The sequence below is a fragment of the Saccoglossus kowalevskii genome, chromosome 17, assembly GCF_978046115.1.
Source record: "Saccoglossus kowalevskii chromosome 17, keSacKowa6.1, whole genome shotgun sequence".
Lineage (NCBI taxonomy): Eukaryota > Metazoa > Hemichordata > Enteropneusta > Harrimaniidae > Saccoglossus > Saccoglossus kowalevskii.
The window spans coordinates 23307618-23451796 of record NC_140657.1 but is presented as its reverse complement, the minus strand read 5'-3'; the positions used below and the strand labels follow the sequence as shown (position 1 = coordinate 23451796).

The 144179-nt window shown below is 36.3% G+C and overlaps 2 protein-coding genes and 1 long non-coding RNA gene across 3 annotated transcripts; all 3 read left to right on the top strand.

Annotated features, from left to right (window-relative positions):
- Positions 1 to 5643: 5643 nt before the first annotated feature.
- LOC146732758 (uncharacterized) lies at positions 5644 to 8209 on the top strand. The gene is made up of 2 exons (XR_014926821.1): positions 5644 to 6198; positions 8072 to 8209. It is a non-coding gene; the product is annotated as an uncharacterized LOC146732758 (long non-coding RNA).
- An 18396-nt stretch (positions 8210 to 26605) lies between these two features.
- Positions 26606 to 91214, top strand: LOC100374431 (atrial natriuretic peptide receptor 1-like). The gene is made up of 24 exons (XM_078011558.2): positions 26606 to 26822; positions 49043 to 49152; positions 50716 to 50867; positions 56993 to 57191; positions 58263 to 58462; positions 58723 to 58830; positions 63369 to 63504; positions 64464 to 64591; positions 66548 to 66662; positions 67405 to 67486; positions 67693 to 67762; positions 68730 to 68903; positions 69576 to 69680; positions 69933 to 70004; positions 73034 to 73238; positions 79080 to 79232; positions 80045 to 80219; positions 81097 to 81237; positions 83497 to 83620; positions 83784 to 83852; positions 87042 to 87315; positions 88088 to 88179; positions 90558 to 90625; positions 91048 to 91214. The coding sequence occupies exons 1-24, from the start codon at positions 26674 to 26676 to the stop codon at positions 91130 to 91132; spliced, it is 3186 nt and encodes a 1061-aa protein (XP_077867684.1). The 5' UTR covers positions 26606 to 26673; the 3' UTR covers positions 91133 to 91214.
- A 16275-nt stretch (positions 91215 to 107489) lies between these two features.
- On the top strand, positions 107490 to 135627 carry LOC102808309 (atrial natriuretic peptide receptor 1-like). Its single transcript, XM_085491940.1, has 23 exons — positions 107490 to 107896; positions 114431 to 114540; positions 116457 to 116608; positions 122908 to 123100; positions 123325 to 123524; positions 123661 to 123768; positions 124637 to 124772; positions 125300 to 125424; positions 125597 to 125705; positions 126055 to 126136; positions 127903 to 127981; positions 128308 to 128478; positions 128694 to 128798; positions 128910 to 128981; positions 129776 to 129971; positions 130758 to 130913; positions 131289 to 131463; positions 131816 to 131956; positions 132139 to 132262; positions 133098 to 133166; positions 133872 to 134145; positions 134715 to 134806; positions 135550 to 135627. The coding sequence occupies exons 1-23, from the start codon at positions 107490 to 107492 to the stop codon at positions 135625 to 135627; spliced, it is 3354 nt and encodes a 1117-aa protein (XP_085348066.1).
- Positions 135628 to 144179: the final 8552 nt, after the last annotated feature.

The following is a 144179-nucleotide window of genomic DNA, read 5'->3' as shown; positions in this document are numbered from 1 at the left end:
CACAGCCAGCTGTCTAGGTGCTGTGCACATGTAAACAGCCAGCAGTCTAGGTGCTGTGCACATGTAAACAGCCAGCAGTCTAGGTACTGTTTACATGTGCACAGCCAGCCAGCTGTCTAGGTACTGTTCACATGTGCACAGCCAGCAGTCTAGGTACTGTTTACATGTATACAGCCAGTTGTCTAGGTACTGTTTACATGTGCACAGCCAACAGTCTAGGTACTGTTTACATGTGCACAGCCAGCTGTCTAGGTACTGTTTACATGTGCACAGCCAACATTCTAGGTACTGTTTACATGTGCACAGCCAGCTGTCTAGGTACTGTTTACATGTGCACAGCCAGCTGTCTAGGTGCTGTTTACATGTGCACAGCCAGCAGTCTAGGTACTGTTTACATGTGCACAGCCAGCTGTCTAGGTACTGTTTACATGTGCACAGCCAACAGTCTAGGTACTGTTTACATGTGCACAGCCAGCAGTCTAGGTACTGTTTACATGTGCACAGCCAACAGTCTAGGTACTGTTTACATGTTCACAGCCAGCTGTCTAGGTACTGTTTACATGTGCACAGCCAGCAGTCTTGGTACTGTTTACATGTGCACAGCCAGCTGTCTAGGTACTGTTTACATGTGCACAGCCAGCAGTCTAGGTACTGTTTACATGTACATAGCCAGCAGTTTAGGTACTGTTTACATGTGCACAGCCAGCTGTCTTGGTACTGTTTACATGTGCACAGCCAGCTGTCTAGGTGCTGTGCACATGTAAACAGCCAGCAGTCTAGGTACTTTTTACATGTGCACAGCCAGCCAGCTGTCTAGGTACTGTTCACATGTGCACAGCCAGCAGTCTAAGTACTGTTTACATGTATACAGCCAGCTGTCTAGGTACTGTTTACATGTGCACAGCCAACAGTCTAGGTATTGTTTACATGTGCACAGCCAGCTGTCTAGGTACTGTTTACATGTGCACAGCCAACAGTCTAGGTACTGTTTACATGTGCACAGCCAACAGTCTAGGTACTGTTTACATGTGCACAGCCAACAGTCTAGGTACCGTTTACATGTGCACAGCCAGCTGTCTAGGTACTGTTTACATGTGCACAGCCAGCAGTCTAGGTACTGTTTACATGTGCACAGCCAGCTGTCTAGGTACTGTTTACATGTGCACAGCCAGCTGTCTTGGTACTGTTTACATGTGCACAGCCAGCTGTCTAGGTGCTGTGCACATGTAAATAGCCAGCAGTCTAGGTACTGTTTACATGTGCACAGCCAGCCAGCTGTCTAGGTATTGTTCACATGTGCACAGCCAGCAGTCTAGGTACTGTTTATATGTGTACAACCAGCTGTCTAGGTACTGTTTACATGTGCACAGCCAGCAGTCTAGGTACTGTTTACATGTGCACAGCCAGCAGTCTAGGTACTGTTTACATGTACATAGCCAGCAGTTTAGGTACTGTTTACATGTGCACAGCCAGCTGTCTTGGTACTGTTTACATGTGCACAGCCAGCTGTCTAGGTGCTGTGCACATGTAAACAGCCAGCAGTCTAGGTACTTTTTACATGTGCACAGCCAGCCAGCTGTCTAGGTACTGTTCACATGTGCACAGCCAGCAGTCTAAGTACTGTTTACATGTATACAGCCAGCTGTCTAGGTACTGTTTACATGTGCACAGCCAACAGTCTAGGTATTGTTTACATGTGCACAGCCAGCTGTCTAGGTACTGTTTACATGTGCACAGCCAACAGTCTAGGTACTGTTTACATGTGCACAGCCAACAGTCTAGGTACTGTTTACATGTGCACAGCCAACAGTCTAGGTACCGTTTACATGTGCACAGCCAGCTGTCTTGGTACTGTTTACATGTGCACAGCCAGCTGTCTAGGTACTGTTTACATGTGCACAGCCAACAGTCTAGGTACTGTGTACATGTGCACAGCCAGCAGTCTAGGTACTGTGTACATGTGCACAGCCAGCAGTCTAGGTACTGTTTACATGTGCACAGCCAACAGTCTAGGTACTGTTTACATGTGCACAGCCAGCAGTCTAGGTACTGTTTACATGTACATAGCCAGCAGTTTAGGTACTGTTTACATGTGCACAGCCAGCTGTCTTGGTACTGTTTACATGTGCACAGCCAGCTGTCTAGGTGCTGTGCACATGTAAACAGCCAGCAGTCTAGGTACTGTTTACATGTGCACAGCCAGCCAGCTGTCTAGGTATTGTTCACATGTGCACAGCCAGCAGTCTAGGTACTGTTTATATGTGTACAGCCAGCTGTCTAGGTACTGTTTACATGTGCACAGCCAGCAGTCTAAGTACTGTTTACATGTGCACAGCCAGCTGTCTAGGTACTGTTTACATGTGCATAGCCAGCTGTCTAGGTACTGTTTACATGTGTACAGTCAGCTGTCTAGGTACTGTTTACATGTGCACAGCCAGCAGTCTAGGTACTGTTTACATGTGCACAGCCAGCTGTCTAGGTACTGTTTACATGTGCACAGCCAGCTGTCTAGGTGCTGTTTACATGTGCACAGCCAGCAGTCTAGGTACTGTTTACATGTGCACAGCCAACAGTCTATGTACTGTTTACATGTGCACAGCCAGCAGTCTTGGTACTGTTTACATGTGCACAGCCAGCTGTCTAGGTGCTGTGCACATGTAAACAGCCAGCAGTCTAGGTGCTGTGCACATGTAAACAGCCAGCAGTCTAGGTACTGTTTACATGTGCACAGCCAGCCAGCTGTCTAGGTACTGTTCACATGTGCACAGCCAGCAGTCTAGGTACTGTTTACATGTATACAGCCAGTTGTCTAGGTACTGTTTACATGTGCACAGCCAACATTCTAGGTACTGTTTACATGTGCACAGCCAGCTGTCTAGGTACTGTTTACATGTGCACAGCCAGCTGTCTAGGTGCTGTTTACATGTGCACAGCCAGCAGTCTAGGTACTGTTTACATGTGCACAGCCAGCTGTCTAGGTACTGTTTACATGTGCACAGCCAACAGTCTAGGTACTGTTTACATGTGCACAGCCAGCAGTCTAGGTACTGTTTACATGTGCACAGCCAACAGTCTAGGTACTGTTTACATGTTCACAGCCAGCTGTCTAGGTACTGTTTACATGTGCACAGCCAGCAGTCTTGGTACTGTTTACATGTGCACAGCCAGCTGTCTAGGTACTGTTTACATGTGCACAGCCAGCAGTCTAGGTACTGTTTACATGTACATAGCCAGCAGTTTAGGTACTGTTTACATGTGCACAGCCAGCTGTCTTGGTACTGTTTACATGTGCACAGCCAGCTGTCTAGGTGCTGTGCACATGTAAACAGCCAGCAGTCTAGGTACTTTTTACATGTGCACAGCCAGCCAGCTGTCTAGGTACTGTTCACATGTGCACAGCCAGCAGTCTAGGTGCTGTTTACATGTACATACCCAGCTGTCTAGGTACTATTTACATGTACACACCCAGCTGTCTAGGTACTATTTATATGTACACACCCAGCTGTCTAGGTACTGTTTACATGTGCACAGCCAGCTGTCTAGGTACTGTTCACATGTACACACCCAGCTGTTTAGGTACTATTTACATGTACACACCCAGCTGTCTAGGTACTATTTACATGTACACACCCTGCTGTCTAGGTACTGTTTACATGTGCACCGCCAGCTGTCTAGGTACTGTTTACATGTGTACAGACAGCTGTCTAGGTACTGTTCACATGTACACACCCAGCTGTCTAGGTACTATTTACATGTACACACCCAGCTGTCTAGGTACTATCTACATGTACACACCCACCTGTCTAGGTACTATTTACATGTACACACCCAGTTGTCTAGGTACTGTTTACATGGCCATAGCCAGCTGTCTAGGTGCTGTTTACACAGGAATAATCAGTGGTGTAGGTGCTGTTAACATGCATAAGCAGATGTCTAAGTTCTGTTTACATGTACACTGTAAGCCGTCTAAGTGTTGTTTATATGTACATAGCCAACTGTCTAGGTGCTGTTTATAAGCACAGCTTGTACATCTTTAAATGTTTTCCATGTGAATGCATATGGTATCTCAAATATCATTTTGGCTCAGCACCACCCCCCTGAAATATTGGTAGCACCGCATATGTTTGTGTTTCAAAACTTAAAGTTGACCACAAAGACTAAATTATAAACTAAAAAAAAATATCATAAGCAGAATTAACCAGATTTAGGTTCTGCTTCCTTTGAATACCTACGATTATTTAAATTATTTACATTCTGGTAGTATTCGATTCGAACGACATGCAGATTAACATTATGTTGTGTTTGATCCATGTCTTCTATGTATATTATGTTCAAAATCTGAAATCTGTTTTACTGAAAAAGGTAAGTTTCCAGTGGGGGTGATTAAAAGCTCATTTGGGAAGATTTTAAATGCCGACTTGGCTGAATTAACTAGTTAGTGTGCCACATGTAACTGGTTTTATTAATAATAATGATTTTATTCAGGAGATTATTCCCATTTATTCATATGCTGGATTATGAAGGCTTGACGTCTTAATCTTTTATGATTTTGTTAAAAATGAAATGCTGCCAATTAATAAGTATATCATTTGTTGGATCGTATCTATTGTTCAAAACGAAAAATACATTTGGTATTCTTAGCTAATTTGTATGTGAACAAACGAGCCACTATTGTTGTGACAAGATGTTTGATTTGTCAAATCCTGTATTCAGTAACTTGGCAATAACCTTGGAGGAATTACTACTACTACTACTACAAAAAAAAAGATATTTCAAGTGTTACAGCTAATGTCTGTTGTGAAGACTAATACAGGGTGGTTGTGGCTAACTCAATAAAACATAGAAATGTAAAAGGCAGCAGACTCGTGGCATTTTGCTTAACAAACACAGACTTTCAAATAGCCTTTTGCAAGATGCTAGAATTTCTAGAAGTCCTTGTTTCAAAAGCGAGTTAACCACACCCACCCTGAATCTAAGTTATTTTTATAAATTTGTTGGAATTATATTTTAATGAACCAAATGTGTAAATGTAAGTCATGTAACCATGGTTACTATGTTCTCATGTATGACAATAGAATTCTGATACAATGTGGTTTGCATATAAGTATTATTTCTGTGATTTTTGTAAAAAATATTAAAAAATATTTCCCTTTAAAATGTAAAGGAAATATTTTTTCCCCCTCATGTGTCCCTCCAACAGGACTGTTTTTGTAGCCATCCTAAAGCTGTTTTTTCAAAATGAAATCCCTACAATCAAGCTGAGTCACTCAAAGTAATTGCCCCCCCCCCCAAAAATAATAAAATTTTATGTTTCTGTCCCTAATTTTATTTTCAAATTACCAAATTACACATTCCAGAACTATTAAAGTAAGACGTTTTTCAGGATCATGATATTAGTGTTTGATTTCCTGCTTTAATAGTGTGCCAGTGAATTAGCATAACTAGTCATGTGACAGCAAATCTTTGTGCGTCAGCGGCGCATCATATTGGCTTAAAGGGGACATTGGTGTTTCCCCCTAATAACGGTTTGCCGTTTCAGCGCATGTATCCTTTCTAAATTGACCTTGAAAATAAGGTTGGATTTCAAACTGTGATGCCTGGATTAGAAATAATAATCCATACAATTGGAATAACCTCCTGCGGTGTCGTGGTATCTAGTAATTGATTGTTGCTCCATCAAACCAATTACACTCTGTTGGGATTGCTATCCTGTTGCTTATTATTCCCTTTAATTCTATTGATTCAAGTAATGTTTTTATCATGCTGTGTATCCAACGGAGGTTACGTTTTCTCTACCATTCTCGCAAGAATCTCTGAATTCAGAAGTCATTGTGGTCATGAGATCAATTCAATCTGATTAAAATCTGATGTAGTGTACGGGCTTTAATTATTTTGGCTATAAACTTATTTTAATTTTATGTTTTATTACTTTTGTTATTAATGCCTTTTTATTTTATTATTTTACTTTGATTTTGATTTTGTGATTTTTTTAAAATTCCGCCCTACATACATCTGAGCCGATGCCTATGTAACGAGATTTCAACAAGACCCACTGTCGATGATTTTAGTCAACGAATCACAGACCTTCTTCTATAGCGCACATGATGACGTCACTGGGCAGAGTCAGGTGGCAAACACACTCAAACATAAAATGGCAGATTATACTGACGTTAGGACCGAGAAGAACACAGCTTTTCGGTAAGTTTATCATTGTCAAATGCAACGAAAGTCATTTTTTACCTTGCCTGTACCATCAAAGATGGAAGGGAAAGGTATATTAAGGGAAAGATTTTGTCCGGCGTTGTCGTCGTCGTCGTCGTCCTCGTCGTTGTCGTCGTTAATAATTGTTATTGTGTGCATAATAACTTTACTAATTCTATTCCAAACTTCATCAAACTTGGTCACCTTGTTCATCAGTATAAAGTCTTCCCTGAGTTTGAACAACAGATGTCCTGTATGAAAATATCATGCAAAAATTCAGAAAAACTGATAAAATATTTCGACTGTTTATACTTGACTGATCACTGGTGATACACATCAAAGGTCACTGATCTCAGTGGAAATATGCATTGTTGTATGTGTTCAATGAAGCAAATGATTTATCTTGTAATAATATCCTTGGTAATGTATCTCAGAATCCCTTACTGGGTTTCAAAACCAACTCATGGAGAGATTGCACAGTCTGATACACATTTGCAAACCTACCAATAAATCTTTACAGAAAACAAGATGTCAGAAAATCAATATAAGCACTGCTATGAACTGGGTGCCAAACTTTGATCAAGATCTGAAGCTAATAGAAAATCTGTTTAGTTCAAAGTTATCAAATCAAAAACAATACATAAAAAATACATAAAAAGCAAAACATTTCATCCACATTTTAAAAAGAAAATTGTTCTAAAATATATGTATTCTGTATTTGACAGTTCATTCGACAAATGAAAACTCACAGGAATATGTTTCAGCTATTAGAACAGAATGATAGAGTTTTTATAATACTAGTTTAAAAACTCACTTCAAACAAAGATTGCAGTGTTTGAAGATGTAGGTTCTCAGGAGGCAACAGTACTGTTGACTTTTCCCTCCACTGGACACCAACTAACTATTTAAAGCAGAGCTTGCAACATGATAGCTATTCATAATGGGTTTTTTTTTTTTTACTTTTCATATAATACAGTAGTCACACAATGAGGCAGTTCATATTTGTCTCAGTGAATCATTAATTTTTGACAGACACCTGTACAAAATACTTGGACAAAAGCCAGCTATGATTTTCTGTTATCTTGCATGTTTTATGAATCTATTCACGTCTAAATGCAGCACTTTTTTTTTTGCAATGAGGCATTTGTTTTTATACTAAAATATCTGAATTACTTTGAATAAAGCTGGAAATTATGTCCCTTAAAATAATTAAACAAATAAGGCACCAATGTTTTTGTAAGATATTTACATCTTTAAAGGACATTCGGTAGACTGATTCCCCACTGTTAGTTCAACCCCAAAACTTTTTTGTATTCAAAATTAATTATGACAATGTATATTTATATTGAAACAAACTATGTTAAAGGGAATTATATTATATAACAAAGGGCAAGGTCACCAGAGTTCAACTATGTTTTATGTTTATATTGTGGCTCGAATGGTTCGAGTTTAGATCGTTACTTTGCGTAGTTATTCTGGGAGTGACGATTTTGTTTCCACCGGTTCGACCGAACACCGGTGTCTTTTTCCAGTCGCTTGCCCTGGAGACGGGTGATGTTTTGTTGACGATCGGGCCAAAATCGTCTACGATATTGAAGCCGTAGCTGTAAATATTAATCAAAATGTATCAACATTTTGTACATTATACAATAATTCTTTATTAAAGTAATTGAGCTGATTTGGACTGGAATAAAATATTTTTTATTTGGAACACATCGCAATTGATCAGGAAATATTTTATTGCTCCAATTTTCTGCGTCGATGCCGTGGGCCGGTGACCGTCATACAATTTAAAATTTGCATTGTTTACTATAGCTGTTTACAGTGTTCTAATCATTACGATTTACTTATTTTTTTGCTTCCATTCTAGATAATTATGCTCAGTGTTTGATGTAAAATTGAAGCGATGACTGAATAAACGAACCTTGGCTGGCGAAGATGTATCAGGAAGTGTACACATTTGTTGGAAGTGAACAAAATATTCAATGTAATGACAAAAATTGGAAAATGCTGTGGAATTTCTTTTGTAAATAAAAATATACTATTAGCAATTTTCTATTAATGGTTTATTCAAGTGGGCAAAATATAATGTACAGAAAGATTGCCCGTAGAGTATCGCTACACTGAAAAGTAAGCAACCGACAGCCTCTATAAAAGGGGGCCTGTGATTGGCTGTTACTTACGCGAGATTTGAACGGGACTTACGTAGGCGTCGGATCAGATGTATGTAGGGCGGAATTAAAAAAAATCAAAATCAAAGTAAAATAATAAAATAATAAGGCATTAATAACAAAAGTAATAAAAAATAAAATTAAAATAAGTTTATAGCCAAAATAATTAAAGCCCGTACACTACATCAGATTTTAATCAGATTGGAGATCAATTGTGCATACATTGTATGTTGATGGGAATGGACACTTAAATATTGAATTGTACAAATGTTACATTCTAGGTTCAACGTAAAACAGCCCAATTTGTTTGCACAATTCTCACATTCTACAGTTTTCGTTTGTACGATTCACATTGCAATACAGATAATGGGCATGTAATCTCTCTCATTTGTCGTCTTCTTGACAAATGATCGGAAATACATGTTATCATTAAACAAAAATATTGATAGCCTAAGACTATTCTGTGAGGATAACCTCTCTCTGAAAATTCAAGTAATTGCACTCTGTGAAACCTGGCACATTAATGACCCTTCTCCATTTTGTATCACAAATTATTCCCTTGTTAAAAACTGTTGTATGAATGAGCCACTTGGAGAAGAAGTCACTGCTTACATACATAGTTTACGACATCACCTACCAGAAAATCCATGGAAATAATAAATTTCATTTATTACTCGTTAGGCTTAATTACAGCTCCAAATGGAAACTATTAGAGAATATACCCGGGTTCGCAAGTAACACCCTAGCATAGCAATCTCTAAGAAAAAAGCCTCACCTAAGGGGTCACCCCCAGGGCGATCACGCTACTGAGACCTGACCGTTCTCAATCTTTTTTCGTTTCCGAAGCTTGTGATTGGATTTTTTTCCACTGCGGCCTTACCAGTTGAAAAGAGCAGATTACAGTTTGTGACTGAGCTTTTTTTAGGAATCTAGTTGTGGTGATCGACTCTATCTATCAATGTCATTATGGTAAGGCTTTCCATTATTAGCTATAGGAACCCTAGTTTTTGCCTGTTTTTGTTGAATCGCCAGCTCAGTTTGCATTTGCTTTGATTCCTGTTTTTGGTGGGGTGAATTTTCTCGTTTTTATCACAATCTCATTTCCTGTCATTTCTTCAATTGCATCATGCTTTAATCATTAAAAAGACTTAGATTGTGTCGACTAAATTCGGAACATTAGATACGTTCATCTTGCCACTGCCACTGCCAGTTTGGGATCCGAAACATGCGTGTTGTCATTTTTGTTATAGCCTCAAAGGAATTTGCAATCTGTGGCATTCTCGGTCATGGTAGACCTTTTCCCTTGATAGCGAGACGAGGCTTGCCTCCTATCGCGGACTGGGGGAGATCAAGAGTTGCCATGGTCTGACTCCCTCCTCAATGTAGCAGGATCGACGACTGAGGCAAGACCTTCACAGCCGGTCATTTTTGAGGTGACGGAGGCATTGGTCGCTACCTTGGAAGCACCTACGGCAGGACTTTCTCCCAATGTGGACTCAGTTTCTCCGTGCGATAATTACTGAGGCGGGCATGCATCGTTCCACTGCTTTGACGGGGGAATGCAGTTGTCACTCATCACAGATACCAACGTCGGTAGACAGCATATTCCCACCTGGGCACTGACATCAAGGCTGAGTACTGAGGTGGGATCGGTACAGCTCTTAGGGGCTGAACCGGTCCAATCTACCGAGACTTCATCAGTACCAACGCAGTCTGAGCTGTTTGCGCAAGTACAGGGACAGACCTTGTTGTCTTTCTTTACCGATGTTAAGTCAGGGTGAAAGGGGCTCCTCCCATGGTGATTAGATGGCTTGAAAGGCTTGGATAATGAATCTGAACTCCCTCCTTCAGTCGCGGGTTATGATGCAGGAGGGCCGAGTCAGTATCAGAGTCAGGTGGGAAGGGGACGATCCATACTGCTGCCTGTCCCCCATCCGCCAGGACTCTGATCAGATGTGCCCCCTTTGATCATGGGGGGGGGGGGGCAGGCAACTAACATCAAGTGGAAAAGGGAGCGTCTACCTCTCCTATGGAGGGGGACCTCTCTCTGGACGGGGGCCCTCCGCCAACCCCCCACCTTCCTCAGGTACGGTCAGAGCAGGCACAGTTACCTTGGCTTTATCGGGTCGCGCAAGTGCCCCTACTTGTTACTTTGTGAGGGAGGGCTCCTTTTGCAGGGTGGTACGCAGCCCCCCTGGGAGTGCAGCTACATGTACAACTTCCTCAGCAGGTGGGGAGGGTGCACCTCGTCTCTCGCTCCTTCCTTTTTGGGACAAGCAGAAGCTACCCAGCCAATCAGAGATCAGCTGACCCATGCCATTATATGGTTAAGGACGCAGCTTGTGAACTGGGCAGTGCTTGGCGGGAGACTTTCCCCAGATGAGGGAGTTGCCTTTGGCATTTTTTGTTTTCATCGGCACTCCCCTCTCCCACTGCCTGTTGACCAACTCCCCTGGGCACCTCGTGTGACTGATCCTGATCCTGGATTGAGTCGGTCCTGTCCCATGCCTCCCACTTGGGGATGATACCCCATCGGGGCTACACAAACAATCATGGGTCCCTGATTTGGGTTTCTCATACGGTGCCACAGCCTTCTTCCCGGGTTGCCCACCCTAATCCCGGTACTTACGCTTTTGTTTAGTCAGGTTACCTGGATCGAGAAGGCCATGTTGCAAGGTAATTTTACCAGCACTAGAAGATGCAAGTGCATTGGGCGCTGTGGGCAGAACTTAAACCTATCAACTTTGTGAGCCGCTATGTGCAACATCCTGCAAGTCCATACTGCTCTCTTGGCAGGAGCGGTTTCAGTTGAGTGGGAGGCAATACTGAGTCAGTGCACCTACCCTACTCCAGCGGGAGATGAGTTTGATTCCTGCAGAAAGGGCCTGGGGCGTGTGGTCGGCTCTTTGGTGGCCGGCTAGCTGAGTTAAACTCATAGTTGCTGTTGACATAGGAAGTAAAGTAAGTAAGTAACACCGAATAAACGGCAAGGTGAATACCACGTCAAATTATAGAAAACATGTACTGCGTGCGTGACTCAAACCAAACCGGCGCTCGCGTACTGCACTTAATCGCCTAGCTTCACACCACTACACGTCTTCCCCTCGGCCACTGGGCATCCCCTAAAAAAGGATGCTCAATAACCGAGCTTATTACGTGCAGAGAACATAAAACCTGTCCACGCGATCCACGCCAGACCGCATGGCCAGAATGCGGCAAAAGCCTTCAGATCTGGCTGTAGTAGGATGGTGAAAGTAATGGTACAGAATTATAACAGTGAATAAGTACTGAGAAATAATATTAAACTCATAGTTGCGGTTGACATCGGAAGTAAAGTAAGCAAATAACACCAAATAAACGGCAAGGTAAATACTCCGTCAAATTATAGTAAACATGTACTGCATGCGTGACTCGAACTGGCGGTCGCATACGTCACCTAATCGCCTAGCTTCACGCCACTACACGTCTTCTCCTCGTCCACCGGGTATCCACCAAAAAGGATGCTTAATAACCAAGCTTATTACGTGCAGAGAACATGAAACCCGTCCACGCGATCCGCGATCCGCATTACACAGCATGGCCAGAATGTGGCAAAGGTTATTAAGCTCAGTTTGACGTAGTATTTACCTTGCCATTAATTCGGTGTTATTTGCTAGCTGATGAAGTAGTCGTTTTGGTGGTTGCTTTGGATCAACGTATCCAATTGAAGCAATCTTTCTTCAATCTGTCTGCCCCTTTTTGGCCAACAGTTCAAATCAAAACCACAGGAAGGCTCAGGCAATAAGTCCCCTGCAGCTACTTAGGACCAGTACCAGCGAGGATCTAAGTGCTCGCGGTCTCCTAAGGGGCGGAAGAAGACCGGTAGTGGTCAGAAGAGTGTCAGAAGAGGTCCAAGAACATGACCCTGGTGGTAGGACGTTCAAGCACTTCTGGGGGCCAGGGAGCCACAGCGTCTCTTTAAAGGCTTCACTGGCTGCCTGGGCATGGATGGTGGTATGACTCCAGGTCCCCCCTTCCCGAGTCCTCAGGCTCAGCCTCTCCATCTTCGTCCTCCATTCATCACTCTTGCAGTTGGTATCTTGGATTCCTTTTAGTGGGCAAGTTTACGAGTATATCGCCCTTTCTTTTGGTTTGTGCACGGTGCCGTACGTCTTCACTAGGGTGTGTTTAGACAGGTGACCCAGCAGCTCCACCCATACCTCGGCGACTGGTTAGGGCACAACAGAGACAGGGAGGTGTTAGTGGAGTATGTGTGATTAACGCAAAAAACCTCCATGGGTTGGGCTTTTCTAATAATATTCTCAAGTCCAACCCCATACTGTCTCGCAACCTAGTTTTTTTCTGGGTATGCAGTTTGAAACAGAACAAGGGCTTGTCCGCCCCTCTCAGGTGCAATGTGACTCCTTTGTGTAGCTCGACAGCCAACTCCGGTTGACTGGATCAGCTTCTATGTGCGAACTAGTGTGCCTTATTGGCAGTATGACTTCAGTTCGTCGTCTAGTTCCGTCAACAGCTCTCCAGCCTCGTCCGATTCAGAGGTACATATTGGACAGTTAGGCCCACATGCGAAACCATCCATTTAGGGTTCACCTGTCAGACCAAGTCCTGGTGGCAGAATTGTGACTATTTATGTGCTAAAAAATCATCAAATATCAAGCATTTCTGGGATTTATCAGATTTCGTACAAACTTATAACATACATTAGAAATTATGGGTTCCTGATGCACATCATTTTATTTTTCAAATCGAATTGAGAATGGCTGACTGGCGGCCATTTTGTTTTAATGAATGTGGTTCTAGTGCCATATCTCTGACATGCTTTGACTGATTATGTTCAAATTTCACATAATCATTAGACATCATGTTATCTTAGCGCTTAATCATTATAGACATACAAAAAATCATAACAGTCTTGAATATTACCTTCTATCTAAACAATCCTATCAAAAACTCATTAAAGAGAAAAAAGCAGAATTTCAAAAGCTCAGAAGGGATGAACTAATTAACCTGTCTAAACAGAAAAACTCTCATAAATTTTGGCAGAAACTTACATAAAATTAATGTTTCAGAAAATATTACTATGGAGGAATGGTCACATTATTTCACTAATTTGTTTACCCCGGGTCTTGTGGAAAATGAAAATTACAATGATTTTTACTCTTCAATCGAAGATTATATGACTGATTTAGATATATAGAATATTGGTATACCTGATGTAGATTTGGAATTAGCAGAATTTAACCAACCAATTACTATGACAGAGGTGAAGAAAAATTTGGATAAACTGAAGGCTAATAAATCACCTGTCCCAGATGGAATTCCTTCTGAGTTTTGGAAATTTGCACCTTTAGACATCTGTGATCTGTTGTACAGTCTATATAACAAAGTTTTTGATCAAGGGGCGTTTCCTATAGAATGGAGCAGGGGATTAATTTCCCCAGTGTACAAAAAGGGTTGCAGGGATGACCCAGCAAACTATCGAAGTATAATGCTTTTGAATACTATAAGTAAAGTATACACAAGTATTCTCAGTGATAGGTTAAGTAATTGGTTGAATCGATATAATAAAATAATTGAGGAACAAAATGGATTTCAAAAAGGTAAATCAACTTTGAATAATATTTTTGTTCTCTATACCCTTGTAGAAAAATATGTTTATACTCTTGGAGCTAGATTCTATTGTGCCTTTATTGATTATGAAAAGGCATTTGATAGAGTACACCATTGTTCACTGAATATTAATCTGAAAAAATCAAAAATAATTGTTTTCCGAAAAGGGGATCGTCTGAAAAAATATGAAAAATGGTTTCTGAGGGGTAAAGAAATTGAAATTGTAGCAAAATATAATTATTTAGGCATAGTTTTTTCGAGTTCGGGAAAATGGTTTCAAACACAGAAAGATATCTCGGCGCAAGCTAGAAAAGCACTATTTTGTTTGGAAAAAAACATTATGGGGTTGGGGGGACTGCAGCCTGATATTGCATGCAAAGTATTTGACTGTAAAATATTGCCAATTTTGTTATACGGTAGTTGTGTGTGGGGAATGCGGGGTGTAATAGCTGACATAGAAAAAGTACAAAATAAGTTTTGTAAATTTCTATTGAGAGTTAGTTTCAACGCTTCCAATGCTGCAGTAAGGGGTGAATTAGGAAGACACTCAGTTAGAGTTTATGTTAATATTGAAATGGTCAGATTTTGGCTGAAACTGATTCAAGAGGACGGCTCAACCATTTTAAAGGAATGTTATAATTATCTATACATAGAGCAGAAGGGGGGTCTAGGTGTTGGGCTTTAGAGGTAAAAAATATTTTATGTACATCTGGTTATGGACATGTATGGTATGAACAAAGAATTGATAATAGCGAGATGTTCTTCAGTGAATTTAAAAGAAGATGTTTTGATATATCTAGACAGAATTGGTGTTCAGAAATTAATAAAAATGTAAAGCTTCAAACATATTGCATGTTTAAACAAGATTTAATATATGAAAGATATCTTGCTGCTATTTCGTTGGCTACTCCTATCTATTCATGTGCTATAACTAGACTTAGAATTTCCTGTCATCCCCTAGAAATTGAAAATGGTAGAACATTGGGTATTCCACGTGACCAAAGATTATGTCCATTTGGTTGCAGGGTCACAGAGGACGAATATCATTTTACTATGGTTTGTCCAAAATATGAAGCACTTAGACAAAAATTCTTACCAAAATATTATTTTTCACCACCAACCAAGATAAAATTCATTGCATTGCTACAGAGTACTAACTCGTTTATTTTACTAAGTTTGGGTAAATATTTGTTTAAGAGTTTTCATTACAGAGAAACTGAAATGGAAGTATGATTTGAAGTATATGTATCTTGAAATTTTAAAGCGACCGTGTGTAATTTAAGTTTTGAAATGTAACAGTACTTTAGGCCGGTGGCCATATAGTGCGGAATAAAGAAATAATAAAATAATAATACATCATGTTATAGATATATACATGTATTCAAAATGGCTGATTTTGTATTAATGCTGTTCCAGAGCAATGTCTCAATATGGACAAGTACTCTTTTGACGATCAGATACAAATGTCAATCATTTTAATGTGAAACAATCATCACAATCATATTCCTGACATGGTTATATTCCAGCTGTATTACTATCAACAAAACTATATATCTTAAATTGATAACTAACGGGGACTGTGCCATGCATGCTTGCATGGCCATGCATGCATGGCTTGAAAACACTTACCCACAAGCTTCCAAGTGGCCCGTCGAGGCGCTTGGGAAACGTTTGTGAGATTAGGAACGGCCAGGCCTCGGTTGCTTGACGCCCTGGGGGTGACTCCTTAGGCGAAGCCTTTTTCTTAGAGAATGCTACCCTACCGTCCTCATAAACTACGGTGTCTCCCAAGGCTCCATATTTGGCTCTTTATTATTTTGAATTAATATAAATGATATCCCAGATTCGTCCACGTTATTTAACTTCAAACCTTTTGCTGACGACTTTTTCATGCTTTAAATAAATCGTCATTAAATAGTGCATATATTGATTCTAATTTGATGCACGTCAATACATTGTACTAGGCAAATAATCTCACAATCAATGCAAATATAACTAACTACTGTATTTCTCATCGGACCATATACAATTAAATAATACACCTGGGCTACATTAAATGACTAAATACTACAACATATCTTGGTTTACCTATGGATTGCAATCTTACTTTGAAATCCTGCTCTTCTCGTACTATATAATGCCATAATCCTTCCACATATTCCATATGTACCTAGTATCTATCGTACATCTCCTGCCCCGATTCATAACCTACAAAACAAAATTGTACTTATTATAATTTTCAATGATAAATTTACTTATAGACAACCACTCTATATTTCACTTACTCTCCAGGCATGCGTACAACATTAGAATATCTACTAAATCAAATCTATCGTATCACCTAAAGAGAACTAATTTCGGTAAATTTTCTTTGGATTTCCAGGGAACCAAAATGTGAATTAAGCTTCCAATGCATATAAAAACTATAAAATGTCGTTTAATGTTTAACAGGAAACTGATGCAACATATAATGACATCAAATTAATATTGTCTCTGCTCTTTATTGACTAGCAACACTTGTGCTAATTTTCACTTTCCCGCCGTTTTACATCGACAGTATCGACGATAATTTTCTAATCATGTCATACCTCGATCAAAGTGTATTTTCAATTTACCTACTTTGTACCTATGCTTGACTAAGCGCCAACTCCTATCTTGTCAAGTTTGACATGTTGGTAACAGTGAATGGTATTACATGTAAATACTTATTCCACACTCACCATAAACAGTGTTTTTTGGAGCCGAGTATTGGTATGCTCCATGGATTCTGGCAATGTTTGCACAATAAAGCTCAGTGTATATATCTATACTGTCCAGGATTGAAAAGCTGAGTCTGAAAGTTTCTACATCACTTGCATTACGCTTCATGTCAAACTTAATGGTGCACAGTTAGGCTCACGCAAGTGCTTCTAGTCTACAATTTCAACTTCCATCTCCACTTGTCTAGACTTTGTCACATTCAATAAGAGCAATAATCAGCAATTCCGTACACGGCTCTAGAATAATCTTGTGTCCCTAGGACACCTGTATTAGGCGTTCACACCAAAGCAGACATACAATGCTGACCTTGGCTGCCAACCGAACATCAAGAGTTTCTTAGAGCAGTAAGTGTGTTCATCTTTATAACATTTGGTTCAAATTACGACCTTGATCACTAAGAAAGCGATCAGAAACCCCATGAAATCATAAAGAAATCATAAAGCTATCCAGCAGATACTTGGGTAGTCCTCACAGTTTGGACCGTTATATTGAGATAGTCTCGCCCGCCAGAGTATTTTTTCCGCCCCACTTAACCATCAGTTGCCAAAAGAGGGCATGGTTTGCGACGATGTATTGAGAAGACCTTTCACTCCACCATTAAACGTCTTTTTAGGGTTGGACCATTTGATTTTTGAGGGGAGGGGAGGTCAGAAACAAAAAAAAAAAATTGCAGAGTGAAGGGTTGTTCCAAAAAAATAAATTGCTGCTTCACCAGTGTAAAAAAAAATATTTGTCACTATATGACTTAGGGAAAATATGGCAATTCTTTCTGCCAAGATAAGGGGACACAGAGTACAAGAAGAAACTAGGTCATATATAAATGGATGTCAATAATTCTGGTTTGTGGATTAATTAATAGCAGAGGGAAAATTAATATCTGCATTTCAATATTAATTTGAAAAACAATTTCACTCTAGTTGCATTTAGATTGTATACCATATATGCTCTATTAGAAGAGCATCTCCAAAAACGGGGATTATTAATTTGGGTTTCGTCCGTCCTTCTGGACCCATTTATCGGACAGCCTTTGACCGATCTCGTTCAAACTTGGTATACAGACAATCTATGATGACCTACATATGCCATTTTTCGTTACGATTCAATTAAATATGGCTGACTGGCAGCCATTTTGTCCCCCAAATTTGCTAAATTCTGATATTTAAACGTGAACATGGCGATTTCAATCAAACTTTGTATGGTGATCATGCATATTGGGTTATTGGTGCACGTCAATTTTTTTCAAGATTCGGTCCAAAATGACCGACTCACGGCCATTTCATTTTTTTTTCATTTTTGTGCTGATTCCTCTGAAAGATATTGCCTGATTCACTTGAAAGTTTTTACATAGGTACTATACTTCAAGACAATACAACACCATGTTTTGTTTAGAGATTTGATCAAATTTGTCGAAATGACGGCCATTTTGTTTAATATCTTAAATTCACAGTCTGTAACGTGTCTGGAACTGTTTCCCGAAGCTGAATAGGGCGATTTCAATCAAACTTTATATGATGATCATGTATATTGGGTTACACGTGCACGTCATATTTTTTTTTCAAAATTTGGACCAAAATAGCCAACTGTTTTGTCTTGAGATTTGATCAAATTTGTCGACATGGAGGCCACTTTGTCAAAAAACGTAAAATAGCAGTAAAATATCAAGTCTTTTCTACCTCCTTTGAAGATAATGAAAAAAAATGTTGGATATGATGAACTTCTAAAAAAAAATTTGCAAGCAAACCTACTGATAATTTTTTTTTCCAAACACATAAAAAAAAAAAAAAAATTGCCTTTCACTGAGCTGACCTACCCCCCTCAAAAATCAAATGGTCCAACCCTTAAGCGCCAGCGCTTTAGACTCTTGGCATTTCAAAGGCACCCCAGTATTCAGTCCAGCAGGGTTCTCACCGCATGTACATCTCCACCTATCGAATTATTCACATTTCGGCTCATGTGTGGCAACTAAAACCATGCTCTAAGCAAGTACAATGTACGATCTTGCTCAATGTGTCCGGTCTCAGCATACGCTTCAACAAGAACAGCAATGAAGAATCAAATGAAAATATTTCTGACCGCCACGAGTACATCAGCTGCGATATAAGATTCTCGGAGGGCGAGGTTCAGCTGCAATAGCAAAGTCTGCTAATGATTGAGTTCTAGTTTTGAGTTCTCTTCCAATACTCCAGTTTCAGTGAATGCAACATGGATTCTTCCGACAGACTTGTAGGATTCTCAATTTCATTCGGTATGACAGTAGGAGGTGATGGGATAGCTCCAATCTATGGCATATCAGAACTAGAATGAACCTGATCTATGGCGTTAGTTTCTGTCGCATACGACTTATTTACTACTTCCGTGTCACTGAGAATGTTCTAGAACCATACTGTGTCTGGGTGGAATATTCTATATTTTTTAGGAAATGGTTGAATAGGTAATATAACACTGTAGGAGGCAATAGAAGGTAATGGAACATTCTAGAAATTTGTAGTAAGTTCCAGACTCATTATGTATGCTGATGTAATGGTCTATTTATAGACAGTGGGGGTATATATAGGGGAGTTGTTCAGCACTGAGTTCAGATCGGAGATCTCGTTGAATTGTATTGGAGTTTAAGTATCTAGTTATTGGAGTAGTGGAGTTTTACCGCATTATTGTACTTGATGTTTGCAGAGTATAATAATACCTCATCTGTTGGTTCCGTGTTCGTATGTTATCATCGCCGCCGCCAGGGAAGTCTTTCTGTTACCGTGTTGCCATTTTGGTATTTGAACCATCACACCTGTACTATATTACGGTAATATTACGTTGCGTGTGACAGTTCCCTCATACTTGATTTTCACACAATTGTCCACAAGTGTCTCTGAGACAATCCATCATATATGTCAGCGGGTTATTATCTGTCACGACTGATATATAGCAATATAAACTTGGGTATAGGCTGACTAAGTGATGTAATTTCTATTTTGAGTAAGATTTGGATTCTACGTTCAAATGCTTAAATGGTATCAGATGATGTTCTTCAACTATTTATACACAAATACCAAGCAATTAGGAGCATTTTTTCGCCTAAATGTGCAAATTATGTATTTTCTGATGTAATTTAAATACACCAAATAATGAAATGTTCAGGGGGTCGCGTATTACTAGCTCAAGGTCTATTACATTTGTGGTGAGATTTGCTGAGATATCCTGTTATTCCACATATACAGGCTCTATCGAATACACCAATGAATCTAAGGATATCAATAGAATTAGAATGATATTCGTGGTAGGTCACGTGCTATTACGTAAGCATTTGAGTGTACATTCACAGCCGCCATATCACATTTTTTGCCAGTAGTTTATGTAATTCAATTTTGAATATACGCTGTATCAATTATGATAACAATATTATTTGTACTAGTTTAGATACCGCTGTTCATATACTGTGACGTTGACTTGTTTTTGTTTGAAGACCGACGAATAAAAATATTGTATAAAGTACAAAGTAATTGTCATGCCAAATGTCACGTACAAATTCCACTAAGTTGTGTCCTACTGTTAATAATGTGTTGCGTTCGAATGTTTTTGTTTTCGAAAACGTTTATTTACGTGGTTTTGTGATTCAACTTGTCGAGGCATATTCGAACGTATTCCTTCTCGTCGAACGTTCGAAATCACATTGGAATCTCATGAGACGTTACATCAAAGAAAATACGGCACTTGCCTGTCCCTATATTCGCTAGTGTCCTTGGTGCTACATAGTAATACATAATATATAGTATCATTCACAAACCCACAAGCTGTGCAGGTGAACTACACAACATATTCATGAAAGTGACATTCTTTCAATGATTCATGTCTATTTCTTGGAGGCAAAGTATTCACGGAGAACAAGAAACCGAACGCCTGTTGCAAAATAAGAAATGTCATCCATTAATCGAAAGTCAATAGTCTTATAGGGATTTCAGCAACATATGCAATATAACAATAAAAAATAAGACCAATTGTTTGCAAATAAGTGAGCATATCCATACATCAATCTGAGAGGTCAATTTATGAAGGAAACTTCTACACAATACCAATTATGTTGAAACAATCTGAGATCGCATGTTATTTGCCATAGAAACGCTGGAATGTTGAGATAATATGTAAGCACATTGACAATGTTATTTTCTATGTGTAACTGAACATTTGTAATTAACACATTTTATAACAATTACATCTAAAATGTGGATATGGTTGCCGTTCAAATTGCATGGGCTTTCAGGATATATCTCTGATATCTGAAAACTTTGATCGGTGAAATATGGTGAAATATAGTCATATATAGTGTGTTACCGCCTACTTCATGCCTAGAAGAATTACAAAGTCGACATTATTTCCAGTGAAGATTAATAGCAAAATGTGTTTTTATTTTTGTTCTTTGAAACCGCAGTTGTATTGTCATTTTATGCATAATATTTGACAGTTTTCACACACAAAAACAGATTGACATTGAATTCCGCAAAGTCCACACTGATGACGAGTACTTAATCGAATAATTATAGACAAGTTTTGAATATTTACCCTACTATATGCGCTACGATATACGAACATGCATGAGTGGCATTCTGACTTAAAAGGTATTGAAGGTTTGTAAACATTTTGAATCGAACAAAGTTAAGTGTCAAACCGGTCACTGGTAGCATAGTGGTTGTCGCATTAGACTCATGATCGATAGACCCACGTTCAAATTCTACCGTAGGCTGAGATTCATTCACTAACGAATGCGACATTTAGAGAACCTTGGTTAAGGTCCGCAGGTGCTTCTGTTTCCTGGTTGACGCCAGGATAGCGCATTAAAATTGTCCTTTGATAGAGTGATGGTCACACAACCCTGTAATGTAGTCCCGAACATAAATATGACTTCTGTGGCAAAAATGCAAAATGCATGTGTCAGCACTAGCACTTGCAATTTTCACATACAAACAAAAAGTCAGGAGAGACAACAGTGACACTCAATGTCCAGAATTGTCGCCTGGCACAGAAATTAAAACAAAAGTGTCTTCGTAGAAAGCACGAGTGGTGTAATATTAAATGTAATCGGCAAAAGAAACGAGAGTAAAGATTGCAAATTAATTTATAAACCTCTTTTTATAAAACATATGCACTCCATTCATGAAAGCGTGAGCGTGAAACTATAAAACTTGATATAACCCCAGAAGAAAAGACGAAATTATTCATTTTCAGTTACCACATATATAAACATATTTATTTTCAGGTGTTCAGGATCTCTGAGGCATTGTGATTGGGGATATGGTGATATTACTTAAGATTTATGAAAAGTTTGTTTATTCTGCGATGGAAATATACATATAATTGTTTCTGTTTTTATAGAAAATGAAGCGTAATGAAATGGTAAGTTAGTATCTATGTATTCATGTTATTCCTGAAGACGTTGACGTTACTGTTTGGAACTGTTTTGTAATCTGCCGACGTTTCTTGGGCAACGTGGGTATATTTATTATTTTGTAGATTTGAAAAAAAACTAAGTGAGCTCTTTTATAATAATATATCCCAATTGGGAGAAACATTGTTGGGTGTCTCATTGATCACGTGATTCCGTCATGTAAACTGATCTTGAGTATTTATTCTACCGCGCGTAGTCCTCGGACAATGAGGGTCATATAATATATTCCATACAAAATGCGGATATTGTTTATATTGTGGAACACTCGCACACAGCGCAGTGTGTGATAAAAGCATCGAGTTACTACACCAGAAAATTTAAAATAAATCACGATATAGAATGGCAATACACCACATACTGTTTTTTTTTACCCTCAGTTCACAGTTGGCGTTTAATTTACCGTCATCAATGGGTTGTTACAAATTATATTCTCACACACAGACCCTGACAATTCACACAAAGGTAGATTGAGTTGAATGTACTCGTTCTCCTCTTAGCTATGAACACTGATTGACAGTTTCTATATCTACAAGTTCAGCTCGGACAATTTGGATTATATCCGATCAAATGAGTGACGAGAATATATGCGAATCAATAAAGGATCTATAAACTGAGGGTATACAATAGATTCGGTAAAAATACCATTTAACTTCACGTGAATTGTGGGATGATTACACAATTTTAAGACAAACACAATTCTGAACGCAAATGAATAAGTATGTGCAAGAACTGTGTTATCACTCCATATCAATTTCCAGTGCTCTTCAGTATTCTGTGAGCATTTATTACGTAACCTTGTTCATTTCTTTTTCCTCGCATATTGTCACGTGATTGTTTCTATAAATTAAACGACACAGGTAACGGAATTTAGTGACGGATAATTTGCAACTTTTGTTTTCCAAACTATTTCAAAAACGTTGCACTAAGATTTTATTGCACCAACCACTGAGGCATTTATGTGACAACTTGCATTCTTTATCATGCCATTGTGTTGACTTTTTTAGTCCGTTCGGACGCATTCCGAAAACGGGGACTTATGTTTTGACCTTTGTGCGTCCGTGCGTACTTCACACATACATCATACGTAATATTATACATATGTACATCAATTTGTTTTACGATCTGATTCAAGATGGCCGAATGGTGGCCATTTTTGTGCTAACAAATCATCAAAATCAAGCATTTATGGATGGATTTTGTTCAAACTTGATACATACGTTGGACATTATGGGATCTTGTTGCACGTCATTTTATTTTTCAGATCCGATTTATAATGGTCGACTGGCGGCCATTTTGTTTTAATGAATACAGTTCTAGTGCCATATCTCTGCCATGCTTTGAATGATTATGTTCAAATTTTATTTATTCATTATACATCATGACATAGATATATTGGGCTGAGTATCTGATTCAAAATGGCCAAATGGCAGCCATTTTTCTTTCCTAAAAAATCATCAAAAACCAAGCAGTTCTGGAATTCCAGAACTGGATCTTGGCGTTTATGGGTGGATTTTGTTCAAACTTGGTACATACATTAGAGATTTTGGGATGCACGTCATTTTTCAGATCGGATTCAAAATCGTCATTTTGTTTAAATGAATGCGCTTCTAGAGCCATATCTGTGTTATGCTTTGACTGATTATGTTCAAATTTTATATATTCGTTTTACATCATGGTATAGATATGTAGATTTATTCAAAATGGCCGACTGGTGGCCATTTTGTTTTAATTAATGCTGTTCCAGAGCATTATCTCTCAATATGAAGTTCAATTGTCTTAGTGTCTTTGATGTACTCATTTATAAGTAATAATTTAATTTATTCACACTCACATTCACGATTGAAGCTAGAAAACGTCTATGTTTAAATAAAATGTACACTCTTATGTTTCTCACAGTGGACGCAAACAAAGTTGGTGTGAGGAATTAGCACACTCCCTAGGAATGTGCTCATGAATATTGCAATATTACGAGGGACTTTCTTATCAAATGATCTAATGTTATGAAAACACTTTTGTGACAATTCTTTGGCTCTAATTACTTTTGAACTAAGTAAAGTTACGTAATATGACTAAGCTGTTGTCTGTTTTCACATTACAACATTGTTGTGACTGTACAAAGAGGTCATACATTATCCGTTCGAATTTTATTTGCGTCGCTGCAACGTCTGAGAAAAGTTGCAAGTTACCCGTATGAGTCTCATTTGCGTCCCTTGTAAAACACACCAATACTTATGCAATAAGTAATGAAATAAGTTGAGATAAAAGATAATTATGTTTCCTTGCATAGCAATGTAACGAACCCGAGTTTCAGTCATAAACTCAATCTGATTAAAATCTGATGTAGTGTACGGGCTTTAATTATTTGGGCTATTACCGGCGCAGAGTTTTAAATTAACCCAGAAATTAAGAGTTAAGGACTGGATAGACGACATAGTCAATGATTTACCAGCATTTATTTCATAATCCGGAGATTTGAAACATTCGTTGAATGGAAAAAAAGCGGAAAGACCGGGAATAACCTTTCGCATTTTTTGTGAATACGCTGCTTGTCGAAACAACGTATGCAACATGTACATTTGCGGTATGATACATGTGTATTTGGAGTAGTGAGTCGGTGTTGAGAGATACGGCTTGTCTCATTCGATCCGTTATACAGAGAGTAAACCAAATCGTGACTGGCAAATTAGCGACCAAGAGTTAAAAATAAGCTGTATACTAGTAATGAGCGCCCAGTCTGCGCGATAATAATAGGCGAATGACATTTAGGGGAATTGTGACTAAAATAACACTACACTATATTACGTGATAAAAGTTGTACTATAGTCACGCATTAATGCGCGACAGCAAGTATTCTGTCTGAGCAAGCTGTGAAAAGTCACGATACACGAGTCGTACAAAACTTAAGTAATTCACAACACACTAACTCGTTTGGCGGTGCGAATATTGATGGTATCACCAGCATAGACTTCTTTGCTGGATGTTTTGCAGTGTAAATAACGTTATTATATAAACACGTACGTAACGGAATACGTGACGAAGTAGCAGAAACCTCACTGTGTTGATTTATACCCGGCACAGTACCCAGGAACACTCACATAATACTGTAAGGCGACTGTACAACCGTACAACCAGGCCTGGTTACTCCGGGCATAGCAATTTAACTCAAGCGCAAACATCTACAAGGACATTGAAAAGTGCATACACAAAGTTACTATGTACATTTTGTTGTATTTTTGCAGTAGTGAAAGTGTAGATAGTTGTGATATTAGTATGTTGTTACCGCAGTCACCATTGACGATGAAAATACCCATGAAAATAATTTTATTAAACATTTTTATATAAGAAAAATGATCTGAAACAAAATGCATTTATTGGCTTCAAAAGAACTGTCAAAAGTACGCAATGGTATTGTTTGGCTATTGGAACAGATGAGACGTTACAGGCGTACCAACAAAACCCGCGTAAGATAAAATAACAGTACTCGGTAACAACTTCTATACTTCCACATATAAATATAAGTTCAACTCATCAAAGTTTCCAGTCAGGAAATATTATTAAACAAAGGACGAGGACTAAATGTACGTTTTTAATTTCTGGAAACAATCATAAGAATAACTCAAAATCGAAATAACAACAACTAATATCACCTCGCGATATCAAACGAGACAGGCCGTTATTATAATTCCAAACTTCACAAGAAATCCGAGATAGGAAATGAAAATTCAGGTCGCCCCCAGTCACTAATCTCGGTGTTAACATTAGTTAGCTATTCACGGGTACATTTCATTTTTGCACCAACACATTTCGATTTTTGCGCGCGAAACTAATGTATCGTGCGCCTATTAGGAACAATGCTTCGGGCACGCTCATGAGCCGACAAATAGTCGTGTTCTCACGCGCACGACTATTAAAAGCGATGTTTGCTTTTTTCCTTTGACACACACCAGTGAATAATGAAAGCGAATTTGGCAAAGTAGCTATTATGTTGTGGTAAAAAATCTATGACGCTATTATCTCGTGTACGTGCTCCATCAGAAGTAAGAGTATACTTGTTTTTATCAAGATCAGAAATGTGTTTCATTTCATGTCCCCCGTCACAAACATCTATGATAGAGTGAGAGAGAAAGAGATAAATGAAGCCTTGGAGACGCCAGTATGAGGCGGTAGCCCGCCCTCATTCGCGAAGAGACTTGCATTTAAATAATAATAACCTTCTGCGCAATTTTTATGTCGCGTATGAAATTGACTTTTTTTTTTTGATTACCGACGAATATCTGATAACACGGATGCACGACCTTTGGGGTAGTTATATGCAAACAAGTTACACTCAGATCACATCCAGCAATCATAGCGCTATTTAACAGCGAGGGTTGCGAAGCAGTGACTAAAATACAGACACGCCGTGATCATAAACTGAACTAAGCGAGGATGGTGACAGCAACAACGTGTTATCTCTGGTGTGTTCGTACATTGCTGGTGTCATTCGTCGTGGAAGAATCGATGGCTGTCCACTTGACCATGGGCTTAATCGTACCAACAGGGGAGGAATTCTTCCAATCGTTTGCTTGGGAAACTGGAGCGAGTGGCGTTACGATCGCATTTGAGAAATTGGAAGCGGACGACTCGTTGTTGCCAGGTTATACGTTTAGGTAAGATTTGTCTATGTATTTGTTTGTATGTACAAAAAAATATGAAAATCTGTATCCAGCATGTATTTTGTTGTTGTCCATGGGCGTATAATTGTTAAATTCCCCGTAGAGTGTAAAATATTGTCGCACTGGATGTGTTTATATTTAATTTATCGAATGTCACACTGATGTTCTGCGAATGGACAATGATACCTCAGAACAAGAATTTTTATTCTGCATTCATAACAAGGCTATTATTTAATAATGGTAATTAATTAATAAAATGACCCAAAACGCAAATTAAAGCTAAGACCGGAACACACTTGACTTATCTCTATATGGCTCATTTGCTACCTCGACGATCAAGTTCCGTCAATGCTTCGGTGGTCGTTTTTTACTACGAATACAATGAGATCAGCGTCACGCGTTCCATACAAATAGTCTGTGATAAATTAGACAGATTTTCGTACCAGACTTTAATTGATCACTATACAATCTGGGACGAGAGACGGTAAAACAACTGTGCTAATCATTGTTATCCTATAATTATTTGTTTTCTACATATTTTTTACATACTGATGATACAATGTTGCTATCGTTTTTTTCTATCAAATGAATGTGTAAATTCTTTCTACAAATATATTTGTTGTTGTTTTACATGTAATTAATTTTATAACTCATTACACTATAGTTTGACTTTTTGTTCATATTTGTATCTGTTGATTTTTTTTAATGCATCTCCCAGCCCGCACCACGAGATTTTTAATATTCACCCCCTTTTTAAAATAAAGAGAAAACGGCGGCGATACGCGAGCATCCGGGAAGCGACAAAGGATTTGATGAGCACAAAACACTATTTGCGCCACAGTGTTTTTTGCATGCGATGTATGTATCACACCGGAACCACATCGAACAAAACACGCTGCAAAAAACCCTTCAGAAACTGTCTGTGGTCTCCATAAATAAATGCCTGGCAACACAGCTGTTTTAATTCAGATCGTTTCTGAATATGAAGATCGTTTCTGAACAAACGTACCCATAGAGTTGGCGACGTTTTGGCATTGTAAACATTAAGACAACACAATTCTATCAGTACAAAATGCCTGTTAGGCCCAGCAACAGTATCGTCATTTTTAATGAGAGGCAAAGAGTTCTAAATTGCAATATTAACGGGCCTACATTTGTATAAGTGAAGGTCATATATAAAATGACATGACGTCTTTGGCAAAACCATGCATCAACGTCATGTCACTGCTGCCACAACGCAGTGACTAAATTCAAATAAAAAAACATGAAATAAATAAATTTCCCGTATGACAGCTGTCTTTGCTAGCGCCGATGACGAACGAATTGCAAACCAGATTATACAAGTAACAATTCATTGGTGATTTTGGTTTTGGTGACGTACAGTTGCATCTATTAGTATTGTACCATGTAGCACTGTTCAACCGCACTTCCTGGCTCAATAGTATCAATATGTGACTACTAATTGCCCTATATCTGGTGTTCAACCGGAATTCTCTTTAAATCAGATCGGTAGACATTATATAATCAATACATGGACTATAAATCCCAAAAACATGCCATATGATTAGCGGAAACTGTCATGTTTTAAATGCGCTTATAAAATAAATTACTGCTTTAGTTATATTTTGAGTGTTATATTGCGACACAGTAAGTTGCTTCCAGGCAGTGAAAGCATCACACATTATCACGTTGTAAAAGAAAATTTGACTGGTCAGGTTGCCAGGCGCGACCAGTCCTTGAAACTGAAATGATCATACTGACAAACAATAATTAATAATTTAGATTTTTCTGGCGTAATACTTTTGCAGGTAATGTCATGAATTTGTTTTTGCGTATCTGTTAACCGACTTAATTAGCTGATTATTAGCTGAATTGCTGTGTTATGTCTGTCATCGTTTAGGCCTATTTGAAGTTTTGGACGGAACTTGGCTCAGTGATTTGGAACTAATTACCAGATAACCGCCGCTATTCAGACTACTCATTCTGACAGTTTATATTCATAGTTATTAATGTAGTGAACGATTAATCAAAAGATATGACGTATTCAGTACTTAGTGTGATTGGCTTTATGATTGAAGGTTACGCCCTAGAGTCTTTTTACTGTTTTGTAATTGGTTAGAGTTTTGAAAATGAATAAAGAGAGTTTGAGTTGGTCTTGGGGAGCACAGCACGATAGACGAGTCTGAGAGTCCGGTCCTGGAGAGACTTGGGGCGACCCTTGACGCAGTCTTGGGCTAGTCTTGGGTCAGCCTTGCGATAGTCTTGGGGATTTTTCCCCAGGGCGCTGTGTCTTATAGAGTGCTCGATTGACCGACTAAGACGGGAGCTGAAACGTATTTCGTTGTGTGTGTCTTATTTGACTGTAAAGCTTAAGTGACTTTCCCGATCCCGCACCTCAAGGGGACGAGATAATGAGACGAGACGAGTTTCCCCCTGACAAGTGTGGAGAACCCCGAAGAGAAGAGAATTCCCCCTGATAGTAACAACACGGGTATATGGATCCTTATGTATTTCTATGAAACAGTCGAAAGTTAGAATTGTCCAGTGTTGACCTTTGCGTGACTTGTCTGGTTGAAACACGATCCTGCTTCTCATAAAAACAAATCACCAACGCCCAGGGTAGCGAGAAAACCACGAGAATGATGAGAATGCGTTTATATAGTTCACTAAATCGTAGCTCCCGTTGCCTAGAGTTACATTTGAAACAAATGTGTAGAAACCGCGATCTAGGGCGTCTCTGTTTCAACGAATCACAGAAGGTCTTACTAAAAACAAAAGTATTGTGTTTACATATTGGCTAAGGGCATTGGTTCAAAAGTACGGTTCACGTCATCTACGATTTAAACGATATAAATGCTGCAATTATACTTAACATCAGGTGGGCCATTGGCAACTGAAATTATAAATTGTTATTTTAGGAAATGAGGTGAAATACTTATCCCATCTTCATGATTTTCAACATCCGCAAAATAAACCAAACCGCGGCGGACATGAACAATTTTTGTTGGAATATTCGTGTCGCGGAGCAGCCGCGGAATTGACTCACGGGTTTATTAATATTCAACAATAGGGTTAGCATAGTAGCAGTTCAAAAAACACTAATTCGAGACGAAAATCACCGTAGGGTATATATTTGATTAACCAATCAAACCGTCACATGCGTCATATACAGACAAAATACAATGTTAGTTTACTCGAAATTGTTACGAGAAATGCGTGACTAATTGGGCTCTTTAATGGACGACTATATTACCCCATAGACGAAGGCGAAATAGTATGTTCCTACACAATAACCAGCATAACCTAAATAAAAAATTAGTATACCAATGCTTACAGTTTGTCAGGAGTATTATATATTGGCATTGTTTGCAACTAATTAAACATGTGAAAAAACATATTAGAAATCAACATTTGCATTATATATTTTACTTACCAAACTGTTGTATTTGACACAATATTGTATTCAGCAAAGTTTCTCGGCCTAATAATAGCTGAAAGAGTTTAGCCGAGATATTTCATATTTGCCCGTTAACGAGGATAATAAGTTCTATTATGTACATTTTCTTTTTAACAATCTATTTCAATAGCGTTGTGAACAGCATAGTCAACACTTTCCTGTTTGCAAATTATATCAGTTTCACAATGGCGGTTTACAATATCACTAATCATTATAATCTGCATAAAGACAAAGATATTATTATGATTTTACCGAAAAAAACCGCACACGATCAAGATTTATTATAAATCCATTTGGCGAGATTCACCAGTGTTTCCTAAAGAACACAGTCATTACTAAAATGAACCACATTTTAACCCAGTAGACGATGCACACCACACATAAGAAACACACCAACTCATATCACCGTCATATTTTGTTACATGATAGTTAAACACGAATTCATTCATTATCGCTAAGATAAACGAAGGTTTGGGCTGATACATTCCCTCATACATCGTGAGAAATGCATACATATAACGTTAACCGATTCATTAAATATATTACGTCATCCATTATCCCATTGTACAAATTACATTACAATAAAAACAACACAGGATACCGCCTTCTTTTTGAATAAAAGAATAAATTGATAAAAAGTTATTCAAAATAAGTTCAAACAGATTGGTAATGTATCTGAAAGCTATATAAGAATGACACAAAATCAATAAAGTATTTTTTTTATTCTACAACGATTTAACTTCTAAAAAAGATATAGAGATACTCCAACAGCTGCTTGGAATTCCTGCGAAACCTTTGCCAGTGATGATTTCAAAAGGGTTTTCGGTCTATGCACTCTATCTGGCTAGAAACCGAATATTGAAATTCGACAGCTTCACAAGGAACAATGCTTTTAATATTTGAAATCTAGCCATTTCTCAATACAATCTGCAGTTACAACTCATACGTCGATGAAGTTTGCAGCCTAAAAATCTAAAACCTCAGCTAATGTTAACCTTCAACGATCCCTTGAGACACACTCCTTGGCTCATCAAGAAACCCTCCCCAGCTCATCGAGACATTCAAGATATATCTACTAGCTAAATTAATCTAGACTCCTCAACTCATTTCATTTCATCTTGACGTAATTAATGTAATCAACAGCAAGTCGCAGTGAATGTTTTCGTTTTGTTTTTGTATATCATCTTCTTTAGAATCGTTACTTCAATCTGGCAATGTTCTTGTTATTGAATCGGAACCCGGGTAGTCCCACATGACTTTGTTCATTGTAGATCAGCTGGGCGTCAACTCTGAAACACTTCCTCTTCCTATGCAATCATTCTAGAACCCATTACGCAGTGTTGTTGCACATTGTCTAGGGATACTATCAGGGGGTAAATTCTTCTCTCTGGGTTCTCCACACGTGTCAGGGGGGAATACGTTTCAACTCTCGTCTTAGACGGTCAATCGAGCACTCTATAAGACACAGCGCCCTGGGGAAAAATCCCCAAGTCTATCGCAAGGCTGACCCAAGACTCTTTTAGACTGCGTCAAGGCTCGCCCCAAGTCTCTCCAGGACTGCGTCTGTTCTGCTGTACTCCCCAAGACCAACTCAAACTCTCTTTATTCATTTTCAAAACTCTAACCAATTACAAAACATTAAAAAGACTCTAGGGCGCAACCTTCAATCATAAAGCCAATCACACTAAGTACTGAATACGTCATATCTTTTGATTAATCGTTCACTACATTAATAACTACGAATACCAAATGTCAGAATGAGTAGTCGGAATAGCGACGGTTATCTCGTAATTAGTTCCAAATCACTGAGCCAAGTTCCGTCCAAACCTTCAAATAGGCCTGAACGATGACAGACATAACACAGCAATTCGCTAATAATCAGCTAATTAAGTCGGTCAACAGATACACAAAAACAAATTCATGACACATCCCTTCACCCAAACTGAGATATGCCTCCTGGAACTACACGTTCACAAATCAAAGATACCGTCAGCCACTCATCGTCATAGGGTTAAATACAATACTAAGAAAAGGTATAAATCAAAAGTGTAAAACACACTAATTAAGTACAATGATTATAAAGTCTAAATACAATGGTTATAAAGTCACAAATATCAACGGTTATAAATCAAAAAAACAAGGGAAAGGCTACCAATCGACTCACTTTTCTCAAACAGTTCGCTTAGGTAACCTTTCGCTGCCCTGTCTCCGTTACTAAGGTTACAAACTCTACATCAAAAGGTCAAAACAATTAAGGCATGGAGGTGTAACCAAGCGATCAGCCAATCGCTGCAGTCGACAGCATGATCACGTGATTACCAGGGATGCGTCTCTCGGTTAAAGCATTGCAAGGCGGTAACTAATAAACATTGAATAAAAAGCTATTAATCAAACTCCTGTCATATACGCTTATAAACTTCAACTGAACTCAAAATTCGTTAATCTAAACACAAGTCATACGGCGTGGAAACAGAATGCAAAGACAAAGCTATCATAACACATTACTCCTCTGGCAAAAAGACGGGGAAAAGCAAAACGATAGAAACTATTAAGTCACATATAATCCTGTCAATCATGAACAAAAGCTTGCGTTATCAAACAATACGTATATAGGCGCACCAAACTCTCATCCCAAAAAGACATTAAAAAACGTTACAAAGGTGCTATCCACTCAAAAAGCGTCAGAAGTATTCCGGAAAACAACACATAAACAAAAACAACTCTTAAAACGTCGATATCTCTGTATTCGACAAATCTCAAAACTCTGAAAAACTCTTTGGGGCATTACTTCTCCCATCATATCCCTTACTCATAAACTCATTAAAACACCATAAAACTTCACAAAACTCAAAACACTGTGTTGCAAATACTTGTCCACTGAGGCGCGCTTAAATCGTTATAAAGGACCTCGCACGTCACTAAATATCATTTCAAAACTAAGATCTGGGCGCTTACATAACATACAATTCGACATCACAAAAAAAAAACGGTAAAAACAATAGAAAAAACCAGCAATACATTACATTACTGAGCAATAGTGTTGGGATTGTGAAAAAGAGTTCAACGTCCTTGAGTTACAGCGTCCGTTACAGTGTCCAATGAGTGGTTCTCTAAGCAATACACAGATAGCTAAAGTTCTAATTCAAAGTCTATATAGCGTCTTCTTCTTTCGTCGCGTTAGTCCGGGGTCGTTCTTTCATCTTCTTGTCTTTAATGTCGCTCAATTCTTAATTATACAGTCCTATCTGGTACTCATCCTTCGTAAGGGGTTCAGAAGTCTTCATCTCTTCAGCGTCGTACATCGGTGCCATACTGTTAACGGTGTTAGTCGTCAAGCGCGGTTTCCGAGTCGTCTCTGCCATGGAGCTGTTAGTTCGGTTCACAATAAAGACACACCTTCGCCATTCACTTTTCTTCACAGGATGTCAATGTGTGTTAAACACCTGCCCGGGATTTCCACTCACGTATCAGGGGGTAAATTCTTTTCTCTGGGTTCTCCACATGTGTCAGGGGGGAACCTCGTCTCGTCTCTCTATCGCGTCCCCTTGAGGTGCGGGATCGGGAAAGTCACTTATACTTTACAGTCAAATAAGACACACACAACGAAATACGTTTCAACTGTCGTCTTAGACGGTCAATCGAGCACTCTATAAGACACAGCGCCCTGGGGAAAAATCCTCAAGACTATCGCAAGGCTGACCCAAGACTAGCCCAAGACTGCGTCAAGGCTCGCCCCAAGTTTCTCCAGAACTGCGTCTGTTCTGCTGTACTCCCCATGACCAACTCAAACTCTCTTTATTCATTTTCAAAACTCTAACCAATTACAAAACAGTAAAAAGACTCTAGGGCGTAATCTTCAATCATAAAGCCAATCACACTAAGTACTGAATACGTCATATCTTTTGATTAATCGTTCACTACATTAATAACTACGAATACCAACTGTCAGAATGAGTAGTCGGAATAGCGACGGTTATCTCGTAATTAGTTCCAAATCACTGAGCCAAGTTCCGTCCAAAACTTCAAATAGGCCTGAACGATGATAGACATAACACAGCAATTCGCTAATAATCAGCTAATTAAGTCGGTCAACAGATACGCAAAAACAAATTCATGACAATACAGTGGACTTCCTACTGTGTTCCATCTCAGCTCACTAGCACTGTGTCACATGGCAGTTCTTTAGTCTTCCTGTCGTATCTAGTCATACTTAAATATTGTTTGAGTATATATGTTGTTGCCATGCTTTTATTTTAACGAGTGGATCTCAATTAAACCCAGTATATCACGAGCATGCATTATTCACTGTGAACTCCAGACAATAATAACACGTACCAGATAAATCCCGTTGTCATTCTCAGTGGCTTGTCGAGACAGTCTCACGATGGACTTCAATTATACAACAGTTATATTTACTACAAGGAACACACACGTACCAACCATACTTATACCAAACCTTTTAAAACACACGTGCTGTTAAAATACAGGAAGTCATTGTGACGTACTCGTAAATGTTTTGCATATACTGTGTCATTCCCGCTGTATTTCATACATAACCCTGGACTTAGTCCTGAAATGTTCTACTTTTTGGGCTAAAGTTATCGTACACTACACGTTGATGTTTTCAATCTCTAGTAGTCAATAAACATTTAAAGGTTATTTAAAAATCCAAGCAACAATACTCAACTATAATCCAAACAATCAATGTCAAAAGGCAATATTAACAAATCCGAGAACACACAGGGGACACACAAACAAAACAAACAACACACTGTCAAATCGGTGAGAGAGATACATGGACCTCAATGCACAAACCAAGAGGTGATGTCAGGTGTTTCGAAAAGAGTGAGCACATCCTGCTCCACATGTGGCACCCGCCATATATCTCTCACAATCGTGAATTTTTAGGTCATCCACGTGCAAGACAATTGACATCCAGCGCTTCTATTACCATCTGTTTCATCGAAACATGATACTTGTCCACCAGCTGATGATACTTGCCATAGAACTTTTTAAATGACAAGATCAGTCTTTCTCTTATAAACCCTTGACTTAATACTTTAAAACAGAGAAGACGATGTCGTTGTAAAAAAACAGAATACATACTACATGCTCTGCCATAACGGATAAGCTAAGATATGTAAACGCCATAAGCGGGGGGAAACGGGTATATTTCTGTTAAGGTTTGGAAAATTGATGATAGTGAAATTGAAATCATCTCTTTTGTCATAAAGTCTGGTAGAAAGATGACCATTGTTGTCAAATTCGAGGTAAATGTCAAGGTATGAGACAGAGGAAGCTGATTCTGTAGTTTCTTTAATGTCTAGTTATGTGGGATATATCAATGGGAGCGAATCACAAAGTTAGGATTGTTGACGGAAAGAACATCATCAATATATCTAAATGTAAAATTAAAAGATTTAGCTTCTTTAATTTTTTATTCCTAACAAGTTTCTAAAGAAACTCGGTCTCATACGAGAATAAAAACAAGTCGGCCAGCAAGGGAGCACAGTTGGTTTCCATTGGAATACCGATAATTTGTTGAAATATATGTCCTCCAAACTTAACAAATATATTATCTATCACAAATTCAAGCATGAGGACAATGTCTTCTTCACTGTAAAAAGTGGTGGCATTAGTTTCATTCTTGACGAAATAAGTGGAGTTGTAGTTTAGAATAATATATTTATATCGCCGAGAACCATTCTTATGAAAAAATGCTTGATGAACAATATCTATCAATCGTGATTTAAATTTACCATGTGGTATTGTAGTATATAACGTGGAAAAGTCGAATGTTTTAATAGACTTTATTTCAGAGAAAGATCTAGATCTGAGTTGTTTTTTTAAAGAAGGCACTGATCGGTGTGATTCCAAATTACCAATATAGACACACTACACGCGTGGATTTAGGGGGAGGCGCACCAGGCGCCCCCTTTCAGCCCGCGAAAAAATGGACAAATCAATTGACAAACCCAGCCCACGTCATTAGGAGCGCCCCTTACCGAAATTCTGGATCCGCCAGTGTACTACTCAGAATTTACACCACATAGACACGTTACGAATACGTTACAGAATTTAAACACACTACGCAGACTTTACAACACGTAGGCACACTACGCAGATTTCACAGCATGTAGACATACTACATGGACTCCACACCACATATGAACACTACCTAGACTTCGCACTACGCAGCCTTGCGATCATAAGAACATTCTGTAATGAAAACATTACGCGAAAGCATCGTCGCCGCTTCGCCGAATTAAACATTTCAAGGCAATTGGTAAACACAAACTAGGAAGCCATATATCATAATTATTTGATTTGATTCTGATTTAATTGGAGTATAATTTCTTCGCCAGAATTATCAAACTAAATATTTTGACTTGTGCCACAGTGACCGCATCAGTATGCCACATGAATGGAAAAGGAAAGGAAAAACATTGGGAATCTTTTATTCGTACGAATCATAATTTTTCACAAATTGGTAAATAACAAAGGCTACAATGAAGGCAAATTTCACATTAAGATATATCGAAATTTTAAATCAGCAATTTTAGGGATTATATGGTAATTATATGTTCAATTTAACATGACATTAGAGAACCAAATACTTCGATAATTCCGCCAATTACCACGTATCTCGATATAACTAAAACAGGATCAAATGAGGTTATTTCTAATGGCTGACTGTAAGCATCTATTCTGGCCATGCACGCGCACCAACTGCACCGAAAGTGTTGTCGACCGTTTTCCGTAGGTGCTGGCCATATGTGTATGCGATGCGCGCCAAGGGTGTCACTTCGTCGTTTCGTGTTCGTGCTGGCGCTTATGCACGCGCGTCAAGGTTGCTACATGGCCGTAACTTAACCCGATAGAGGAGACGTTTATCATGGGTGCTAATAGACTATTACTTGTTGTGTCTGCATCAACTGCGACTAACGTTTTGCGCAGTAATTAAAAAGCACTGCGACCGAAATTAAGCGTGGCGATAAATGGAGAAACACGCGTCTCTTGGGCATACATGCAAAGAACACGATATTTTGTCCTGGGTTATATCATATCATATCATATCATAATTATTGTTTAAAGCAATAGTTCATTCTTCCGAGATTTGGCCGACTGCTGGTCGTGAAATCATATTACTTGCACGCATTCCCAACAGTTTCCACGAAGGTGACTTTGCCGTTTTGGGGGTGCTGCCTATACATATTGCCACAGTATTTGTTCTGTGCTTTGATAAACCAGTTCCACATTTATTTACTAGTATTTATTTACTCGAGGGCATGGTAATGAGTTTTACTGTTTATCGTCTGAAACATTTACGCTATATTTCGCTAGGAGCACGTCATTACAATGTGTGCGTCAGTTTTTGTCTCACAGACTATTGTTGTTATCGAGTATAAAGCTGGATTTCAAAGCACAATGCTGGTTTTCGATAAAAGAAAAGGTACAGTAAGCCAAGATCTCCCGGGCGTAAGACGTGCTTTCTCTCCGAGATATGACAGAAATGTGCAGACTTAACGGTTGGTGGTCGTCACGACGCGATGGATCCGATAGGGGTATCATGCAACGCATACATCGCTTCAAAGACACTTACGAATAGGGACAGGCAATAGCACAAACATCAAAAGGTACACACTCATGTTATGTGCGATGTCCCGTAGTGTGACGTGTCCTTAATGTTATTGAGAACTGTGCTTGAGCGTCTAGGTAATACAGAAAGTCCCACAAAGTCTGTTGTATTACACTTTTATGTAACTCGCTTTTAAAAAAAAATGTACTACTGTATATCATATACGTTTATAATATACAAGCTCAGGTACCATATACTATGACGTAGACTTATATTTGCAGATATCGTATCAGGCCCGTAGCCGGCACTTTTTATTACGCGTTTGAAAACAATAATATATTTGATTGGAAACGTCCACATTTTTTAATTTTAAAAGCCAATTATTTGGCATCTTAGAGCTCGATTACAAACAATTTTATGTTCTCAGTTTTATATTCAATTTGCTTATTTGTGTGACGTTTTTAAGTTATTACACGTAACATCTTTTAAATATTTTACCATTTTAGAGAAGGGGTTCCTGAACCATTCCAAATCCACAGAAAAACACGCATACCCTAGATACATTACTGCAAATTGTCCCACACCAAAACTGACAAGATTTGACATAACATTGTCTAAACATTTTAAGGTAGAATGCCACTCACGAATTATGTTAGCGCACATAGAAATGACACTATTTCGTGTCTAAATCTGTCTACATTTATTCGTTTTAGTAGTAGTAGTCAACATTATGTGATTTTCAATTTACTGTAAATCTGTTTTTGTTGGAGGAGAACTTTATCTTAGCAGCGGTCTCCAACACATTTTTCAAGAACTCACTAAAAATATTGTCAATTTGTTTATATCTTCAGACCTATAAGGTAACGTGTAAGACACTATATATTTTTTATATTGTTTTCACCATATGTCACAGATAATATTTTTTAGATATATCCTTGCCATAAAAAACAATGGCAATATGCCCTAAACACACAAAAAATGCTAGCTTCACTATATTAAATTGATCGATTTTCTGAGTATGGTGACCCCAAATGTTTATTTCATATTCGTCATCCTTGTGATATATATGTAAAAATAAAGAAATTACAATATTTTATGTTTGTGTAGCATTCTACTTATAACGCGGACTTTTGCATACCACAAAATATATTATACAAGTTATGCCATACATCACAATACACTGATCCATCCTCTTTGGATGTAACTTTGAAAAAAATATTCGCAAAACGATCAATATCGATTTCTCGATGAATGTGGAGAAAAGCCAGACATATCAATATCTCTTGTCCCATGCATTTGATATTATGTATTCAACCTTCTCATTGCAGAGAAACTGCGCTCACGCTCACAGCTTGTCATAGGAATGGTCGCAGCTATTTGTAGTAAAATAAATATGTTGGAAAAGTATGATTCAATGCATACTTTCAGTGCTGAAGCAACACACTGGAGTAAATTGTTGGCACTGAATTTGGGCTGCAAGTGCCTATATAACCTATGCAAATTGTGATTTAACAATTCTGCAAATCTTCGGCATATTAAGTTTCAATGATCTGTCCAAACCGTAAATGTACACTTTTATCAAATAACACAGCCCGTACTAATACAATAAGTTGACGACATTTGGCTGATAAACCTGGAAAGAAATAGTGTATTTACCCTCATTAACTTGAAGAATTCAAAACTAATGAATCAAACTAGGAAAGTACCATCAAATTGAAACAGATGCAGTGATTGGACATTTTCTACTCTGCATATCCTTAAATCAAATAATATACGTTAGACTTATTACTTTGTGTGCCTGTGAACTGTTCGTTCAGGTAACTGCATAGGTGGTCAAGAAAAATAATAGCTATAAAATTCAGTCTGTTATATTTTCAAGTAATCTTGCTGGTGTATTTGAGTGTATTTGCCACACGTGTGTTTGTAGGTGTGACACTAATTTTGTCAGCAATATGGACAGCCTCATATCGTACGTCTGTTCGACCTATGTCAGTATAGAAACAAACGTATAAATAAAAGTCGACGGGTGATTGACGAGTGCAATACTTGTGTTTCACAGTGTTAGGCTGTGATGAAAAAATTACGGTATCGATCAACTCTGTTCAATCCCCACACTGTACTAACTGAACAAACACTCGTACAAAACAAACAGACGCTTTCAAGGCTACCACACAACACTATCGTTACATTATTGTTTGTAAATGTTGTAATAAATATTTGACATCAGCTACTTTAACGTAACCTTCATTACATCATTGCCGAATCGCCGAATAAAATCTTGACTATTTATATCAACTTTTTTGACTGGTGGCTGCTCAGCCTCTCCGCTTAGTACCAGCTAATCAATTTAAACGATGGTAATTATTCAAATTATTATTATTTGTGTTTATATGTACTAATCTACGATCATAATTGTAATTGTATTTGGGGGGGGGGGACTACGTTCTTGCCTATTATCGTTTACTTACATCGAGTCACAAAGAGTTGTTCCAGCAACTGTTAATTCATTTAACTCTTGACGCAGGAAATTAAACAAGAAGGAAGATGGAATAATTACATGTAAGGCTGCAAAAGTGATACTTTTCCAGTGATTCCGTAGGATCGTTATTACAGATAGAATTGGTTGTTATCACAAATAAGCTTGCTTGTTATTACAAATACGGTTGATCGTTAGTACAAGTGGGATTGATCGTTATTACAAATAAGGTTGGTATTACAAATAGGGTGATCGTTTGTTACTGTTTGTTTTTATAAGACTTGCCGTTATGATGTTCAGCTGTGTTTTATATTTGTATACATTGATTGAGACTGAACTAATGTGTGTGAATATTACAACCTATAATGATCATTAGTTTATTTTGTTCAATAAAACTTAAATACCGAGTCTGTGTCTTCAAGTTCTTTATTGTGATATTTTGAAATTGTACATAATTCGCATATTTAGGAATTTTCTAAACTTCGTGTTTGTAAACCGCTCCCTCCTTATACAGCGGAAATCGATTCAGCACGGCAGTTCAATGTGGGCAGCGTGCAACATTTTTGTTTGTTTGGTGATCTGTCGTCGAACGGATTGCATTGGCGATTGTTTATCAACATCGGTGACGATTATTGTAGTTTCTTACGTTTAAAGTAATCAACGTCAGCCATGTTTATAATAATTCATCGGCTAGATTGTGTCAGTATGTATTATGTCTAGACAGTACTTTTTGTTTTTTTGTTTTTTTTGTTTTGTTTTTTTTATATACTTTTTATTAGGCGCTTCATTGATACATTACATTGTTATGAAATTACATTGTTGTTCTTTCCTGTATTCTATTATACATATATAGTAGTACCTCTTTTTATCTTACATATTGGTAAATTCTTTTACAGTAAGATAGGAAGCCAACGAAATGTGGCTTCATTTCCTTCATTTTACAAAAGTATACATGTTTTCTTACCAACAGAGATAAAAAGTTTACAATCAAAGTATCATCTGGGTTAGATATAATCATACACAATCTACTTGGTGGTGACTTTAATTTAAGTGGTTCCCCCCACCAAAAGAGGATTTCACTCCAGAGAGATATAACATATTGACATTCATAAAACAAATGTTCATAGCTTTCGACTTCCCCGTCACAGAATGTACACTGTGGGCTGACATACTTCTGAGGGTTTATTTTGTGTAATTTTTGGTTTGTATATAAAATATTATGAAGGAGCTTGAACTGGAATTCTCTCATTTTGCTTTCAGTTGTCATTTTCATCATAAGTTTATATCTTTTTCCCCATTCCATGCACCCCTCCCTCAATTCCATTTGTAGTTTGTTTTGGCTTGTAGGAATAACAAATGACCTTTCACATAACTCATTTTTGATAGCTTTCTTAGTTAAGGTTTCCAGATCCATAGGAATTCCTGTAATTTTGAAATAAGTAGATTCCAGATCTGCTTCTCCATACTTTAGATCCCCAGGAATAGCTGATGCTAAACCTAGCCATCTTAATTTATGTATTAGGGTAAATTCCTCCTGTGCTATTGACTGCCACGGTATCAAACCATTTGCGTCAAAAAGATCAGATACTTTCATTATTCCATTTCGGACGAAGTCCTCCATATATACCGATTTTCCCCCAATCAGTATTTTTTCATTATTCCATATGATTTGATCTTTACCCTGTTTATAAACTTTAATTTCTTGTGCCCATATATCTAAGGTCTCTGTGACAAATTCACTCAGTTTCACCGGCAAAACCTTAGTATTATAATTGCACCTGAAGATCATTTCCCCTCCCACTGGTTCAAGCTGCTTGTCTAGAAAGAGTTTCCAGGGATGGTTAAAGTCCGGATCTAAGTAATGTTTGATCCAAAGGATCCTTTGTTGTTTTTTCATGATATACAGGTTCGGCATAGCCAGACCTCCCTGGCCCACGCCTCCCATCATTGTACTTCTAGCTATTTTGTCTTTGCCTTCCCACAGGAATTCATACATAATTTTATGCACTTCCTGAATAGTCTGTTTTTTCAGGGTAATTGAATTTAGAATATACGAGAATTGTGATATTCCAAATGTTTTTATAATCAGAACTTTTCCAAATAAGGACAGTTTTCTTCGTTTCCAAGAATTGAAGATCATTTTCATGTTACTCACTGCCTTATTGACATCTCTTGCATAATTATCCCTTTTATCATACGAAAAATGAATTCCCACTATTTTGATGGGAGACGTGGGCCACTTCACCCCGAACATGCTTTCCTTTTTATTTCTCCATTTTCCTAACCAAGCTCCCTCTGATTTTTCTTTATTTATTTTCAGCCCTGAACAAGATCTAAATATATTAAGCAAGGCAAACAGTGCGCCAGCGGATTCCACATTTGATACAAAACACGTCATATCATCAGCAAATGCTGCAGCTCTAATTTCGGTTTCCCGTATTTTAATTCCGGATATATCATGGCTTTTTTTTATTGCTAGCAATAAAGGTTCTAAAGCTAACACAAATAACATTGGAGACAAGGGATCACCTTGTCTCACTCCCCTTCTCAATTCAAAATAGCCTGTACTGAACCATTGTTCATTACGCACCCTTTAATATTACTGTACAGTGTAGTTATCCACTTATAGAATGTTGGCCCAAAATTAAATTGTTCAATAACTCTGAAAAGATACACCCAATTTACCGTGTCAAACGCTTTTTCAAAGTCTATTGCCAGTAGGATACTTCCCAGATTGGCTTCCCTTGTATAATGGTATATCTCATCTATCAATCTTACATAATCATTTATATTACGTCCTTTAACAAAGGCCGCCTGTGCAGGACCTATTAACTGGGGTATTACTTGTTCAAGACGTTTCGCAAGACACTTGGAGGCCATTTTGATGTCTACGTTCATTAGGGAAATGGGGCGCCAGTTCTTCAGATATAATTTATCCCGACCAGACTTTTCAATTAGGGTTATCATACTTTGTTTTTGGGACTCTGAGAATTCACCCTTGTCAAACGCATAGTTAAGTGAATCAACAACTAGCTTCCCTACCATAGGCCAGAAAGCCTTATAAAATTCAACCGTCAACCCGTCATTCCCGGGACTTTTATTTTCCTTCATTTGTGGTAAAATATTAAATACCTCTCCTGTCCCCAATTTTCCTTCACATATATCTTGTGACCGATCAGACAGCCTAGGAATATCCAGATTTTGCAGAAACCTTTCAATTTCCTGTCTATTAAGATTTTCTTGTCTGCACAAATTTGTATAAAATGATTTAATTTCTTTCAAAATGTCCTGTTCTTGGCTAATCTCTGTAAATTCACTTGTTCTCAGCTGTTTAATAGTAGATCTTTTCTTGTTTGCTCTCTCCAGGCTCAAAAAATACTTGTTGTTTTTCTCACCTTTCTCATACTATATCGCTCTAGAGCGTATGATTGAGCCTTCTGTTATAACATTATAGAGTTCTTCTAATTCTCTAGTTAAATCTTCAAGGATTGAATAATTTTCCATATTAGGATTAACCGAACAGCTGACCTGTGCTGCCCTTATTTTATTTTCTAATTGCTTTAAATTTTCTTTATTTTCTTTGGACTTTTTCTTACTGTATTCAATTGTAAAATTTCTAATTTTATATTTAATCATATCCCATAACAATCTTTTATCCTCTATCTCTTTCATTTCCTCTGTCCATTCATTTATTTTATCTTTTAATATATTATTATACTTCTCATCTCTTGTTAAAGCTGAATTAAATCTCCAGTAGGCAGGCCCACGTTTCTGAGTTTTATCATCGATACTTAATACTATTGCTGAGTGGTCCGAGGCTATTCCTGGTATTATTTCTATTTTCTTTGTTACATTTTGTAAAACATCCGATATTATGAAATAGTCTAATCTACTCTGTTGTATGAAAGGATGCCTGCGTCGCCAGGTGAAATGTTTTTTATTCTGGTTTCTGACCCTCCATATATCTATCAAATTAAACTGGTCTAAGACATCATTAAATATTTTAATGGAGTGCTTCCAAGGTCTTGCATCACTGCCCGATCGATCTAACATGTTGTTTACTGTGAAATTTAAGTCCCCTCCCCATATAACTGCACAGTCTGGGTTTATATTTAAATCCACAAGTCTATCCCTCAAATTTCCTAAGAATTGTTTATGTTCCGATTCTCTGTTTGGTGCATAAGTATTCATTAAGATTAAAGGCGATCCATTGATCTTGCATTCAACAACAAGAAGTCTACCCTCATTATCTTGTACAATATTTAAAGCCTCCAAAGCTAAATTTCGGTCAATAATCATTACCCCCTTACTGTTATTAGAGCCATGTGAATACCAGATTTTGCCCCTAAATTGAGCTGACCAAAATTGTTCATCCGCTGGCACACTGTGTATTTCCTGCAAGAAAACCACATCCACTTTTTTTGCTTTTATCCAATTAGATATCTTTTTTCTCTTTTTAAAATCTCTCATCCCTCTCGTATTAAGTGATAGAATTGATAACTGTAAGTCCATACATAATATTTTGGCTTTTACAGGAATTTCCTAAGAATAGTAGCACCCATTTTTCGTGAACACAAAACACTAACAAACATACTAACAAAAGAAACGGTAAAAACAACATAGACATAATCTAAGATATTTAAGGCAAGATACTGCGCTATTGGACGGCTCGGTAACCTCATTATTTTAATCCTTATTCTCTCCGCCTTTAACTCAGATAGTACCACTTCATATATAGCACCAAGGAATTAGCATACAAGATAATAAAATAATTTCCAAAAAACCTTATAGAACTGTTCAACACTGTGATAGCTGATAAAACTTACAAAGTTCTTAGGCTTTTCTTCTTCTTTCCTTTCTCGTGGTCTTTCATTCCTCTAGATCTTTCACCATAATCGCTTTCATTTTTCCTTCTACTTCTATCATGCACGTAGCTGGAACCCTCCATGAGATATAACTCTTTTTATTTGGATTCTCCTTCTGGTAGTCTTTACGAAATTTAATCAATCTTTTCCTATCTTGGATAATTTTTTGACTCACGTCATCTGTTATGAAGATGTCCTTTCCTTCGAACTTGTTGTTCTTAAGTGTGCCTGGAGCTGCAAATAATATTGATCTTGATACACTTGCGTCAACAAATGCTACTGTTATGCGTCTTGGCTTACCAGACCGCAACGGAAACGAAGGCACTCTATGAGCTCTTTGAATGGCCACGTGGTTTTCGACACCTCTGACCTTCATATGATTCAAGACGAATTTCTTTATAAATTCTGAACACGATTTCTCGTGTTTTTCTGCTCCTTCTGGGAAGTTATGGAAGTTTAAGTTCATTCGTCGCGATCTGTTTTCCAAATCGTCGTTCTTGTTTTCTGAATCACTCAGTCTGGTTTCCATTTCCCGGACTTTTAATTTCAGTTTGTCCACCATCTTGTCACGTGTCTCCCCGCTGCGGTCTCTTTTTTCGATATCCTCTACCCATTCGTAGATATGATTTAATGATTCTTCTAATTCCGAGACTTTATGTTTTGTCTCCTCAATCTGCCGATTCATAGGTTCAATCTTGTCTACTGCCTCCCTTATCGAGAAAAGCAATCTCAACATCATTTCCGACCGATCTTTACTGGATAACTTCATTGCCTTTTGGAGGTCGCCATCTTGTATTATTTGATTCTGGCCTTCCGCACTTTCACTGGATGCCGATAGCATTTCGTCCACTTTCGTCCTGTCCTGTTTCTCGGCTCCCTTTGCTCCATCTGCTTTCATGCCAACCCTCGGTGACATATTACTTCCGTATTTTCCTCTCGGCGGGTTAAATTTCTTCTGTTTTTTTGAGCCGCCCGGTTCCGATGTTACTTTAGTTGACGCATGCGCAGAACCGTTCGTCTAGACAGTACTTTGTTTTGACTCATTAATTTAAACTTGGAAATCCAAGTGGTGAGTAAAATAACAAAATGTATTCAGATTAAGTTCGATGCAAACAATCCGTATCCTTAGGGGGTCTGGTAATCAAGGTTTGAATACCATCATACATATTTTGCACGAAATGTTGGCACTACGCATGCTCACACACGTGCCCCAGAAGCGGTAGCCAATCGGATCCCTTCAAATCCTTTCTATCTAAAGACACCCAATGATTAATCATTATACATGCGCATTAGATTTAAATAATTACATCTTGAACAGGTCAAATCATGAAATTTTATTTATCACAGTTCACAAAGAAGAAGTATTTTTTTCTTTTGATTCTCATAAAAACAAAATAAGCACTTAGTTTTAATAAGACTTATTGCCAAATCACTTTCACCACTGAATTAATTGGTCGAGTAGGTATTAGAAAGCACATTGGTTGTATGGTATCCATGAGAGTAATGATATTGTTTTTATCATGGTAGTATAATTTACATCTCAAATGAAAACTTCCCGATTTTGGTGATAGTGTTTACGTTTTTCTGTTTAAAACAACCACTTCGATAAAACCTTTGCGCACACTGAATAAGACAAATAAATTACAGAAAACAATCATAGTTTTTGTCTTCCAATAAAAAGGTTGCGACATAAATGTCAAGGAGGTACGATTACGTTATATATATTCGACATAGTAACCATAACGAACTGATTCCAACACAGATTAAAATGAGCTGCAACGTATGTTTTCACGGAAGAGAATAGTAGAAGAACAAGTGTTGTGAAGTCGAATGGGTTTTCAGGCATTATTGCAAAGCTAGCATGGCGATATTTCAGCAAATGTCGGCGTATTCATGGAATGCCGTGGTGAAAATGAGTAACTACGTGCTCATAAAAAAATATCCAAACTGCTTCTATCAATATCACGCGTTTTCCCCAGTATTTGACGCCAACAAGTCACGGTATCGTCCGATCACATACATTATTTAAATACAGTGATGAGTATTCATACATTCACGCGCACACACTAACTAATAAATCATTAAATTGTCACGCTCGTTTTCTTTTTCACCGGCTTCTGTGATTGGACAAACACAACACGTGTCGGAGGTGTTCTGAACAATTATGTGTTACATATTGCGGCAGTTTGGTTTGAAAATCACGCATGTCACGATTCTCTTAAGTTTATCATGTCCTTCAAGAGGTGAAGATGAAAATGTTAACATATATGTATATTGTTTATTTATTCACTCATCTGTCTATTTAGATGGAGCATGGAAGGTACTAACGGGGAGTACCTTCCGTTAGTACCTTCCATGGGTGGAGATCTGTTTGAAGGGAGGGGATTGGAGGGGAGGGGTTAAAGTATAATGTGATATCGTAGAAATAACCAACATATACAAATCGAAAGTCAGATGGTCATCCTCACAATTCAAATAGCAAATTGTCCAATAGCACAAAACGATAGATATTTAGCAAACTGCAATAGACTGATTAATGATGGACAGGATATATGTTCAATGGAACAAATGAGAGGTATTGTAATTCACGATGTGTGGTGAGCCCATCTTAAACCTATCATTATAGTCAGAAATGTCCGCGATAAGAGCGAATTAGAAAATATTCGTTAATGGGAAAATATAGTCTAACGATAGGTGGGTCCTTAAACAGGCTCTCCAGCAAATAAAAACACAATGTGATCGATGGTTTTCATATAACGACAATACGCTAAGCAATGATGCCAAATTTTGCATGAAATAAAAAACAAACAAACTAATGTACACGTGCACTGATTGTTATTGTACGCACCAGACCAATCAGTGCACGTGGGTACTGTAAACGCATTAATTATTAATTGCTTTTGAATATTCATTTTTTTCGTTTATAAGTATAATTCGCTAAATTAAATCGGGGTAAACATTTAAAATAACAATAGAACTCATTGTTTTCCTACTAAATCCGTGAACGTAAAACCCAGTAAAATTGCTCGAAGCATCAGAATTGTGAAATTAAATGCAAGTGAATGGTTTTACTGTATTAGAGAATTTCCCTGGCAACCACCACGGGTGAAAATAAAGAACGAAATCGATCAGAAAACTGTACTTTGACTCGTTGTTTAGAATATCCCAAATAGTGTAACAAGACTACCCCTACACATATATAAATTTGGTTGTTCAGGATTACTTCAAAGTTGAGTTTGAGCTGTTTTATCGACTTTCGCTGTTTTCACCTGTGCAGCTCTTCAAGCGGCGTACCACAGCAGCTTGCGCAGAGCCCATAGAAATACATGGTATAGTATTTCAAGTTGAGCAATCTGATTATAATCAGATCTTTTTGTTCATAGTTTTTAGTCAAATTTTCTTAATTCTATTATTTATTTTACTAACTGCGAACGCTCAAAAATCAGAAGATCTTCGTGAGATCTTAAAACAACCAGATTAATCAACCAATCAGAGAAGGCGTTGTATACAATGATTGCGCAAGCGTTAAAGTCCAACCATGGCTGTATATCAAGCCTTCTCTGATCGGTTATTAAGGTGGCGAGTGTTGAACGAGATCTTCCTTAGGAGATCCTTCACATCTTCGGGCTTTCCCTATCAGAAAAAAATATATATATCACACCCTCCCAAAAAATGATAATTGAAATAAAAAAAAAATGTAAAAAATTCCAATTAGATCTGAATTAGATAGATTTTAATCACATTAGGTGGTGCACGTCCCGGCAACATAGTTTTGTGGCAAAGCTCTGCCTAATAATATATCTGATTAATTAACATACTATATTATTTCATTGGCAGTGTGGTGTGGGTACTTGCTAATTGCAATCCACGAATTGGTACAGGCATGGTTGTAGATCTAAGGTACATTGAGAACGTCGACTTCTTCGTTGGAGCGCCCTGTTCCTTAGGTAAGCCCGTGCACACATACTGCGCACGCGTATTATGTGAAGCGCATTGCATATAAATCTGTCTAGGATAGCGCAGTGCGTCGTGGTGCGTAATGCTGTGCGTATTCATCGATTGACACATTTGCGCTGGGGAATTCCCACTATGACGTCACTCGAAGGGGTTTCCCCACTGCTAAAAGATCCCTGTATGAAAAGTATAACCTATATGTATATATTTATCACTGACTGGAACAGAACACTATATGTGTATTAAGTCAACTGTACTAGGAAAGTACGGAGCATATACCATTTGGTACATATTTATTTATCCCATAAATCGATGGTACGAACAGAACCTGTCATCTACTACGATTGAACGAATTTCGGACCTGCGAATGCGCACAACGCATTGCGCAACACCTCCAGGCTTTGCATAAAACGTGTCAGGCATTGCACAAGACGCGCCACGTATCACGCTTTGCGCTATACGTGCACACGAGATCGTAGCTTTATACCTAATATTCTTGCCGGGAGCCGCGTAGAGCTCAAGATGTAACGTGATAGTATTACGAACGAGTTTTTTCATGATTGAATAAACTCATACATGTCTACGTGTCCCGATTATATTTCCTGAAGATATACACTCAGGTGAAAAGTCAATCTTTTGCTTTTAAAATACTTATATTCCTCAATCGTTTCCACATCTGGAAGTGAGTGGTGACGCATAATAATCAACGTTTGTGAATATTTTACAATCCCTTGAGAAAACCTGAAGCAAAACCCAGTTTAGGTCGCAGCAAATCGTACCATTTCCTAAAGAATAGACCGATTCGGATTTTATGGATTTACTCCGAGCACGCATCGTTGTACAGTTCGATCACTGTTGTACCAGTAGTGTATTACTAGAGTGAGGTTTGAGGGTACGACTTCTGAAAGCATCGAATTGGACAATCCTGTATACAACAGACATTAAAAAATATTTTTTTTTTCGCCTGCAACATGGTAATACAATCCATCGGAAACAAGGTTCTGAAAAAAAGTCATATAGGTAAAAATGACGACCGAGATTCTGTCATCACTTTGTAAATGCAAATTATATAATTAGTTTTAATTTACTATATGTTCACTTGTGGCAGAGCCGTTAAATATATTTTAGGAGTATATTAGGAGTATAATGTATACATTATTTTAACTAACGTATTTGAAAGACGCAGATTACGCGTGAATTATATGTAATTATAAACAAAACCCTAATTTAATTGCAAAATGCGTCAAAAATTATCCCAAAACACAGAAATGATTCCACACTACTGAAGTACAAGGCGAGAACGTGCGTGGAGCGTTGGTCGTCTGTGTCTAATTTAACGACCCAATACATTGACGACAATGTAAAGATGAATTTGTTTTTTCTCAATCACTGTCCGAGCATGCTTTGTGTCATTGAAAATGTGATATTGACATTATTAAATGGCCTTATATCGCATGGAATTTGCGTGATACATGTGGTGAAAATAGGTATTATTGGTATTTGACTATGTAATTACGACATTTATACAAATCCCAATTGTCGATTTATAATTACAGTTGCAATTCCGACTGGACATCTCGCTTCTTATTGGAATCTCCCGTTTGTTGCATGGGTGTCACGTGACCCGAAGTTAGCCGACAAGGAGGAGTTTACAACTTCAGCCCGAATTATGGGCCCATTAAACAAAGTCAGCAAACTATGTGCGCAGGTAGGTGTGTTGTACGGACTGTAAGTAGCACGTGTAAGTAACACGTAGTTGCAATGTAATTTTAGTGAAATCACATTTCAACATTACCCCCATGTCTCATTTCAATACGAGCATATATTGTTTGTTGTCAAGACATTCCAGCATTTAAAAGAAGTAAGGCAATAAGGTAATACAAAGATGTGTGCTCAATTGAAACAGTGGCTGATCCTGAGGGGGGGGGCAGGGGGGGGGGGGCAGGGGGGCCATGGCCCCTCCCAAACGCATGACGATTCATATCATCTGGATTACGCATAGCTTCTCTGCGATTTACGCTCCGTATATCTTAAGCGAAGCTTGGACCCCCCAATACATTTTGCTGGATCCGCCACTGAATTGAAAGAATCATAACTGAATGTTCTTGCCCAGAAGAGTTACGTCTTCTCAACATATATACGTAACACAATAAAGCCCCGGGAAATAGTAAAGCCAATTGAACAAATAATAAAACTTGTAATACATCACCATGGCAATAGACACCTCATAAAGCCTGCATATTACGTATGTGTACCCACATCTAGGCCACTTAATACAAAACAATTTGCTGACACATATCGCGACATAACTCGGCACATCTCTACTTTGATGACAGTAGGTCTAAAATGGTAAATTGAAAAACATAGTTTAGGTTATAGATAAAGTCAAAATAATGCAAATTATAAGAATTGTTGTAGTAAACTAAAAAACGTTTGTGAGTTCATCCAATTGAATGTCATAATGTTTTATGATGTCTTTGGAATTAATTGTGTCTACGCAACTTGTTGAAAGATTATTAAAAGCAATTAGGTAGATTAATTTGATGACATACACAAATTCACATAGTTTATGTATATACATTTCTTGAAATTAGCATGTGAGAATCAAATTGGCGTGAACACGTCTTTCTGCGATTGTGTTCTTTCATTTTTTTGTTTAGATCCCGCTAGTACTAAGGTAATTTTCTGCGTGAACAATGAACAATATTACCGACCATCAACTGTTCCTCGTTCAATGGTTTTCTGTATCTGTGAATGCCTTTTGGTGATCTTCATCTGAAGTAAATGAAACCACATTCTCCTAAACGCGTAAATCTGGGACGCGCCACAGATTACAGGCAATCACTTTACCTGAAAATATCAACGCTAGCACTAAAAAATGATTGAAACTATTGCGTGCATACTTCCTGTCTATTTGATAACAGCGAGTATTGTGAGATGTCCAACATTAATTCCACCCGTGGATTCCAAGAACATCGAAATACTACTATTAAGTTAAAAAGCTAACTAAATCGTTTGTTGTAGTACCTTCTATGGGTTGAGACACTTTCTATTATTTTCACAAATGCAACGATCTGAATGTGCGTATGTTTACTTGCTTGTCTCATTCGAAATTTAATCACACCTCATTCAATTTTTTTCATGTTTCTTTTGCCGATCACTCCTGTTTACTCTGGTAAGACATGTTGTCAACATTTCCTGTATGTGGTGAATAGCACCACATGGTATAATCGCTCTCACAGAACAGAGGTTTGCTGCTACATGCTGGTGTGAAATTCAGATCCTTCTCGAAGAGTTATGATCTCAATAAAGAAAATGAATGGTCATGCTTCAAAAGCACATAATTGTTTGAACATTTCGTTTTACGAGTCGAAGCAGGACAGAATAGTAACAACCAATTCTGGCAGTTCACGATTTCGCAGTAAAAACCTAATTATAACTCAATTCCCCAAAACATTTATACATTAAAAAATACGTAGAATAATGTGAAATACCGGAGTCTTTCGGTACCTTTTTCTCAACATATGACTTGACAGTACCTTAATCCACAATTCACACCTTTCTTATTTATGAACGGATTTCTCAGAATGTATTCATCTGCCCAGCTAACAATAGATTTTAAGTTGAACCGGATGTCTTTTCGAATTCTAAAAATCCTTTGTCGGCGGAACTTGAACCCAAACAACAAAATTACAAATAAATTACAAAGAAATGCGTTTCCATGGCAATGAAATCAACCATCAGAATTTATCATATCTCATTACGGTGATAATAATTTTAAAATATACGTCGTTTAGGGATTTCTGGGATCCTTGGTATAAAACTATTGTTCATTTCACTGTCACATGTTTCCATACAATAACATCAACAACCAAAATTATGATTTGAGAATGTTTTAAAACCTACGCTCTTTGATGATTAACCTATTACATATATGTTGACCATTTCACTCTTATACGTTTCTATGGCAACGAAATAAACCATTACAATTTTGTTTTGTCTTATAACATAAACACAAAATGTCGTATAAAACACATCTCAATGTTCCCACATACCAAATATCAATCTTTTGGGTGGTTTTGGGAAGTTGAAGTGGAGATTATAGTGTAGTGGAGATTCACCGCGACAGTTCAACATGAAGAGGAGAGTGCAATATTCTGTTTTGTTTAGTTATTTACTAAACAATAATCAAAGGTGCAGCCGGTACATTAATGCATCAATAATGACCTTTCGTCATACGAGGGGTTAACATCAGGCGACTAGTTGTGTGACGTCATAAATTTATAAAGTAATCAACGTCAGCCATGTTTATAATAATCATCGGCTACATTTTCTCTGATTTTCTCGGAGTCAGTATGGGTTATGTCTAGACAGCACTTTATTGTTTTTCGTTTTTCCCAGGTACTACATTAAGTTGAGCAAACTGGTTTCAAAACATACGATCACTAATACCTAAACAGAAACATATAAACAGTCAAACACTGCACAGACTTCTGTATGGTTTCAGTACATGCAGAGATTGTTGTAAAATATTGATTTTATATTGCAGTTAACAAGTAAGTTTATAGCGGAATAGCCAAAACAATTCGTATTTTAGAGTAATAATCATAAGAATATACAATCACCATCTCAAATTAAATTTTACATCATAGACATGTACTATTATATTTCAAAATGAATAACATTTAGGTTAGAAAATTTAATTTCAAACATAAATCTGTATTTATGCATCCTGTTACAGTCAATATATTTATTGCGTAGCCGGTGAAAACGACACCCATGAATGCAAGAAACACAGTTAATTTGTTTTACCAACAACAATACTATGGCAATGACATATGAAGGAATATTGTGCTTATTTTTGTCAGTGCAGACGGTTTGATCGTGAGCAGACGGTTCATAGGTTTCACATAGTCTACGAAATACTCTATGTTTCATATTCTGCCACAAATGCTCAGTCGCCTAATGATACAGTCACGTGTTTTCATTAAAACGATGTCAAACATTTTTATTTTTTGCTCTTTAATCGAAATAACTGAAAATGTTTTGAAACAGTCACTCAGTGTTTTTACGTTTCCATGACAAAATGATCAACGTCAAAATTACGTTCTCACTCATTTCAGTGATAATAACTGTAAAATGTGTTGGAATAATCTCTCCATTGGTGTTTTCAGGGCATCCGATTACACGGATGTTGTCTAGACTAATTGTGAAAAGCAAAGGCATTTTATTACCTAGTTGGTCGTCGCGCATAGCGTGCTCGGATTTCATGTAAACCAACAATGTATTTTACACGCGTTGTATACGTCGCTATGAGTCCCATATCGAACAGGACGCACTACATGCGTATTACATGGTAGAATTTCAAAATCCGATTGTATGCCCAATTCCTTAGAGGGGGTGGAGGTGATAAAGTTAACTTATCCCAGCTTCCCTAACCAGCTCATGATCTATTAAGGTCTGTCATTTTGATTATTGACGCCATTTTGTCAATAGACTTGTTGTATGTCATAATGTGACCAATATTTGTATCATCATGTGAAAGATTTAATTGAGTGTTATTAAACATTCACGTCAGGGGTAGCAAGTTCGGGGAATTCTCCACCTTTCTATCGAACAAGGACACGCAGAGAATCGAATCGTGTCACATTTGGTCTCAGCCGCGTTGTTACTCCCTCTCGGCCGTATCAATACTCGTGTCTCGTCGAGAGCTTGCCACAACTAACTCAGATCAACTTTATTCACATTCCAACTGTTAGCCTATTACAGAGAAGTTTAAGAGCTCGAGGCGTGGCCTCCACACATATAGCCAATCACGCAAAGTACTCAACACGCCATAATGTCAGATTAATTGCCCCCGATGCCGGACATAACTCTCATACTTATCGGTGCCTCGTTGACTTAACCAACTTCCATAGTTGACCATTATATCAGCCAGTTGTTCCAATCACTAATTCCCTAACATACGAATGAACCTGATCATGACAAGTTACGAGCAGGTGTGGATTATCCAGGGGTCACCAGTGAAAGTCGCTATAACCGCATGGAAATATAAATCATGACAATCATACAAAAATATCAGTTGACACATAAACCATGACTATACTTACAAAAATGGGCAAGTTTGAACATTTTGAGTCGGCAGTTTTTTTATAGCCGTCTTGGTAAAAAATCTAAATTTAGCATAGTAAACAAAATAACCAAAATCTGCGCTACATGCGCTATATTATATTAAAAGTTGTTTTCCCACGTTTCCTTCGAAATGCTTATACCTAAGCGATATATATTAATCCACAATAAATATAAATTATAAAATAATAATAGCATTTTTCCTCGAATTAACAAAAACACGACCAAAGGTACCTTGGGCAAAGACACAATTCTTAGGCCAATCCATCCATACCTTTTACCGTAATATTGCTGACAGTTGAACAGACAGACAAGCCAATAAAACAACGCTAACGAAAACAAACGGAGGCAATAACCTTGACTGATATGTAAAACAGAGTCATACCAGAATATTCAAGAATTATATTCAGATTTCTATTTACACAAATATTGTTCTTTTATTTTTTTCATAATATGAGCTCTATTTGTGTGTGTGTGTGTGTGTACTTGGATTGCTATATGTTGCGAGGACAAAAATACAGATATATAGCTACTTCCGAGGACATACACACCTTCCGAGGACCTTTTTCATAGTCCTCGGAAAACATAATTTATATTAATAGTTAATTCGATTATTAATACGTTTTGCGTAGCTTAGGTTTAGTATCGGAGGAAGGTATGGTTCACGTTATATTAATATTAATATAATTATACCATACCTTACCCCGATACTAAACCTAAGCTTCGCAAACATTTCTATGTTCAGTCACGGGATATTCAACTCTTGTTTAATTAAACTTAATTAAAATGCAATTCTCCATTGTATTGCATTGTAATTGAGTTTAATTAAACTCTAATTAAAACGCAACCCTATATAGGAACGCGTTTTAATCGAGTTCATATCGCAACTATATTAAAATTTAATTCAACTATATTAAAAGTTAATCCAATGAAGTCCTCGGAACATATTGCAATACAAGTATGTGTGTGTGTGTGTGTGTGTGTGTGTGTGCGTGTGTGTTTGGATTGCTATATGTTGCGAGGACAAAAATACAGATATATAGCTACTTCCGAGGACATACACACCTTCCGAGGACCTTTTTCATAGTCCTCGGAAAACATAATTTATATTAATAGTTAATTCGATTATTAATACGTTTTGCGTAGCTTAGGTTTAGTATCGGGGGAAGGTATGGTTCACGTTATATTAATATTAATATAATTGTACCATACCTTACCCCGATACTAAACCTAAGCTTCGCAAACATTTCTATGTTCAGTCACCGGATATTCAACTCTTGTTTAATTAAACTTAATTAAAATGCAATTCTCCATTGTATTGCATTGTAATTGAGTTTAATTAAACTCCAATTAAAACGCAACCCTATATAGGAACGCGTTTTAATCGAGTTCATATCGCAACTATATTAAAAGTTAATTCAACTATATTAAAAGTTAATCCAATGAAGTCCTCGGAACATATTGCAATACAAGTATGTGTGTGTGTGTGTGTGTGTGTGTGTGGGTGTGTGTGTGTGTGTGTGTGTGTGTAATTAAACCATGCGACCATTACTTTAATAGTATATTATTATAGCATTATCAATATAAAAATGATTTGCCATTTGTAATTACACTGATCGATGGATTACACATAGTAGTATGTAATTATTTTAACCCCTTACACCTGTAAAAATAATACTAATAATTCATTGCCCCGTGTCTTAGATATTCAATCAATTTGGTTGGAGGTTGGGCGTGATGGTTTACTCGGAATCAGTGGATTTTTGTGTTTACGCTACTACTGCCGTGCAGACGTCATTCCGAGCAAACAACATCAGCCTCGGAGACACCATTAAATTACGGGACCAGATGTCATCAGAAGAAATGACAGAGGCTTTCTTGAAGATTCGACAGCGCGGCAGAAGTAAGTAACGATTTCCCCCAAATTTAAAGGCACAATCGATCGTGTTTTCTTTATCTGTGTAGTAACTTAGTTGGATATTGCGTTTATATTTCAGACAAACAACGATGAACCAATCAGTAGCGTCATCACGAATTCGCACTCCAACACAGAAATGCTGCAAGTCGCTTTAAAGTTAAGCGTTCCCAAAACAGTCGACAAATTCTGGCGAGAAATTCTAAACATTTGTGTATTGCAACAATAATATCGTCACAGTCTCATGATATTGTAATCATACTTCAATATGCCAAAGCATAATTTGACCAATTTGTACAATTTCACATCACCTGAAACTAGAATGAAATACATATAATAAAAAAAGCCACGCTCCGAGTTGCACCGAATGTGTTACAATGTTGGTGTAGTCCCTGACGCCTTTCAATATCATTTCAAAATGTCAAAATTTGTATAAGTTGTCACGTAAGCACTACATCAAAAATACTGATTAATGATAATAATTGAGTAGGTTACGTAATTTTTATTTTGTCCATAGGCAAGTTTGTGTCAGTTAAAACATTAGCTCTAATAAATATTCCACAGTTTTAAAAGCGTGGAATTTATTAAATTAGTGATATTTATAAGATATTTCAAAACAAATGGATAAATAATATTTTTAAACAAAATGATTCAGAAGCATCTGAGTAAGGTGTTTATGATAATGCAATAGTGGATCTGCATTTTGCGTTTTTCTCAAATTGTGAAATTTAACGGTCTGCGTTTTCAAATTAGAACAGTGCAATATAATATGTGTGTGAGAATTTGGCTGTTTGACTAGCTTGACCAGCGATTATTGCACATGACAACCTTTAACAAATAAATTTAAAACAATAATGTTATTATATTGCAGTGTTTGCCGAAAGATGAAAGCAATATTGAATATTGTTTCTGTCCAAAAAATGTGTTATTGATCTGCATGATATACATTTTTGTTTATGATTTTCAGAATATATATTTACAATTTTTTAATGACTTTCATATGATCTACTAATAGTTCTTTATGTTAATGATATATTATTATTGCCATCATATTTTCAGTTGTAATATTCTGCACTACCAACTTGAATAACGAAAGAAAATTTATGCTGTTTGCGCATGAGCAGGGAATGACAGGTGGCGACTACGTATTTATCAATCTCAATCAATTATTCACTGATATTCGGACTCCACAAAATCCATGGGAGATGGGAGACGATCGAGACGTTGATGCCTATTACGCCTACGAGTCGGTGCTCACGGTATGGTATCGTCCATGTAACCATTCTCCGGTGCATATGGCGTTATGTATGGCTTTAACCATCTGTAAAATCAGCAAGATTTCAGAAAAACAAAATCAGTAAATTGACTTCATTTACATTATTGACAATTGGGAATGTTTGAATAACTGTATTTAAAAGTATTTCAATGGTTCGTAGATTTTTCGCAAATTAACTTATGCAGCACGGGAATAAAGTTGTTTTTCTTGTTCTTTCTTTCTGTTTCTCGTTTCGCATTGTAGCTGGAAATGGCGACGGTCAGCAACGAAGAAATAGACGAATTTCTTGATCTCATTCCAATTAAGATGGCAGAGCCTCCATTTAATTATACACTTGCACCTGGTATACGAGTATGTATTATTACAATTGCTCAGTACTTCTTGCTCTATCCAAAGTGACGCACACAACCAAGTAACCAATCACGGCCATCGCATAACGATCGAGAACGGCCGTTATTGCATATCACATGACACACGGATTACCAATTTGAATGTTCTTGTTTGCATTACTGTGAACGTAAATATGCTCTTTTTGTCTTTTTTGACATATAACGAAGGACATTAATACTTATTTCGTTGCATGGATGCATTTAACCAAGCAGTAACTGTATAAAGCGTGGCGAATAGGCGCTCCTAAATATGAATCACGACTCGATATGACGTGACACCTTTTACCCCTTTTACCATTTTAGTGCTCGCATTGCATAGATTCGCGCGCGAAGATATTTAATCTATCAAGGGTTTGCTATTAAAACACAGGGAGGGCATTTTTTTTACTAAACTAATGCATGGAATATTAAACAAATATTAAACAAAAATAACACAAGTCTCATAAAATGAAAGGCATATCTGAAAACAAATGCAGCCCCAAACTGAAAAAAAAACAAAATAATTTACATGTTTTACCACCTTGACACTAAACTTTTTGTTGGTGAAACCCATATTTATTTACGAAACCAATCGATGTGTCGAAAACACTGTCCGCACAACGTCACAAAAGCAAGGAATGTGTTCGAAAAAAGACGCGAAAAGCTCCGGTCGCAAACAAAATGAATTCTGGGACATGAAATATTTCATGACATGAAATATATAGGGAAAGAAAGAGAAGATGTTGTGGATAGTCAGGTCGATACAGATAATTAAAATTTATTTGCAAGATCAATCAGAATATATGGTGTAGCCAAAGCGCAGAAACTATGCTGGAAAGAGCCAAAGACTAAATAAGACTAATTATTGAATAATATGGAAACAAATCCCTAACCATCATTTATAGATGATGGTATTCATGTTCGTAAAACAGATAAAAGCTGATTATTTGTAATATTCTAATTAGTAGACAAACATACAGGAGTAAATGGGCGCGTATTGATATTGATGTTTAAAACACTCAAATGAGTAAAAAAGTGCAATAATTGATCTTCATTTATTCTCGATTCGCATGCAATGGGCGATTGATCAAGGAATGCACACACTATATGTTCAAATAAATTTGACACGATTATTTCTGTATTCAAACCCATCGAATGTTTATATCATTATCAATCACTATTTGACATATTTGCTCAGCAAATAAGTATAAAATCAAATCCAATTGCACAATTCAGAATGGAAAGGTTAGAAGAAAGACAATACAGTTTAGAAAACTCGACAAATGCCTATATTACTACGTTTAACATAACAAAGTAAAGGTAAATGATAAATGTACTAAATTGCAACAACAACAACAACAACAACAACAACAACAACAACAACAACAACAATTATTTCAGTACCAATAAACATGGGACGCCGGGAAAACTTACACTAGGCAATATTAATAATGTATAATAATAATAATAATATACACAAATCAATAAAGTTTAAAATATTAAAGTTTAAAATATAAAAAAAGTAAAAAAGTATAATAATAAACGAAAAAGAAAGGAAATGTTCAGTTTAATACGTATGTAAACTTACCGTATTGAATAGAACATCTAATTATGGTCTCTAATTATATAATAGATAATACAGTGTTGTTGTGTATTGATTGGAATTAGTTCCTTGTTAAGTAGCGTGATAACACATGTTATTACACGCTTCATCGGTTTCATTATATCAATGCCATTAGACACACTCGTGTTACGCATCAAAGACATGGAATTGCTGTGCAATATATACAACGCGGCCAATCGTGCAAAGAGGGTATTAATAAAGCAATATAGAGAATGTGTCAGTAACTGGACTTCTGATCGTATGATACGTGTTGTTCGGCATTTGACGTGTGAATTAATATACGTAATATAATATATGCAACATTTGCGGCGAATTGTCATCATCTTATGGTTACATCACCTATCGTACGCGGTATTCTTTGATCAGCGATCGAATATTATATTACTGGGTCTATACTACAGAATCAATATTCGATGTGAATTATTTTCCATTAAGCTAATCTGAGATGCATACCGTATTTCTGAGTTGTTTCCCGTGTAGCTATTATGTCCATGCCTTTAGAATTTATAGAAACATTTTACTCATGTTTCCGTTGAACGGCAAACCTTACGTACTTCCTAGGTTAGTTGTGTTCAGCGCGCAATGTATGACTGGGTTTATTTTCAGTGAAGACAAACAGTAACCCAGATGATAAACGACATAACATACAAAGTTTCGATAGATGTAACTCTCGAGCGTCGTAACTTTTTGTCCTAGTTATTCAGATTGGAAAGAACAGTCGATTGAATTTTGCAGACAATACAACTTTTGATTATTTTCGTCAATTTGTACATTATAGAATAAGTAAATTTTCCCTTGCATAGACTATGAGTCTTCTCATTTGGTATGCCATTACACATAATGAAGTTCACTTTCTTATATGAACTAATCCAATTAATACTTTCTTGCTGCTTTTATTCAACTAATGTATTCATTGATGCATAACATTTTACTCTTCTGGAATAACAGTTTACTTAGTTCAATTGACTCAACAAAAGTATACCCAATGTTTAAATTAATTTCGCAAATAGTTCGTTTGCTATTTTAGGCCATTCTTGGAAGGTCATACTTACTTAGATTATTGAGTCTGTTATCATTAAAGATAGAGGCCTACACATTTCCCACGATGTTGATATTGAAAATTATACCAGGCTACAAAACAGAAGAATATAATAAAAATGTCAATTGCGTTATAGAGGTGTACAATGTTGTAATTTTACGATAATACGGATAGATTTAGGTGGATGAATCTAAATGATATGTTGGAACAGATGGAAGTGAAAAGATGGATAAATATTACCATGAGCATTAACATATTTGTACGATTGCTCATTAATTAGACCCAAATAATGTTTTTTTGTAGTTGTTATAACTGCAGTCAATTACAAGCTAATAACCGAACTGAAATTTACGTGATTTATAGGGTTTCGTTTTTTGACTTGGAATAAGATTCTTTGAATATACACATCGTTATAGACAATTATTCTGAAAGCCCTAATTTCAAAATAAATATGCACCCCAAACAGCGTAAAGTTGGTATTGGTAACACGCTATTTAATTACTTGTTAAAAACTAAACCAGTTGATGAATACCAGTATTTAACTACATTTTTGCTATGCTGTAATACCCAGCGGTCTGATATGTTTTATTTACCATTTAAATACTTGTCAGCTCATGTAATAAAAATGGTTAAAAAGACACATCTCATCCTTGCCGGAGATATCGCTGGGTTCTCTGTGTACATTATATAGATAATCATACAACAGTGTAAATACACATTCTTTATTATTACTTTGATAGGTAAATATACTCACAATGTACACAACTTAAGCACTTTGGAGTAATATGTACTGTGAATACCTTAGTTAGTCTTTTAATATAACCCTACTTTCAATACATCTTCTATTTTGCTGTTGCTTCACGTTTTACCAGGATTGGTATCTGTTGGATTCGCCGTTTGCCTTTTGCCCTATTTGTTAATAATTACGTCATTGCACATACATTATTATACTATTATATTATACTAAGGCTTTGTTGAGAATGGAATACTTCAAACGTACATAAACCTCGTTCATGCTGTTGTATATAACGATTAACTTCTGTTCATATCTGTACAAGAACACGCAAAGTACTCAACTATGTAAATAGACTATATAAACGAACCATGCAGTCGTTACGTAGTCGTTGCGATTCAACTAAACAGCGTTCAGAATACTAAATCAGTCCATTCATAGTTTTATTATTTGTGTCCACCCAATCGAGGAGAAACGTCGAACAGATTAAGCATTATACATTACACGTACAATTGTCGATCAATTGCCACGCCCAACTGTAACACTTAAATTGAACGTGCTCGGGTTTATGTTACATGAAAAGTTCATGCCACACAGTACAAACATTTTTACGTAACTTTAACGCATCTTTCCTAATTGACAATATAGCAGCAAGAGAATTTCAGCATTCGAAGTAAGATGAAACCATTTGTTCCTAAGCAATACTCATTCAATATTTTTCTATATATTTAAACATTTATACTATCCTCGGGGGCGGACATCCGGGCAATTTCTACCGCCTGGCAACCCTCGCGGTGAAAACAAAGACCAAAAACTCGCAGAAAACGGTACTTTGGGATGTTTGTTGAGACTCCCCTGAACAGTGTAACAAGATTAGCCCTACGTGTGTAACATATATAAATTTGGTTGTTCAGGATTACTTCAAAGTTGAGTTTGTGTTGTTTTCTCGAGTTTTCACCGGCTCCACCGGCGTTCCACAGTAGCGCGCACAAAGCCCATAGAAATACGTACAGTGGTGCGCGTCTTAGCAACGTAGAACGTCCGTGACGTAGCTCCGCCCCCGAGGATAGGTGCAAGACCATGAACCACATAACAATAACCCATCCTAATATTTGCTTTATATAGGGTAATATTTATTCACCGTTCTTGCATGATGCCGTATTCATGTACGCAATTGCTTTGAATAAGACACTGGAACAGGGTGGTCATCCAAGAGATGGTGAGAAATGGTTCAGTAACGTCAAAGGACTCACATTTCATGGTAAGTAAAATATGTGTTATCACTTATATTACACTGCGTATTTCAGTTAGGGTAAATACAATTGCTTGCTTACTTTCGTACGATAGTGTGTATGTTCTGTTTGAGGCGTGTTTTTCCTGACTTTTTTCCAGTCTCAGTAGATGTTAATTTTAGGATTTATAGAATGACAGTGAGTATATAGACACATTTCTCGACATTTTATGTGTATTATACAAGATCAACAATATTAATCAACTAACAATGTTGTAAAAACAAAGCTATCAAATGAATTTATTCAATCATGGAGAAAACAATTAAATAAAAAAGAGGGGAACAAACATATAGTATATTTAAACAAAAAATTGAATTAGAAAACTATCTAAATGAAATGAAAAACGTCAGCCAACGTAGAGTGTTAGCAAAGTTCAGGCTCAGTGACCACAACCTTGGAATTGAATTGGAAAGAGTAAACCAAACCCCAGAAAATGAAAGAACTTGCAAAAAATGCAATTCAGATCGAATTGAAGATGAAATGCATTTCATTTTAGATTGCAATTTCTATGAAGTAGAGAGAAAACATGTCTTGAAGTATTTTAAAATAAAAATTAATGACTTGTCCAGAATGGAAAGCGTTGTGAAAATAATGGGAAATATGCCTTTGTCATATTATTTAAAAAATACAATTTTCTAAAAGTTAAATATGTAACTATGGTCTGGGAGAACCTTGCTGCTGTTTATTCAATTTTTCAGAGATTTTCTATTTTGTATTTCTTTCTTTTGTTGAATTTCACTGTATTTTAATTTTAGTGTTTTAGTGTGTCTTATTTTAGGTGTCTTTTGTAATCATTTTTTACCTTACTAAATCCACAGATGGTTAAGTTGCGCAATAAAGTTATTATTATTATTATTATTATTATTATTATTATTATTATTATTATTATTATATATAAATGAACCAAATAATAATGACGTCTTTACAGGTATGACTGGCAATGTAGTCATGGACGAAAACGGAGACCGGGAGCCCGATTATTGGGTTCTTGATCTTCGACCGTCTGGGCACATGGAAGTAGTCGCAGAATCCATTAATGGACCGAATGGAGAGCGGGTAAGTCGACCCCGTATTTAACATCAGCGGTTGTAGAAACTGCGTGCGTTTCCATATGGATATTATGTGTCAAATACATTTTTCTGTATGCAATTTAAACCTAGCGGCCACGGATGCGACCTTGACCGCGACGACAACCGTCAGCGCTACGGTGGAGACTCTCCGCCATTATTGCATTGTTCCCCTTGGCCACATATAGTATACAATGTTACACAATACTCTATTCCATAGCATATTAGCACGGGACTACCTTTCCTGTAAAGAATTGCCACTTATACAGTTCACATTGTTTTAATCTATACGTCAATAGCACACAGTACAGTTGAACTAGTTTCACGACTTTCTGATGTTTACTCACTCTTAGCCGTTAAAAATAAGGGATTTCACATTCCTAGATAGTTCAGAATCGATTAATATCAACATACTATAAATTTGATACAGTCGCATTACTTTATAACAGTTGAGTGAAATGGCGCAGCTCAGTTTGGTACATTTTTAATAGTACAATTGAACAGAAATTAGGCAACGTAAAATATGTCTGCTGAGAACAAAGTTGCCTAACATTTGTCGAAGCGTCACTTTTGGTAATCGTTGTTCCATATAACTAATCAAAATAGCTAGACGTTTATATACGAGTTGTATAGGTCGATGGCTATTGCGCTTTAAATAGGGAACAATTCGCGAAGATAACAGTCACATACATTCAAACGTTTACTCATAGTTTGGGAGACTGTAATGCAACCCGTATGTAAAAGTATACTACATATAACAAATAGTCTATGTTACATTCAATATATATTAATAAAAGCGCAGTGTACAAAAACAATAACTGAAAGCGAAGGAATCCTATCATTTGAAAAAAATATGCCACTTAGACACTGATGTGTTTTATATGAACAAAAAACTGCACTAATTTGCAGAATGTTTTCTCATGTTTTAATGTTTTCTCTATCTCAGTCAGTGACGAATGTTCAAAAATAATAATATTGTTGTTGAATATTTCCCCGCATAATCTTTCAAATAATCTGAACGTATCCCTCCGGACTCGAAAAAGATGATTGAAAAAAAATCATCTGTTTTTCATTAAAGCACAAAGATCTGGAGGATATGATTCTCCCAATAGTGGCATCATCTGACATATAACTCTATAATTATACACATGCAGCCGTGTATACGATTTCGTGATATACGTGGTCTGTTCACACACTCAAATTTTACTGATTGTAAGGGAATGGTGAAGTAATCGAAACCCGGGTTAAATGAACTGGACAACGAATGTTGCACGCGCCTGACTTTTACGTGCCATTAACGTCACACTAATCATTACCATCAAACCATAGGTCAATCTAATGAAGCAATATTTCTTTGAAATGTGCAACATTCACTAATAAAGAATATCGCCGTGCAGCATGTCAATGCTATGGTAATATATGATCAAATACGTGATGAGAAGAATTTGCTTCGTGTATGACAGCACATTTTTCATTCCACTATTGAAACACTATAAATTTAAATTCACGGAGTTGAAAATAAGCGTGATATTTGTAAAATATTTTAACACGCAAATTGACTCGAACCTGATTTTAGAATTACATGATCCAGGAGTTGATGAATTATGCACGATTTCAGCATTTTGGACACATTAACACAATCGTACGCCACGGAAATGCGCCACAAAATGCCATACTGCTACCGTTTGCACACCGCCATATAATCTGGAGACTCGGGTAATTAAAAAAAAAAAATAGTTTTTTTTTTCAATTGTGTGCGAATGTGCTATAAATAATGTCATGTCAATAAAGTCACATGGGTTGTACATTCAACTATGGCGACTGTCGGTGGCGTTATACGGGGGATAAATGCTGAGAAAATTCGATTCATTTAAGCGACACAACAATGGTCAAACATATGATAAATACAAATATGGGAATTATTCATTGTCATTTTGATTATTAGATATTTCGAATGTCTCATTTACCCATTTGGGGAAGAAATGGCAACGGGGCAATTCTAAAAACGCCATCCGACCGTCCAGCTTGTGGATTCCTTGGAGAACACTGTAATGAAACTGGTAAGTATATGGTTTCTGTGTACGTGTGCCTAGGAATATTTTGTTACGACACCTGTTGACCATCGAATCACTTGAATAGATTGTACCGATCTTTGTTAATGCATGTATACATTCAATTTAATTAACAGTCATAGCGGCAATGTTTTAGTTTATGCATATAACTAAATTTAACTTTTTTAAACAGTGAAACTTTAGACAACTGTCGGCAATGATCTATCTGATTAAAATGCTCTAAACTCACATAGTGGTGACATCACATGCTCTAAAACACACAAAATGATGATATCACATGCTCTGAAACACAGAATGTTGACATCAAATGCTCTGTAACACACAAAATGATGACAGGATGCTCTAAAACACACGAAATGATGACATTACATGCCCTGAAGCACAGAGAATGACGATAATGTATGACCTGAAACACAAAAAATCATAACATTGCACACCGTGAAGCAAAAAGAATGGACGTCACATTCTTTGAAAAATAACACATCTTCTTCTATATGTAAACATTTATTTCGTAGCAAAGTGCTAATTCATGTACTGTTCATAGAAATAACATAACCAGGGAGTTCCACATAAGTGTTTACTAAAATCATTGCAACGAGACTCATCAAACTTTGAACTTACCACCGAGATATTGCGATTGGTGGTCTTGACAACCCAAATGCAGATAGCCAATGTATGTTTATGTTTCGAGGATTCTATACTACTCTTCTTCTTGACACGTTTTCCCCAGACAACTCAGTCTTAATAGCCACAGTGACAGTAGCAGTGGTTGTAATACTATGTGGCGCTATAGCAGCCGTGCTAGTTTACAGGTATGTAGAAATAACTCATTTCAAAATTACTAAATAATTTTGATGATTGATTGATTGATTTAAATGACATTATTATTATTGCCATACTTTCAAGACTACCTATTATTCATAATACTGAGACAATAATTCTGAGTGCATATGTTGTTGTGTGTTCACCAATAGTCTGTCGCCTTATTAACAGTAAAGTGTGTTTTCTCTCGTTGAAGAGTGCGTTTCCAAAGCATGACGACATCTCTTTGGCAAATTAAATCAGAAGAAGTGCAGGTATTTCAAAGGGTACGTGAACATTTCTGACATAAGTAGATATATGAATGCGTGGTATATGGTGGTCATTCATTTATTCTATTGTATAATGCGTCCACGAGATTAGGACAAAGTGTCTGATTCCTAATGTTGAGAAGTTTGCACAGGTTTTCTAAAACACAAATATTTTGCTGTTTTACACTTACACTTTTGAAATTAAAGCCCTCCGAGATGCATATGGCCATTTGTTTATTTGGTTTCCATCACAACAATAGACTTTATGAAAATAAAAATCTAATGACACGAATTATGATATATTGAATCCAAAGTCTTCAACCCGAAGAATGGAATTTGGAAATTTGCTTTCAATTTTAAATTTCGCAATTCCAATTTTAAATTTATGAAAAGTTCGTCCAGATCACAAAGAAGTCAATTTAAGATACAATGTAAGCGTGGGGAAGGAATGGTGCGTTTTATGCTAATTAGTCAGAAGTGTAGAAAATAATTGGTTCATACCATAATTACGAAATTATCTATTGGTTGAAAGTTAATACTTGTCATTGAAACTACGCCCAGCATGGAGCCGTAAGCTGTATGTTGTGTCATGTTGCATGTTGTGACGAATATCTATGGGAAACCGAACTCAAAGTCGCTTAAGTTTGTCAGAAAACGCGGGGGGGGGGTCGCTAATTTTGTTATTTTTCCTCTGTGTGAGTAATCAGTATTTTCATATATACTTTATTTTAATCTACAATTTATTTCTGGATATTTTGTTAAAATATAATAATATAAGGTATATATGATAAAATAACCAGATAATAAACCAAAAATGATGAAATGAAACATCAGATTTTTATCAGACTAGTGTATAAACTGTTCAATAGTTTGAGGTTATTACGAGGATACCTCAAAGTGTGCACGAAAGCAGTACAGCGGGAGTATCGACCGACGCGCAGCGGGTAGAATTGTATTTATATTTTAATACAATATATGTTTATAGCTGCAAGCTACATTAGGGAGTCTTCACTCAAAGTCGTCTGCAGCAGAAGCATTGGATCAACAAGACAAAACTTTTACCGTAGTCGGATCGTATCAAGGAATTATGTGCGCTATTCGCTACCTGAAAATTGAGAACCACAATCCAACAAACGAAAACATTGAAGAGTTAAAAACGGTACGTAATGTCCCTAACTATGCGGATTGCCCGTGAGCTGACTGTGAGATACTTTCTTTGTGCAGTAATATGATTGAAGTCCCCGATTATGTTGGCTGCACACATTGAGCAATCGCAATTTTCAACAAAAACCATTACTGCCCACAGCCAAACGATCACAAGCTCGACATCAATTTAAGTGTATCGCTCCAATTACTTAAATATTATGACGGGGTCGATAACACTGCTATCCTACAATCTCAATAGTTTATAATCACACGGGATTTACTATTAAAAAATGTATCATGTATTTAGTAAACAACTGAATTAGAGTGGATCATTAACTCATTTAGCGCAATGCTTTGTACACGCCAAAATACATACAACGTTTTTCCTATTTTCATGCATTTTTTATAAGATATTTTATAATTTTGAACCAAATAGACACACCTTTCTATTGTAGACAGATTTTAATAAAAATTTTGGAAAATATGTTAAAACAAAACGTCGCGCTGAATACGAGTCGTATACATCACATGTAAATTACATTGTTAAGACCAATTTGTCAATTTAACACAATAAATTCTAATGCTCAAGGAGGCCGAGATAAACTGTTATCACCCAGTGTTTCAGCTTCATTAATTTCTGAATGGCGTTGCTATAATTGTCTTTGCTTCCTTCCTTCGTTCCCAGATGAGAAATTTGAGTCATGAGAATATCAACAAATTTTACGGAGCATGTTTTGAGCAGTCGCATAATTTCTTGCTAACCGCATACTGTCCGAAAGGAAGTTTGTCTGTAAGTATTCTACAGTTTCAAGCAATTTGTTTATAAATGATACACATTTCCATTTTGAAAAAAACAACTTTCGATTCAATTCATAACCACCTGCGATCGTGTTGCCAGGGTGGCAGACATTCATTGTACCATTTCAGTGACTGCATGTTAGCCATATTGAATCTGTTCGACTGGACAGCATCTCATGTAAGTTTACAAAGGCTGATATCAAACCGCACAGACAGCTTTAAGAGTATTTATATGTTTTTGCAGGATATTTTGAATAATGAAGATATCAAGCTGGACTGGATGTTCAAGATATCATTTATCGCTGATCTCATTGAGGTATTATGCATGCATATATAAGAACTAAGAATGAGATGTACCGATCAAAATTATTTTTATTGTGATGAATACATATTGATATTATTTTATGAGCAATTAAACACTATCTTTCAGTGTAACACGCTCAAACTGTTAGATTTTATAGACAACGTGATATTGTATACGGCAGCTTGGGCACAAAGAAGATATATGCAAAATATAGAGCAAAATGACCATGTTTAAATTTACATTCAATCATTACATTTTAAATGCAAGTCTGTTATTAAGGTTCCCGCTAAGATTCAATCATCTTGTTTTTGCTTGAGCCATCTAATGCGTTTGTGGATATCAACTATGAGGCAATTGTATCTCTATTTAGAAGTTAAAATCGAAGGCTTAATGACGCGACTAACGATTAAATAATAGTAGCTGTAAAGTGTACGCGTTGATGTATAACCGACACCGACATTGAGTTGTTTGGGGAGCTGGATAATTCAGAACAATAGTTGGCTTTGTTTACCACACATATTCTAATTTAGACGCCACACAAGAGTTGAATGTTTGTACTTCACACAAAAACAAAAATACTGGTATTTCTACGTGATATTTACATAATAGGTTTTGGTTGTTTTTCATGTTGGTAGTACAAAATGCATACAAAACAGTTTAAAAGAGAACAAGCAGTAGCAAATGATCTACTCTATAGTACTTGTTACTTGTTTTCAAGATTATGTACATGCTAAATATAAGCTATAATGGCATACACAAAGCAATTTAATTGTTTTTTTGGTGAAATGCAAATAAAATTCAACTTAGTATTATCGTAAGCGAATGTTTTTGATCGCATGCAATTTGTTCATGCGAAGCGATTATCGCCATGATCGTTTGGTGTATGAATTGACTTGAAACCGTGTTCTTTGGCCTAACAGGTTAATCACAGTGCCGCAAGGTACCGAATTATTTTGATCGCAATGTGGAAGTCATATGTGTTTTATCGATGATGGAGTCCGATCTTGTGTCATTGATTTCGACGGGAAAGCATTTTTTTCAGAAAATTAATAACTATTAAACATATGTATATTTAAACATAATACTGTGATTCACTGTGAAAGCAGTTCATTGCCGAGAACTTTAGGTAGCCATTCACGTTAATCTCCGAATTCGTATGCGTCAAGTCTACAAGAAACACAAATTCGACTGACTGCAGTTGAGCCACCAGGAATAATTGAAACGTTCCAAAAATTGTGCATAAACTACGCATAAACGATACATTGAATTTTGCAATAAATTATTTATTTTCAGAGTGTCATTTATTTATTTACTCTGTAACTGGTTTCACACTAGTTTTAAAGTTGATGAATACTGTTTGACTAAAGTCTGCGAGTTTGAATTGTACGCGTATTGGTTTTTGTTTTAGCATAAGACAAACTATTAAAACTGCCATTATTTTTTAAAATGTACTTTCCGATACATTGTTTTGTTACCTTGAGTTTCAAAATACTTACCATAATTTTTTTTTATTAACACCACAAACAAAAATATGTGCAACAATAGTAATATATTTACGTAAAGTATCAGACATTTCGAAGAATCCTAATGCAGCTATAATGTTCACACTTATTCGGATTTCCTCGCCCAACACGATGAGCGTTAGTAGTTAGTAATATTATTTTCGTTTGTGAAAAAATAGGCTCATAAAATAATATAATAACAAGCATATGGAGACATGTTTATAGTGTAGGCCATTGGTTTTCATGGAGATTCAATAATCCATCCATGCATGCTTGTAACAATGGTTTCGCCTTGTTTATTACTATCAGACGAATCGTGGCAAATGTGTTATGCACTGACGGTTATTGATAGCCCTATTGCTGAGTATTTAAACTCTTGAAATATTGTATTATTATTTTCTCTTCACCTAAGAGTGTAACAGCTTACACCACAGAATGATAACATACTTTTTCAGCATCAGTTGTGGCCTCTTTCCTTGTCTATCTTTACGTCTGGCGGTATTACAATTAGTAAATATAAATAACCTGACTTTTCAACATTAAGTGTGTTATCCTATATAATTATATTGGCAGCTCAGTGTAATAAAACAATGTAATTTAATTGGTCAGTGCAAGCAAATTAACCTTTGACGTCATTGTTGACAAAGTGAGTCATTGGAGATTTTATACATGTCATTGGAGATTTTATATTATATGTTTTTAAGGATTGTTTGAAATTATATTAATTCATTTTTTTCTGCTCGTTTCGGATACTAGCTGCAGTTAAATAATTTGTTTACGTATTACAAATACGTATATATGTATAGCACAATTTCGGTTCTCCTAATCTTACCTTGTCTGAGCGCGCAAATTTGTTAAATTTGTCTTCGAGTCGGCCTTAGGCAGGGATTGAATTTCCTCAAGTTATCCATGTTATAAATACATCCAGAAACTGTAAATATATTGATGATCATTAATGGCATAATAGTTAACTGACTGTAATAAGTGCTCATGAACGAGGATCGTTCATGCAAATGGGTCAAATACCTTGAATGCACGCTCACGAACAATCTGATTAAAATCTGATGTAGTGTACGGGCTTTAATTATTTTGGCTATAAACTTATTTTAATTTTATTCTTATTACTTTTTTTATTAATGCTCTTTTATTTTATTATTTTACTTTGATTTTGATTTTGTGATTTTTTTTTATTCCGCCCTACCTACATCTGGTCTTTAATATACAGAAGTTAGCAATCAAACAAATCAACTTTGTTCTGCTTCTCAAATATTAAAAGAGCCAAAATAACGAGTATTTGCACAATATACTCTGGAGATGTCGCAATGATTTTAAATCGTTGTTTGGTGTAGGCATGCACCCTAGGTAAGACTTTGGGGAGTGGGGTCAAAACAACTGATTGAGATTCATTGGTTCACTTGAACATTCGCTTTTGTGAAATTTATTAGGATCTTATTTCACTACTCAGAATATCTGTGCTATCGTACAGATATTCTGAGTATTGAAATAAGATCCGAGGAGTATGTTTTACCTTTTTTATAGGGCATAGCCTTTCTTCACAAGACAATACTTGGTTCTCATGGTTACTTAAAATCTACCAACTGCGTGGTGGACAAGAAATGGGTTTTAAAGATCACTGACTATGGATATTGTAAATACAGAGCAAAGGCTGGTGATTACGTCACTGGAATCGAAGATCGTTCGGCTAGTATGGCATTCAATGAAAACTCTGATAAAATATGGTCACGTATGTAGCAACATATCTAATTACATACCCTGTGGTGCATGTTATGCGAATGTTTGTTTGTTTGTCTGCAAATAATCACATAAGGGACAACATCAAAAGTTCAATGTCGGATAAAAAACTTAATTCCTTTAGTTTTTTCCCCAACCCCCCTACCCCCACTGAAACTTAATTGATAAATATTGATCACGTCGTCAGACTACATTCACCATTAAATACAAATTGATAATCGGACAGTAGTATGGCATAGCAGTTGGTTCTTGGTACATGCCCTGAAATTGACCTCATTAGACGCACATATTTACACTCGGACAAAACCATTTTCTCGTCTTGGATGTTTGTTTCATTTTCTGTTATTTTTTCCCATGATTGGATAGAAGAAAAACGAACTACAAATACTCCATGATTTTTTTGACTTCATTAAAAAATAAAATTGTTTTTGTAGGATGGAAACTTTTTAAAGTCAAAAACCCCCACCCCCAAACTAAAGCAAATAAGTTTTTTTTTATCTGACATCGATCTTTTGACGTTCTCCCTAAGGTGTATGTAGTGTTGTAGCACTTGAGATACTGTGTCAAGATGTTTATTTAAATCTCGCGTGACCGACGCGTCACACAAAGGAGATGAATAGTATGAACAAGATGGCGTCGGTTCCATGTTTGAGGTAACCTCTGACAGTTGTTGATGAAAGTGGTTACGATTAAGCTTCATTTTAAACCAATACACGGCCTTAGCTTGATGACGTGCCATTAGACACGGGCGATTGTTTATCGCAGGTGTAGCTATGCTATTGAGTGTTGGTAATCACTTGCACGGCGTATGTTTATACAATCTGATTAAAATCTGATGTAGTGTACGGGCTTTAATTATTTTGGCTATAAACTAATTTTAATTTTATTTTTTATTACTTTTGTTATTAATGTCTTTTTATTTTATTATTTTATTTTGATTTTGTGATTTTTTTAAAATTCCGCCCTACCTAAATCTGATCCGACGCCTATGCAAGTCCCGTTCAAATCTCGCGTAAGTAACAGCCAATCACAGCCCCCTTTTATACAGGCTTTCGGTTGCTTACTTTTCAGTGTAGCGATACTCCACGGGCAATCTTTCTGTACATTATATTTTGCCCACTTGAATAAACCATTAATAGAAAATTGCTAGTATATTTTTATTTACAAAAGAAAGTCCACAGCATTTTACAATTTTTGTCATTACATTGAATATTTTTTTCACTTCCAACAAATGTGTACACTTCCAGTTAACATCTTCGCCAGCCAAGGTTCGTTCATTCGGTCATCGCTCCAATTTTACATCAAACACTGAGCATAATTATCTAGAATGGAAGCAAAAAAATGAGTAAATCATAATGATTAGATTACTGTAAACAGCTATAGTAAACAATGCAAACGACTTTTAAATTGTATAACGGTCACCGGCCCACCGGTTCCAAATAAAAAATATTTTATTCCAGTCCAAATCAGCTCAATTACTTTAATAAAGAATTATTGTATAATGTACAAAATGTTGATACATTTTGATTAATATTTACAGCTACGGCTTCAATACCGTAGACGATTTTGGCCCGATCGTCAACAAAACATCACCCGTCTCCAGGGCAAGCGACTTTAAAAAGACACCGGTGTTCGGTCGAACCGGTGGAAACACAATCGTCACTCCCAGAATAACTACGCAAAATAACGATCTAAACTCGAACCATTCGAGCCACAATATTAACATAAAAATGACTTTCGTTGCATTTGACAATGATAAACTTACCGAAAAGCCGTGTTATTCTCGGTCGGTATAATCCGCCATTTTATTTGAGAGTGTTTGCCACCTGACTCTGCCCGGTGACGTCATCATGTGCGCTAAAGAAGGAAGTCTGTGATTCGTTGATTAAAATCGTCGATAGTGGATCTCGTTGAAATCTCGTTACATAAGCATCGGGTCAGATGTATGTAGGGCGGAATTAAAAAAAAACACAAAATGAAAATCAAAGTAAAATAAAATTAAAATAAGTTTATAGCCAAAATAATTAAAGCCCGTAAACTACATCAGATTTTAATCAGATTGATGTTTATATAACCCGTCGTAGATTACTAGTATTTACAAGCTGGTAACAATAATCCCCAGAAGCATCACTGTGTTGAGCGGTCTAGTCAGGGTTGCCTCCATACAACATGGATGGATCTACACAACATCAAGTCACCAATAACATTGACTACGTAGGCATTTCGTCAGGACAATAATAAGGGAGCTAATACGGAACGTGTTAGGAAGATACAAAAAATGTGACAATTTCTTTGAATATGTTTATTTATACAATAGCTTTCTTCGCAAATTTCGCCGATTTGCCGTATCTTATCGATGTCACGGCAATGACTGGTATGCATGTTCATGCTTGCTACGGCAGACAATAAAAAAAGAACTATTCACTACATGACGTTCTCACTTCCACCCTCCGATCAAGAAGATATGACTGTGTGAATGTAGTTGTTATTAATAAACCTTTTCTATGTAGTCCTGCCCTCTAGCGCCGGTGCGCGTCTATTATCTTGATCTGCGTTGCTTGTCAATATGACATACTGTTTCACGACGACGAGCAGTATAGTCAATCAGAGTCGCCTATTTGAACGACATTCTTTACACCACCTACGTCAATATGACGTCACAGAAACGTTTCGCCTCGACTTATCAGAGAGATTTATTGCTCAGCTATTGACTGGTTCGTCCGTATATCGATGACCATACGTAAATGATGCTACACCCATATGGAACGGGTCATTTACATATATAGTGTTTTGTTTCAAATGACGACACTAACCACTGCACATGCGTCGTAAGATAAATTATGCATAAAGTTGTTCGATTCTGTCGCCTGCACACATTAGCGTTGTACTCACTAAACAAAATAGTTGCGATTTAAGCGTCACCACTTTAGCTGATCTTGTTCGAAATCCGAATCCGAATCCAGAGGTGGTTGCGAACCTAATAACGCGGTTTATTGACCCAGTATGGACAGCTAACCGAATACGATTCTAAACGAACACTATTCGAGGGTGTAGTGCACAAGCTCGCTAATTGTGGGATAATTTTCGTTAAGATTAGGCGCAAAAATTGAATGCAGTAGTAGTAGACATCTACCGTAGACTGCTTACGTACATTGGCTTCGATCTCAGACCGTGAATAGTGGATATCTTGACAGATATACGTTTGACATGGATTCGAGATGGGCCATCTTTTTAATTGACTTATGGTCCAATACAGATTGAATTGAAATGACAAAGCAAATCGACGGAGAATAAACTTAGATTGCGCAACGTCACAATAAGTATCCGGGTATGAACATACGGCTTTGTCCTGTAGTACCAAAATCAAGAATTTGATCCGATCTCACGCAAGAAAAATTGTCAGAGGAAATTAAGGACTGATTATCACAGTTTCAAAAGGAAAGCCGACAATATCCCACCATTTTTTCTGAATTCTCTAATAAACTGCCTCGAGTTCAGTACGCCAAGTGTAATAACGTTTGTAGACAGCTAGCTTGTTCCAGTCCGGTTCGCGACCACTCGCGGTTTTACAATGGGAGCAAAAAATGGTTCGAATTTTAGACTGCATTAGTGGAAACATAGCTATTGTGATTATGTGATAAGTTGCACGCTCTGTACCGCGTTTAATGATTACGTCATTTCAATTTTGAGTAACATTTTGTAATCGTGGCAAACGCTATTGATATTGTGGAGTTACGCTACGCTTTTTTAAAATAATTGTGGCCATTCTTAGAACACGATTCGGAACTAGGAAATGTGACATTTATTATATATACATCCTGCGATGTTTAGTTATGATTGGCCAAGATGTCTAGGTAGATTTTGAAAAAAAAGACATCCTTATGTTGAGATATAAAGGTTGTGAAATTAGACGACCATTCTTTGCTGTACCTCCACCCACTGCGCGGCATGTCATGACTGCAAGCAGAAAGCATTGTTGCTTTTCATCAAAACAGATTTCCTATGTTCAACAGAACAGTGAATAGACTAACACGAATATTAACAAAAACCGTAATGAATGATTTGCGTCATGCGTGGATATCATACTGTGCAACCAGCGGCTATGTGTATGAAACCATATAATATATTTTCGTGTTGGAGCGATTTTTTTGACATCTTTCCTTTTCTTCGAAGTAACAAAAGTTTTTACCGTATTTTCTCGTTTTATTTTAGAGGAGGACGTATATTTTCACAGACTACGTAAAAAATTACTAAGAACTTTCAGAGTGCATGTATTGTCTATCAAAATAAAGAACACGTAATTTAATGGTTTGATATACTAGTGAGCTGGTTTATTGAGGATAAGACCTATATTCGTTGACACTTGTATTCAAAATTCCAAGAATTTTCAGAGTGCTTAGTCTACACTACACAGCTTATGCATGAATTGTCTATCAAAATAAAGAACACGTAATTTAATGGTTTGATATACTAGTGGACTGGTTTATTGAAGAGAAGACCTATATTCGTTGATACTTGTATTCAAAATGCCAACATTTTTTTAAAATTTCGAATAAACATTTTTTGCGTGTTTTGCTCCGAAAGTATTCATTTTTGGATTTTCCACTTAATATTAAATTTCATTAATTGTTTTATTAGTTTTACAGTAATAATCAATCAAAATATCGATTGAAAATTGATAATTAAATACTGAATGTTGACTGACAGCTCGGTTTCTTTTAGAAACGTTATAAATTAACTGAGGCATGGGATATTAGGTAATATAAATAACAAATCACTTGTAAACACTATTTTCAAGATCCCAAAATCATGTATATCACATGTGTTGTTTATTCCACTACAAATATCACCTAATTTATCCCAGAGGTGCAATAACCGAAATCACGAGCACATATACGAACACGTAGCTTAATATACCATGTAGTGAATGTGCTCTTACAATGACGAGTTGGACATGCGTAATTCGAAACTCTAGCAATATGCAGACTATAAATGTACACATAAATAAAGATTCGTATAATCATGGTCCGAACGACCTACCCCCAGTTACGAACCTCCTCGGGGACAAATCTGTTCACCATGCAGTGATGAACACCTTGGTATAAGTAATCGAAATAACAGGTACATGTACGAAAACATAGACATAAAACAGGAGATTCACTACTTTGCAAATACGTCACGTTACTAAAAGCAGACGCTTTTGGTTTTGTATTACTTGTACCTGCCTCGGGTCTTTTATGTGTTAATAAAAATCAATTAGTGTATGTATAATGATTGGATGTGACTCATTGCAAACCCATATCTATATCTCAAATCATTCAAGCGTATAATTATCTAAAGAGAGACATCGATAACATTTTCAACAGGCGTAAATAGTCAGGTATCAACCTCCGTTCGAACATTGCATACAAATCTTAAAGCGGGGGGGGGGGGTCGTCACCTGCGCATGCGTCAGATGGCCATAGCGTGTCACTGGTTACAAACAAGCGTCTACCCATGAGCCTTTGCGTTTTTGAGTGTGTTGTTATTGTCGCTTGGGACTGAATTCCCGCGCGTGCGCAGGTGACGACCCTCCCGCTTTAATAATTATAAAATAGATGTATATGAAATAAAGCTTTAAAATATTACTGAAAGACACAATAATTATGAGTCTGTCCCCTGCAAGGAAACTTCCAATGAAGTTGTTATTTCTAGATATCAACCAACTTTGCAGGGCAGTTATATTTTCTGATGTCAGGTGGTTAAACATTTCTATGTTGCCATTTTAATTTCACTAAATTTTATCATTGACTACGATTACTAACTTGTGATGCGATATTGTTTGATAATATAGAACATCTGTGGACAGCCCCAGAGCTTCTACGTGATCTTAACCGACCTGTGAATGGAACTCATAGAGGAGATATATACAGCTTTGGAATGATCTTACAAGAAATTGTACAACGGCGTGGACCGTTTCCAACTGAAAAGTATATGTTTTATAAAGGTACGTTTGTATGTGCTTTTTTTACTGCTGTGGTTAAAATACCATGATGGGTTACTGGACAATCGCTTGGCGTGTAAGCCCCTGAACTAAGAAAAGTGTGAACAATAGTAGAACATGATTCGTTCTGTAAGCGCCATCTTGGATATATCGCGTCATCGTTCCTTATTTGGAATTTGCATTGCCGAATAAGGAAACATGCATATACGAGTCTGTTTAATAATGATTGTCGCAGGACCATGATGCATATCATTCACAGTAGCATCAGGCATTGGTCGATACGATCATTCTCTTGACAACCTCATAATACGCGTTTATCAACGGGTTTAGACGTCAAGCTTAATTTGCATAAATTAGCATACTGGGATTAGGATTTCTAGAAACGTTGTATTTGACACGCAGTTTTGTAACCATCTCGCACTTCGCGCGACTTCTTCAATTCGCGTATGTTCTTTATTATGATGACATATCACACCCTTGCATAGCCCAGTTTTGTATATCGTTGGTGTAACCTTATATAAATCCGTTCATAGGCAAACCTTTTGGCAGGAGTTGCGAAGAAAGATCCATTCCTGGGCCTGTTTTGACAATTGCTAGAACATTAATTCAATATATAATCCTGGAGTTTCACTGAATGAAATATATGTATACAATAATATTGTATGAAACTGGGCGTGAATTGTCAAATTTTAATAACACCCAATTCTAACTCTTCTCGACCGACAGTAGAACTATTGATCTTCTGGACACAGCCTCAGAGTCGACTCATTTCGTGTTTCCTAAACTAATCAATTGTAACTGTACTATTATTTCAGATATTGTGAATCGTGTCAGAAGTGGAGAAACACCTCCATTTCGCCCTGATATATCTCCCATGTTGTCTGAACCAGAAATAACTGATATGATGCATATCAGTCTATCTGAAGTACCCGAGTTACGACCATGTTGTGACAATATTCGACGTCGTTTGTATCAATTAAACAATGGACAGTAAGTATTTGACATCTGTAATTGTGTATAAAACAATTAAAACAAATATATAGTTAGATACAATATGATATATATCACATGCTTGAAGTGCCACAGCCTTAGCAACGCATCGTGTTCGATGTGGGACCCACGCGACGTATACAACGCGTGTGAATACACTGTTTATACAACATTCTTGCGCGCACTTCCTAGCGGCAGTGGCGCATAAAATATGGCTGACTAAACACTATTTATTCGCATTTCATCATGTAACATTGGAGGACTGAGATATTAACAAGATTTACAACTTTATGTATGCATCAGATTTTTTGAGAGACTATATATATATATTCAATTTACGACCAGTCTGTATACATTGAACAATGTTTTTAGTGACCCAATGGGCCTAGTTATATTGGTTCAAGATCTGTTAACATAAAACACAGGCCGCCCACATGCACATCTTGTTCAAACTTCAGCACTCAGGTCGTGAGCTAACTAATGATGATTCAAATATAAACTCAAACAGACGACACGTATTAATGGTACCTGGTTTAATAAACAGGTCACAACTGTACATGTTACTTGGGTCTACGCTTGTTCACGTTTTGCACACACATGCGTGCGCAGGGTCTGGTTGGTTTGTACCTGAAAAAAAGAATAACGGCGCTATATAAGTGTTCATGTATGTGTTCCTAGTAATAAAACAACCTCCAGGCAAGGTTGTCAAAGCAAATTGCGAACGCCCTACTGATTGTAAAAAACAAACAAATCAAAGTCACAATGCGATACGTTGAACTTACGTTGAACACGATTCGATGTGACATTTTAGATGTAATTGTTGCTGTGAAATCGAAAGTATTGGATCAAGTTTAAGCTGATTATTGTTTTATTTTAGAAAGCCAAACGTACTGGATAACTTGCTTCAGAAAATGGAAAAATATGCTGATAACCTAGAAGAACTCGTGAATGCGCGCACACAGGAGCTGGTTGACGAAAAAAAGAAAACAGACATGCTTCTCTACAGAATGTTACCTCCGTAAGTTTTCCTCATTATCTTCATCTTTGTTTGTTTCATCTTTCAACATTTTAAATATGATCACGTGCACTCACTTTTTTCTACTCATATAAACAATAACTCAATTAATGTATTTCTACCAAGCCAATTAACCCGATTCGTGACGTAATGATTACCTTTGAGTAGCAATAGCGTGCCCACTCACCATCACCAGTGAGATTACTGCAACCCTATCTGGGGAATGGCGAATATAGGTCGGAGATCGTAAAGTCGCGCTCATCAAATGTTCAGTCACGTGAAACCCATTGTCGTAGCGAATTTTCTCGGGATTGCTGAAATACATTCGAATGTTAAAACATACAATACCAAAAAATAAATATGTTTAAATGTGTTTAAAATACAAAATGCAAATTAATTCATAAAATAAACCCAATAAAAATATTCATATTTTCGACTTTTTGAATATGTTGAAAATACGTTTAAAAAATATTTCAAATGCTGCATAATAAAATTAGTTTTTAAATAAAACATGCTGATGTATTTAACACGTGTTTTTAAGACATCAGTTGAGACTTAGGATGTATTGAAAATATATTTCTAACCCATTTACTTTGGTTGGTAATATATCCCAAATACATATTATATAATATTTTGAAATACATTTGATATACGTTTTAATCACATCGTAACAAGAATTTGATGAATTTAAACTATATGTTAAATTGGTGCCTTAGCACCTCTATCATAGTATTTCCGCTACTCTGTATAATTTCCGACACCTTGTGAACATTTGCGATTATATTAGGCTGTAATAGACGTTTTGTTGGTATTTTACTACTAGTATATAAGCGTCTGTTTATCATTATTTGTGCTGGCGAGTAATTCATGCCAGTTATCGACGTGTTAAGATATTTAAGTAAACTTAGGCCATAAATAAATCTGTAACTTTGGCTTTCTTAAGTATTTTGTGACAACGATAACATCTGTTTGTGGATATCTAGGATAAGAAGTTATGTGGAGGGAACTCCCACGTAATTCACCTTGATAGCATATCCGCCATATCGACAGACAATCTCTGGCACGTTGTTCTGTTTTCTCAATTCTCTGATGATTTTCGTGCAGATTCTCCAGTATTTTATTTGTCAGTAATTGAGGGACTATAAGCTTTTCCCCATCTGGGTCCGTCGGTTTCACGAATTGCCTCTTTGTAGGACCAATAGTCGGCTATGTTGTATGGAATCGATTCTTTATTTGCTAACCAACCATAATATAGCATGAGTGCTTGGAGACCCTTAATAAATTGTTCGTTTTCAATCTATTTGCGGTTTGCTACATGTTATCATGCTTATTTCGAGGTCACGTTCACCAGTACCATCACCTTTAACACTGGCTCACTTGTCAATGCATTATTTATTCCTTATAAAGCTTTATCTTGAAGTCGGCCCCAAATGCCATTCCACTTCCTGTTTCAGTATTATGCGCAGTGGCTCTGTGATTCAGAGCATGTTCTGGATGTACACGTTTTATTGTAGAATGCTCAAACCCACATCAATCATACTTTAATTTTTTATCTGACTCTCAAAGGGTAAATGTACTTGGGTTGGGCCTAGTTGCATCTTTTGACCTGCTTCCTATTTCCTATTTGCATGAAGTTATTTTTGTAATGAACAAATCTGACACTGCACGGCATCTTTCTAGAGATTTTGTCAAGTTGAGATTATAAACAGTCTTTTTCGTACTGAACTGCTCTGAATACCATCAACAATTCTGTTTTGAATTAAATTATCATTCAAAGTACCAAAGTCAACAGACTCCCCAGTTTGTTGAATGCAACTGAAGAACTTCGGATCCTTTCTTGTACTGAATATTCTTCAAATTGTTCAATCATTTAACATTGTCGGTGGCTGTGCAAACACGTAGACATTGTAACCCTCTATGGCCTATATTCCGGACTTGATTTTGTCAATTCATTGCTGGATCATGTGGTTCCCAAATAGATTTCAAACCCCATATAATGAATATATACAACAATATGTATAACAATACGTATAACCAATTCATCTCAGTAGTTGACGGGTGGACGACGTCTCCCACATTGAAAATTGTGTTTGAAATATATTTAAAACACATTTTTTTTATATATTTTAAATACGTTTCATATATATGTTTGAAATATATTTTCGAGTTTTTAAGTTGGTAAGGACAATGTTATACCAATTATTTGTGTAAGTAAGTCTTAAAGTGACTAATTGAACCTTTAATTATACCGTTACTGTGCAGAAGCGTTGCAGAGCAGTTGAAGTCAGGCCAGCAAGTACACCCAGAGACGTACGACCAAGTATCCATATTTTTTTCGGATATCGTTGGATTCACTGTCATTTCATCACACAGTACACCCATGCAAGTAAGTAGCGATATAGGGTTACGTGTTGATCAACGTATTTCAGCACGGCTGAAACACCATATTGACATACACTTTTAGAAAAAACCTCTAGTCTAGACACATTTTGGCATCGAACACGACGTAGTGTGACATCTATGACGCTTCAACTTATTGTTATTTCTAGGTAGTGGACCTACTAAACGACCTATATACGCTATTTGATGAGATTATACAACGCTTTGACGTGTACAAGGTATTTTTTACATTTTTACCGTTCTTTATTTAGGTAGGAAATAAACTATTCTGAAAATAATTGTAGTTCGCGGCGCAAACGCATTTTAACACGTGCTACCTCTTGTAATTGTTATAGCAATGATATTCTATAAATGCTAGAAACAAAACGTCCCAATTGCAAAGACTATGAGGTTATTACGTGAATACCTCAAAGTCACACGCAACGTAATATTACCGTAATTGGTATAGTACAGGTGTGATGGTTCAAATACCAAAATGGCAACAGTAACAGAAAGACTTCCCTGGCGGCGATGATAACATACGAACACGGAGCCAACAGATGAGGTTTCAACTGGTACTGGTATTATTGTACTCTGCAAACATCAAGTACAATAACGCGGTAAAACTCCACTACTCCAATGACTAGATACTTAAACTCCAATACAATTCAACGAGATCTCCGATCTGACCTCAGTGCTGAACAACTCCCCTATATATACGACCACTGTCTATAAATAGACCATTACATCAGCATACATAATGAGTCTGGAACTTACTACAAATTTCTAGAATGTTCCATTACCTTCTATTGCCTCCTACTGTGTTCTATTACCTATTCAACCAGTTTCTAAAAAAATCTAGAATATTCCACCCAGACACAGTACGGTTCTAGAACATTCTCAGTGACACGGAAGTGGTAAATAAGTCGTATGCGACACTAAAATTATGCACGAAGACAGTACAGCGGGGGTATTGACCGGATGCGACGGCCTACTGTCCGAGGTATCCTCGTAATAACCTTATTATTATACATCTTTTCCTTCCAAGGATCCGGGCCAAGGACACATCATGAGAATGTTGAAATCCAAAACGTTTAAACAGAATAAGCGAACTTCTTTGTGTGGAGTCCGGTCAAATCCCGGTGGCAGCCATGTTTGTTTTTATTATTCGAGGACGCTTACGCGTGTAATCATTCCATATTTGGAATTCGCATTTTCTTATATGGTAGGATGAAAATACGCCGTAAGATACCACAAACTTACGACACGCTGAAACTTATGGCGTTACGGGGACAGATGTATAATAATGTATGATATCTTTATAGCTATCAGTGGCGGAACGGAGCGCTCATTGTTATTTACAGTCAACACTCTGCCCCCACTACCTTCTTTCTCCCTACATTTTCCCAAAATTCCACGCCTTCTACTACCGTTGCCACGCAGATGTTGCATCAGGTGATAAATCTATGGGCGTGTATTACTTATTTGTTGGACTCAAAATTTAAAAAAACTAGTTGTATTTTCCTCTAAGATAAATGAGCCTCTTAATACGAATGAAAACATTCATAGACGAAAAAGACGAATGTAATGTTCGTATTACGCTGTTTTATCTGAGGTTTTATTTGTATTCGTGTGAGAAAGACAGATGTCTCATGGCGAGGAATTTTAGTCTCGCATTCAACAAGTCAGCTCAAATGCGCATGCGTGAATTATCCCGAGCTGAAAAACATTATTCTTTGCAAAGATACGACTTATGTCCTTTATATTATAAATAAACAAACGAATAAATTAGTTATATATCTTACATGCCAGATCAGAGCGAGTAAAACGGAGATTTCCAGGTTGAAATGAAATCACATAATGGCTTTACTTATATGAATACGTTGTATGGAAAATAAAGCTAATTTTGAACATAGCAGAATCTCAAGGAAATGATACAAAGTAATATATACTTGATTTCATATATTGCGAAGGACTTATAAAATGAGAGTATGCAAGAGTGGGTGTACGGATCATCGAGGCTTGTGGATGACATATCTGTTGACGTATCTGCGTGTATTCCCTAGGGCATGTGAAAAAAATATCTCCTGGCATATGTGCATGGATCATTCAGACCTGTGGATGATATATCAGCTGACATATCTGCGTGGATCGTTTAGGACTGAGATTGATATAACTCCTGATGCATCTGCACGGATCATCCAGGCCCGTGAATGATACATTTGCTAGCATGCACATTATCTGTCATTGCGCCTCATCTTTATACAATTTAGAAGGCATTTACAGATAATCACGTGAAAAAAGGCACTTACGAGAACGAGACCTAGGGGACAATATAGGATACTTATTTTGAATAATTCATGACGCTGTCAGGATTGTGCGTGCCTACAAATGTTAATGCGTTTAATTTTGTTTACGTTCTGCGCGTGTGTGAGTGTGCAGTGACTGCTTGGAAAGAACCGGCTGTTCGCACACGGAGATAAAATAATTACGATGTTCGCTGCTGCAATTATTGTACATACATGTACGTGTTCTTCTTAATAAAACAACGTATGGGCAATGTTATCGCAGCAGATCATACATTCACAGGCTGGTTGATACAAATGCAAAAAGTGCGATAGACCATTGGGCGTACTGAAAGTGACATCACCTACTACATCACTCAGATCATGATACCGTGGCGTTCTCAGAGTTTATATTTGTTTAAACCCTAATTCTGTTAAGAAGAACAAATGGGAAGGGTATTACAACGTGTTATTGCATTGTCTTACTGCTTTAACTCTACAGTCTTGTGCCCGTCTACTACAATTACCAACACGTCTTCTTGAAAACTGCTGGCACAATTGCTCTAATACTATCTATGCAGGTGCCTTCAAAGAACGCCTGTAACATTTATCCATGTCCTGATGCAATGAAGTGTGATAGTGCAAACGTATCACAAAAAACAAAACAATACCCTAAGAGGTATTTATGTTTGAGCTCCCCTAGACAACAGTTAAATTGCTTTATTATAAATAATTTATGTATTGCAAAATGTTATTTATAGTAAATTATTTTGAGATTTCGACATCTCTTTTAAAAGCAAAATTATACATTTCATTATTTAGGTATAGCCTTGCAAATTATGCAGATCTTCAAAAGAATGAATTTCTGAACTTTTCGCGATTATAATGGCACAGCTACAAAACAGCGTAACTACAGCGTAAGACTAAATACTTGGCGCTTTAGGGTGACGAAGAATGCGAATCACAGTTTGTAATTATCCTCATTGAACTCAAACAGCGATCACGATAAATATTTAAGTATACAAAACACAGTAGATGAAAGAGGTTACATCAAGGCGGTCTTCCCACATTATAACGCTGTGTGATAAAGGCTGTTTTTACATAGAGCCTTACATTGATCACCAGTATGTTTTTTTTTCAAAGGTTGAGACTATTGGGGATGCTTATATGGTTGTCTCTGGATTACCAAATCGCAACGGGTTCCGTCACGCGTCTGAGGTTGCTAATATGTCATTGGTCATGCTTCGGGAAATCAGTAATTTTAAGATACCGCACATGCCAGGGGACACTTTACAGCTGCGTATCGGAATACATACTGGCCCATGTGCAGCTGGAGTGGTAGGTCTGTCTATGCCACGCTTTTGTCTCTTTGGCGACACTGTAAACGTAGCATCTCGAATGGAATCCACAGGAGAGGGTAAGTCAGATCTGTTATATAGCAGAGAAATTGAGTATTAATATAAAGACGTTGAACTCTACGACTGTGATTTGTATTGAATGTACAGGGTCAAGGCAAAGGTGTCGCCGACATTATCAACGCACGTTCTTGACTTTCAGAAAGCTTCGGGCTAAAACATGCGGTTATTATCTGAAATCTGCTTCCGTGTACTGCGTTGCATGCACAGCAGTAGCAATGTTTGGTCGGATTTACCACAATTTGAGAAAAGGTCTGTATTTCAATGTGTGAGGCGAAATTCACCAATCGAAAAACGAAAACCAAATATTGCTAGCTCATATTTAGGACGCCTATCAGAGCATTAAGCTCAATAAACGATGTCAAAATCTGTTGGAAGACCGAATGCAGATAATGTCTTTCCCGAGTGTTTCCGAAGATAAACGATGTTACAGAATAGCCATGACAAATCCTCTAGAAAAAAGTCATTGATGTGCATATTTTAAAACTATTAGTTTTGTTTTGCTTGGCATTATAAGAGAACATAATATGATCGGATCAGAAATTCGATATGAATCGGGTTTCTATTCAAATTTGAATGTCGCGATCGATGACCGTCTACTTTAAAGCGCAAAAGTCGTCACGCATGCGTATTCACATTTCATGTTAGTAAATTGAGCTTTGTATGTGACCTATAAAACCTATATCGGACAGGACGCCACGTGGTGGCTTTGCCGTTTTAGAATAACCCTTCCGGTGTGTACGCTTATTTAACAACATCATTTTTCATCATTAGCTCTGAAAATACACTGCAGTAAATGGACGTACAATGTTCTCGGATATACTGGTGGATATAGATGGAAGGAACGTGGGGATGTTGAAGTTCAGGTATGTATTCATTGTTTTTAAATTACAGCAAAAATTACATAATTTGCATTTTTAGTTAAAAAGATGACGTAATTTTTCTAGCTTGATATTCGTTTCTAATTGTTCAACCTGTATATATTTATCTTTTCTCAAGCTACGTAAACTAGGGTGAATATAATTGAAATAAAAACCCCGCATTGTCCAATATTGAGTGATAACAACGCTCGGATGGGTACGTTCGCTTATATAATAGGCTATACTTCGTCTCGCCCATTATTGAGCACATGCCGCACCAACCTTGTTTTCACGCAATAAAGTACATCGCGTCGTCCTGTATACAACGAGTAAACACCAACATTAAACCAAATACTGTCTAATAACACATACACAACAGAGGTATGGATAGTACTTTATCTTGCAAAGCATAATGAAAACATTACACTCCTGACTGAATTGCACTTATCGCTAGGTGGCGTTCTTTAACAAAACATGTTTTCTCATGAGATACGAGCGCAGTCAATTGACAATCTGGTCAGGAAGACGTCCATTGTCACAAAATAGTTAAAATAATTAGTTATTTTGAAATACGTATACCAAACATACTACTGTGTATCCGATGGGTTTTCCGTTGTAATATTTTTCCTGTGATATTATGTGCATATATACATCACTAGCGTCATCATCGTTTTACACCAGGACAGACGCAGTCTTGAGACGCAGTCTAGACAGAGTCTTGGGTCAGCCTTGCAATAGTCTTGGGGACTTTTCCCCAGGGCACTGTGTCTTATAGAGTACTCGACTGACTGACTAAAGACGAGAGTTGAAACGTATTTTGGTGTATGCGTCTTATTTGACCGTAAAGCTTAAGTGACTTTCCCGATCCCGTACCTCAAGGGGACGTGATAGAGAGACGAGAAGATATTCCCCCCTGACACGTGTGGAGAATTCAGAGAAGAAAAAATTCCCTCTGATATTACTGTCACAAGGTTCAGTTCAGAGACGAACCACACAGACATATATTATAATGTTTACATGACTCCCCTTCCGCGAGTTCAATGACTAATTGGCAATTACGCTGTCAGAGATTTGCCTGTGTATATTGTGACAGTTCATGTTGAAACCTTGAACTTATTTCGTTATTAATGTTGAAAATATATAACCACTGTTAAGAGTCATAAAAGTATTGTTGAGCCATGAACCGTTTCAATAGAATTACTGCAAAGGTAATCCATAATATGTTCTGAACCATGCTATGACAGACTAATGCATACTTAATATTGTAAAATGGGTAAATGTTTAAAGTTTTGTCATGTTTGTTGCAATGGTCTTTGATTCTATGGTTATGGATTTCGGGAGTATCAACGTTTTGTGCATTTAGAGCTTGTAAAATGTATCAAGTTGGGAAACCCACCTAACGTCGCTGTTCTCGAGGAGTGCGGTCGTTACCCAATGTACGGCAATCAACGGCAAACGTGTATTGGACAAAGTTAAATAACTCTCAGTCATCATTCCACACTTATTTGTCACTTATCTGTCAGGTGAAAACACTTGGTCATATGAAGTCAAACACATGTTGTATTTCTGTAAATTACAATATGCATATAATTTGCATAGTTATTCTCAAATCGCTGTTAGAAAGTGAAAATAACTTTCACACCGCACAAATGTAAAGGCCAGTTCACGAGTTCTTTTATAACACTGAGAAATCACGTCCACGTTTTTATGAATGCATCACCAGGTGGCGTAATACATTAATTAATCATAATTTATATTTTTGAGAACTCTTCATGAGGACAGTATTGAAACGACCACGCGTATTTACAGGTCTTATTGCTTGCTATGGTCATTCTCTCGTATTCATTGGTGACAACATACTACCGCCATATGTATGACCATGAATGACAATACATTTAAACACGTACAATGTTATTTTACACATGCGCCCATGGCCAACAGTGATACATATATCAATCTAGGTTACTATCTTACAGACTCAAAGAAATGACACAGAATAATAACATTTTTCAGTAGTTCCAAGAAATATGTTTATTGGATAGGTCGGCATAACGTAAATTTCCAGAAACCCTGGGTTTCATATTTACATGAATAATAATATCTGTCGTATGCGACACATCGGAACAAATGTAGCATTTTATGTCACGCTACAGTAAACGAAGTTGTGCTTTATTCTACCATCAACAAGATGTGTCTAGGGTTATGATTCGACTATCTTTAAGTATTAATTATGTTTGACAGATTAATCAATGAATGAATGAATCAATCAATCAAGTAGCACATACACGCAGGTAAGCATGCAATTGGTGAGTGAGTAGTGGGTACATGAGCGATTGCAGTACTTCAAACCTTCTATAAATATGCATATTTGTGTTTTTTTTCAGGGAAAGGGCAAAATACTAACATACTGGCTGTTGGGAAGAGACACCCCATATGAAAAATCAAACGACCAGTAAGTGGCATGACGATGATTGACGTCATATGTAGAAATAGATCGACACTCATTAACCTGTAACGTGCACATGATGCTATAGGTCGGATGAGATATTGTTTCTACTCATCCGTCACTTTATCATCTCGTTTGGAATATTGATTGTGAAAGTAATATCGCAACAAGAAACCAATATTCGATATCTGAAACCTTCCAGAACATTTAATATAATGGCATTGTGTAATATCTCAGTGTTTCTATGGAAACATGGCAAGCTTCGTGAACATATTGCTGATAATATACATAAATGAGTCAATTGTTTCACAGTTCAACATGTACTATTCTGCTATTCATTTTCAAGGGAATTGTTCGATGTTTTTTTAGGTTTGACAAGCAACACACCAGCCACGTTGGTCTTACTGGATTCATTGTTTTGTCTGTAGGTCCAGTAGCGACTGCAAATTATCGCCACCTTCGCATCGGGACACACCTCTCGGATCACAGAACGCAGATAATATTAACCATTGATGGAATAGGTGATTTTCCGTACAATTGCGAGATCTCGCGAGATGCATGAAGACGCGCGTCGAACGTCTGCCGCAAAAATCGAACGATTTGATTTTGAACTCGAATTTCCTTATTTCGTAGCTCACACCGACCGGCCGATCTTCGACAGAGGAATATTGCTTCCGAATACCCTTACTTAATCGAAATTGTCTATCATCAAATGTGGACAGCACATTATTAAACATGGAAATGTCCCCAAAATACTTTCGCGTTTGTCGAATCCCACGCGATGTTTGACGCGACTACGACGCTATGACCTTTGTTTGTCCTGTTTTTACTTCGATTTCACGCATAACGCGTGATTCTCGCAGTGAACGGAAAATGTTCTATTCGCGAGAAAAAAAATGGTAAATTTACATTAGAGGAGACACTTATTTATTTTATTCTGACATTGTATATTATTTTGTATTGTTATTCAAAACTAGTAATTTGCATGGTGTGAAGAAACAACTATAGCTTACTGTTTTGTTGTATTTTCTGGACATACCTAACATTTTATTTGTCATATATTGAGCTACTGCAATTACTGCATTTTTTTCCATGCGTTTGACCTGTTATACTAATCCCTACTTGAACTGTTAGAACCGCTTCCAGCAATTGACGATCATATACAATTACTGATACTATAATGTACGTGCTTAATTGGTCGTGCTTTAGAGATGTCAATGAGCGAATACATGAAGACCATGACAATCATTTATGCACGAAGAGGCGATTTACTTTCAAATTGGCGAAAAGTGAAATGAATAACGTGGACACGTGACTCATAATCATGCACTCTTATTAAGTAATTGGAAAGTATAATTACATAGATTCGACATGTGTCGTGAATAACAATCATAGATAATATAGAAGACCAACGAAGAGCAGTTTATCTTGTTTCTCGTGGTCTTTATACACATAGAATCATGAATTAGCTAACCTAACACACATCATCCACGTTGACAAGATGAACGCTTCCAATCGTATTATCATCCAAACCTTTGCGACTTTCTGGGTATCATATATCATGCATTCATGTATCTATATAAATTTCACAGCAAACGAAATATCACTTTTATTTTTAACAATGCTAGTAGATGAACAATATGTTAGCCACCATTTGCTGCCGCGGTTACGTAAATTCTAATTGATACTTATTGTATCTAGTGATTGTAACACGACTAAAGTACGAACGAAGATGAACAAGATGTAGATTTCCATGACAAAATCCGACAAAATCTGACATATATCAATTCAGTGAACTAAAGTTTGAAAATGTTTTTTTTTTTTTTATGATATTGAGGATAATCAATAGTTTGGTCAGTTTGTTAGTTCGTTGAAGCACACGGTTGTAACACCGCCAACGCTTATACGCTTCGTAAACTCATTGATGGAAAATGTTTACTGAATTCGTGCCTTTTCATCGCATTTGGGGCACAATAAGGCTACTATCTATTGTATGTACATCACACTTTCGTAGGAGATAATGTTAATTTATGCTTACACAGTTGAACTGCACGATCTTTCCATTGATCGTGAGTGAATTGTGCTGAAAGACAAAGACAGAATGTATTTACGATTTGCAAAACATGTGACTTTGAATGAAGATTTGTGCGAATGGTGATATTCATAGCTATCGAACATGTGATTCACAATTATTATATGATGAACCCCATGTTGAAGCATTTTATTGAAATGACACACTCGAATTGGTCGTGCAGTTCTTTTATTAAAACCTATCCAGGTAGTCATTGAGTTCAAATCACGAATCGAGCAACATGAGTATGTTTGATAAACAAAATATCCAACGTTTTCTCATGACTTTATCACGTTCAGAAAACCTGGTTGCTGCCTTTTTTTTATTTGGTGATTCAACTATGGAGTGTTTTTCACACTTACTAGAAGCGTCTTCGTTTATTTTTCGTACTGCAATAATTTATATGTTTATTTCCTAAATATCACAGCATACAACAAAGAATGTTTAGAAAAAGTTACTTCATAACTATACATGCAATAACTACCCCGTTTAAACTAAAATGCAAGACAAGCACCCATCGTTTAGCAAGTAGATACGGATTCTTATTGATTTATTTCTTGTAACTATTGGAATAAATAAATTAAAAAGTGGCAATTTCTCGTTCGTTCAGCAGCCAAAAATTAACTATATTACACAAATCATTACTAGTTCAGTTTATCAATTCCAAATAGCTTGATAGAACTATATTGTTGGTTAAATACACAGTCATCCACGTTTCCCATCAGTTTGGGAACTTGATCAGCAATTGGTTACATCTCTGCTCTCAAAAAATAACTGGAATTGCATAGTGCTCACCACACTATGCGAGTTGTACACAACTCAGCTTCATTTAAAGCATTGGACACTGGTTCTAACCACCCTTTTTAAAATATCTGAAAACGTACACTGTAATCAAGGCGTACGTTAGGTAGATTTCATATAACAAAGCGCTTTATTTTTTAATACAATTTTCTAAAATGTTCGGTGCTTCTAAAATACTACAGTAAATGATTCTCCCCCTTGAGCAACAAGAAATCGGACTGGATTCCTCAAAGCACGATTGTTAATGTGGACTGCAAAAAATTACAGATATGTGTTTATTAGACACGAACCCACAGTTATTTTGCTTTTACGTCAACAGCAATATGTGCGTATTGATTTTGATATAATGTATTATCACATCATATTAATTATAAAATTGTAGGTATTTTATTTTTACAATCTGTAATTGTGCCATATAATTCAGGTACAACATTCGTTTCATGTATACCATCTGCAACAGGAGTAACACAATCTCTTGTCAATATACCATGCGTTTCTATTATACTATCTGCTATACTACATGGTAATTATACTACATATTGGTATTATACATGTGTTGTGAATATACCAATTATTGTGTTACAATTATTCCATCAGTTGCAACTATGCCTATACACCCCCTCTGGTCTTTCATCTTGCTACAGAACATGACAAATGATAACGTTTTATATATTTATGTTGTTTTGTATTATATAATTACAATATATGTCTGTCGAGGAGTTATAGAAACACTTTTATTTCTCAAATACTTTCAATGTACTTTTTCTGACACTTACAAACACGGTTGTTTCGTTTTTACAATATAAAACAAAATTTACAGCGGTCGACCAGTTATATTATTATGTCGACTGTGTAAATTTTTATAGCTGGTAACTAACTATTACCGTGAAACACAAATACGGATAGATCTAGCATTAAAGGTAGTATAATACTAAATCTATATATTTTTTAAAAACAATGTATTATTTATACATTTGTAATGAAGTGTACTAATTTCTTAAATAGAGATGGTTAATTGCTAATGTAATTTTACTCTTCTGCCTTATTGTAAGCCACTAAAATGTGTACTATTGCTGAATTATACCACGACAACCTGGCAAGATGCACACATTCTCATTCGTACATCTCAAACAACTATCTAAATTGCCCAAGGGTTGTTTAACAGAAATAATCAGCCGTGGACTGTCAATGTTTCTGCGGATATAGTGTACTCTTTCACCAGCGGGTAATTGGAGGCATATTTTGAGAAAGAACTATGTATAACATGTGTGCCACAGAAAACTTTCAAATTTTATTTTGTTAAATTCATTTATTGCTATTTAAATAGAAAATTATGAATACAATTCTTAGTAACAAATGACAGGTTGTCGAGGATCATATTTCATTTTTTTGCATCAATATTTGAACATAAGCTTATAAAAAATACATAGACGTTGCCCGCCGTATAACTAATAACGTATTCGACGGGTATGACCTGATTATCTCAATGACCTGAACCAAATTTGTCCGTTTATGTAATTACAGATGTTGAATTTAAACAGTTCGTGATGATTGAGCAGAATATCGGCAATAACACACATACAAATGAATATACAATGTTATATATATATATTGTGTATGTATATTTTCAAAAGAGAATAATAAAGGATTAATTAAGAAAAATAACTTACTTTATTTTAAGATTTCGTAGCGTGACAATGGGGTATTACAGTGGACAGTCCAAATGCCTCTCTTTCATGCCGAATCGATGTCACGTTCTTCCATATATGCAGTTTATAACTACTCAAAGCCTAATTGGAACACCTATCAGACGCAAGAAACAATTGGAAAGTACGTCCAATAGCACCGAGAACATTTGCAAATATGTATGTCTTCACATGGGTACATCCGGGCATTTTCACTGCCTAGCACCGATGAAAACAAAAGCCGAAATGTTGAAACTCCTGTGACCAGTTTAACACAACTATTCATGTATATGCAATATATATAATTTTGGTTGCTGGTGCGCTAGCCTTTTCTGATCACTCTCTTATCAGCATCATCATCGTTATAGACTGTGGTAAAAATAAGAGTCCTGTGTGGTGTATGAATACTGGGATTTTGGGCGACGATGCTTACATGGCATAGACACAATTATGTGAATATCCAGGCATGGTAGGACATCAAACACAAAAGTAAATTCCGCATTAAAACAAGATAAACACATACATGAAAATGAAAATCCAAGCCATTAAATAAACTACTACCCACAATGCGCCGCTTTTGAACAGCTACAATGAAAAGAAGGAACTTCTTGCACGCCTCGTTAAACCAGCTCATGTAACTCGCGTACGAAAGTGATACGTGCAACTCTTTCTTTTTCCAGTTAGAGAAAAACAATAATAAAAAGGAGATATTTCATTTCATGTGCCAGTCAATTTGAAACTGAAATTCACAAAATTATACACAATTTTCACAATAACCTAACGGCATCGACATTGATGCTCAAAATAATATTTTTGAATGCCTATCAAAGCTCTTTGAAACTGACATTGATGACCTTGATGAACCGACCACGTTTGACAAAATGAGCTCTACTGTCAAAATGCTTCCACTCGGGCGTGCTGGTGGGATACCAAACGAATTGGCACATTGTTGACCAAACTTGTAGCATTCCCAACAGGCATATTCATGACAACATTAGTCTCCTACATGACAGCATTAACTATGCAAACTCCATTAACTCTCCCCTGGCTATTGTCGCCCTAGAACAAGAAAAGGCATTTCATAGAATAAATCATAGCTATCTCTTTAACACACTTTTTGCCTTTGGTTTTGGTGATCGTTTCATTTCTTACATTCGCCTAATTTATGGCCATGTCCATAGTCTCTGGTTCGCGTTAATTGCACCTTCACTGCACCCATTACAGAAACTATGGGTATTCAGACTGCCCTTAATGTTATAGCCATTGAACCACGTGCACTAGTCCATACAAGGAGGAATAATGAAAATATTGAAAGATTGTTCATACCACACAGCAATAAACAGCTCTATAAACACACTGTTTATGCCGATGACGTAATTTTTTTCATATTTCATAACTCGGATACAGGATTTCAGTTCACTTGCTCACCGATTACAAGTTAATGAGCAGGCTACAGATTCTAAAACAAATCTTGAAAAATAAGAACGGTCAATGGCTGGTAGATGGCGCAAAAACACCATATCTCCCCTTAATATCAAACAAATCAACGTGGGGTTGAAACTTTGGGTGTTTATCTTGGGAATAGCCAGACATACTTACTGATAACAACTGGGCTGAACTTGTGTCAAGAAAATACATTTCTAGAATCAATGTGTTCATAGCATGTCCTACAGAGGGCGCACACTTGCCATTAATAACCTGATTTCTTCAAAGCTATTGTACTGTTTCATCAGCTTTGCACCGCCCATCGACATAGTCCTAAATGTGCAGAGAATGTTGCTTGAATTGTTTTGGCACGGCCGACATTGAGTTTCACCTGAAACACCGTATCTCCCTTTTAGAAAAGATCAGCAAAATGTCACGCACCTTCCAACGCACATCAACACTTTGCGTCTCAGTTATTACATTCAAAGATATCTGTACAGCAACTATGGCCATCCTTGTGTTGAATTCTTTGACTGTTAACCAGGTAAATAATATGCATTGTACCATTCAACTTCCATGGACATCTATACCGTCACCTGCCATCACTTTATTGTGAACACCTTCAATGTTGGAAGTCTATTGATAAAGTTTGTAAATTTAGTGATAGTAACTGATATTCTTAGCGAGCCACTTGTCACACGCAACGTAATATTAACGTAATTGGTATAGTACATGTGTGACGGTTCAAATACCAAAATGGCAACATTAACAGAAAGACTTTCCTGGCGGCGAAGATAACATACGAACACGGAGCCAACAGATGAGGTTTCAATTGGTACTGGTATTATTATACTCTGCAAACATCAAGTACAATAACGCGGTAAAACTCCACTACTCCAATAACTAGATACTTAAACTCCAATACAATTCAACGAGATCTCCGATCTGAACTCAGTGCTGAACAACTCCCCTATATATACCCCCACTGTCTACAAATAGACCATTACATCAGCATACATAATGAGTCTGGAACTTACTACAAATTTCTAGAATGTTCCATTACCTTCTATTGCCTTATACAGTGTTCTATTACCTATTCAACCAGTTTCTAAAAAAAAACTAGAATATTCCACCCGGACACATTACGGTTCTAGAACATTCTCAGTGAAACGGAAGTGGTGAACAAGTCGTATGCGACATGCCTCCCCTCTCAAGAATATTATAACATATAATATTACATGACTAGCAACGACGTCAATAATACGAATACGATAACAATTTCAAATAAAACAACAATACAATATATCAAATCGAACTGAATAAAGAATAAAGAATAAAGAGTATATAAATTCGAAAATCACATACAGTAGAATATAATAAAATATGAAATATAGTCATAAACGAATAACATTCTACTATACTGTTCAAAAAGTTCCTCAGTCCATCAATCTACTCAGGTAGTCCGCTACCACATTGTCCCATCCAGGAATATCCTCATCACGATAATTATATCCTTGCAGAGTCATCGCCCATCTCATCACTCGGTCATTTGCAAACTTGGCTTTATCCAGGTAAGACAATGGTTTATGATCCGTCTGCAAAATGAACTCCACACCGGCTAAATATAGGCGAAATTTATTCACGTTTGGCTAAACATTCCCTTTCTACAGTTGAATATTTCTTTTCTGCATCGGATAACTTCTTACTTGCATAAGCAACTGGATTAAGCTTCTCACCATGATTCTGCATAAGTACTGCTCCAATTCCTACCTGAGACGCGTCCGTCCGCAACACAAATGGTTTCTGTGGGTCTGGCAACTTCAGAATTGGTTTGCCCAATAAGTATTCCCGCAAAGTGTTATATATTTCTCTTGGGCCTCTCCCCATACAACTTTGTTGGGTTGTCCTTTCCTTAGTAGGTCACTCAGGGGTGCTGCAACAGTTGCGAATAAGGGGATGTGGTCTCTGTAGTAATTGACCAGACCAAAGAATGATCGGACACCTTTCTTGGTCGCTGATCTTTGCGCTTCTCAAATTTTCTCCATGTTGTCGTGACTTGGACTCCCCCAATTGTGTCCAATTTCATGACCCATGTCTACATATATGCGATTCGATCCATCCTTTACAATCAACAGACGAGGTTTCAACTGGTACTGGTATTATTATACTCTGCAAACATCAAGTACAATAACGCGGTAAAACTCCACTACTCCAATAAGTAGATACTTAAACTCCAATACAATTCAACGAGATCTCCGATCTGAACTCAGTGCTGAACAACTCCCCTATATATACCCCCACTGTCTATAAATAGACCATTACATCAGCATACATAATGGAACTTACTACAAATTTCTACAATGTTCCATTACCTTCTATTGTCTTCTATTACCTATTCAACCAGTTTCTAAAGAAAATCTAGAATATTCCACCCGGACACAGTACGGTTCTAGAACATTCTCAGTGACACGGAAGTGGTAAGCAAGTCGTATGCGACACCACTGTTTCACAATTCGACACCACATAAGAAAGGACTTCTATGAACTCAGACACTTTGTGATGCAGAGGTAACCAAAGTATGTGACCTTGTTCAGAAAACAATTCCTGGCTGGGTTCTGCTGATCTGTCTGTCTGTTCAGTATAAAAGTTATACACTAAATGGAACGACACAATCAACACCAATTTCAAAGAGAAGGTGACCAACTTCTTTCACACCATAAATCCACTTTTTTGATGAATTGAACTTACTAATTTATAAATTTAAAAACGGCGCAATTTATACATATATGATTCGGGGTCACAGCATCTGTCACCATCCACAAAATTTAGACACTATTTTGCATGACTAAGTTTGCCTGAAAATGCCAAGTCAAATTTCCATCATTGTTATAAAGTACTAGTTACTGAAAAAGATGGGGATTTGCAGTGGCGTATTGCTCATTGTGCATTTCCAACTGGGTAATTTCAAAGCCCGTCTGAAAAGTTTCGATAAGTGTCATGAGGTCGATACACACTTCAACATATCTTTTTTATTACTTGTCAAATAAACAACCTGTTTTACCTTTTAACGAACATCACATCTCGACTTTCGTATTCCTGGCTGGTTGTTCATAATCTTACCATCCTATCGCTTGAAACAGTTCAAAGGTTCTAGTGATTCTCTGGAAATTTTCAATCGAAGTATTAAATCAAGGTTTAAAACGGATTACGGATATTCACGAGTTTTACAATATGTGGACTGACGCTGTGTCATATTCAGAATAATGCGCTCTGCTTTCTTCTATAACTATGTCAAGTGCCGGAAGTTTCACGTCTCTGGCACGGAATCGTTTACGATAAACACAAACTTGAAGAATTATTTGTTTTTTCCACACAATCAAGTTTATAGCAAGCGCCGGAGCCAATAGTTTCGTCTTCTTGGTGGACTCTCTGCAGACATACGCGAGTTTTTGCTTTATGTTCTGTGTTTTAATTTTTACTTGGAATGTGGCAGGGGATTTGGTACCCCCTTAAATGCGAACTGGTGTCACCGGCCTGCCTACGCGATCATTTACTAATCAGTACTTTGAATACTCGCAACAGAAACTTAATTTCTCAAAGTACAACTTCAATTTTCTAAACACAACTTCCATTTCACGAAACAAAACATTAATTTCCCATAACAAAACTTTGTGTATAAAAACGGAAGTTGGCAATACATCCCAGAGTTCCCTGGGAAAATTGACCGCCATTTTTGTACCGACTACCAGTATTGTATATACGGGACCGAAATGTCTGTGAAAGTTGCTGATAAAGAAAACAGCGAACCGATTGAATTGCATCTAGAGCACAATAGAACTCCGCCTATAAGCACTTTGCAGGTAAAATTTCCCGGGGCATCTGGTTTACGGTACAGGCCAAGATCAGCTACAAGTGACGACCGCGGATGTTTCTGTGGCATCAAACTGGAGTTCCGTGTCCTCCAAGAAATGGATGGAATGAAACGTGCCCACTATTTGTAGTGTATGCTGAAAATAAACATTCCGGTAAGTACACAATGTTCCTAAATGAATGCTGAATTTAAATTTATAGGGTTTACATATGCACGCTTTCAGTTATTTGTAGCCCGTCCAATAGGAGATGATAACCTCATGTACGCTACGTTCATGGATATGGGCGTTTTATCGCTCATACGACTACAGCGATACCGAACACCTGTACTTAATAACGTAGCGTCAAAATGTTAATATTGTGATGGTCACCAGGCTAAAAGGGTATAGCTGCGAGGGGTCGGTAGTATCATGATGTATATTTTGACAAAGATCTATATGTTATAACGCCCAAACCTAAATCACTACATTGGACTGAAATGGAGCGGGTAGAACCACATATTTACTATAACCAAATATATATTATGAGATTATACCAGATATAACTTGTTAATATAGAGCTGGTTGATCGGCTAGCATTATTCACGAACCTAACCTTCATTATTTTGAGTTGCTGTCATTACTTCATCGAGTAATCTGAAATGCCCATATCTCACATCTTGGTTAGGTACAGTTCGAGCAAACTTAGACTAATTATGTTCGTCGTGCACAACACCACGTTTAGTGTGAAATATCAGTTAGTGATATTTCACACTAGACATCACTACTGTGAATGATATACATCATAGTTATATGATAGGATATTGTATATTAAGGAATTAATTAATATAACAAAATATATAATAATTATATAAACATAAACAAATAATTATATTTTGTGATATTAGCATTGCCATTGCTTACAAAAATAAGATGAAATTACAAAATTGTAATCTACATTGAGTTGACAAGTAAGCCATTATATGCCACCCACAGTGTATCCACAGACTTACAATGGTATGTTGACCATAACTATGAGCAATACATAATGACACAGAACGTGCGAAATAAATATAATTTAACATTATTACTACAATTTTTAAATTTCGTAAGTAAGGTATTTACTCTCATGTAAATTTGCTTGAGGCTTAATATAAAAGCCATCATAGAATCCGCTAAAACACAATCCAAGTAAGTGTGAGAATGAACTACAATCAGTGGCAATTACTAAAGTAAACTGCTGGCAATTTTAAGAGAACTTCTAGACGGCAAAAAGTACATGCACTCAGACGTCCTTGGCTGATAAATAATATCATTATCAAATCCATACGCCCCGCACATTTTTACTAGTGACCCCAAACCTCGAATATAAAATCTCATAATCACCATATCATCCGCATACAAAGGTTGTTCAGCAATCCAAGAGTATCTCTCTGTCTTTAGGCCAGCATTATGAAGCTGTTCCACTCACTGCTGCGACATTTGCAGTATCATAGAAGGTTGTTATTACAAGAAGTGGAAATGGATCAAGTGCATACAATGTAGAGAGCAAAGTACTTGCCCACTGGGCAGATTTCCTACAAGATGTGGAAGAAAGTAAATCTCAGCTAACACGTTCTTATGTTCAGCACATGCTGTTGTGAGTTTGATTTTAGTTTGCGACTGGATGTACAATTTGTGAGAAAGAAGCAGATGAACAACATTCACATTTACCAATGGCCAATACTTGTGCTGGTATTCGTACTTACCAGTTGTTCACAATGCATACGATTAATTCAAGAATGCTATGGAATTTGGTATTGCAAACGCAAACAACTTTTTGTTATTCCCCTGGAATTTAAATTGATCAATTCAACCAAAAATCAAGTGGTTTGCTCTTTGCATGTAATTAGCCATTTAACAAAATAAAATAACTGTTGCTTGCATTAGATTCGTGACAAGAGTAATACGAAAACCAATGACATCGGAGATTAAAGATGTTGAATTGCGATAATCCGCGGCCGCTGAGTGATTACTGTTCATGATTACAGATTAACTGAAGTACGTCGATTAGAATTGATAGTATACTGCAAATACACCACAAGAGTTCCGATCAATTAACCCGAATAATACCATCAAACATAATTACTCCATCTGTTCGACAGAGTATTTGTTCAATTGTATTATAGCACAATGAACGTTTCTAAGCACCTATCCACATTGTCGGCATCATCAAACATGTGCAGGCCCAATTTGCGAAAGTAAATAATTGTTATTTATTCAGTCTGCGAGTAAAACATTAAATCAGCCAATAATCGCACAGCTCCTTAAATACTAGTGTGTAGGAAATACAATAATTGCACACAAAACAAAACACAACAGAGATGCATATACATCGTCATTAAGCAACAATTCAGTTATCAAGCCAGATCGAGATAATACGTTCTATTTAGCAAATCAGCATGTATCTGGCAATTAAAAAGTTATGACAATTCACGATCACGGTCAACTTTAACTATGAGTATACATCCACGACGTGAGGCTTGACCCCAGGGTAACTGCCATAACAGAAATGTGTGTTAGACTATAATAAAACATTTACGCAATAGTTGGCATATCGAATATTCTCCATGGTCAACGTAAATAATAAATTCTTTGCTATAAGCGTTGAAATATGACAACAAACTTGATATTCTTTCATGGATTTTGAATTTACCATACTTACAGACTTGTGTACAGATCATTCCCTGACTACCTCATTTAAAATAAAAATGACTGACATCGTTACATATTTAAATATATAATATGAATTCAATCAATTATTATGGACAATTAAATGACGCATTTTGTCTTCTATAAATGTTATTGTATTTCCAAGTTCTTGTCAAGAAAAATCAGTAGTTTACCTATACCGAAATACATTTCCCTCTAGCATAAATAATGATATGATCCTTTTTCAGAATCAAAGATCAAAACAAACTTTTCGAGCGGACATTTCAGTGCGCCATGAAAATTACAAAAAAAGTAAACATGAGCGAACAGTTACCATCGTTGTCAAATAATGCTGTTCCCACGTAATGTGACTTGTTTATCAGCGAGGCCACTGAGAGTCATTTGAAAAATAAAACTTACGTCATAAAAAATAAATTAACAGTCATTGCTAATTTACAACACATCAAATACCAACTCTCTTGCACCTACACGATCATTTAAATTATGCATGTTACAAATGCATCTCATCTCCAAGATAGAGATATACAAATCGCTTTATGGATTATTAAACGTGGTTAGCCTGAATCAAGTCTTCTGTTAGACTGAAGTACGATCTCTGAAACTGGCTTGAATGTCTATAGAGATCGAGGCGGTAAAGCTGTAAGCAATGTTTATAGAGATTGGGCAGAGTGTAAAATCGCCTGAATAGAACACTGGAACCTAGAAATATTACGAATTATGTAAATTGTGCGAGATAATTCCGTTCACGTTCTTCGCTGCATAGCGTATAATTCAGGCCCAGAATTTGCATACACAATTTTGAGCTCGAAATACACGACGGGTAAATTCTGGTTTCTGAAAATATGTAAGGAAGCATGTTTATACAGTACAACGTTAAATTCACTTGAAAATATTATTTAATGTAAGGCATTGCGAATTAGGTTATTACTTTTTCAGAATTCTATCTCAGTACCTCGTGCGAGAGTACCGTAGTACCCTAAACTGTGACAATTATATAATACAGTAATAACATTAAGGCCAATGTGATAGTAGCGTGAGAGCGAAGTAGAGAGAGCGAGAGGAGAAGCAAGAGCGAAAGAGCAAAAAAAAATATATACGTACTTTCCCCGTCACATACAAAATGAGTTGAAGACCTCGGGCGGTGCCCTGCGTCTTGTTTGGAGACGATTGTCCGGAGCAAATAAAACACAAGAGTATTAAGTCTGCGACTGACTCGTAGCCTAGGGATTAAGTTATCTATTGTACAGTTTGATTGGTTAAAACACTCATGAGAGACAAATACCCACAGTTGTGGTATTTTTTGTCAAAAACCAAAGATGCTCGCCAAACCACGTGACTGATCAAACACTTTTTTTCACAATAAACTTTGAGCGTACATGCTACATGCAAAATAGAAAGTTGATCGGTTCGAGCACTTCAGTCATTGTTTATCCGTTATTAATATTAGTGGTATTATTATTTGAACAATAATATATGATGCATCTATAGAACACACAAATGTATTTTACTGCCATGTTGTGTGAATTATATTGTTTTACTGTATGATAGCTTTTCTCTGTTCGTTATGTTTTTTCTTCCGTGTGAAAGAACCGTTCATGACTGTTGTTTCTTTAACGACTTTATTCGATTAGATCATTGTATGAAAAGCAGTTCGCAGTGCATGCCAACAAACTCAGACGTGTCTGACGCATTGAACACAAATCGTCGTCGTTTTTAGTTAAATACGCATTTGAACGGTTTTCCACTAACTTCAAGTCAATGACAACACGATTGTGAATGTTATATAGATTGGAACAAACAGATTCCTTATCTAGTTAAATATATTTTGTTTAATGGGGTTTTATCCACATAAAAAGAACTTAAAGTCGCAATATGGATGACGATATATATTGTTTAGTATTGGCGTTTAATAAACTCGTTACTGTAGACCAAATCAGATTATTATTTATCAAAAACTGAAAATGTTTTGTTTGTAGAACACACAACAGTAATGACTTGTAAGATGAAAATATCAAAATCTCTAATATGCATGCGAGTATTAGACATGCGTATTTGGGAATTTCATTGTTTCACGCAACAAATACTTTTTCTCGTTTTCTAATATATTCATTAACATACAATAACAGACACCAATATTAATACTATTTATTTTTGTCTATATTGCAAGTCAAAAGAACTTTATGATTTATTAAAAGAAAATTTAGTTTTTGAGTATCACATAAAAGTTAAATCGGGCTGTAAATTTATATTAAGTGACCACAATTTAGAATTTGAGCTTTAGCTTCGGCAAAAAATACAAACTAAAATTAATTTAAAAAAACAGAAAAATTCGTAATATTAACTTTGCAGATGCATTAACAACAACATGGGTATTAATAATGCCGACTAAACTTCTGGCCCTAATGTTGAGCGAGTAACATGGTTCAAATAAAATATTGGCGCATTTTGGTAGTCGTTTTACACAACTCAAATGATAGTCATATGATATCCTTTTCTCTGTTGGATGTGTGCTTTAATTGCGTGACGGCGCCTGTGAGATCAGTATGATACATGGGTCGTTGAAATGTCATATAGCGTTCTCTGACAGATTTTTTTTCGCTTTGGAAATAGTTTAATTCAAGTCACGAAAGCGTACCATAATAGCTGGGAATAGTTTTCATCGTCAATTCATGATAAAATTGACAGATTATATAAAAATGCCATTCATCTTCAATTGTGCGATCCTTATTCACCTTTTGTATTTACGTGTTAAAATTCTTCTTAGTTCTATGTTTGCCAGTTTTGGTGGATTCTGAAGGTCTTTTTTTATATATAAAACGGCACAATGTGTTATGTACAACTTCAATACAATCGTTTTTATTTAATAGCCCAATACTTCGCCATCAAATATTTTAAAGCTAAATTATTATCAGTGCCGTCATAATTAGAAATAAGTTTCTTTATTGCAACAAATACATTTGTAGCTTTGCGAACTACGCTATGCATTACTCCACAGAGAGACGCAAAATAGCTGTAGTATGACATGAATCACTTACTTATTTTTATCTTCAACTGCGTTTATACAATTATTTTTAGATTTTTCAATATTAACTTTTAGCTTCATACGTTAAACTTATTAAAAGGTCACCGTAAACCTATAATTATGAAAATGAATAGCGCCAAATTATCTACAAATCAGAAATATAATATAGTATAGTGTATCGATAGGATCAGTGATAAAATATAATTGAGTTTAAATATGTAAAATATGTTGGTTTTTCACAGTAATGCATGTTGTTTTGTATGATACAAGTTTTGGTTTATAATATAGTAAGCTGTTTTCCCTCTCTCTGAAAAATAGGGTTTGAAATGTACGATTTGTTCATATTGCGATTAGGTATATGGCCTGGGAAAGACTCTTTCATTCAGATTGTCTGTCTATTGTTCCGGCGTTATTTCGTGACCAAGTATATTCGTCCTTGGTAATTGTTCAATATATTACCAGAAGCATTCGTTCTCAGTGACGAGCTTATTTGTCAAATCACCGAACAGAATCTTCTCAATCATATATGTTGGTAGGGGGCTAAGAAGAACAGATGCACCCGATTTTCGAAATGTTAATTGGTCGACCGGTTCGGCGGTTATATTGGTTTCATGGATAACCTTGTTAATGCAGTATTACTAGCATATGGGTAACCAAGTTCACAAATAAAAGCTTTAGCACTCATGACTTTTGAAGACTTGTCGGATTTACCGAAAAACAGAATGTTTGCTTATAATTCATTTTTACATACATGGGTATTATATTTGGCCTACACTAAGTGGATTAATATTGCACACACTCATTATGATTGCTCACTTGAGATGGTCGACACATTATAATATTCAAACAAGACAAAAATTTAAAAAAATCTCTTTCTCACAAACTTCTCAACCAAATGATCTGATGACATTAAATTAAACTATATATAGGCAGTGTACATTGATTGATATGGTCACGTTCTGTGTTTTTTCATTTTAAACGATCGCAAACAGAAGGTACCCAAATGAATTCATTGATTCACAGACACACATTAGTGCATCTCTGACAAGCACGACTATGCTTATCTGAGCCAATTAAACGATACATGCAGTTTGTAGCATGGCTCTTGCTTGTACCCCGGCGAGGCTGCATGCAGCTTTATCATATGTTGTTCATAGGTGAGATTTGCTTTCTCCGTGTACGTGTACTTGTTGTAGCATAGTCACAATAGTAGATATAACAAAAGCCTCCGAGAAAGACAAAGTGGGCGACTCTTTCTGCGATGCTCTGGGGCGTGCGGATACTGAATACGTGATATGATTTAGAGATGAGTAGTGTTGCTATGACAATCGCGAAATTAGCTTGGATGATAGAGAAACCGCGTGTTGTCATTACACCCATTCAGCTGAAACCGGACGGACGAGGCGCTGTGATAGCGCCGTGTGATACCACACAGCTGCGTTATACACAGAGTAAAACATCTACGAGACTTGAGTTTGTTGTTAAGATGGCGTTTATTCTGCGATCGAAAAGATGCTTTCTATTTTTGCTGTGCATTACTTCATCTGGAATTATTCAAGACGTCAATGCGAGAAACTTCAAAATGGGGTTGATCGTTCCTACTGGCGCCGAGGTTGTACACTCGTTTGCCTGGGAGACTGCAGCAAGTGCTACAACTATTGCGTTCGAGAAAATTGAAGCGGATCCCGCTCTTCTTCCTGGGCATACATTCAGGTGAGCGGGAAAATGTTAATGTTTATTGTTTTACTGTTGGTATTAATAATAATTTAACTTGTATGAAAGAATTGTTTTAGACACAGCAACATGTTACTCGCATATTCATATATTCGCGTTTCGCAGTGTAGTATTTTTTGTGATATTTCGCCACTGCGATGAAATCCAGGTATGCCAATTAGCATATTGTGTTTTACAATTCATAGTAATTTACATGCACCAGCTACGTTAAGGTTTAAAATAGTCTTCGATTCTTGAATAACGTTTAACGCTGTGTTAATTTCTATTTACCGCTGTTCAGGGTAGCTCCTACCCACTAAAGAACGCTTTAATTTAATATTTCACTTATGCGTTAATGGGTAATATAACAAAATTTACCGTGGAAAGAATCTGATCAGCAGTATTGCCATATAGCTCACTGTTTATGTTAACAAAGTAGCAATATTGATATTAGCTTACATAAAAAAACTGGTACATTTGATTTATCATTATTGCATTTTTTTTAAATAACAGTGAGCGAAATTTCAATTGGGTTGATTTTTCGCTTTTGCTCACAGTATGAAAATAATTCGATTTTTAGAAATGAGCATAACCATCGTCTCATATGATATATTATTTTGTGTATGTATATAATTATGAACATATAATTTATATGTTTTGCAGTTCCACTGTGATAGATGATGAATTAGTAATCACCCAAGTAAAATTTGTATGATTTCCACCTTATCGTATTTTCCATCCCTATACTTGAAACTTGCTGTTCAATGAAACATCTTCGGTGAACCAACTCTTTCAGCAAGGCACCTCCCAAAATAGAGATTATCTTCAAATAGAGATACATTCTCCATTACTCTGCTTTAATTTAGGTTAAGCGATTTTTGGAGAATAACTTCTAAGCAGGAGACTTTTACCGCATTTTCTATTATGAAAAATTATGTTATTTTGAACAGTACGAACCCATCTAGATGCACATGTACCGCATACAACGCACTTCTTTGGGGTTTGAAAACAGTTTTGGTTTCGAATTATTGTCTCCTGACCAAGACCTATATTTGTGTATCCCGATCTGGTGAATCCTCCCAATTTGGAAAAAACGTGTGTGATTCACGTGGCATTATTTGTTACTGAGACATCAATGTGATCGCATAGTCGTACAGCCAAGCTTTGTTCTACTTCACAGACGAACCACAGGGAACACACGCCTGGGCCTTTGTACAGGATGACGGCATTGGCGTATATTGCGTAATGCATAATAAATGAGGCACCCAGTGGTTTGGCTCTACAATAAACAACCGTGTCATTAGGATTTTCAATTTACTGATTAGGTGCTGAAGGTGTTTTGAGATTCAATCCGAGCCCATTTCCCCGGGCGAAACATTACTGCTGCTACCTCCAGAAACACGTTGTTGCAAACCAGCCGTGTGGTACTGTGTAGCGGAACGCGCCTGCAGAAATCGTGACCAAAACGACCTTTCCCTTCAGCTGCGTTATATTAACTTGCAATAACCTGGGGAAAAGAACTAGAATATAATTACTGTCAGATAGGAAGACGAGCTTACGAGCAATAGAGTTCCGTAGTTCCGCACAAAAAATAATTATATATTCCGAAACTTGGCCAAAGTGTTGCACGAATAAGAACCAGCAATACCTCAAAGTATGATTAATTATACTACAGACTGACAACTGGTCTTGCTCCAATAGAATCGCTGAATATAATGTAAAGTTGAACATCTAGAATATATTCTGATATTCAAAATACGAAAAAATGTAAAATGATAAAAAGCACATTTAAAACATGGTCTTGAATATTTAAAATACGACCATGCACATTTAAAATATAATTTTGAACACCACGATGTGTAATAACGAGCATTTAAATTATATGAATGTAAACATTTGAAAGTTGACATTTATTTAAAATTGTTTGATCCCGAGGAATATTCCTTTCTCAACCAAATTAATCCACATAGTTCCATGTACTGATGAGCATTAAACTACAAATACAGACCATATATATTTGAATTTCGTGTATGAAAGTATCAATTCGGAAAACGATCTTTAGATCGAATTCAATGTCACGAAGAATGGTCTGCTAAACGCACAGTGTGAAGCTCGTTCATACGTAGTGGCATTCATGATGAAAGTGTGCAAGACTGTTGTCCACTTTCAAGTGAATCGTATTTGTATTTCATAATAACATCTTTTGGTTTAGATTGAAATGACATAATTGGATAACCCAATATTTGCATTTTTACATTAGGTCGTAGTATTACTGTGTTGAATTGTGGTTATTGGTTTGATATTATGTATTGGCATGACATTTGATAATATGATGTTATTACGAGGATACTTCAAAGTATGCACGAAGACAGTACAGCGGATGTATCGACGGACGCGCAGCCGAGGTCGATGCGGCGGTGTACTGTCTGAGTGCATACTTTGAGTTATTTTCGTAATAACCGTATTATTATACATCTTTTCCTTCCAAAGATACATATTGGGAATGCTAAAATCCCCCTCCCAAAAATAGAACAGAATCAGCAAAATTTCTTTGTGTGGAGTCCGGTCAAACTGTTTGTTTTTATTATTAGGGGTTCCTTACGCGCGTAATCATTCCATATTTGGAATTTGTATTTCCTAATATGGTAGAATGAAAATACTCCGTAAAATACCGCAAAATTACGGCACGCTGTAATATATATTTATATATGGCTTCACTGAACCCGTTGAGTGTACCTATACATGGCTTCACTGGACTATTTGGTTCAATTACTTGTAGATTGCTACGGATAACGAATTATTAGTGTATCATTTTTTTCAAATAATTGCATCGTACACGCGTGACTGTGATAGGTATTGATGTATTATCATACAGTGTGGCTATGTGTAGACATCAACCGATCAAACACTGATTGTATAATATCAAAATTACAAATCATTTACTGGCAGATAGTAAATAACGCTATATTACAATATAATGCCTTATGTATTAACTTGTATGACTGTATTCTAATTTTAAGTGTAGATCAAGGCGGCTAGTTGGTTGATTGGTTGTAATAGTTTTAATGAACATGTTAATAACAATTTATGAAAACTGAAATTTTATATTGCATTCAATGTGCATGTTTGATATTAGTCTGTAATACTACGACAAATTCAATCACAATCGCGTCCACCCTACAAGGTTTCTCTTGTCTGTGTAAAATATATTTACGCCTAGCCAAGCCAAGAACTTGATCCGCCAGAGCCTCGAAGATTTTTAGTACATCCAACTCAATGAATCTTTATTAAAGATGATCTTTAAAAACGTAAACCACGTTGTATCTGAGTTAGGGAAAGTTAAGGGTCAAATATAAGTCAGTCGTGAATATTGGAGATTCATATTATGTTGTCACCAATACGCGAGACCTCGCGTCAATGTTGACAGATTTAATGTTGTCTAAGTACACACAGTTTTGTATGATCTCTACTTAGAGACATATTGCCATTTCAATTACTTAATCATCACAGTCGACGCACTGCGTTGTGTTCTATATGAGACACACGTGGTGTATACAGATCGCGCACGTAAATGGTCTTAAACAATAAATACAAAGTCGAATTAGGATTGATGTTGAGTTTGATTATTTGGAAACATTTATTCTACTATCAGATGCTATATGGACGAAAATATATATGTGTTAATATCATTGTTCAATTCTCCATACTGTAGACCAAATCATCCAGGAATATGATTTATCATAAAGCAAAAATGTTGCGATTGCAGGATACACAGCAGTATTTGTTAGATGAAAAATACGCATGTGCAGTGACTGTTATAATACGTACCAAAAAACAAAACAAAAAACAAACAGCGTACGTGCGTATTAGAGATTTTTTATGGAACAAATACTCAGTTGTGTGCTACAAGGTCACGGTGAATCATAGTCCAATGTAGTCATCAATATACAGTATCGAATAACAATATTAAAAGTGGCATGTTCTCGTTCATCTTGCATCTTTCAGCTGAATTGGTCAGAGATGAACGCAATATGCGAATATTTGAATACGTAGTACACTGTTTTTTTTATAGGAAGAATCGTGGTCGTGAAAAGAATCGAAATTACCACTGTTAGGGAATCACAACAATCATTGTCTTCTACCGTGAGTTTCACTTAAAGTAGAAAAAACAAAAACTAACCGCGGAAGAGATGCATATCATCGTATATTTACTCTATCTAAAAGTCAAATGGCAACATCATTTTATAATCCCAATGGTATTATTGCTTCAATTGATTTATTTAATGTTCTCTGGGTAGACAGATACGGGGATAATCTGAAGGTAATGAACACGGGAAATTGAATGAAGGATGTCAAGGGCGATTCTCGTCAAGGTTGAAAATACTGTTTGAAATATCATGATACAGGATACATGAATATAAAGTTTATGTATACCATATATGTTTACGTTTTCTCAAAAGCATTTGAGGTTTGTTTTCACGGCCGACATCATGTGATGTAGCACATCAGCTCACTCTTTTAAAAGTTCTTTGTCTGAAAAATGTTAAATAATTAAATATATACATTATATATTGATTGTTACTATTTGTTCAGGCGTGTTGGTACCACATTTTCTTGAAAGAATAAATTGTTAATCGTCGATTGTTATTATAGAAGGAACTTTACTGTCTGTACTGTTCAAATTAAATACAAATTATTTTTGAAATCATGGTCACAACAATATATCGTTTGTGGAGGTCACGTGATATTGCATCTTTTCATTCTGCGCTTGTCTCGTAATAATTACAGAACTAGTCCGTCAGATGTGTGTCTATTTCTCCTCAACTTGGCAGGTGAATGTTCGCTCTGAAACACAGCGATACTTTGTAGTCGCTTAGTGATTTGTGCTGTATGTACAACTGATAACCGTGCGCGATAAATCTTGCCCTCGAACGAGCCTACAAGCTATAGAGGAAATCGAAGAGAATATGATGATACTTCGTAATACGTTCTATCTTGTCGGTATCAGATTTAAGGGAACGTTCTACTCCCCGTAGAATATTGACCTGATATCTCATTCATTAGCTGTGTTACCAAATCGCACCCAAGGCAACTATTTGACTATTTGTTATTTTTTAAAACATTCTATTAACATGTTGGACTTCCGTTACTCATATTATTAACAAAGTAATTAAGACTTGCCGTAAATACGTTTTAATCGCTTCAGGCGTATTGATAATCTCTAAAGTAGACCGCTAAAATGTATAGCATAGAAATGATTTCTTAATCGAAGAGGATTAACTGTTTTAGATATTGTTATGATAGCGACTTCACGGTCGCATATTCGGTTCACACGTCATTGCACTATTGTTTAGAATCAACAACTTGCATGTTTAGCGTGGAGATTATAAACAAATATATTTCAGAAATTTGAAAAATAGATTGTTTACTTATTGTATTTAGCAGTGGCAACTTTGCAAGGCTTTAACCGTGATGCACATCCCCGGTAATCACGTGATCGTGCCAACGACTGCACCGATTGGCTGATCGCATGTTTACTCTGCCACGCCTTAGAGACTTGACTTTTATGATAGAGAGTTTGCAACCTTTTGTAAGTGAAGATAGAGAAAGGGAGTGAAATGGGAAGAGTAAAGCTGGACTATCTGTAATGAACTAATGTGTATTCATTTGGTATCTCTACGTGTAAGTGTTATCAGCCAAGCGAGACGAAGTTCCCAGATCCCCTAACCGGAAGCTCCTGTTCATAACAATATAAAGAACTTGTACCGCGCCGTGTTTGACGTTTACAGCACGTGTAAAAAACGAAAACTGAAAAGAAGTAAAAAAAAAAAATCAGAAACATTATTTGTTCATACGAAATTTGAACGCGCGCCTATGGCGACTCTGTTACTTTACCAATCGTTACTTATACATATATTAAATATATTATGAGGTTATTACGAGGATACCTCAAAGTATGCACGAAGGCAGTACAGCTAGAGTATAGACCGACGCACAGCGGAGGTCTATGCGACGGCGTACTGTCTGAGTGCATACTTTGATGTATTCTCGTTATAACTTTATTATTATAAATCCGTTCCTTCCAAGGATACACCATGGGAATGCTGAAATTCAAAATGTTTAGAACAGAATCAGCGAACCTCTTTGTGTGGAGTGCGGTCAAACTCTGATGGCAGCCATGTTTGTTTTTAATATTAGAGGACGCTTACGCGCGTAATTATTCCATATTTGGAATTCGCATTTCCTAATATAAATTAATAAATTACAGCACGCTGTAACTTATGGCGTTACAGTGACAGATGTACATTTAAGCTGACGATCGAAATTTACTGATTGCTATTCATGTATTATTTACATAGACCTAATACACTGGTTAAATGTAATCAGTTCTACTGTAAACCTTGTAACAACAAGTGTCGTTTAGCTGCTCACCCATAGTCATGGTTCATTCGACCCTCACACACAGTAAAGGAAAGGTATAAATAAACAAATAAATTGACAGCGATAACCTCTTTATTTTTGTCTCTCTTGCAGTGTGGTATGGGTACTTGCAAACTGCAATCCCAGAATTGGAACTGGAATGGCAGTGGATCTGTATTACAAGGAACAAGTAGATTTCTTTGCCGGGGCTCCATGTTCTTTAGGTACATGCTGTTGTTATCATGCAACTATCAGAGCAAGATTTTATGTGGCTGTAACTGTACTGTACAAATGAACAACCAATTCAGTAGTTACAATATTACTAAGGCTGGGGTTGTTAAGAATTATATATGTGTGTGATGCGCAGGTGCAGTAACTAGGAGAGAAGAACCTCGCGAGATTCGTGTGCACACCACAGTCAGCTGGCGCACACGTGATAATAAAATAAACACGATATTTACTATATGGGGGCCGCCATCTTGAATGACGCATTAAACTAAATATAAGACAAGTTGTGAAACGCGTTTTTCAGATTCCTACAAATCTGGACAAAAATACCAATCTTTCACAAAAATACGGTCCGTTGGGGTTATATTAAGCCAACCGATAACAAAATTCGGCCGAAGTCGTCAGTTTTGTGTGGAAAAATCCCTTGCATACGAACACCTAATTACGCGAAGAACCTAGAACACTAAGCCAGCTGACTGTGGTGCACACATGCAGTCCGTGATCCTAACGACAACGACGTCCATGATATAATTCATCGTATACGTTTATTATATAAACAAATTTTGCAAGAAAAAAAATAAATTGTCTACAGCGCCCCAATGATCTAGGGAATTATGGATATGATAATTTCTAAGTTTATATTAACAATTAAATTTGTTTTCATTCCACGATTTCGGCACGAAATATACAGATAATTAAACAGAATAATACATAGAAAACCAATCGTTAGCAACGGCAGCCATAATTTGTCCAAGCCCAAAATATATCCAATGTTGATATTGTTCATACTGATATAGTTCCCATTTGACATTGATAGTAACGAAGAATAAGCGGCTCCATCGATGGGGCGTCAAACCGATCACGCTGTCTTTTGGGATGCCGGACCTTCGGGCATTGTCTAGTTTACAGTATGGTCATGAATACTTAAAATATTTGCCACCACCTGACAACGTTAATGTACAAATTCTATCGCAACAAACAGAACTTATTCCCGAAAAGCGATCTTGCAAGTGAACTCGAGTACCCCGATATTTTATATTAGAATTGGAATTTGTCTCGTACATCATTGAATAGCTGATGTACACAAATTCATTTCTGGTGTAAATTGCCATCGAAATGTTGTCTTGTATTACATACGTAAATGTCAATGGAAAAGCGGGTTCTTCACCATAAATGAATAATTAACACGCCTGATAGACAAATGATTAATACGTAATGCAAAGAAATATGTCTCTATTTTTTCATTTTGATCACGTGGTCTTACGGTATACATACGTGTTTTTTGAACAAGTCAAAGCTTGTGTTGTGGGCATCGCAAGTGACGTGAACGTTAATCGACACAATTGTAAGTGGTCGAGTTCATCTTACCCGTCAATTACAATTAAATTACCGACGAAAAAGTGAGCGAGTTAGTAGTGGAGCAAGTGCGTGCGTGTGTGTGTGAGTATTGTCAAGCGTATTCTAAGATGCGTTTTGATTACTGACGTGACTTTATAGCCTTATAGTGGGTTCAGGTCGTCGTATAATAACAAACTGGTCAAAGGGAATACAATATTGATAGTAACAATTGTGCGCCTGCGTTGAAGCGGAGGAGCCCTCACCTACGCACGCGTCAGGTGTCCGTAGCGTGTCATTGTTTACAAACAAGCGTCTACCCATGAACCTTTGCGTTCTTAGCGTGTGTTGTCATCATCGCCCGGGACTCAATTTCCGCGCTTGCGCAGGTGACGACCCGCCCGCTTTAATAAACATGTGTATATTTATCGTTACTTATTACTGCACCGTTATATGTAAATATATATGTGCAGTATTGGTAAATAACCAATCAAATAACCAACCAGTCAACACGTATTTCCCTGGTCTAGAAACGAAAAGCGTATTTATGTGTTTTCTATTATTTTTGTTTCAACAGTTTGCATACCGAGTGGACATCTGGCATCATATTGGAATCTCCCTTTTGTCGCATGGGTTTCGCGTGACCCTGTCCTGGCTGATAAGTCAGTTTTCACGACATTAGCAAGAATAATGGGGCCACTAAACAAGGTTGCAAATCTTGTGGTGGAGGTAGGATTATCCTTTATTGTTAACTCTCTATTCGCCTTCGCAATTAGTTGTGCCCTCTAGTGCCGAAACGCTTCTGTGACGTAGGTATAAACAATTTCGTTTAGATAGATAAATCTGATTGTGTGCTCAGTTTGGTACGAGCTCTTTAGTGCCCCTCACCCATAACTCTAATCCTAACCCTGCTTCCCCAGTTATTGTGTACCCCTCTTCCATTTCAATTGTATATACCCTTTTTTCGGTCACTTATAATTATTTGGAAAGGCACATTGAATTACATTGGAGGCTGGAGTGTTAGAATTAGGGCTCAGGTTGGGGTGCGGGCGGATTAAGGAACACTTCGTTTTTGTTTAATGTATAAACACGTTATGTGTCATAAAACTTATAGTGAACTAGGCAGGCAGCAGAACAAAGCAGTTTTAAAATAGCGGTCAAAAAAATCAAGAGTCTGCTCATGTAGTCCGCTGCTTGAGATGCCAACTGTGAACACAATCTTATTTACATTGCAGAAGTCAGTAATTTGTGGACTTGATGATATTGCCACAAAATGAATCAATATGACACAATTTATCAGTAAACTAAAAGAATATATAATAAAGCAATTAACCACCAGAATTTTAGATTAGCCACTTCAACAAGCATCTTATCGGCTGAAATGTCTGTTCATAGTATTGAAATGGATGATACTAAGAGAAAACTACTTTATAAGAAAAAGATTAAATTAAAAACTCGATTACCGCGGGCACCTTTTAAGAATTTTGTGAAATTTGATGAATTCTGGCTCGGGGATATCAACAAAAAATCTCGAATTGACAAATTATATTTAGCAAATTAGATATCAAATATTCTCAGATTTCACCCCAAACATACCTATCATCCCAGAGCACTAGTGTACCAAATTCTATTAAAATCTGTTGATTGGTTCTCAAATATCAGAGCAACTGCTGACAGGCGTGTGTGTGCGTGTACCTACGTACTAAGTTTCATTAAAAGTCGACGATTGGTTCTTGACAGGCACACATTTCCATCTTTACATTGGTACATCATGTTACCAGTACTTCTCAATCGTGCTTTGCACACATAGAAACCATAAATACAGAAAGTATGCAAAACAATCTATGTACAATCAATTTCAAAGAAGTCGCTGTCACCAAAGATTCATTGAAACCAGTCAGTTTTGAATCATAACATGACATGATTTTTTCAGATTTGGTATAACAGAAATATTTATCACATTCGCATTCATAAATCTAGTTTTGATTAATGAAAAAAGTTTTAGATTTCTGCATTTTGAAAAAGTATGCCCAATAATGGATTCCGATAAACTACGGGTTGATCATGAACAATCATAACGATACGACACGCAAAGGGGTAAACCGGGAAGTGGAGGTAAGAACTAGAGACATGATGAAAAGTATAAAATGTTTATTAATAAAGTCAGAATCAACAGCTTGTGATACCAGGGCCAAACAAAAAATATGATATGGGGAGAATGCATACCAATAAATACCATTTTTTTTCGACTGTGTTAACAATATTTATACCAGGAGGTTATTCTCATGTTGTCAGTTGTCCTGTAATATATTGGTGAAACTGGAAGTAGAGTGATTATTTATATACACACAGAATTTCACAGAACCGATCAGTAAAAGAATACATCACCAAACTGTGCAACAGCTGGGTACAACCTCCTTCACCAGCATAATGTAAATCATTATTTATCAGCTAAAATGTCACATATAGCTCATTGGAACGTCTTTGCCGAAACAATACATTATTTTACAAGTAATTTTATCTTTGTGTCAGTGTACGCTAGATTTCAATTAAAATCGAACGGCTCAATTTATTCCGCGGCCAGGTAACCATTGTAAGATGTCTGAGCCTTCAACCAGAAACTGCATTCTAAAAATACAAAAGGTTTGTGAAAACAAGACGAGTTTTAATACATTTTCGTGTATTTCGTGTATCGACACTGTCATTCATATATTTCTGTCAAAATATATATCAAAGCTATAGAATTCGCGTAGTAATCAAAACAAGATTTAAATTACACATTTATAAAATATCACATTTTTATGGAGACAAATAATCTGATTTAAAAGAAAGTTATACATGATTGTGTCAATGCAGGATTCCATTCAGATATCAAAGATATTTGCATATCATAACACATTAACGACAATGTAAAACTGCGAGACGTGGGATTGTTACATCTTACGCAAACATTTCTCTTGTGTTCGTTTAATATATATCGCACTTCAAATAAGTCATCCGACTTCCATCACGGTACGAAAGACACCAGTGAATTACAGAGGCGGCGGAACGAAATTATACATATAAGGGGCGGGATCTGAAATCTAGACCCTCTGAAACGCATTTCCGGCATTTTGAGGGGAAAATATTGCTGACACAAAGGGTTTCAGCTTGATTCATGGGGGAACAACATTTTTTTCGGATGGTCGACCGCCCCCTCTGCCCCCCCCCCCCCGGTGCCGCTGCCACTGAATTATATATTGTATAGTGTACTCATTCACAATGAATCGAGTAGTACATTCGATTATATGAAAACATTTCTATGGATAAGTAGAAACATTCCCAGTGGATTATCATTTCACACGACTTTACTGACCTAAACAAGACCAGTTCATGGAAATGCATCTCCATGATAACCATCATGGGGTTAGGTCAAGTAACTTATTATTATAAATATGACTATTAGTTTTTCAGTATCTGTAAATAAATCTTCAGACAAATTTATTTCGTGCAAGCAAATACACATGCTCAAAACATGATAATGACTTTGTCGCACAAAGAGGAAATACGGATGTGTACAGATAACAACACTGACTGTCATTCTGGAAAACAGCATGGTACAATGATTCCCTGTATCGTCAATACAATTTTCTGCAAACACGTTAACCAAGTTCGGAGGTAAATATATTTGTATAAACACATTCGAGAGACACGAAACAAAACGATGGCGTATGTTCAAGATTAGTTGATCTTTGTTCAATATAACCTTATTAAACTAAATAATAGATAGGCAGGATGTTTAATACATGCTCCTACTAAGCTGTGGAAATCGAAGAATCGATGGTTATAAAAAAGAAACGTTGAATCATCATCCGATTACCCACTGCTGTGTGGATGATAATATGCACTCACCGTAGGTTGGGAAAAATGTGATAAACAATTGCGACATGCCTGGCAGGAGATAGTTTTCATCACTCAGACTGGCGTTAGTCTGATTGTTAATAAGATCTGTATGTGGGTTTTTAATTATCATTATTATTATTATTGAGAATAATTAGAACATTGTGTTTCAAAATCAGAAAAAAATATCCCGGCAAATAAAATTTAACCAAATTAAACTAGAAACTTAGGCATGTGTGCAAATAACCTTCACTTCAGAATTTAGTTCAAAATATTTAATAGTAGATACAAATTTGTTTTTGATTGTGTGTATGTATATGGGGTGGGTATCAACAAATAATTTCACAACCAACCACGACCAACGTCATAACACGTGCGCTGTTTGAATATTTCTATATTTTCATTGCGAGATTTCTCTTTATTGAACGAGTTGACGTCCTCACAAATTGAGAAATTCGCGATGCGCACGTGATAAAACTGTTATATGCAACGTGGGATATCACATTTTATTAGCAATTGGATATTCGAAATATAACCCTTTAAAAACAAAATAAATTACATCTAATCGTAAACGCATGAATCAAGTTTGTCCATCACTGTAAGCTCCATGTGACTGCTGAGACTGCTCTACGCTAAACTATTAGATATCGCATAATGTGTTGAAAATTCTAAAGCTCCACGAATTAATAAATACTGAGTGTAGGTAGAAACAAACACGTTAAAATAAATTACATCTAATCGTCAACGATATGGTATGAATCAGCGTTTGTCCATCACTGTAAGCTTCATGTGACTGCTGAGACTGCTCTACGCTAAACTATTAGATATCGCATAATGTGTTGAAAATTCTAAAGCTCCACGAATTATTAAATATTGAGTTTAGGTAGAAACAAAAACGTTAAAATAAATTACATCTATTCGTAAACGCATGAATCAGCGTTTGGCCGACACTGTAAGCTTCATGTGACTAATAAGACCACTCTACGCTAAATTATTAGATATCGCATAATGTGTTGAAAATTCTAAAGCTCAACGAATTATTAAATACTGAGTATAGGTGGACACAAAAACGTTACATCATATTAACTACAAGCAACTAATGCACAAATTTCAAAATACGCTTGGGTTGGGTCGAAGTAGGAAAAATAAATACGACCAGCAATGGAAACAATGTATTCGCCATTAGATATTTGAAAAACAGTCCGATATATAATATTTACAATATACACGGTTTCTGAACTCTTTCTGAACGGTTTGGCAACATTCTCACGATAAAATCGTAATTAATATAAATATAAATTTTATTCAGTACAATGGCCTAAGAGAATCCTTTAAATAATTGTTGAATCTACTAGTTGCAACTGGTTAAGTAGATTTTATCTATGTTTAGAAACGTAGAATAATTTCGAAATTTGAAGTACAGATAAGTTGTCATTAAACGAAGAAAGTTTTCATAAGTCTGATTTGACTGATAACAAATAGATGTTTTTTCATAACGTGGACATACAAGACAAAACGGTATTCATTTTCAACCAACCCTAAATTACATAATTTACAGATTCTGTAAATAAAATCACAATAAAGCCGTTGATTATATCCGGAATACGACCTGAGTGTCCTGGCTGGTGGTGAAGTGCTAACAATAACATGTGTATTTTGATTCTGAAGCTCAGCTATTTACTTGAAATTGCACGTTGTGATAACATGTACATTCAAGAAATTGTATTTACGCAATCCGGTCATTTTTTTTGTTTTATTATAATATACATAATACGGCTTGTACACTCCAACAATTCGAATACAAAAAAAAAATGTTTATGAAGAAAATGCAACAACAAAATAAGCAAATCGTCATAGATATCATAGGAAATCTTTTGTGATGTGCATGCATTCATGGCATAACGGCTGGAATCCCATGAGGCATATCTATTCAAATCAAAAGATAACAGATACCAACAGACACCAACTGATACGACGTCACATTGCAGTTGGCCCCTATTATATGCTTTTCATTGTATGCCCGTCAATCCCCGGTTGTCTATTAACGCTCTATACTATATTCAAATCTGTATTTATATACTCAACGGCAAACATCCTTGAGTATGTAACATGAAAAGGAATTGACGGAGTTGAATGCGGGCAAACATACGTATTATTAGTATACATCTGTCACCGTAACGCCGTAAGTTACAGCGTGCCGTAATTTTACGGTATTGCAATGGGTATTTTCATCCTACCATATTAGGAAACGCGAATTTCAAATATGGAACGATTACTCGCGTATTCGTCTTCTAATAATAAAAAACAAACATTGCTGTCCCCAGCTGGGTTTGACCGTATCCCACACAAAAAAGTTCGCTATTTCTGCTTTAAACGTGTTGTGATTTCGGCATTCCCATGATGTATTCCCTGGAGGAAAAGTCGTATAATATTATACACACTTTCAATAAAACAGTATTACCCAGATAGTATTAAGTCGTTAGTTATTCGCTTTGGTGAATCATTGAATGAAACCTAAACCATTTGCAATTCAGTAAACGTATCAGAATGCATTTTACAGAATTATCTTATGAATTGTATATCAGCGTTGTAACGTGTATAAGCATTGGAGATTTGTATATATGGATAAAGTTAATATTGTAATAATCATACCCCGGTCGTTATTTGTTCAATGTCAAAGCTGACAAGTACGCGTCCTAATAATAGTAATTGCAAACTACCTCAATGAGAAAAATGTACCACTAATTATAACATGTGAACATGGCTTACTGTTAATACATTCAATGTTGGGCTGTTCGCATGATGCATGGATATTCCGTTTCCAATACAATAAATTAGACATGTGCATCTTTCACTTTAACAATTCAGAAGTCCTTTCCCAATTGAAACACGTTAAAACAAAAATCACTCATTTTTTATAGGACAGTAATTTTCTCCTTGTTGCAGCCTTTCATCGAAGTGTAAATTTTCTTTTTCTAAATTTTCTTTTTGCCACTGAAAAGCTCGACAAAGCACATTGTGAAAATAAGTACTCTATTAAAACACTTATTGACTTACTAATGTTTAAATGTTTTTAGAAATTAGTTTGTAATCCCCTACCCTATAACATTTATTAAACTGTTATAATTATATTTCTTTATTTTTTAAAGATTTTTTGTCAATATAGTTGGGAACGTGCTGTACTTGTAACGTCAATCGCGCTAGATGTGTGCGAGTATTCTGCAAATGCTTTGCAAAAAGCCTTTCAACAGAATAATATTACCGTTGGTGACCATATACAATTAGATGGGGACATATATCAATATGACAATGCAGCTCACAACATTCGGGAAAGAGGGAGAAGTAAGTTATTTTTAAATGATTGAATTGATATCGTTTTTTCTTTACTATCACTTTAAAATACTCATTTAACAATATTGCTTATAGTAATACAATAATTTCATTCTTCAAATGGCGGAGAATCTAATTATTAAAGTGACTAGACACACATTGTATAGATGTGCGATATCTTTTTGTTATTGTATGTTTTTTTTGTAGTTCATTACTTTCGTTTAATTTCATTTCAGTTGTAATCCTGTGCAATAAAGATCTGGAGGATGAACGCGAATTTATGTTATATGCATTCGATCACGGAATGACGGAAGGTGACTATGTGTTTATCAGTCTGAATCCTCTGTTCACATATGAAGAAATATCGAGCACACCATGGAAAGGCGACGGCGATAGAGATGATGACCTGCGTTCAGCATATGAAACAGTGTTATACGTAAGGCAATAGAATTATATAGTTTGAAAAATAAATATTGAAGGCAGATAATGATATGTTACGTATTTGCTGCAAACCCACCAATACAGGATTGTTTTACATTTTATTTCTTGACTTTTACTTAATTTACTTGTAGGTTAAATTGAAGACTGTCAGTAGTGATGAGATTGACGACTTTCTAAATATGATCCCAATTAAAATGGCACAACCACCATTTAACTATTCCACTCCAGTCGGCACAAAGGTAAGAATGTTTTCCGGTAATGTTGGACTAGATACCAGCCTAATCGTAACCGTTACCTAAGCGTTATTAAATATGCCATATTGCAACACGTGACAAGTGAAATCATACAATTATATTTTAGTATTAATTGATCGACACATCTATCACGGGGAATGCTTCACGGAAAGTACAGAATGCGGCTGGGATACGCGTAAAACTTTGAATCAAACCTCTTATGCATAACGCCGAGCTTTGTTTATGGGAAAAATAATACATATTGCTCAATGTATTTGTGGAAAGAACTATTGTGAGCCAAATCAGCATAAATATAAGTGTAAACTACGTGACCATGTAATCATTATATAAACAATATATTATTATGTAAACACTATGTAAATTACGGTTTTTTGCACAAATGTATATTCAACCTTGAGAAATGTTAATTCCGAAAATTACCAAGGGTGTCACTTAAGAGTTGTCCATTTTACGATAAAGCTTTGAATTTAAAGAAATGTAAAATCTCCCTTTTCGAAAATAGTGCGCTAAAGGAGTTTTATTTCTCATGTTTGTTGGTACAATTCGGAAAACGGCATGAATTACAAATTATGTACCACTATTAGCAAAAAAAAAGTCCACAACCACTTTGGCGGAAAATAACATCTCACAGTAACCCACATCGTGAGGATAATAACTTTCGAATCGACTTTAACAATTACCAATCAACAATTACAAGTACCAACAAATACAATCTGAAACTAACAGTAAATACAAATTAAATTTTGGGGTTTTGGATTACAAAAGAAAACATTTTGACCAATATGGATGTTGGTTTTGCTCAAAAGCGAACGTTTCCGTGTCTTCAGGTTTTAATTAATGCATTCTGTTTCAGGGAAATCTTTTCTCACCTTATTTACACGATGCTACTTTACTGTATGCTATTGCTTTGAACAAGAGTTTAGAACAAGGAAATGATCCACGAGATGGCGAAGCATGGTTTGAAAATGTCAAAGGACTAAAATTCGAAGGTAAACCTGTTTACTACTTATGGGTTGTTCGAAAATAATAATGGCGTTCTCTTCATTATATCTTATAATACTATGCAAACAATTATGAATAAACATAGAGTATGCATACATTTCGGGAAAATAGACATATAACATTGAAAGACACATAATATGTATATTCTGTTTCAGGGAAATATGACAAAAGCTTTTTTCTATTTAAACATATATGTTTGGAATTTAGATGCCAAATTCCACATATTATTCGAACGATAACACAATATGCATGTCTGCATGCACACATGCCAAAACTGTATCATACGTCTAAATTGAGTGGTGATCGTTAATAGAAAATAAAATAAGATATATACCACTTTCTCCTGCATGGTTAATATTCCAAAAAACAATGTCTATCCATCGGTTCTTTATTTATTTTGGAACTTACTAGTAATCTAAACAATAAACTATTTGAATGTTTGCCTTGAATGAAACATGATTACAATAATAACATTTGTATATCAATTACCGGGATTGACGTCGTTATTATACAGGAATGTCTGGTACAGTAATAATGGATGAAAACGGAGACCGGGAGCCTGATTATTTGCTGTTGGACCTCAGACCATCTGGGCATTTAGCTGCCTTTGCTGAGGTTCGAGTTGATGAAAACGCCAAGGTGAGCAATGACCAAAGACATTTCCAAAAAAACGCGTTAACATGATATTCTGTTTACAGGGTTTGGTATCACAAACCATATATATATACACGAAGGAAATTCATAAACATCTTTTTGCTCCCCCTTGCATCTTAAATTGGAAAAGTAATATGTTACACATACTGCTTTACAGATATTTGATTCTTTTCTGCAACCAATCTGGTCAAAATATGGAACACTTGACCCTCCATCTGATAAACCATCATGTGGATTCCTAGATGAGCTGTGTGATACTACCAGTAGTGAGTATTGTCCAATATCATAATGATATTTATACTTTAATATGCGATTTTTGTGGCATGGAATGTGATGAATCTTCCGTGATGGGGAGACAAAGAACTATTTTATTGTGAGATTTATATTGATTTTTTTTTTGAATTCATGATGAAAAACAAACCACAGCTTTAACCGTATACCAGTAAGTACGCATATCTTTAAATAGAGAGCTTTAGACATCACAAATACGACTCATTACTTAAATACGACTCATTACATTGTCCACCAGTCACTAAAATACATATCGCCAATTTCGTTCTATATTGAAACATACAAATGTACACAATATCTGAGCTTTTGGTATATTTTTTGCAGACTATTCAGGACTGATTATTGGTGTTTGTGTGGCGATTGCTTTTTGTGTAATTATAATAGTTTGTGCTGTTTATATTTACAGGTGAGTTCACATGTGTACAATGCTATGTACGGTATCATACTTCCACCATATGATCAAATTCTGAATGTATTTTAATACAGATAACAATGTCGCCATTCATCGTTTTCTCAATGAAAACCCCGAACTGTTTGAAGTCATCATTTACATTTCATCTATTTCATAAGTAAGATTTACCTTAATTTAAAAAATGACGTCTTATATAATCCCGGAACACCATGTTATAATACAAAATAATAAACAAAGTAGCTATACACTTCTAATCCCTTATATTTAGCAGAACACTGCGACTATTATGATCCGTCAGCTGTACTTCACTTTTTTTTGTTCCACCGTTATCTCAAGAAACACTAATCAAATTTCAATGAAACTTGGTACATAGATGCTCTGAACAAATGCGCATATTTGATTAGGTTTTGGTACAAATTTATGCATATTAATTACCTAATTTGCATGATAATTAGCTATTTTTTAGCAGTTTCGTGATTGTTCCACTGATATCTAAAGAACCAATCATTTGGATTTTGATGAAACTTGGTACATAGATGCTCTGAACTAATGCGCAGATTTGATTAGTTTTAGGTAAAAATTTGTGCATAATAATTAGCTAATTTGCATAATGATAAGTCAATTTTCAGCTTTTCTACTGATATCTCAAGTACTAATCATCATATTTCAATGAAATTTGATACATAGATGTCATAGGACACTGCACAGACCTGATAGTTTTTAGGGTAATATAATTACCTAATTTGCATAATTAATTATTGTTCAGCTTCTCAAGTAGTAATCATCACATTCCAATGAAACTTTGAACATAGATACTCTAGGACTATGCAGAGATTCATTGTTTTGGAGTAAATATTTGTGCATATTAATCACCTAATTTGCATAATTAGTTAATTTTCAGCTTTTTCGCTGATATCTCAACTACTAATCATCACATTTCAATGAAACTGTACATAGATACTCTAGGACTAAGCAGAGATCGATTGTTTTGGATTACATATTTGTGCATATTAATCACCTAATTTGCATAATTAGTTGATTTTCAGTTCTTCCACTGATATATTAAGTAGGAATCATCACATGTCAATAAAACATGGGACATAGATCCTGTAGGACTATGCAGAGATCTGATTCAGTTTTGGGGTAAATAATTATCTAATTATCTAATAACTAACCAATTTTTCAACTTTACTGATATCTCAAATCACATCTCAATAACATTTGGTACATAAATGCTCAAAGACAATAGACAGACCTGATTAATTTGGGGTTAAAATCTGTACAAATTAATTACCTAAATTGCATAATTAAATCAATTTAAAGCTTTCACGCTGATATCTACAGTACTGATTATTCAATTTCAATGAAACATTGATGCTCTAGGTCAATGTGCAAACCTGATTAGTTTTGCGTTAAAATCTATTATTTCCATAATTAGCATAATAATTTATAATTTGTTGGTTCTAATCACATTTCAATGAAACTTGGTACATGGATGGTCTGTTACATTGTCTCTTGTCTCCAATACTCTCAGCACATTAGAGTGCATTCCAAGCTTTCTTTGATTTAGTAATATTATTTCACACTTGAATTCAGTCAGGCAGTGATGATAATTTCTATGTTGAGATAACAACCCAGAGAAACTGAAACTATGGTTTATTTTGAATCCCAGTAGGTATAAACGTTTTCCTCATTATTCCAATTGGACTATGACAGTAATAAATCCTTCCTCACTTTTACCACTTCATTTATCTCCACAGTCGCCATTCACGGGAAAAGATGGGGAATTCGCTATGGAAGATACAGTATTCAGACCTTAAGTTTGTGAAAACCGAGAAGGTGAGAGTCCGTAATATAAAATGATTTGATGAGACCTCCAATCTCAAGTCGCAACCTGTATTAAAATAATTCTTATAGTTACTGTAAATATAAGAAACAAACTCCATCAATAACACGCAAGTCGCGTAGCGATGTAATTGTACATGTAGCGATGTATGCGCGGCTTTGAATTTTCAAAGTGATTATGAAATAATCTCGCCAAGCGGGTACAAGTCGACCTCGTTTGGCGTGCAAGGTACAGATCGGGTACAACACTGTAAAGTTGTATGCTTGATAAATAATGCAATGAAAATATACATTTTCTTCCTGTTTACATGCAATTGCAGACGGCTTCATTTCACGAATCTTACTACGACAGGATGTCACTAATGACGTCATCAGAAGTTGTGGACATCTCCATGGAGCTAGCATGGTGCCAGTCGTTACTCTGTGTCGTAAGACGTATTTCAGGAGGTCATTTGTCTCTCACAAAGAATGAAATAGAAGAATTTAAGACCGTTAGTATACAATTCAGTAATATGACAGCGAATATAATCATCATGTTACTGGTATCGTTGAGTTTGTTTTTGTTCAAAAACGTTATGTCGTGCAGATACGTCTCCGAACTTTACCTTATCCAAAACGCTACATTGTCACTGTATATTTACCGATGTATCATTGCAACATGTGACTACCCAAGTCTAACATTTCGCTTGTCATGGTCTAATTGCAGATGCGTAATCTACACCACGATAATGTGAATAAGTTCATTGGTATTTGCTTGGAACCTGGTCATAATCTGCTTCTGTCAGTTTACTGTGCTAAAGGCATGCTTATGGTAAGAACACTCGTTATTTTTTCAATTGATGCATTTCCAGGTATTCAGTTATATTTCATATTGACAATTTCTTGAAAATGTATTCTTATAAAGTATTGTTTTACGTTGAAGGACATTCTAGAAAATGATGATATCCGCTTAGATTGGATGTTCCGCAGTTCCTTTATGTTTGACATAGTTGAGGTAAACACATTTTTTTAAAACTATAACTGTAACTCGAGATCTCGATCTCAATGATTGTTACGCGATCACAGCACATCATCTGTGTTTTACGAAGTAACACTATGGATTGCGACAAAATATAAATTGTGTCTGATATGGGCTCATGTTATTACCCTTTGCCACAGAAACATGTTATACGTTTCACACAAGCAAGAGTCCGAATAATATTTTAAAATGTTATTTTAAATAAGCATTATAGCCACAAACCACGATCGCGAAATTGGCCGTCAGGTAGTCCCTCAGACAAACGTTGGTACGGCATAAACACTACCGTATTCGCCTATATCTGATGTATAGGTTACCATAGTAGCATGCTTAGCAACGCTTAGAAAATGTTTGAATTACTGATCAGTGTTTAGCCCATTTTCCCCTGTTGCTACTGTGAGGCTTTATACTCGGCCATGTATTGTTACAGTAGTATTATTATGAAAACTCAAACATCTGCAGTACCCTGAAAACAAAATGTCGGGTCCCTACAGCAACTCGCGTGCAAACATTCTGGTATTATCTGGTTTAATGATAAGCATTAAAGCGGGGGAGTCGTCACCCGCGCATGCGTCAGACGGACACATCATGTCATTGTTTACAAACACGCGTTTACCCATGAGCTTTTGTGTATGATGTTATCGTCGCTTAGGACTCAGATCCCGCGCATGCGCAGGTGACGACTCTCCCGCTTCAATATTGGCTTACACACATTGTTTACAAGCCAGATACAATTGATATTTTATTGGTACAATTTTCTTTTTTAACAGGGCATGGAATATATTCACAAGAGCAGTCTCGGCTGTCATGGTAATTTGAAAACTTCAACTTGCGTTGTTGACAAAAAATGGGCGTTAAAAGTGACAGGATTTGGGTGTGGTGCCATACGCCAGAGAGAAGCAGCAAAGAGATGCTTGATTGAACAAAGACTTTCAGTGGCAGAGATAGGTCAAGAAAAATGGACAAGTGTGTATTTACGTGTTTAATGTACTTTTAAAACACGAACATGTGACATTTAAATAATAACACATGTTTTTGAGGGCAATATCACGATGTGTTGCCTGCCCAAAGGGAGGATGGTCATGACCATAATAGAAGGTCGGCAACTGACACATTATTCAATAGCATACATACATACATTGATTTATGAGGATAGAAACTGCTAGATATACACTGCAAATCACTCAATTTTTCGAGTATAAAAGTATTGCTTCTCAAACGCGAGTCCTTTTATAACTCATCATATTAAAATGTCAGAACGCCGTGGAAGTGACTGCTATGACATTTCCCGAACGCACCACACCTTATATCTACATTTACCGGTCACCCGGCTTAGAGCGTTCTCGGCATGGCACTCGTAGAACCCTCTCAGCGTAGAACGCGCCGCAGCGATCCCGGATGCGATGTTTCAGCGGCGGATTCGCCGTATATATTTGCTTAATATAAAGAATACTCTAAACATCGAAACAGAGTTTCTAACTAAATATCCATTCTGGCACGTTCGCTGTTTATTTCGGATGCCTAAAGTTCCCTAAAAACCTTGAAAGCAACCACAGCCGGGACAGCAGCAGTGTAACGAAAGACAAAGTCTTATACACAGTATCGTTGCGCGGTATCTTTAGTCACCTCATCCATGTTATATACCATGTATTATCCCCTTTGCGGGCAATATACCATGTAATATACAATTTTATATATGTAATATATGATAATAATTAGGTTATAACAGTATACTCGGTTTTGTCATTGCAGAACAACTTTGGACTGCTCCTGAGCTGCTACGCGAGTCGAACCCCTCGATAAATGGCACCAAAAAAGGGGATGTCTATAGCTTTGGTGTTATTTTGCAAGAAATCATTCAACGTAAAGGCCCCTTCCCGACGGAGCACGAGGGCATGCCGACAAAAGGTACATGAAATGTTGACGTTTGGTTCATCAAATAGTTGTATGTATGTGATCTAACTAAATTACCCCATATATCACCAATTTGACGTAATCACAATTTTTAACAGCGTAGTTCTGAAATTATTTCAGTAGTTTACAACTTGCTTGGTAAACCTAATTAACCATTTCCCTCATGTTCATGCATGCATGGTATTTTATATGCACGTCGCCAACACGTGTTTCTCTTATACTATGTTTGCAATTCATTCTGTGATTTATATTTATTTCTAAAATACACGATGTTCTACTTTATTTTTTTTGCCATGATTGTGGGTTCGAATACTCTGTTTCATTTTGTAATGTTCATTTGCATGTACAATTTATTCATTCAATTTACAGATATAGTCAATCGTGTTCGCAGCGGAGAAACCCCCCCTTTCAGGCCAGTCGTTCTACCCACTATGTGTGAGCCAAACCTGATGACAATACTCGAAAGCTGTTTTAGCGAGGATCCGGAGTCCAGACTAGACTTTAAACAAATAAAACAAAAGCTAATTGTAATCAATAATGGAAAGTAAGTTATCAACATGTTATTTTTCTTAAAAAATATAGTTCTCTTGGTGTATGTAAACATCTTTCGATCTCAGAAAATGTGCTACTGCAAGATGAAACCCCTTGTTTTGAATATTAATATACTTTATACTGCCTTGTTTTTTAAGAGGCGGTAATGTGTGCATTAAAGCGGGGGATTCGTCACCTGCGCATGCGTTAGATGGCCCTGGCGTTTCAATGTTTACAAACAAGCATCTACCCATGAGCTTTTTGCGTTTTTAGCGTGTATTGCTATCGTTACTTGGGGCTCAATTCCCGCGCGTGCGCAGGTGACGACCCTCCCGCTTTAACTTCATTCCGAAAATATTCCACAGAAAACCAAACGTTCTTGAGAACGCCCTCCAAAAGATGGAACGATATGCCGACAACTTGGAAGAGCTTGTGGAGGAAAGAACTGCACAATTGACATTGGAAAAGAAAAAGACGGACATGCTGTTATGTCGCATGCTACCAACGTGAGTAACCCAACACTTGGCATGTGATTATACTCTGAATTTCAAGTGATATTTTGGAAAATAGCTTTATCTTTTGACGTAAAGGTTCGACACCGAAATATTCTGTATATTTCACAGCCATATTTGATATATCATTTCAAGTTCAATGTTTGACTTACTAAACCAATTTTCTGACTATACAGATTAGTCGCAGAGAAACTGAAGGCCGGTGTGACGGTCGATCCAGAAAGTTACGCAAAGGTCACAGTATTCTTTTCAAATATTTGTGGGTTCAATAATATTGCAGCACAGAGTAAGCCTATGCAGGTGAGATTATCGGTGATATAGACTAGTTAGTTAGACCATTACTGGTCGTAGCCATAATGTAATTACAGTGAATATTAATATATCAATGTCCGCTGGCATTTTAAAGTGTGTTTCCAGCTAAGACAGTCCGATATTATAATGTATTTTTCATTTCCAATATTAGAGCTTGTCTTGACATACTGATAATCGATTTATTCAAGCAATTGAAGAAAAGCAATAACAGTATTTCAAAACGGTTCGAACAATATATATCGACGCTATGAACGGTCGACGATACACATCAACTGTGTTGCCATAATTATGACTAATTGTTCATGAACGTTTCACTCTTCCGTGGGAATATGATTCACAATCAGCCAGATATTTCCTTAAACTGAAATACACCACCTTGAACGAAAGAAGGCAACTCAACATGCCCAATAAAGTATTCACCCTCTGGCAATACAATGTCAAGTGCGTAGTAATAATTACACGACGTGTTCATAACTTTGAATCTAAAAGACCCTGGCTGAATACTAGTATATTGCAGGTCACTTTTTCAAATAGAGTGATTGGCGAATGTTTTCGTCTGCTTTGCGAGAAATGAACATATCCGCGTAATCACGTCAATTGGAAAAAGATTTCCCCGGGGCTATTCCCAAAATAAAAAAATCATGGACCCGATGTGTATGATGTTTTCGCTTCCGATTATTAAACTTTGTGTTTACGCGCATAAGCCTCAAATATACTTATTATATTTATTTATATCATATCCCAGATGTACTACCTTCGATTTTTCTTACGACATATATTCATACACATATTAGTGTAAATGTTTTTGTGTTATTTTTATCAGATTGTCGACCTTTTGAATGACGTATACACATGTTTTGATGAGATCATCGAACGATATGACGTTTATAAGGTTGGTGAATATCAAATAGAATACTTATAGCGTATTTGACCGAATCAAAATTTAAAAAAATTACAATTCAGCAACAAAAATATACACACATTTGGCAAACAGTTAAAATGATAATCCAAAGTGACTAAAAACAAATTACGGGCCTTATCTGACGAATCAATTAAATATAATGTTTCGTCCCTAGCCGATCGGTACCGAATGATTCGAATGCAGATGCATATGGCAATCTAGTTAGGTTGTTATCGTACGTTTTTTGACTTGTGGGCATATTATAACCCGTGTTAAAATCAGGCTTTAATTAATTATTTTAGTATTAGTACGCGGTGTGTGGACTTTTTAGCTGACTGTCAGTCTGATTAAAGAAAGAGCAAAAACATCAGCATTTCAGATATAAACTTTGAATCCAAATAATTTCAAATCGATAATACTTCCTGACATAACCATTTTTATTAAAAAACACAAAATGTATTATTTGTACTCAACGTTACAGAGCAAAATGTTGGATATATACTTAGGAATCGATGGTGAAACTCGTTATACCCGAAAAAACATACGCATTCATCCCTTTTGCGCATCATTTTTTCGGCTTCATACATCTAAAATTGTTGTCACATTATGTAAAACCGACGAAAATGACGATACATTTTTCACTTTTCATAGCGTTCTACCGTAACAATCCTTCTCTATGGTACTATTTCTCATTAGGTTGAAACTATTAACGACGCATACATGGTCGTATCTGGCCTACCTAAACATAACGGGGACAATCATGCGTTTCACATTGCCAACCTCTCATTAGATATGTTGACAGCGACTTCGATGTTCCAGATAGGACATATGCCAGGCAAAAAAGTGACGGTTCGCATAGGCATAAACAGCGGTTCTTGTGCCGCCGGTGTGGTTGGCGTCGCTATGCCCAGATACTGCTTGTTCGGCGATACGATCAACGTGGCAGCGAGAATGGAAAGCTCATGCGAACGTAAGTTATGAATATTAAGATATCGTTTATTATCAATTGTCCGTCTTGAGACATCGGTAATGGATTTGGCTGCGTGGCGGAGAGTTGTTTTTGCAATGCTCTATTGTGCATATAAATTGACGGGTTCTTTTATGACAAGCACATATCGCGTTTATTGTTTTCACTACGTAATGTGTCAGTGTTGTAGTACCCTTGACTTTCTTTCTACCCCATTCCAATTTAACGATGCGTCATTTAAACCGGCCTACTTGTGTCACGTTCTGTTTAAGCATATTTTCATTCCACTCACCCACGGTCACCATGAACGACCTTTGTGATTAATTTTATCTACTGATGTTATGAACCACTCCCATATTACGTAATCACTTATACTCTTTGTGTAGTTAATAATAATTAATTCGCGCCAAGGAGTCTTATTTTATTAATAAATCTGTAAAAACGAGAAACTTTATTACAATTTTAATCACCAAATAATCTGACCTACCTTTGCTACACTTACCCCGACGGTATGGTTACTTTGGGGGTGATGACGTAACGTATTTATTGTTACTCTATGCATATGTTTACAGCTATGAAGATTCACTGCAGCAAGTGGACATATCATTTGTTAAATGCTCGTGACATTTATCAGTTTCAATGTCGTGGAGAAATTGAAATAAAGGTATGTGTTCAATATATGTGTGGGTATTTAATGTATATGTGTTTAATGATTAGATGTAAAATGTGTAGATTCTAATGCGACGGCACGCAATTTTGCATGTTGGCGCGAGATCTGCTCACCAAGCTCGCGTGACTTTACTACTAGTAGGGAATCGGGGCACTCTCACCCTTAGACATTTTGAAATATAGATCCTCTGAAATGCTATTTCCTGCATTTTGAGGGGCAAGTTTTGCTGACACAAAACGGTTTCAGCTTGATTGTGGAGGGGCAACGCCCCCAACATATTTTTCAAGGCCTCCTCTACAGCCCCCACCTGTGCCACCGCCACTGAAATAGTTTTGGCGATTGTTGTGTAGATGCTTAGTATTGAATGTCCAACTCTAATATCAGATTCAGTGTAAAATATATGCATATCATACTGCTTAATGTACATGGGAAATTACCATATAATTATCCTACCCACCGTATGGACCCCGTCTTTCTAATCGTCCGGTCCAGGCCAGCTGAGACACGTTATGCAGCATTATATTGAATGAAGTAGGGTCTCTAGTACAACATGTCTAAAAGAATATCAATCTACCTAAATGAGATCCTTGACAATTTTTAAATTTTCGAGTTTTCTCAAAAATGCATTGTGATTGGTCGTTTGACCAGTGGTCGTGATAAGTAGTAGCAGCTCATTATAATCAGCGCCGTATTAAATTTAAACTGCAAAAATCGCGTCGTTGTTGTTTTTATTTCAGGGCAAAGGTTATATGAAAACATTTTATCTTATTGGAACGAAGAAAGCTAACGGTCAAAGGCAAGTGACTTACATTTAATCAAGCAGGTAGTGTTGCATCTCGATCGGTTGTCAGTTATCACACTTGAGGAAAGGGAAGAAGATTGACGCATTCTCTTTCGTTGCATTCGTGATTTGACTAAAATATTTTATGAGACAGAACCTCGGCCAGTGGATTTAGCCTTCCCATTTCCCATTGAGTATGTGGCACACGCGCCAAGGGAAGGGATCAACCCTGTCTGGTGTTCAACCCAAAGTAGGATTTGACTAGCCTACTGATCACGTGACCGATGCTACAACTACTATGCTACCGGTCAAATGACTGTTCAAATTTATTGGCGGTGTCTTGCTTGTTACCTTCTCTTAATGCGGTCAATATATTTTCTTCTTGTACCAACAGTCGTAGCAGTCCACTTGGATCCGATTCTAATAATCGAAAGCGGAATAGCTGTGACCAAGAAGTCGGTAGCGCCCTCTTCCGGGAACAAAAACACCATGCAACGTTAAAAAAAAACTAGGTCGAAATCGTGCATGGTCAAACACAAAGGAAATAATATGCAGTCCACATAAACACGTGTCATTGTCGATTGATATATATATATATATATATATACAATGAAGATAAAAAACAAGAATCTGTATTTTTCGTCTGTAGTTGTAATCAAATCAACAGTACTCACTGTATATGTGGTACCTATTTTCCAATAAAGACTACTTCTTAAATGTAGATTTATGTAAGGTAACGTGACCACTACGCGTGAAGCAGGGTAACTTTTCTTTTACCTCTCCCCTTCCTGATATCAATTTCAAGTAATCACTGATTTTACTATAACAGGGCGTGTCTACATCGCGCGTTAACATTTGCATATAACATTAGTGCGTAATAAAGATTGTGATAAAGGAAAGAGTGGCATAAACAAAGATCAGTGATTACTTGAAATCATTATATAACATTTTATTATTTAATAATGTATTAAAATACTTAAGTTTGTCCAACTCCCTGTGGTCCGACGTCTTAAGGTAGGAGCCTACTCATAAATTAAAAAAAAACAGAATTTATTCATTTTGCGATAAATTGTACTCCAAGGCAATATAAGGATATTGACCAAAAAAAGTTGGGAGTCACCAGCCTTTTTTTCGAGAAATTGATGGTTGTATTTTAGTGGAAAGTCGCCATTTTGACACTATTATAACACTTTTACCACAGGTTCCTATGGCAGAGATATTATGCAATATCTTAAAATCTAGCCTGGTGACATAGACTGAAAAATCATATATTGTTAATGATGGAGTATGTTTTGTTGTTTTGAATTATTTAAAAAATCTGGGTTTAAAAAAAGTGTCAAAAAATGCAATTATTCAATTATTCTTTAACATAGTGTTCTATGGAATTTTTCTAAAAATAGCAATTTTCAAGAAATATTAGAACACGTTTCCCAAAAAGCATAACTGTACGTAACACACAAAATAATGCTATTTCAGTGTACCGTGAAACATTAGCTTCATGGTTGTACATAATAAACTAATGAACATTGTCATGCGATGTACGATCAATTTTGCTGAGCGCATTGGATTGTGGGGAAATCAATGTTTATCAACACAAATGTCGCGCAGCGCGACGACAACAACCCTTTAACTTATTTTGTTTTTTCACAATTGTTTTACCGAATGCTATGTAAGATATTCTAGCGCAGATTGATAATATAAGTGCCAGATATTGGTTCAATAGGTGCAGCATATAATAGGCACATGGGGAAAATGAATAATTGAGGTAAACGGTTAGGACAAATGGCTTCTCCTTCTGAAAATTTGACGAGGAAATTGCAAAATGGCGGGGTAAAATTTACTATGTATACATGTATTTTATTTACTAGTAGATACGTATAAAGTCAATATGTATAATATTCACATTCGACTATATATCTGAAAATACATGCGTGGAATGGTTCTGTGATAATTTATTTTTTTAATTTGCACATGATAGGATTGTCGCAAAATAATTACCTCTTATGTTATTTATACATCTTTTTGAGTTCAAATACGTTATATTATAATTTAACAGATCACACGTGTGTGATATTCTTCTGTATAATATGGAAAATTAAAACGGGGGAGTCGTCACTTGCGCATGTGTCTGGTGGCCATAGCGTGTCATTGTTTACAAACAAATGTCTACCCATGAATCTTTGCGCTTTTAGCATGCGTTATCGTCGATTGGGACTCAATTTCCGCGCGTGCGCAGGTGACGACCCTCCGCTTTAAATCGAGTGGTTTTTGTTGTTGTTTGTGCTTCGGAACAAATGAAAAATCACTCGTACGGGGAAATTAATCACATTACAACATATCAGATAAGTCTGATACACGTTCGATTTTGTCTGCTGAGATTTTTTTCGTAAGACAAATACAAGAGTGAGAACCGACCATGAAACATTTACGATATTCAGCCACGTTCGGGCTTGTTGGCAAGCAGTGTACTATATCATCACGATTCTCGTACTTAGCGTCTGTTTATCCAAGTGTCTGCATCCCCCGTTTCATCCATCTTTGACTCCGAGCAAAACTAGCCCGCCGCGGCGTTGACACAGATTTGTTTTGATCACGTGAGCCATAATTAGGATACGATTGTGAAAACACTTATACCGTGAGCACTGGTTATCCTATGCGATGAATAAACTATTAATGATTAACAAATTATATTATTCCACCACTTTCCTAATTGTTCCGTTCTGTTACGTCATCGCTCACACGTAAGTCATAAACGAACATTCTGTCATTTTTTTAATCTATGTTATTGTGGCTTAGCCTGTATGTTTATATTGTTTGCAAATTTGTAATAAAAAAATCTCCACGTATTGAATGCTTACTGCGAAAGTAGGTAATGACGTCACGACAGTCTACTTCGACCTTGTCCTCATCTTCCTCCTTTTGCGCTTCAATCTTCGCATACGTTTCTTCCTCCACTTCGGAGTATGCACAGGATGCCGTGTGCTCATTCAAAAAAAAAAAAAAAAAAAAAAAAAAAAAAACTATTTTATTTAAGAGATTTTCAAAGAAACTAACCTATACTCAAAATCATTTTGTCAGCTTTAGAAAATATATATAAATATGTGAAAATATGTTGTCGGCTTTACAATCGACCATTTCTCGGTTCAAATTTATAATGGTTTTATATGTTGATGATTTGTCCATTTAGTGCTATCTCAAGAAGCCAACCCCTATCATTTCCTGCCAACGATCTCCAAAATGTGGGACAACCCTACCATACACACGTACTGAGAGGAATGCCTCAGTTGTCCCGTAGAAGCCTATGCCTTTTGCGACACGAGAGCTTCAGTTTGGAATCTTTTTTACGCTTACCACAATTGAAATTGGTAACCAACCGACTTCTATCTTGGATACCTTATCAATAAAAATAACATTCAAACTTGAATAAATTTGATATTGGTGTTACTTGAATGTAATCTTTTCAAGATTTGCATATAAATGTGGCTAGTAATAATTACCACCTTATTTTTATTTATTTTGTTGAAAATGCCCTGTGGAATACACCATTCCTATAAATTGCGCCCTCTATCGACTATGCGTTTCTGAGAGGTAAACGGGTATAAGGAGCCCTGTTGAGGGCGACATACTGTTTGGATCTGCGGTCATCTGTGGATAAAAACTATTGTTTTAGTGAATTGATATATTATTGTATTATCGTTACTTGATATAAAAAACAACATATTTCTTCAGTTTTCACGAGCATGTTTGAAACTCTTTAACAAGTTTTTAAAGTCATGATGAATTGCAAACGTATGTTTAATAGTTTAAAATAGTTATTTCGTTTTTCAAACTCACTGTTATGCGATTCGAGAATTTATATGTACACATGTCCCTAATACACACCCAACATATTTGAGAAAGTTTTGATAAACTGTCACATCACGTTTGTTAAGATTTAATGTTGAAACAATAAATATAATTTTCATTTTTGCTTACATCATGTAAATTTGCCTTTTCCAAAAAAAAAATCAGAATAATTAACAGAAAAATTACATTTTAAAGAAATATTGAATAATAATTAATGAAAAAAATTACATTTTAAAAGAATTTTAATGAAAATTTTATACATGTTCCACCTTTCAGAAATTCCAGGTCACTAAATTTGTTTAAAAATTACAAAACTCTATACAAAATTACCAATGTTTTTGTATCTATTACGATTTGTCAGTGGTCATGAAGTATATTGAGTTTATATATAGTTTGCTGCTTTTATCAAAGACATACAGAATTTCTATGCATTGTAATTTGAACTGTGTGAAAATTCGAGTACCCGGTAGTAAGATGTGAAAATTGAAGAACAATTGAAGAACATCTGTAATAGAAGCACACATGTCAATCAACTGTTGTATACTATACTGGATCATTTTAATTTGACTTGTTTTGTGAATGGACAACACCTATGACATTGCGGTAAATGTAAGTACATGTAATACTAATTATATTATTGCCTCCATTTTAATGGGAGTCACAAGTTCTGATAAGTGTTTAACTGTAAAGTTAATGACTCTTTTCTTGACTCAAGTTGATCTTTATTCTAGAGATTTGTACCACATCCCAAATGGTGACATGTACTGGTATATATTTTAACCGACGTAACATTTTGCCCATTTTATATGTGTATACATTATACAACACTTAATTTGGAGATGATTTGCATGGGCTAAGCATCTTTATTCAATATCATCTTATTTGAATTTTAATTGACAACCCATTGCAGAGAAACAGCACCTACTCTAAATTAGTACTAAATTTCAAAGCATTGACTATAGTTTTTTAAAATATGAATCGGTTAATTTTCTTTCAAAATTATTGATGCCAAACCTAGAAAATACAAGCAGCCTGTCATCTGAGATAGCTCCGCTGTTAGCAATGCACAATTAAAGAACTGAAGATATCATTAGAAAATAAACAATATAGTACCAAAGCAATCGGAAATATCACTTTTTACCAAAAATTACAAAAATATTCATCAAAATTAGATAATTGAAGATATCATCACGAAATTAACAAATCTGAGAGAGGTCTACCTGTAGTACCTATATATATAATATCAAAGCAATTGGACTTGAGGTTTTCAACAAGAAGTCGAATTAAAGATATCATCACAAAATTAACAAATCTGAGAGAGGTCCATATGTAGTACGTGTATATGTAATATCTGATGTGAAATATTGATGAAATATTTGATGTGAATTTGCAAGAATTGTCATAAATAATTGCTAAATAATTTTGCTTTGATTCTTTATTGTTTCGAAGTATGGCAGACCATAGTAATTCATAACTGATCCAAATTAAATCTTTGTGCAACCAAACGTGTTAAAATATATGAACAGACAGATGGGAAACAAAAAAAGTTGGATATTTATTATGCATTTCCCATAATTTTGCAGGCTATCCAATATTCACAAGATTCAATCACATTATTAATGATTTCAGACCTGGGAGAATAAATAATTACATTTACCTTGAACCTCAGAGTAAAATTGGTAGGTATCTGTAGTGTATGATATACTTGTGAATATGCATGAATAAACATCAGTGATTTCTACAATCCTCGGGGGCGGAGCTACGTCACAGACGTTCCACGTTGCTAAGACGCGCACCACTGTACCACGTATTTCTATGGGCTTTGTGCGCACTGCTGTGGAACGCCTGTGGAGCCGGTGAAAACTCGAGAAAACAACACAAACTCAACTTTGAAGTAATCCTGAACAACCAAATTTATATATGTTACACACGCAGGGCTAATCTTGTTACACTGTTCAGGGCACTCTCAACAACCATCACAAAGTACCGTTTTCTGTGAGTTTTTGGTCTTTGTTTTCACCGCGAAGGTTGCCAGGCGGTAGAATACAGAATACAGGTGAGTGTGTTTGTTTTAATTTCTCTACACTGCAGTCAGATGCTCATCTAAATCATTGTTGGTAGATCCAGAAAATAAATAAGTTGTTTCTGGTCACAACTGGCATGAAAAATAACAAAATCATAATAGAAATTTTGCACTCATTGGCTTTTCATCACGTAATTGCACTGCAGAAGCAATCTGATCTAAATTTACTCTGAAAAACACAAACATCACCGGGAAACTTCTGAAGTGATTTCGTTAACATAAGTGATGTGACGAAGAATAGAATTACCATGGCAATGGATCCCTAGTGTGGGCAGTTAACAAGTTTTTTAAAATACATGATAAAACATCAAAACTTGATGCAAATAATGCACGCCACACTAACGCAGTAGCTGCATGATGAGAATATGCCAAAGCAGTAAATGAAAATAAATGTATATAGAATGCATTAGATAACACATGAGATCATTTTTGTTATCACATGACTAACTCTGATTGCCAGACAGAGAAGTTTAAAATTTTTAAATGCATTTCTGGTAAATTGAAAACAAAAGTAGGGAAGGTAGAAATAATTTTTAATTTAATGAAAATTCATCAATTACTCTCAATTTATTATTCCGTGTCGCTTGGCCCCTAATGTTATATGTAATTTTCAATAATACAACACATCTTGCAGGTTGTACAGGTTGACATTTTGGTTCAAAAAAAAAAATTCAAGTAGAACTGAAAGTTTACAAGAACCTATTTTCCAGTTTGATCTAGGCAAAATCGAGGCAATATCAGAAACAAGTTTTTATTTATTCAGCCTAAACTAAACTTTCATTTAAGTCAAAGTATTTAAACAAGACCTGATTTGAATTGTTGAAAAAACCAGTTAACAAACAATCTGCTTTCTGATTGGCTTAAATGTCAGGTGCTAGGGTTGCGTAGCCAATTAGGAACAGTCGTACATGTATAAGTCACTTTTACTTGACTCAAGTGTGTCCAGAAATACAAATTTGAAGTCTCCAATTGTGTTTGATGACGATCAGAATTGTTACCCTTCTCTGAATAAACTCAGTTGCTATATAATATGTAACTAATTGTTGATTGGTCTGAAATTCCCATATAATTTTTGAAAACTGCAGTGTCAAATGAAGTTTTCCTCTCTATATATCAGTAGTAATATTTAACACTAAATATTACAACTGTGAATGATATGCACCATGGTTAGAAGATATATCTATATATTATTATTCAATTAAAGATATAATTCCTCATAAAAAAGGTTTTAAACAGTAATTTTACATTGTTAGTTATTATAAATCATTACTATCAGAATGGGAGGTTTTTATAACATTGTGGCTATACATCATTGTATGATGATGCAACTGTAAATTCATTTCAACAAAAATCCCCCAAATTTAACTACCGGTAAATTTATTAAATTCTGATGGTGATGATTTACAACAAGAAACAATGCATCTACCATCATCATATAGGATATGTATGGAGAAGAGTTGACATGCAATAATGTGGTTGACTTTGCCTCAAACATTATCTTGCTAGAGACCCAATATGACACTGTGGGAGATATATTGTTTAAATAAAGAAAATGCATTGTACTATATTGGCTTTATTATAAACGCATGCATTTGTGTAAATTCAATTACTTAGATACAGGAAATGCAATATTTTGCTTTAAATGTCCTTCTAATGGAGTAAATACAGTAATGTAAAATGACAAATTTTCACTGGGTTCAAATTTTGCTGATTTACCATTTCAGGCATATTCAGTGGGTTTTAAATTTACGGTTTGATCATTTAGATAATGTGTTCTATGTTAAATTTTACATATTCACTGGGTTTTAATTTAGCGCATTTTCCAGTCAGCGAAATAAGTAAAATAAAACCCCAGTGAATAATTAACCCTTTTACAGTATGTGTGATAACCATTGTTCAGGTATATGTTACTTTCTTTGCACATTTACAATATTCTACAGTAATTCAAATAACTAGTGTATGTGTTCTATTAAAAGTGTATTTCTAATAGCATGTAGTCCCCCCTCTCAAAAAACAACAAAAAACACTTTGGAGGGGGGGGGGGGCATGTATTAAGATTATTTAATACCTCAATAAGCAGATATATGTTCAACATTTAAAATTAATAAAATAATGCTTTTGATTATACTCATTAACCATTACCATGCCAGCCCCATGTACTTAGCTTGAGCAGAGTTAAATGTTTATTTAGATTGACAAAACATCCTCTGAAACAGAAAACAAACATTTCTTCATTCTACCACGTATGGCGTACTTTACTGGTAGGCAAAATTGCAAATAAAACTAAAAATGTTTAAGGCATAGGTTTAAAACTTGTCTGCATGATGAAGTAAAGCAAAATTGTTATTTTGGCTTAATAATCTAAATAATATAATAAGTCAAAGTAGTCCATGTTGATAACGAGAACATTCAGTTACACAAATAGTTAAGTAAACATCATTGTTTCCAAGCCCATATTTTAGAAATCATGTCCAAGTTTTGACCAACATATATTTTAGTTTTTGGTGAACGCTCAACATTTAATAAACTGAACTTTAATTTACAGTTAACCAAACATAGTACGGGATTTTTCATAAATGTTCATAAAGCGAACAAGCGAACAATTCAGCATCTTTCCATGTCACAGTTTTAAGTCAACCAATTGCTCTTTTGAAATT

What these genes read in the sequence shown, in the direction of transcription:
- LOC100374431 (XM_078011558.2), top strand. Translation starts at nt 26,674, where the DNA reads ATGGCTGTCCACTTGACCATGGGCTTAATCGTACCAACAGGGGAGGAA. An exon ending in AGAACACTGTAATGAAACTG is followed by an intron (nt 66,663 to 67,404) that starts GTAAGTATATGG and finishes CGTTTTCCCCAG; the next exon opens with ACAACTCAGTCTTAATAGCC. An exon ending in AATGGAATCCACAGGAGAGG is followed by an intron (nt 87,316 to 88,087) that starts GTAAGTCAGATC and finishes TTTCATCATTAG; the next exon opens with CTCTGAAAATACACTGCAGT.
- LOC102808309 (XM_085491940.1), top strand. Translation starts at nt 107,490, where the DNA reads ATGAGTAGTGTTGCTATGACAATCGCGAAATTAGCTTGGATGATAGAG. An exon ending in CAAAGGACTAAAATTCGAAG is followed by an intron (nt 124,773 to 125,299) that starts GTAAACCTGTTT and finishes GTTATTATACAG; the next exon opens with GAATGTCTGGTACAGTAATA. An exon ending in GTGCTAAAGGCATGCTTATG is followed by an intron (nt 128,799 to 128,909) that starts GTAAGAACACTC and finishes TTTACGTTGAAG; the next exon opens with GACATTCTAGAAAATGATGA.